Source organism: Manacus candei, unplaced genomic scaffold, assembly GCF_025592945.1.
Source record: "Manacus candei isolate 608988 ecotype Guabito, Panama unplaced genomic scaffold, ASM2559294v1 h1tg000037l, whole genome shotgun sequence".
NCBI classification, from domain to species: Eukaryota; Metazoa; Chordata; class Aves; order Passeriformes; family Pipridae; genus Manacus; species Manacus candei.
This window is the reverse complement of record NW_026138085.1, coordinates 1,731,546-1,867,509: the sequence shown is the minus strand read 5'-3', so window position 1 is coordinate 1,867,509 and position 135,964 is coordinate 1,731,546. Positions and strand designations below refer to the sequence as shown.

Sequence of the window (135,964 nt, the reverse complement as noted above, 5' to 3'; positions counted from 1 at the left end):
CTAGCGCAGTAGCTCCACACGGACCCGCAGAAGTCCTCGCATGCCCACGCAGCGTGGTGTGAACGCGCCGGCAGCCGCCCGAGCCCCCGCGCCGGGGCTGCCTCGGGGGGAAGGGGTGGGAGGGGGTGGGGTGGGTCAGGCGGGGTGGGGAAACTCCTTGCTTCTTATTGGGGCCCCAAAAAGGTAATTTGGGGTGATAGGGCGGTTTTTTATAAGGCGGTTGTTTCGGGGGGTCTCGCCCGAAGGGGCGGGATCCGCAGAGCTGCCCGTGCATGGCTTTGGTGCAGAGTTGGTGACTGAGTAAGTGATGGTTGTTTTGGTGGCGTTTGGGGACCAGATTCAGAGAAGGGACCCAAAAGCAGGGGGTGATGCTGCAAAACTGGGGGCAATAACTGAGGGAGTGTCCAATGGGACCGTGCAGGGCCAGCCTGGAAGAAATGATGCTCCCGCTGGCTTTGGGCTTTCCACCCCACGGAGAGAATCAAAGGATGAGGAATAGAGTTTCTCCACACGCCCATCATCCTTGCACCAGGCCAGCTTCCCATAGCAAAGCAGCTCTGAGCCCTCCAGGGAGGCAGAGGGGGGCTTTGTGTAGCCAGAGTGAGGAGAGGGGCTGTGGGGTGGCCAGGAAGAGGCCGCACCGAGTTTCCCAGGGGGTGTGTGTTGTTTTTTTTCCTTTTTTAATCACTAACACGTAACTCACCCGAGCAGATCCAGCCCTCTCAGCCAGGCTCACCCTACCCCAGCCCCCTCCCCAAACCCAGGGCAGCAGGAGCATCCTCCGTGTCTCATCCGGATCCAGCCACCTCCAGCTCTGGCTGCACTGGGAGCGGTTCCCACCCTGTCCCCTGCAGCTGCCACCTGCCCCCCCTTCCCTCTAGAAATGCTGTAGCTGAATCGTAGTCTTTATATTTTCTTTTTAATCTGCAATCTGAGGTAGCGTAGTGAGTGTTGTGTATTTAGTGGCGTGTTATTTTTAATTGCAGTAACTAACTTGTGGACATCAGTATTTTCAATTTTCTCTGTATCTTCTTTCCATGTGGTCTGTGCTCCGAGTGTACGTGAAATGAAAACACGTTTGCCCTTTCAATGTGTCTAATATTGAATTATACTTATATATTATATATATGCTTATATCCTTCTTATACCCATATAGACCAATGTCGATGTGTTACACGCAAGTTTTATACTCTAATATTTATATTGCTTTTTTTCTTTGGGAAAAAAAAATAATAAAATGGTTTCTTCTGAATAAGTGGTGTTTATTCCAATGGGAGGAGGGAGGCACAGATGGGGCCTGTCCATCCCACTTCTGCTGCTTCTGGTGGGGGAGGGAGGGATCAACCCCAGCCTGGCTCCAAAAGTGGGGATGGTCTTGGGGCACCCCAAATCTTATGTCCCCTAGGGCCTGCTCTTGGGGCACCCCCATCCTCTGGTCCTCCAGGCCTTTGAGTGGAGTGTGACATGGCTGTGGGTCATGACTGAGGAGATGGTGGTGTCCACAGCTACAGCCCCTTCCCCACACCCAAGGGGATCCAGTTGCCCCTCTCCATCACTGACAGGGATCTGGTCACTGTTCCCCAGCCCCAAGGGGGTACAGAGGCCCCTCTCCATCACTGGCAGGGATCTGATCACTGTTCCCCAGTCCTGGGGGGATCTGATCATGCCTCTCCATCCCATCACCTTCCCCATCACCAGCAGAGATCCACTCTCCCTTCCCCAAGCCCGGGATGATTCCCTGGTTCGTGGAGCCCGGGCTCCCCTCTCTGTGTTTGGGGAGGGTGGATGGGAGGAGGGGTCAGGAGTTGTGAGCAGAGCTCTCTGGCCAAGGAGATCCCCCCACCCTCTCCCTGTGGGGGGTCCAACACACGCTGAAGAAAAACATCCCGTGGCTCAGGGTGTCGTAACTGTGGAGGGAAAAATAAGCTGCTGCTGGCCAGATGTGAGGGGGAGGGTGGAGAGGCGGGGGCAGAGCAGCCCCGAGAGACAGACAGACAGAGTGAGCCGGGGATGGGGGCGGGAGGCTGGTCCCTGCTGTCAGCAGAGCACAGGAGGCTCCAGCTGAGCAGAGAACAGCTCCCCCTTCCTGTACTCCCATCCCTCCGTCCCATGTCTCCATCCAGGTGCAGCTCTGTGGCCTCCACCTGCTGCCCCCCAGCAATCCCCGAGTCTGCCCTCACATACAGAGAGCGTTCCCCGAACCTCCCTTACTGACTGACAGACATTCCCCAAATCCCCCTGCACCCCACAGAGACCCCACTCCCCCCATCCTGCTGCACTTCCACGGAGACCCCCAGAAACCCCCGTGCACCTCTGAGATGGACACCCCCCTCCCCAGATTCCCTTGCACCCCTCAGACCCAGCCCTCCTCTCCTCCCCGTGCACATGGGGACAGTCCTGGTCACACACACGTGTGCACCCCCGTGGGAGGGGGTTCCAACCAGAGCATCCTCCTTTGGGGCAGGTGGTCCCAGACCACAGGGGAGGCCACGGGGGGCAGGGTGGTGACAGGTGGTGCTGTGGGGCCCCCGTGACATCGTGCCCTCTGCCCCCAGCCCAGGAGCTGCTGTCCCTTCCACACAGGATCACCTGGAGCACAGTAGGGGCAGCTCCAGGAGGGTGATGGTGGGGATCAATCACAGCGACCCGCAGCTGATGGGGAGCAGGGCTGAGCACTTCCAGGTGCCACCTGCGGGCTGTCCCTGCTACCTGCCCGTCCCAGGGCACTGGGCATCGCTGCCCTCTTTGCTGGTGATGCCACCGGGCACCTAGAGCCTGGTGGTGGGGGCTGTGGGTAGGGGAGGAGAGGATGGTCACCACTGGTGGGGAACAGAGGCTTTCAGAGCTGTGGTTTGAGGAGTCGCAGCCTCCCCGGTGCCCTGAGCCCCACGGTGTCCCCGTGTCCCCGGCTGCGGGTGTCGGTGGAAGGACGTGTGCAGAGGAGGCACGCTGGGTTTCGTTTCCTTTCTCTCTCGCACTAAAATCACCCAAGGGCAGTGCGAGAGCCGGGAAGGGAAAGGCACAGCCACAGACCTGGCCAATTAGCGCTGATGAAGGAAACCCGGTCAGCCGTGCTAATGAACGGGGACACGCGGCAGCAGGAACACGCTCATTCCAGCCCAGCGAGCAGAGGGAGGAGTTGCCGAGCTGAGGTGCTGAGACAAGGGAGGCCGGCAGAAACACAGCCCCGATGAAAAGGATGCAAATAGGGTGGCAAAACGGAGCCCCCGGCAGCTGCTGGGGCTGAGACACCATCAGGGGATTAGAGGCATCGCCCCCGGGCCTTGGAAAGGAGGGGACGGTCATGAATGCGGGATGGGAATGAGTGGGAAGTGTGTGGGGGGGTCTTTCACCTCCAGCCATTGGAAGGAGTGAGGGACTCAACTGGTGTGGGGCCATGGGTTACAGCCCCTGGTGTGGGGTGTGAGGGGCTGTATCCCCCCCAAACCAGGCGTGCCTGGGGGGTGTGTGTGGGTAGGGGTGTGTGTGTGTGTGTTCACCAGCAAACTCTGAGGTGGCCCAGTCACCAAGCAGAGGGGGACCTTGTGTCTGGGCCAGGGTATCCATCCTGGAATATTCTGAACATCCCTCAACAGCCAGAAGGGGCTTGTGTCCTCCATCCCGTTGCCCTCCTGCTTCTCCCCATCCCCCATCTCCTTCTTTCCCCCACTCTGGGATCAACTCAGCACCTTTTCTCCCCCTCCCTGCTGTCCCTTGTCACCTTCCCAGGTGACAACCATGGCATGGGACCAAGGGAACCCCAGGCTGTTCCACAGGCAGCAGAGCTGGAAGCTCTTGCTGGTCCAGGAACAGGTCCCACAGTGGTGGAGATGCCCCTTGTTCTTCCACTGGGGATTGTCCCCAGCTCACCTCCTGCTCCTGGCAGGGCTGGAGCATCCAGATGCCAAAGGCAGTGATGGCCCTGTGTCACCAGCTTGTAGGGCCCTTGTTCACAGCAGTCATTTTTTGGGACCAATTGACCTTGAAAATCAAACCAAAACAACAACAGAAAAAAAAAAGGAACTGAGCCAACCCAGTTTCCCATTGGATCTGTGAGCTGAGCTGAGCTGACCTGTCACTTGGCCACATCCTGCAGCAGGCTGTGGTCACGGGATGAGTCCCATCAGGCAGCTCCTCCAGCCATGACTTCACCCAGCAAAGCACAAGGTAGGGAAAATCACCAAAAAAGTTGAATTTTCAAGTTATTGCCTCTCACCTTTTCCTTTGGGGTCCCCAAAGGCAGCCAGGAGGTTCGACACAGACACTGGGAGTTGGAGCCTGCCCCAAGCAGAAGAAAATCCTGGGAGCCAGTGACAGTGGGGGGCTTCTCCTCCTATAAACACCTCAGAAGGGAGGGCAGCAGATGCAGTCAAAAAGCAATTGGAAATCTCAGTACTTGGGATACAAAAGGTCCTAAAGGGACCCACTGGGGCAGTGGGTGCAAAAAGCCAGGCAAGGAGAGTGGGTGTCTGTAGCTGGGATGTTTGTGGGATAGTTCCCCCAGCCCCTCTGCCCTGCTCTCCTCCAGCCCCCCATCACATCCCCTGGGATTTTATTTTCCCCTGACGCAGTTGGCTCCTCTCACACCTCACATTCCCGGGGCAGAGAGAGAGGTGTCTCACCAGGCTCCACATCCCTTCCTGCTCGATAAATCCACTTCCTGACGCTTTGATTTATTATTATTTATAATCATAATAAAGCGTGTGCGTAGACGGAATAAAATCTGCCTTTTGCTGACTGAAACCTCGTGACCGCGGTGAAGGAGAGGGCAGAGGGCGGGCACTGCCTGCCCTTGGCCGGCTCCGTCCGGACTCGGGGGCTGCCAAGACCTCATCCATCACGGGGAGGAGCAGGACCGGCCCCCAGCGCTCTCCAGGCTGTGGGAGACCGGACAAAATAGGATGTGGTGGGATTTTGCCCTTTCGCAGCCTGTGTGACCTCGCGGTGGCCTCTGCTGTGCGGCGGCAGGAGCTGCTGGGAGAACACTCTGTCTGTCTGTCTGTCTGTCCTTCCCGCAGGGCACAGCCCTCCTCCCGGCCGTGCTGGTGGCAGGGTGCCGGAGGAGATCAGTGCCGGGGAGCCAGCCAGGACCTGAAGTCATGGAGCTGGGAGAGGGCAGGGAAGGAGAGCGATGCCAGGAGGGTGAAGTCAAACCAGGCAGACACTCCACAGGCAGTGCTGTTGGGACACGATGTGGCTGGAGGGGCTCAGCTCCAAGGGGACACTGCTGTGTGTCCACCCCGGTGCCCTCCTGCCCTCCTGGAACTTTTTGTGGTCCCTGTGGTGCTGTGGGTGGGACTTGCCACGGTCACTGTCACCGAGCTGCTGGTGGCAGAGCCAGCCCATGGCTTGGTGTCTGTGTCTGACACTGCCTCTGTCCCCCAGAACCCAGTGTTGGCCTCCCCAAACCCATCCCTGGGGAGTCCCTGGAAGCACAGAGCCAGGCAGGGCTAATTCCCAAAAGGGATGCCCTCAGCCCTCATTAGTCCCAGGGAGCTGGGGCAGAGGCAAAGCTTAGGAAAAACCCCAGCCAAAAAAAAAAAAAAAAAAAGCCAAGAAAAGCCACTCGTGGCCAAAATGTTCCCCGGGCAGTGCTCAGGGGCTGCCCGTGCCCAGCTCTGCCTGCCTGGTCCTTGTCCCTTTGGCACGTGCCAAAAGTGGCCATGCCCAGTTTAGGGAGGCGATTTTGGACCCCCTCTCCACGTGAACACTATCCAGAGCTTTGCCAGAGCATTTGGAAGAAGGAAAAGGAATGGAATCGCTGTGCTTGGGCATGTTTCCCCTCGCAGGGGACAGGAGTGTGGATGTCACAGTGCCCATCCCGCTGGCCAAGCTTTGGAAATCGCCGGGGAGCAGAGACACAGCCGGGGAACTCCCCTCCTCTCCCACACGGCTCATGACTCATCAGGATTTGATTCGGGATTTGAGGGGAGCCCTCCCCGGTGAACCCCAAGTGACACAGCCCGGAAAGGCAGCCAGTGAAGCCGAGCTGTGCCAGAGGGCAAGGACACCCCTGTGACAGCGGAGGGCTTTGGGGAGCGGTGCCCACCACTCCCTCCAGTGGCAGCTGCACGACCGGTCCCCAGGATGCGGGTGGGTGCCAGGTCGGGGGTGGGGACCCTGCCACCCTCCCCATCACCTCCAGAGCAGGGCACAGCCAGGGGGGGCCCTGCGAGCTGCAAGGGCAACGTGGGGGCTTGGACCCCCCTCCCCACCCCCGAGATGAATGAGAAGGAGGGTCTTTGCTCTGCAGAGAGAGACGGGACGGGCGCCAGGGAGGGAGAGCGGCCAGATGGGGGGAGAGGAGAGGAAGAGGCAGACAAGGCTCCTTTGTGCAGGGCAGCATCCGGTGGGGGCAAAGAGGGGGAATGGGGAAGGGGCTCATGGGTGCCAGGTAGGGAGGGGGCCGGGCTGTCCCCCTCCAACCCCGTGGTCCCCACAGAGGGGTGCATGAAATAGTCCACTGGTTTTTGTACCGCTAAAACCTTCAAAAATACTTTAAAAATACTTTTTTTTCCCCCCGTGTCTACCCCTTCCTTTTGTAATTTGTGTTTTAGTTTGTGCTCTGCAATGTACTCCTTGCCCAGCAGTGCGTGTAGGGAATTTATAAATCAATAAATACACTGGGGAGGGTGGAATAAGAAAATGTGGAGCCCGGAGCTCCACACGGTGGTTGGTGGGTGCTTCATGTTGTTAGAACCCAAGTGTCCTCCCCCACTGCTCAGCACCCCAGGGCGATGGGACACATCCCCCTGCTGAAGCTCAGGGGGTCTCTAGCAACCCCTGCAGAGATTTGGGGTGTCCCCACCCCCTCAGTGAGCACCAGCCCCATGGCCCCTCTGAGGCCACCCCAGCCTGGCCTCTCTCCATCCCCAGGGTCCCTCTGGCCAGGCCCACTGCCAGGTTTAAACAATTATTTTATCCTGGCTCTTTTTTCCCCCTGTTTTCACAGGACAGCACGGGCCTCCCACTCCCCAATTAGCAGCTTGTCATTGACAAGCTCATCAAAAGGCTGCTAAAAAAACCCAAACTGAGACTTGACACAAACTAGGGCAATAATCAGGTCTCTGCCCTCGTTTTTAAATTATCCCAGCAGTCCCCTGTGTGTCCATGGCGGTGGGGACCTGCTCCCAAAAACCCCATGGAGCCAGTGCTGTTTGGCTGGCTCCACCCCACACCTGCTGGGGGACACCTCGAAGAGAAAAGGGGAGTGGGGAAGAGGCAGGGACATTTTGGGACACAGGCCTGGCTGGTGGCCATACCCCCCCAGACTGCCTGTGGGGGGGTGGGGAAGGCACAGAAGCTGACTGAGGATGATGAGCAGGGGCTGGAACAGCTCCAAGGGACATCCAGGACCTCTCTTGCTGATGTGCTACCACCACTGTGGAGGTAGGGACAGGAGCAGGGGCTGCTCCCCACCACGGGCAGGGGGTAAAGGCAGCGCTGCCTCAGCAGAAGGGGGACTGGGATGGCCACTGATGGGGTTTGGACACACCTTGGGGTACCTACCAGGAGATGCCAGCAGGACTTTGGTACCAAAACAGCCTCTGCAACGTGCACTTGTCCCCAGGAGCAGGAACACAGCCCGGGCTCAGCTGTCCATGCACCAAGGACGCAGCCTTTCCCCCTTGGCTCCAGCCTCCCACACAGGACCAGTCCCAAGGACAAGCTCCTCCTGTGCCACCAGGCCAGGGCCACGTGGATGAACATTTGTCCCTCCAAAGTGGCCATCTGGGAGAAGGTGTCCTTCATCCCAGCAGAGCAGCAGGGAGCTGCAGCCTGGCCCAGTTCTGGCTGGTGTGACCTCTGAGCTCAGCCGGGGCTGGGCTGGTGCTGCTTCTGTGACAGCAAAGGAGGACCCTGTGTGGGGCCCCCAGGGGGGACACAGCTGTCACAGAGCTGCCACACAGGCAGGTACACCTCTGGGGACAAGAAAGCTCAAGCAGTGTGACCAGGGTTCTCCTTGTTGGTTTATCCCTGGGGGATATCCCTCATGGTAAGTATTTGGACAGTGAGGGCAGCTCCTGTACTCCCCCCTGCCCACCTGCCTGGCAATTGGGTGACATTTGGGCAGGGGGAACACCCCCATTCACCAGAGCCCACTTTATATCTGGACCCTCAGGCACCACACCAGGTGTTCCAAGGTGGATTTTTGGTGCAGGGAACAGGATTTCCAGCCTTCTCCTGAGATGTGGGGCAGCACCACAGGCAGCTGCTCCAGCCTAGATGAGGTCCCTGCAGCTCAGTGCCACAAGGCTCCAGGTTCACCTCTGCACCAGCAAAGTTATGATATGGAGGCAAAAATCATATTTTTGTACCAAAAATCGTGTTTATTTCTCCATCTTTTGTACACACAAGCTCTCAAACAGCACTCCAAGAGCACCCCTTTCCCACAGCTGCAAAGCCATGAAAAAAGGCTTTAGATGAAAGGAACTGGTACAAGAAAAAACAGAGCTCCCAGACAAGGCTCCAGGCTGGCCCAGATGCAGCTCACGTATCCCAGTTTCTCCCTCAGTTTGCAGATTTCCGGACATTTGGTAGCTCAGAGCAGCCTTGGACATTTGGCAGCTCCTGCCTGCCCTGATCAGCCTGGCAGAGCCCTCCAGCACCCTGAAATGAGGGTGGCACAGCCCCACAGGGAGCCCTCTGATGCCCCAGGCACCAGGAAAGCACAGAGACTGATGCTTTAATTATCCTACCTGCCCTTGTTGACTCCCTCATTCTTCCCCAGGGGGGTGGGAAGGGGTCAAGCCTTGTGTTTAGTGCTCCATCCCACACTTGCTGCAGCAACAGAACCACAGCTCACCCAGGCTGGAGGGTGGGCAGTCCCTGGACTGTGAGGCTGAAACAGCAACACTTCAACACTTCTCCCCTGTCAGAGCAGCATTTCTCCCCCTTTTCTCTGTCCAGCACGAAGCTCCCGTGCCCAGGCAGCACCCACCTCATCCCGAGGGCTCCTCTGCAGTTCTTCCACAGGGTTCACACACGGCTGGGTTTGCACAGCCCAGCCCAGCCCCTGGGATGGAGCGGGATAACAGCCACGAGGTGCCTTTGGAGCCGGGAGCAGGCTCCGTGCCCAGCACAAAGAGCCTCCCCGGGTGCAGCCGCTGCCGGGGGGGGGGACTGGTGGCCGTGCCACGTGCTGGGAGGGGCTGCCGGGCTGACCTGGCACAGGGGGCACGCTCTCCTCAGCTCACTCGGCTTTTTGTTAGTGCTTCCAGCCCCGTGGTGTGATAACAAACCCCGGGAACACCCAAAATGTTATGAGAAATGGAATTATTATTACTATTGAACAAATATTATTATTGAATGTAACGGCTCTGAGCAACCTGGTTTAGTGGACGGTGTCCCTGCCCATGGCAGAGGGTTGGGAAGAGGTGGTTTTTAAGGTCCTTTCCCACCCAAACCATTCTGAGATTCTGTGAAAAGTGCATTAAAACTAAAAGCTGCGAAGTGGGACTCCAGGAGGGAGCAGTGCTCCCAGCAGTGCCCTGGCACACACAGGTTCCCATAGGGAAGAGCCCTGTGCTGGGTGACCCCAGCAATGCCTCCCAGACCCTGTTGCTGGCTCAGCCCTCCCTGGGTGGCTCTCCCAGACTGGAAGGTGCCAACCTGCCTTCTCTCCCAGAGCGTTCCCAGCCACCCTATTTCCTTCTCCCTCTTCCTGACACCCCAGCTCTTACCTGGGCTGGGATCAGCCTGTCTCCTCCCTCAGGGATGTGTGACAGCCAGGCTGTGTGCCAGTCCCAGATGATGCTGGGCTCTTATGGATCACTCTATTACTTCAGTGTTATAAATACGTTAAATTAGAACAAGAAAACAATTCAGCACTCGGAAGCCACAAGCTGGGGCAGAGCTGTTCCCACTGCAAACTCCACCAGGATCCAGCACCGTGCAAGACCAGACCTGGGGTCCCTGACTGTCACTCCAGCACTGAGCTATGCGTAGGTGGGGCTATTCTGCCCAATCTGCTCCACCAGGAGAACCACAGATGATGTTCCTCCCCTTGGCTGAAGCCTTTGATGCTTCAACTGCCTACAGGGATGGACCAAAGATGGGTCAGGAGAGCTAAAATGATGCAAAAACTGCCACTAGCAGTCCCAGGAGGAAGAAGGAAGATAAATTATCCTCCATATCATGCACAGATCCCAGAGTGAAACTGTATTTTACTTACTGAAATCTCTCACAGGTCGAGCAGCGTTCAGGAGAAATGTCCAGTTTGAGCAGCTGATGGTCTCCACAGGGATGCTCCTCCATCTCTTGTCACCCTGCTGGCTCTGCTGGTCTTGCTTGGTTCTGAAAAGAAGGGGATGTTGAGAACAGGGGGAGAAGCTCCTCCAGGCCAGCTCTGGCACAGACCACCTTCCTCCGGGGCCGCAGCCGACTGGGCTGGAGGAGCCACGGGAGCTCAGGACACTGGGGGGGCCGAGACATTCTCACCACGGGATCAAGGCTGCAAAATGCATCCCATTAAGGGATCAGGCATCCACCTGCTTTCATCCCAACCCAACAGAAAAGGTGCAGTTCTGACAGTAGCACCTGATGGGCAACACCGTGACCCAAACGGGACTCCAGAGCTCAGGAGGTTGTGCCTCCCACGCCTCCCCCGTGCATCCCACGGGAGAGGACAGGCAGTGTGATGGAGGATGCTGCCCCCGGGCTCTCACAGGGCTGTGCTGGCAGTGATTACAGCCCCCAGCCCCCCGCCCTCGAGCCCCCCCATGCTCCACACTTCGGCCTTATCCATTTAAGCCTCCCGGTGCTGGTGTCCCAGTAACGAGACACGGACGGTGTCTACCCTTAAGGAGCCTTCGCGGCTTAAAGCCTGAGCTCATCCAGCTCATGACCCCGAACCAGAGCAGCTGCCGGGCGACAACCGGCACCGGGACACCCGGGGGACGAGGGCACGGGGGGAGCGTGGTGGCTGAGCCCTGGCACGGCCACGGGGCCAGCACCGGGACGGCCCCGCTCCTGCCTGCAGTGCCTCGGAAGATGTATTTTTACGGCTGGGAGGAGACGGCAGAAGGGAGGGGAGCGGCTCAGGAATATGAAGCAGCATCCCAGTTACTGCCCAGGCGCTGCAGGAGTGAGGGATTAACTGTTTGAGGGCTGAAAACCTCCCGTGCTGTCATCGCCAGCTCCTGAGATACCAAAGGCAGGCACACGAAATTGTGCAGAGACAAGGTACAGGATTTAAAAGCTTTTTGGAGACTCTGCTAAATAACGATCACAAACCCAGCATCCCTCTCTTACCCTCCACCCCTGAAACTCCCCCTCACCCCTCCTTGGTGCATCTCTCCCTGTCCTGCTCCCAGCTGCAGCCCCACATGGAGTTGTGGCACAGTGGGCAGGAGATGTCACTTATGGGTCTGTCCTCTCCCCCAAAAACCAGCAAAGCAAGAGAAACGTGGGCTGTGCAGAGGGGATGGCTCAGCCAGCACTTGTTCCCTGTGCACAGTGGGTCTGACACACACAGCTCACACACACAGCCCGGCTGGGAAGGGACCGACAGCCTCCCAACCTGGACACCCACCATCTCCCCTCCCCTTCCAGGTCTGCTGGCAAGATGTCCCTTGCTCAGGGTGGGCATTTTTTTGGAGCTGGACCCCAGTGTGTGGGCCCTGCGTGGGTGCTGCTGCTGTGTCACAGCCCCTCGGGGGTCTGGCACTGAGCAGAGATGAAGCATTTGGTGTGTGCAGACAACACAGGAAGCATTCAGAGCTGCCAGGCTTTGTGCACGGATCCCCTCGGGCTGCAGCAGGAAGGAGGGGGGTGGGGGGGTCCCCCCAGCTGCCAGCTGGGCTGTAGCAAAGCTAGACAGGGCTGAAAGGAAGCGGGAGCCTGTACTCAATGCACTGCTTGTCCTCCTCCCTCTTCAAACCCTCCTCTTGATCCAGCAGCCGCTTCTCCCCTCAGGGCCTGCTCTGCACCCAGGCTCTCCCACACTCCCTATTCCTCTCCTGAGCCCCAAATTGCAGCAGCAGCTTCTTGCTTCTCTGGGCAGAGTCATCTTCCTCCCACAGCCCGTCTCTCCCCCCAGCCAAGCCCCTTCCCAACACAGCATGAACCCGGCAGACTGCTTCCTCCCTCCTTCCCTCCCTCCCTCCCTTCCCCTCCGCTCCGTGCAGCTCCTAATTGCTCCCTCACGCCCCCACCGACACTCTCTCATCTTTCTCACCAGTGAATTTTCTCACATCCTCCCACCTTTTTATTCCATGAATGTATTCCGTGGCTTTTTTTAACCTGGGTAAACCATAAGCAACATCCTGTGAAAGGGAGGGCTGCGAAATGACAGCTTGGCATTTAAGGCTGCCCCTCCCAGCTCCATTCAAGCTCTTACTTACAATGGGGGAAAACATCTCCACTTTATCATTTCATGTGAATCCTCCACATCCCTTTTCTGAGTTAAGCCTGCAGCTGATTTAGCTCACGAGGTCCCTCCTCAGGCAGGGGAACCAGAGCTGCAGGCAGCTCAATGTGTTTCAAACAAAAAGAAAGCCACTGCTGTGGTTTCTTTTTTCTCTTCTTCTTCCTTTCCCAGGGATTTCTAGATCTCAGAGGAAATTTGGGGGTTAAACTGCTGCAGAGCAATTGGCTGACATTGCACTGACACCCCACACACCCCATGCTCTGCTCCAAGTGGAAATGCTCAGCTTGGAGCATCCCTGTGTTCACAGAGTTAAAAGGGAAAAGCACAGAGGGCAGAACAAACCCTTCGAGATCATAAAATCACAGAATGGTTTGGGTTGGAAGGGACCTTAAAAACCTTCCAGTTCCACACCTTCCACTAGCCCAGGTTGCTCCAAGCCCCGTCCAACCTGGCCTTGGACACTTCCAGGGATGGGGCAGCCACAGCTTCTCTGGGCAGCCTGTGCCAGGGCATCCCCACCCTCACAGGGAACAATTCCTTCCCATTATCCCATCTAACCCTGCCCTCTGGCAGTGTGGAGCCATTCCCCTTGTCCTGTCCCTCCAAGTCCCTCTCCAGCTCTCCTGGAGCCCCTTTAGGCCCTGGAAGGGGCTCTCAGCTCTCCCTGGGATCTTCTCTTCTCCAGGTGAACCCCCCCAGCTCTCCCAGCCTGGCTCCAGAGCAGAGGGGCTCCAGCCCTCAGAGCATCTTTGTGGCCCTATAAGCCACCAAGCATCCAGGTGAGGACCCTCTGCATCCCTTCACAGTCACATTTGTTTTTTCCTACTGAAATACTGTCAGAAATATTCCTACTGTTCTCAGCCTTCCTGTTGTGTTTTCTTTCCTGCCTTTTAGCCAGTTAAACACCGGGTTGCAGCCACGTAGGAACCTCTCTCTCCTCCCACAGGAGCTCAGCTTCTTTAGGAGATTGCAAGAGACCCCTTTGGAAATCCAGGTGGGCTTTATCAATATGCCAGCTGCGGCAGGAGGACAGGAAAACACCGAAATTACCGACCATTAACAGCCTTTTGGGCAAAGAGTATTTATGGCTTGACCAAGGGATTGTTGGGCTGGAACCCCCTGTCCAAAGATGCTATTTTTGGTCATCCCCAGCAGATCTGCTTTGAGATTTCAGTGCCTTTGTACAGGACTGACAAAATATTTCGGGAAGATTTGTAAATTGCTGCCTTTTACCCACAATACGTGGATTTTTGTCCCAGCCTGATTTTGCCCACCGGCAAAGATGCAAGCTGGCTCCACCTCTAACCTGGGTTAGAGATGAGCATCATCATCTCCTCTCCCACATCCAGGGAACAGCCTGAGCGCTGGGACAAGGGGGGATGTGTCTGCTCTGTGCACCAGAAAGCAGAGTCCCCCCTCCAGCCCAGCCCTGGCTCTCTCCTGTGGCTGCCCGGGCCAGCGGTGATGGATTTGGGATTGATTTCCTGCCTTCACTTCCCCGTGTGCCGGGGAGCAAATGGCAAAGCTGTGACATCGAGGTGACACAAAAGGGCACTGGTTGAGTCACTCCAACCACAAACCAGCTCCGAATGATCCGGCTGAAGCTCTGAGGGTGGGACAAGAGCTGAGCCGGACCGGGGGAGGACACTGAGCCATTGTGCGAGTGCCCTGCCGTGGTCCCTCAATGAGCTGCTCAGCATTCCCCTTTCCCTGACCTCATTTCCCGACAACGGCTCCTTTAAGGAGAAGCCCGGCGGCTTTTCCCGTTCCTTCACAGTCTGGGGACGGAGCTGCTCGTGGCTGAATAGACACAGCTGCCTGGGCAGGATGGGAATCAGAGATCAGAGCTGGCAGGGCTCACACGCTGAGCTCCCGATTTCCTCGGGAGCCGTGACAGGGGATGGAGAAACGTCCTGACAACTGGGGATGGAGGAAGACAATACACCCCACCGAGAGAGCTCCTGGAGACCACAGAACATCAGACAGGAGGTTCATGGGGAGGAGGACTCAGGGAAGAACTGGGTCCTGCAGGATCCTCTGCAAACACATGCAGCAAACCAGTATGGGTTTGGGACCTGGTGTGGGTTAACCCCAGGGGGCAGCTCTGCCCCACACAGCCCCTCAGTCCTCACAGGGGGATGGGGGCAGAACTGGAAGGGGGAGGGTTGAGATGAAGGTGGTTTAATAGGTGAAGCAACAGCTGAGCATGCAAACAAAGCAAACAAGGAATTCATTTATCACTTCCCCTCGGCAGGCAGGTGTTCAGTCATGGAGCAGCTGGTGGTGTTTAGCTGCTCGCCAGGGTTCAACCATGACAGGACCACAGTGCACTGCACTGAAATCACCTTCTGAATGGAGCAAAGAAGGGGAAAACCCACAGGGCAGGGGAGGGAAATCCCACAGGGATGGGCAGAGTGCCTGGTACCCCCTGCCCCAACTCCTACCTCCATGAGCAAGGTGTAAGTGGAGCCCTCGTGGCCCTTGCACCCTGCAGGCAGTGAGTCAGGGCCCCTTGTTTTTGCAGGTGTGGAAGGGGAAATCCTCCTCCTCCTCCAGGGGAAGTCGGGTCTGGGATGGCTGTGACAGGAGTGAGTGTCCCCCCAGGGTTTGGATTACAGCGGGAGAGCTTCCCGTGGTCAGAGCACACAGTGCTCCTCTGGGAAAGGGCTGGAGATGTCAATGGGTCACAGGGCACACTGTCACCAACAGAGGAGGTGCTGTACAGGAGCAGGGTCATACATACAGGGTTTGGGCTGTTGCTGCTCACGGACACTGAGCCTGACACCGGAGGGGGACACGGACACCCCGCACGTCACAGCGCCAGGACACGTCTGCCACGCAGAGCCCAGGCTGGTGAGGGTCCGAGGGGGCAGCAAGGCTATGCTAGCCAGGGACTAGCCTTGGACCCTGCTGAGGCCAAAAGGCAGAACAGCCTGTTACAGTCACAGAATTGTTTAGGTTGGAAAAACCCTCTGAGATCATCGAGTCCAACCATTAACCCAGCACTGCCAAGGCCACCACTAAACCATGTCCCCAAGTGCCACACCCACATGGCTTTTTAACACTTCCAGGGATGGTGACTCCTGTGCCAGAGCTTAACTACCCTTTCAGTACAGAAATTTCCCTAATATCCAACCTGAGCCTGCCCTGGCACAACTTGCAGCCATTTCCTCTTGTCCTGTCCCTTGTTCTCTGGGAGCAGAGCCCGACCCCCCCTGGCTCCCCCCTCCTGTCAGGGAGCTGTAGAGAGTGAAAAGGTCCCCCTTGAGCCTCCTTTTCTCCAGGTTGAGCCCCCCCAGCTCCCTCAGCTGCTTCTCATCAGACTTGCACTCCAGACCCTTCCCAAGCTCTGTTCCCTTCTCTGGACAAGCTCCAGCCCCCCAATGTTACTTTAAATCCCTGCCTTTTTCTGCAAGTAAAAGGTGACCAAACACCCCAGTGCCACTGGAGGCTGTGTGAAATCAGCTGGAGATTTCTCTCCATGCTTCTCCCATCCCTCCTCCTGTATGGGAGAGAGAAAGGTTGTACCTTCACCTCTTCTACATCTCTACTCTGGTTTTCTTTTTACAAATACTTGGTTCAGAGATCTTCCTCCCCCCCTTTTCTGCCCTGGTCACCAGCTTGTGGTCACTTGTGTGGCACAGACCTGGCACTGCCTTTCCTCACTCCCACTTTGGGTTCTGGTTTTTTCTGCTTTCTTTTCCACCCTGAGCACATCACAATCCCTCTACTCAGAATCTCCCATGCAGGGACCACTTTCAGCAGCACAAGAGCTGCTTTAACATCTCTTCACCCTGGGATTCTGCTTCCTTAGCCTGGAAGACTTTTTAGTAGGACCTGTAGTAACAGGACAAGGGGGGATGGTTTTAAACTAAGAGGGGAGATTTAGACTAGATATAGGGAAGAAATTCTTGGCTCTGAGGGTGTGTGGGGAGGCCCTGGTACAGGCTGCCCAGAGAAGCTGTGGCTGCCCCATCCCTGGAAGTGTCCAAGGCCAGGCTGGACAGGGCTTGGAGCAACCTGGTCTGCTGAAAGGTGTCCTTGCCCATGGCAGGAGGTGGAACAAGATGACCTTTAAAGGTCCCTTTTGGTCCAAACTACTTTGTGATTTTATGGTTCTAAGAAGAAGTTTGGCATTCTGAACCACATCCCTGGGCAGGAGAACAGACCATGGCACGGTGGAAGTTGTTCTGTGAGCCAGCACAAATGGAGGGGTGGAGAAGCTATTTTGGATATGGATTAAAAGGACAGTCCACGTCAGCAACCACAGCAATACCAGCTGGGTATGTGGACCGTGCCATGGTTTCCTTGACAGCTGAGAGGAAGGAACAAACAGCAAAGAGTAATAGTAGGTACTGTTTTTTCCACCCCTTCCCAGCCCTGGAGCTCCCTGTGGGAAGCAGCAGAGAGGAGGCACAGCTCGGTGAGCAGCACTACCCTGCCATGCTCCCCTGCTCTGGCAGGACAGGCTGCAGGACTGCAAAGCTTCCTGTAAGGCATCCATCATTCCAGCCCTGTTACCCACCAGCAAGGAAAACACAGGACTCCGTGACACTGATGTGGCAGGAACAGGGAGCAAAGCCCAGTATCTGGACTTTGTAAGCAACAGCCTCACACCCTGCTCTGCTCCAGAAAACAGCATCTTTTCCCGATTGTATCATGGAAAAGGACAATAAATATTCCATGTCCTGTTCCTCCACAGGGTAGAATCCAGTGGGTCTGCACTCTAAATATGCTTTAAGGGAATGTCTTCATGCCCTGTGGGTATGATGGGGGTGGGAAGGCTTCCACCTCCCCCGCTCTGGATGGGAGGAACTGAATTAGGATGCAGACTGCCTGGCAACGCCTTCCTCCTGGGGAGGAGGAGGGGGGACAGCTCCACACGGGTTTCTGGGCACGTTGTCTAAAGCCTTTCACTTCCTCAGAGCCCCCAGCTGTTGGGTTATTTGCTGCCCGTGGAGGCCTCTCTGGCTGCTCCACTGATCTCCCCCAGGCTCTTCTCCCTCTCTGCTTGGCCCAGTTGTCTCCTTGTGCCTCTCCCCTGAGCATCCCGGGCTGCTAATGCCCCCCTGCCCTCTAATCTCCCTTTCACTCCCGTGCTGGTGCTCAGGCCACTAAGGAGATTATCCCGGTCACAGCTGCTCGTCCTCCCCGGCAACAGGGGTGTCACCCCGGGGGGAGCCACGTGCGGGGGTGACACATGTGCCACCACCACCCCCGTGGCAGCGCAGCTCTGGTGCCCCCTCCTGTCCAGCCCCAACCCCAGAGGAGGTGCCGAGTAGGATGGGATGTGCTGTCACAGGCATTAGTAGGATATTTGCCTCTCTCAAGCTGGGAATCTGGGAGACCTGCACCCATCCGGCCCCTCTTGTTCGTGTGGGAGTCTCCCAAGCTTGAAACCGAGAGAACCAGGACACCCAGGCAGGACATGGAGCATCCCCCTTGGAGCACCGGGGCTCAGCCTTGTGCTCCAACAGCACAGAGGCAGATTCTACGAGGCAATTAAAACTCCAATCCCAAATAAACCAGCACCTTCCCGCTGCCCCTACCAAGCCAGGCGGAGTTCGGGAGCTCCTGGCACCAATCGCTGCCCTCTCTGCGGATCCTCCCCGGCACCGAGGGGGTTAACGCCGAGCGCCCGGGCTCTCGCAGATCTCCGTTTCCGTGACAACAGCTCCCGATGAATCCCAGAGCTCGAAAATCCCATTAAACATCTGCGAGAGGCTGCCCGTGCTGCCTGCCCAGGCTGCCACCTGCCGGCACCCCCAGCCCGGCCCCCACGGCCCCCCAAAAACACGGCTCGGGGGAGCGGGGACAGCCCCAGCACGCTGGGGTGGGGCACGAAACCCGGCTACCAGACCCGGCTGCTGGGCTAGCGAAGGGAGGCTGCAAGGATTGAGGGTGCAGGGGTACACCCACCCCAGTGCCCAGAGCCTTGGGGGGCTCCTGGGAGGGACACAACACCCATCACCGTGGGCTTGGCTGGCAGGGATGCTCCTCTTGGAGCAAAGCAGTCCACAGTCACTCACAGAGGGGGGCTCAAAGTTTTGGGGGCAGGGTTGAGTGACAGCAGTGACTGACTGGAATCTAGTAGGGCTTTTGAGGGTTTTACACTGACCCCTCTGCTTGTGGAGGGTCTGGTGGGCTGCGAAGGGTCTCTGAGGATGAGATAGGCCAGTGGCCCAAAGGGGACTTTAGGCTGAACTCATCCCAAGCCAGAGAAGGTGTTTGAAAGGCTGAGGAAGGATGCTGTGACCTGGATAATTAGGGTTCCTGCCTCACCTCCGTGCTTCATTCACTCTTCTCCAGCTTTAGTGATTGATTTAAAAATCAAGGATTTTTAAACAGCCTTTATATTTGATTTGAGAAATTTGGGCTTTTCCCTCTCCTTGCTTCCACCACTGCCTGCAATAAGAAAAAGGCATCAGGAGAAGGAGAGGAGGAAGCTGGGGAGGTGCCACATTTAAGGTGATCACAGAATCACTGAGGTTTGAAAAGACTTTTAAGCTCATCAACCCAGCACCACCCTGCTCACCACTGAAACATGTTCTCAGGTGCCACATCCACACTCTCTGAACACTCCCAGGGGTAGTGACTCCACCACTTCCCTGGGCTGCCTGTTCTAATTCCAAGGGGGAAGAAGAAGTCCAGGAGAGAACAGGCACCATCCTTGAGGGAAGCTCAGACAACAGCACAGGGACAACCCATTCCTGTGTGACTGGTCCTGGGGCTCAGTGACCTGAGAGAGAGAACCTGGACACCGTGTCCAGGCTTATTATAATACAGTTTATTACACAGTATATAATATCTATAAAAGTCCAACATATACAATATATAAACCTTATCATACAATGAGGCTCCTGCAGCTGAACCTGACTGTGGGACTGCTCAGATGAATCCCAAATTGCTCCCCTGCAATCCTGGGTTCAGAAGTGCAGCTTTTCAGCTTTTCCTTCCACTCACAAGCGCTGCCAAGTCATTTGGGTCCTGGGAAAAAGCCTCTCCTCTGCTTGGGGAAGGATAGGACAGGAAACAAGCAGGGAGGAAGCAGTGCCTTCTTCACCCCCCTCCCCATCTAACTCCATCCCTGGGTATGGGAGGGAAAAGTCACAGGGACCTGCAGCAGGAGGAGCCCTGGAAAAACTCTGGCATCTGCAGGATCCAGGGGAATCCAAAGGGGCCACGGATGAAAGCTGACACAGAAAGAAAATGCTCTTTTTGAGCTACAAATGCTGGCACAGCTGCTGGCCAGACCCCCTTCCAAATCCTGAAACATGCCAGCAAGGGGATGGGAATCATTAACTGGCTCCTTTGTGTGATTTAACCATTTCCACCTCCTCCTGCCCCCTGAAAAAGCTCAGATTCCTCAGGGTTTCCAGCCCCCCAATGCTGCAGTGCCTGGGGCTCCCCCCCAGCAGCAGGAAGGGGCTGAGAGAACCCCTGATGGAGAAGACAGGGCTCCCTGTCCCCTCCTCCAAAGCTTTTAAAGGCCAAAGCCATGGGCACAGGGCTTTTCTGCAGGGGTAGATGCCCAGGAAAGATGCCAACCAGCACCCAGGGGAAATGCAGAGTGGTTTGATGCTCCTTTCAAAGCACAGAGCCTTGGAAAGCCCCCGGCCTCAGAAGGGAATGGGAAAAAAAAGAAGCCTGTGTCTTGCAACTAAAGCAGTTGGCTGAGAGCTACAGGGTGATGTAGGATGGATGCTGAGCAGGGTGGGGACCTCTGTCCAGGGGAGCTGGGACACAGCCCTGCCAGACACTGGGCAGGCATTAATTTTGCTGTGGAGAGCCAAGCCCTTGGGGTTCCTGGGCTCAGGGACAGCAACGTGGGGGTCTGCAGCCTTATCTGTGTGTGCTCTGGAGCAGGACCCCCCTTGTCAGAGGCAGCAAAGCAGCAGGAGGGAGGGAGGGAGGGAGGGAGGGAGGAATGTGAGAGCTTGCAAAGCATCTCACTGCGGGAGCTGGAGCTGCCAGGAGGAGGGGATGCGTTTCAGGAAACCCAGAGAGGCAGGAAATCAAGGGAGAGGGACAGTAATTGAGTCCATATGTTGGAAGCAAAGAATGCATCTGGTAGCAGGGAGCAGGCAAAGGGAGAAGGCTCATGCTGTGGGGACAGCACAGGACATGCAGAGTCACATTAACCTCCTGGACCAAGCAGAAGGTTGAATTCAGACCAACCACAACTGCTGGGAGGGGTCACTGGTCTCTTGTTGCAGGTCTGTGCCTGTAGTAGCTACAGGCTCAGGAGGCTTCCAAACTTAAACTCGTTAATATCTTTAATTTAATGGGTAAAGTTGCAAAAAGGTGAAGGAAATGGCTGTTCTATCACAAAGTGACAAGGTTTGTTCTACATCCATGTCCCTGAGCATGTCTGGAGCTGGGAAGGAAAGTGGACAACAAGAAAACATGGGCAAGAGGGATATCAGGTCCTTCTGCTCCCCCAAAGCAGCACAGCTCTGGTGCAGGAGTACCTGCTGATGCAGGATTGACTCAGAGGTGAGGGCACAGTCAGGAGGAACCTGGGGCTGCACAGTCATCACAAGGCTGTCCCACAGAGCCAATCCCACAGAGGCCATTCCCCTCGTTAAGGTATTCCCAGGTTCAGGCTCCAGAGCTGGGAAAGCTCATAAAAATATTTATGGCCTCCTCCCCTCCTCCCTTTTCAAACACATTTGCAAAGAAATCTGAAACGTATGTGGTTGGAATAGAGGAGTCTGGAACAGCACCATGGCTTGGGAAGGGGCAGAAGAGCTCTGGTGCCAACAACCCACTGAGCCTCCCAAGAAATCAGGGGAGGGGATGGAGCACAGGAACACAGCACTGAATGGGTGCACAGGCTTTGGTGTGTCATGCAAATTGCTGCATTTTATACAGCCAAAAAGCCTCTCAGGAAGACCCTCAGGTTTAAGAAGGTTCTCTGTACCCAAGCAGGCTTTGAAGGTGGCTGTACTGTAAGGTGTCCCTCAGCCACATGTAAAACTCCTCAGGCAAACCTGCAAATTGCTGCTCTCAGGACTCGTGTTCTCAGTAAATTGCAACACCACTTGTGCTGTCCCAAGTTTCCATCCCTGGGAATCCAGCTCCAGAGCATTTTTCTTTCATCTGTAGGCTCTCTACACATGCTACTTGTAGGGCTTTGCATCCAGACCAAAACTTCTGCTGCCCCAAACACCCATTTCATCCCATACCTGCATTTGTGCCTGTTCCCTGCTGCTCTCACTCCTGGGGCTTCTCCTCTGCCTCCTCCCTCACCAGCTTCAAACAGCAGATCATGTTTCATGCTGCTCCTGATTCTCCATGGCAGCTTCTGCAGCACAGGAGACACAGCTGCTGTGGGGCTGCAGGAGGGGTGGGAGGGGGGAAAAAACACACAAAAGTGGTTAAAATCCTCCCTTGGAAGGGGGAGTGTGAGGAGCAGGGCAGAGCTGAGCAATGGGGCTCTGGTGTAATTGAAGATGTCTCTGTTCATTGCAGGGGGGTTGGAAGGTGGTATTAGGGGGCAATTACTCTTCGTGAGGGTGGTGAGGCCCTGGCACAGGTTGCCCAGAGAAGCTGTGGCTGCCCCTGGATCCCTGGAAGTGTCCAAGGCCAGGTTGGACAGGGCTTGGAGCAACCTGGGCTGGTGGAAGGTGTCCCTGCCCATGCCAGGGGGTAGAACTGGATGATTTTTAAAGTCCCTTTCAACCCAAACCATTCTGTGATTTTCTATGATCTGGGCAATAAAGTTTTTCAGAGTTGAGAGGAAAAGTCATTTTGCTCACCAGAAACCTCTTTCTCAAGTTGTTAAACTCTGTGTAGTTGCTACCAAGTCACCTTCTGGGGAGCCAACAGGAAGCCCTGGCCCAGGACTGTGCAAAGATGCTCTGGTTTGAGCACATCCTTTGCAGCTTCTCACACTGCATCTTGGCATCCTTAAAGCTGTAAAACCCAGAAGTCAAGGACCATAACCCAAACATGAAGTGGAAAACCCCAGAGGAACGTCAGACTGCAACACTGCACCCCACCCATGGTTCCTCCCCACTCAGAGGTTTCAGCAGACCATGATGCTGAGATGGACCCAGCCCAACCTGCTCAGTGCCTGGGGGACACTTACACCTCCAGTGTCAAGGGTGGGCAAGGGGAAACAGCCTCAAGGGGAGGGTCAGGTTGGATATCAGGAGGAATTTCTCCCTGGAAAGGGTGGTCAGGCCTTGGAAGGGGCTGCCCAGGGAGATTTGGAGTCCCAACCCCTGGAGGTGTCCAAGGAAGAACTGGCCATGGCACTGAGTGCTCTGGGCTGGGGACAAGGTGGGGATGGGGCACAGGGTGGATCCATGGGCTGGGAGGGCTTTTCCAGCCTCAGTGATCCTGGGATTCCAAGATTCCATGGTACAGCCCTGACTGCTCAAAGTCCACCAGAACACTGCAACAGCCAGGCACTCAGAGCAGCCCTTGGCAATCCCACAGCACTGCCAGCAAACCACCAGGCTCCAGGCAGTCCACAGACTCCAGGAATGCAGTCAGGCAACTCATTTTTAGATGGCAACTAAACAGAGCAGTGATCCCTTTGCACAAAGATGTCAAAGAGGCTCAGAATGACAGAATTCCCTGTGGATGGCAAACAGCATCTCTGCAGCACTTCGAGATTTCCCCCCCCCCCAGCTGCAGAGGAAGATTCCATGGTCTATACCACACCAGAAATGTCTTTTCCCACATAACAGACCCTTCTACTCTCTCTCCAAACTTTACTGAGACCCATGGATCCCTTCTGCCACAGCTCACATCCACTTTGAAATATTTTTTTTCCTAAAAGCAGAAGGATATTGTCAATTTTCCCCCACAGATTTGTCACTCTTATCTTATCTGTGTCAGCTGGGAAGTTCAGAATATTCCACTGCACATTAAAAATCTGTCCTTTTGTCCTGTTTAAGCTTGTCCTCAAGTTCTCAGCAGACACTGAAAAAAAAAAAGACATAAAAATAGAGAAGGACATTCCTAAAATATTTGCTTTAAGCAGGAGCAGTTTCTATCCTGCAACTGTCTCCAGTTGTACCCACTGAAAATCCCTTTGACCTCACTGCTGGGAGTGTGGCTCATCCCCCCTGCACAGATCCAGGCAAGTAACCCCCCAAAACATAATTAACTGCTTCAGGCAATAGCTCAGTGCTCCCTCAGCAGCAGATCTGCCAGGAAACATGGTCCTTCCTGCCCCTGGATGGTGTGTGTGTGCTCAGAGCCAGGGCAAAGCTCATCACACAGATGCTCATGTGCATTTTCCAGGCAGATCTGAGAGCTCTGCAGCATAAATACACATGAAAGCTGGAAAAAAACTCTGCCGCCTCTTTTTTTTACATTATTTTGATATGGGACACACACCCCAGGGAAGGTCTGCAAGCTTTAACAGTCTTCAAAGTGAGAGGAAAAAAGTGGATTTCTTTGGATTTAATTTTTTCCAGCCTTTCAAGACTGGCAGCTTGAACAGTGAAAAGACTCTGAGAAGTGACTGCCCAGCTCCAGTGCAGCTGGAGGGCACTGGGTTATCCTGGGGGGTTACTGTATGTTAGAAGAGGGTTTATAGCTGAATATCAATATTAGACCAGGTAAGACATGGATGGATAATATAAATTTAACAATAACAACAAATATAAATATAAATATAAATATAAATATAAATATAAATATAAATAGAAATAGAAATAGAAATAGAAATAGAAATAGAAATAGAAATAGAAATAGAAATAGAAATAGAAATAGAAATAGAAATAGAAATAGAAATATCAGACTGGAGCAGAGCTTGAGGGGGGCACAGTCAGTTGTTCAGCAAGTTTTCATGCTCTCAGGGACGGATGCATCTGCACTCCATATCCTGCCTCCTGCTTTCCTTCCTCCCTGGACACTGACTCAGCACCTCCAGCCTTTTACCACAGGTCAAAACAATGGGTATCCTTCCTCCCAGCCATCACATCCGCTCATTTCATCAATAATTCTTTCCCTCTGCAGTCCAGCACAGCCACAGCTTTAAAAGGAAAAGGCTTCCACTGCAACCACACAAATAAAGCATCTTTAGGAAGCAGCCTCAGGCTTTGCAGACACAGTAATGAGTCAAAATTGTCTTTGCTCAGAGCTGCTGAGATCCAAAAAAAACCCCCTGTTCCTGAGCCACAGCAAACACCTCTCCATCTCTGGGATCACTTCTGATCCCAGGACTGCGTGTCTTGGAGCTGGACATGAGAAAATCTGCTCAGGAAAAATTCTGGTCAGGAAAACAGAGCACACAAGAGGTATTGAAAGCCTTGCCAGCAGGTATTTCCAGGTGCTGGAAATCCTCTGGATGTACTTCCTTGCCACCCACGTGCTGGGAAAAAAACCTGGAGGGCACCAACCACTTCCCTGAGCTGCCCAGAGACAAGGACTCACCTTGCAGAGAGATGAATTCTCTAGTTCTGTTCATCTCTGCTCCAGAGTCTCCAGGCCAGAGCCATCCTCCCTGAGGACACCCACACGTTAGGTCCTGCTTTGAGCCAAGGAGATGGAGCCCACACACAGGATCATACTCAGGCCACTCTACCAAGCAACAAAATGAGGATTATTTTTAGTGACAGAGGCAGCAGGTGTTTGGGACCCACCTGCAGCACTGCACCCAGTCCTGGGGCCCACAGCATCAGAAGGGTGTGGAGCTGTTGGAGGGAGTCCAGAGGATGCCATGGAGATCCTCCAAGGGCTGGAGTCCCTCTGCTCTGGAGCCAGGCTGGGAGAGCTGGGGGGTTCACCTGGAGAAGAGAAGGCTCCAGGGAGAGCTGAGAGCCCCTTCCAGGGCCTAAAGGGGCTCCAGGAGAGCTGGAGAGGGACTGGGGACAAGGGATGGAGGGACAGGACAGGGGGGAATAGCTTCCCACTGCCAGAGGGCAGGGTTAGATGGGATATTGGGGAGAAATTTCTCCCTGTGAGGATGGTGAGGTCCTGGCACAGGTTGCCAGAGAAGCTGTGGCTGCCCTTGGATCCCTGGGAGTGTCCAAGGCCAGGTTGGACGGGGCTTGGAGCAACCTGGGCTGGTGGAAGGTGTCCCTGCCCATGGCAAGGGGTTGGACTAGAGGCCTTTAAAGTTCCCTTCCAACCCAAACCCTTCTGTGAGCCTCCAGTAGGTGCAGGGGGTGTGCAGGCACTGGGGACTGGCAGGCAGAGACCTTCCCTTTGCCATCGCCAGCTCTCACTTGTACCATCAGAGCCTGAAAGCATTAAACGATGCCTGAAGCCCCCCAGGCTTCAGAGCTATCAAAGACTTGTCTCCTGCCGACCTGAGGCAGAGTCCAGCAGGGTGACAAGCACAGAAATCAGCAGGAGGATGAGGCAGAGAGATGTGTCTGAGCAGAGATCAAGAGATGCTTCCTGAGACGAGCACTGAGCACGGCTGTGCCACAGGGTCCTGCAGCAGCACAGGCTGGAGCAGCTCATTGGGCAAGACATTCTGCTTTTTGGGCTCCCACATGGCAGAAAACAGGCAGTTACTGAGAAACAACTGCTCTCATGCTGCTTCCCAACTTGTTATAGCAACCAGAACTATTTTCTGAACAGGCTCTGCCTTCAGAGCAGTTTTGCCTTCAGACCCCATCCTTGGGCCAGCTTGCAGGAAGAAGAATCACAGAATGGTTTGGATTGGAAGGGATCATAAGGATCAACTTGTTCCACCCCCCTGCCATGGGCAGAGACACCTTCCACTAGCCCAGGTTGCTCCAAGCCCTGTCCAACCTGGCCTTGGACACTTCCAGGGATCCAGGGGCAGCCACAGCTTCTCTGGGCAACCTGTGCCAGGGCCTCCCCACCCTCCCAGGGAGGAATTTCTCCCCAAAATCCCATCTAACCCTGCCCTCTTTAGAAGACCTCAGACCAAGTGTACGTTTTCAGGGCCAGGAATGGGCTTATGAGGTTATCCAGGAGTTGAGGAGGAGGAAGGAGAACCTCAGGTTACACACACCTGGGCACAGGAGATGCTTCCAGAAGGATCATCAGCAAGGGCAGAGTCAGCATCCCTTCCAGAGACAGTCCTCTAAGCCCCGAGTGCATCTGAAGTGTAAAAATAGTGCTCTGATCAATAAAAGGAAAAAAAAAAATTACAGGAACAGGCATTTCTGAGCTATTCCATCCTTCCTGTATTTTCAAACTTTGTAAAGGTTCCAGCGTTAGGAACAACATCAGGTTTATTTTCCACTCCCCTGTTTCTCATCTGAGGTCGTGGCTTTAGGGAGCTCATCCTCCCTGGTTCACAGTGCAGACACGGGATGCTGCTCTCCCAATTCCTCCCTCCCTCCCTCCCTCCCCACTATCCCACAGCAAGGCTAAACAGGACTGGGAAAACTTAACAGTTCTGCTGCAGGAGGCCTTTTAGATTTGAGCATTTAGATCTGACTTCTGGAACTGAAGAAAGGAAAAAAAAAAATCGGGATGAGATTTTCCTACTGACATTGCACAGCCAAAATTTTATTAACTTGGAATTAAATGTGTCCGGAGAAAATGACTTTTTTCCACTGGAGTTTTACCAGATGCATTTCAAACATCAGATTTCTCCTGTATGGACAACCCAGAATTCCCTGCCTTCAAAAACCAGGACAACTGAGACCTGCTCAGGGTATTTTGGGAAGACAAATGGGGAGCTCTTAACTCTTCTTTTTTTTTCTTGCCTTTAAAAAAAGCAGGATGGGGGTGTGAAGCCAAGCAACCACATTTATGAATGGGAACAAGGACAAGGAGCACAGATTTTCTAGAACATACATATAAAGAAAAACATTGTTTGGATCTTAAAGATCCATCAAGTCCAAACTTTCCTTATGTAGATTCTCCCTAAATCAAAGGGAGATGACAAAGCTGCCTCCTATACAGGAATAAGGTCAGTTTACCCAAAAACTTAGGGGATAAAACTGGAATTTAGCAGGCCTAGGGGAATAACTGCTGTCCAAGGAGGTAAAAGACACTGGTAGCATGTTTGGGTTTTCTCTAGAAATTAAACACAAAATTTAAACTCATGGCTGGCTGGTCATAAGGATGCTAAAAATCATTCCCAGGAAGCAGGATAAGGAAGAAAAGGAGACTATGGAAGAAAAGTCCCTACTGTCAGACAGGGTGTGTAGCAGACAGAGCAGGGAGAAGAGGTTTTCCAGCGTCCTTTTCCTTGTGAGAGCTGACAAATCCAGACTAACCCTGAGCCCACACAGTGGCCTAACCTGCAGATCCCTAAGTCCTCTCCCTTATCTCCCTAAATGAGCCCAGCACTGTTGTGCTGTGTGGCAATTAGAAGCAATTACAATAGAAGAGTTAATCACAACTGCTGGGAATGCCGATCTCCCTTTTCCTGCCCTTTCTTCCTGCTGTGACCTCGCTCCAGGACCCTCCTGGGACAACAAAAGGGGACAAGGGTCGCTAAAACATCCACTAAACATCAGCAGGGCTGGGCAGAGCTGAGCTTAACGGGCAATTAGCATCTGCCCCTAATCAAAGCCGCCTCCAGTCAACACCCCCAGCGTCAGGATTGACAATGGGAAGGTTCAAGGAGTAGGAGAAGTGCCTGGGGGAGTCCCTGCTGCACTGGAGAAAGTGCTTGTTGGGGGAGACTCCTGCTGTGGTCTCATCCCAGGTGGCCACTGGGGAGTTTTCCCTTTCCCTTTTCTCTCTTTTCTCCTGTTAAATCCCCCTCCCCACACTCCAAAAATGAACTTTTACTGCTGTAGTTGATGTTTAGCTCTAGCACCAAGTTCTGAGGGTAAATCTGGTGTGTGTGAGCCTGTCTGGTCATCTTTTGTGCAACACCAGACAGGGAAAACTCTGCAGGGAGCGTGGAGGTGGAATCACACAAGGAACAAAGCAGTGATAAATGCAAGTTTTTCCTAGGGGAAGATGCTGATCTCTGCTTAGAGGAAAAGTCACTCAAAATCCCAGAGTGCTCAGGGTGGAAAGGACCTTAAAGATCATCTCATTCCACCCCCTGCCATGGGCAGGGACACCTTCCACTAGCCCAGGTTGCTCCAAGCCCTGTCCAACCTGGCCTTGGACACTTCCAGGGATGGGGCAGCCACAGCTTCTCTGGGCAACTCGTGCCAGGGCCTCACCACCCTCACAGGGAGGAATTTCTCCCCAATATCCCATCTAACTCTGCCCTCTGGCAGTGGGAAGCCATTCCCCCTTGTCCTGTCACTCCAGACCCTTGTCCAAAATCCCTCTCCAGCTCTCCTGGAGCCCCTTTAGACCCTGGAAGGGGCTCTCAGGTCTCCCTGGAGCCTTTTCTTCTCCAGGCTGAACAATCCCAATTCTCTTAGCCTTCCCTCACAGAAGTGCTCCATCCACAGAAGTCTTTAGCAAGGTAACCTCATTAAAGACATCTATTGCCTTAAATGAATGCAGAGATGATCTCCACAATATCCACCCACACATCAAAGCTCAGTGCAAGCCACTGAACTCCAAAGGATTTATGGAGTGGCACAAGGGGAAGTGTTTCTGGAGATCTGTTTGCAGGTTTGGGGCTGGAAGGATGACAGGAAGATGCCCAACAACACCACAATCCCTACACTTTCCCATCCTTTGGTAACACCCTCTCCTCTGTGTTGCAGTGGAATCAGGCTGCCACAGACATCCCTTCTCCAGGAGCATGAACAGTCCCACCAGCATTCCTGGGACTCACTCATGGAAAAGCTCTGCACCCTTCCTGTGACTCCATCAGCTCCACACCACAGGAGGGGTGACTGGGGCATCCCACTGCTCAGTGCCCACAAACTCACTGCTTCTCCATGGGCTGGGATAAGCAGGGGGGGGTCTGTGCCCATCCCAGCGTGACCACAAAAGCCAAGACCTGTCCCTGACCACGGGAAGGGGGCGAAGCAGCTCAGAACCCCATCTGTGCCGGGCCATCCCACTTCAACACGGGGGTGCTGCACCCCCAGCACTGTCCCCCAGCCCATCAGCATTCCCTGGAGCAGGAAGCTGCCCAGTAACAGGGCAGGGAGGATGAGCATCCCTCCCTCAGAGCTGACCTATGGCTGTGCTGCTTCTCCGTGGTGCCTCCGCCGCAGCCGGGCTGGCGCCTGGGGCCAGCACGGAGTCACTGACCTATTTTCGTATATGCAGGCATGCACAGGATCACAGACAAAGGCAGCTTTAGCTTAGGAGATTTAAAGGAAAAGATACTCATCTGAACTACCCCCAGGAACCACAGTGGCTCTCGTGACGTTGGTTTTCTTCCCGAGCAGCATCTTGGTGTGTGGTTCTGGGAAGGGCAAAAACAAATCAAAGAGCTCCACTGAGCTGCAAAATCACAGTTTTTAAGGAAAGCAACAAAAGGGATGTGAGAATTTGGGAGCAAACCGGGCTTAGGGCTTGATAAACACAGGGGCAACCAGGACTCACTACGTGGAGGGAACAGAACTGAGTAAGAAGGAGCAGTCCTGCAGGACATCCCCCATCTCCCTGACACTGATGGATGAGCTGCCTGTGCAGACTCATCTCAACAGGCTGGAAACAAGTCAGCTTTCCCAGGGAACCTTTTGTTCAGGTTTGCTGGTGGACTTGGCCCAAATTTCGAAGTATTTAATCCACACCTCAGGCAGGTTCTGGAGCTGGGTGGAAGTTGGTTGCATTGACACCAGCTGCTATCTCTGTGCACGTACCTGTAAGGGTGAGGGCCCTGCAGTTTGGTTCTCAGCTTTGAGATGCCACAAAAAAACCCCCCCAAAGCCCTTGAACTGCACTCCTTAGCCTGGAAAACCCACAGACAATCCCAGGAGCCCTATGGAAGTTCACAGACCTCTCACAGAAGGGAGAGATGTGCCGTGCAGAGCAAGAGCCTGCAGAGATGCAGGGACCAGGAAGGCACCACAGATCCCTCAGTCTAGCTCTGAGCCCCCAGCACTTTTTTTTTGGTTGGTTCAGTGAGGTGGAAGAAGCCTCCAGCAGTTTGGATCACTGGCTTGCTTCATATTCTGGATTGGGAAACGCCTGCTCACGCCACAGCACTGCACAACATGAAGGATGCAGTGATGAATAACACAAAAAAAGTTCCTCCAAATACGGATGATGACAAGAGTTGCTCAATACCACAGGCTGGCAGCTCTCCTGGGACTCTCCACACAGCTGGGAAAGGTGCTGTTGCCAGGATTTGTTGGTGACAGAGCAGGGGCAACAACCTTCCCCCCCCCAGACATGCACGGGCAGGAAGGAAAGAAAGAACAAGAACAGATCTCAGCGTCCCGAACAATGAAAACAGGAAAGTCCCTCTCGGCTGGGGAACCCGGACAAGGGCTGAAACCTGAGCTCCATCCTGCTTCCAGGCAGTCTGGGGGGGTCTGCTCAGCCTCCTGTGGAGAGGGGGGTTAAAAAAAGCACTGTTGCAGCTGGAGCATCCTGTGGAAGGGAGGGATGAAGGGAGGGAGGGATGGAGAGAGGGATGGAGGGAGGAGGGGGGCACCCCCAGCCCTGGGGGCTGCCAGGGGGGCTCCAAGCAGCATTTCGGCTGAAATGCCACCTCTCCCTGCACCCCCCCTCCCCAGTCCTGGCATCCCTGCCCTCCATCCTCTCACCCTGCATCCCCCTGGGTACCAGTCCATCACTGCCTCGCCCCTCCAGCCCCACATCCCGCCCTGGCTCCCAGGAAACCACTGCCAAGCTCTGCTCCAGCACATCCCACATCCCCCCCCAGCCCATCCTCCCTCCTCCCTGGGCTGACCTGCTTATTTTCTGCGTCAGAACCATAAAATGGAGACTGCAGGGAAGGAAAACATTCCTCCTAAGATGGCTGAGGGAGGAGAAGGATTTGCACGGCAGTGCACGAGCACCCTCTGCTGTTGGATGAGCTTGGGGGGGGCAAACCAGCTCCCCAGCCCTGCTCCAGCCCCACAGGCTCCAGGCAGGAAAAGAACCCCCAACCAGTCCTTACTGGGTCATTAAAATTCTTGTAATAGCCAAAATATTTGATTAAAAAGCTTCAGCAGCCTTGTCACCTCCTGAGCTCTCCCTGCCACCTCATTTTTACTCATATTTTTACTTATATTTTCCTCGCTGTGTTACGTTCAAAATCCTTAGGAAAAGGACAGTATTTTGTATTAAAACCAGCGTATTTTTCACACACAACTCCTAAAAGTTAATGCCATTGCCCTGCACACTTGTATAATTTTCCAGGTTTGAGAAAAAAATATTAAATTTCATTTGTGTTAAGTTGCCCATCCAAAACTTTGTGTTATTTCTTGTGGGATGGGAAAAAGGGTTGAATATAGACACGAGGGGAGAACCAGCCCCTACCTGTGGCCAGATATTGTCCCTAGGAAAGGTTTAGGGATGAAAAGGTACATGGGAAATCCTTTAAGCTTCTCCCTGAGTATCCAACTTTAGGGCCAGGAGTTTGTCCATGTAGGGCCAAATCCAGCTGGATCTGAGGCTAAAATTCTTTTTGCTTAAATGGTTTCAGCAGCCTTGTCACCTCCTGAGCTCTCCTGGTTGAATCTACCTCCCCTTTTTTACTTATAATTTCCTTGCTGTGTTACATTCAAAATCCTTAGAAAAAGGACAGTATTTTGTATTAAAACCAGCATATTTTACACACACAACTCCTAAAAGTTAATGCCACAGCCCTGCACACTTGTATAATTTTCCAGGTTTGAGAAAAAAATATTAAATTTCATTTGTATTAAGTTGCCCATCAGCATGAGCATCCAAAACTTTTTGGGATGGGGAAAAGGGCTGAAGATGGACATGAGGGGAGAACCAGCCCCCACCCGGAATGAGGCGACCAGATATTGTCCCTAGGAAAGGTTTAGGGATGGAAGGGTACATGCAAAACCTGCTCCCTGAGTATCCAACTTTTAAGCCAGGAGTTTGTCCATGTAGGGCCAAATCCAGCTGGATCTGAGGCTAAAATTCTATTTACTTAAAGTGCTTCAGCAGCCTTGTCACCTCCTGAGCTCTCCTGGTTGAATCTACCTCCACTTTTATACTTATATTTTCCTCAATGTGTTACATTCAAAATCCAATGGAAGAGGACAGTATTTTATATTAAAACCAGCATATGTTACACACACAACTCCTAAAAACTAATGCCACAGCCTTGCACATTTGTAATTTTTCCCAGCTTTGAGAAACACCACTATATTTAATCTGCATTAAGTTTCACATCAGGATGAGCACCCAAAATTTGGTGTTACCTCTTGTGGGAGGGGAGAAAGGGCTGAAGATTGATATGAGGGGAGAACCAGCTCCTACCTGAAATGGGGTGACCAGATTTTTTGTCCCTAGGAAGGGTTTAGGGGTGAAAGGGTTCGTGCCAAACCTGCTCCCTGAGTGTCCAACTTTTAAGCCAGGAGTTTGTCAGTGTGGATCCAAATGCAGATGAATCTGAGGCTAAAATCCCCAAGTGAATATTGCAAAATGTTTTCCCAAGATCAGTTCAAAAAGGGCCAAAAGGTATCACTCAGGTGGGAGGTGAGGAACACAAACTGATCCAGGATCCTGAGACTTTTGAGTTAATTTAAACACTGAGGAGGATGACAAAAAAAACCAAGGAGCTTTAGAAAAGGAAAAGACAGAGAAAAAGCACCTATAACGATGATGGCAGGTAAAATGCCAGCACTGAAGGGTTGGATTCAGGCAGGAATGGGTTGCCCAGCACAGTGCCAGGTGTGAGGTACCAGCACTCACACCCCCAAAACTGCAGAGAAAGTCTCACTGGTTATATAACCAACTGCAAAAGTATCTCTGAGGGCTTTTCCTGGGAGAGAAGAACCCCTTTTTGTGGGATCAGGGTGAGGCTGAGCCAGAGCTGGAGCTCTGAGGTGCTGCTCCTGCTACTGCAGGATGTCTGGGTGTGGATGGAGCAGGGAACACCCAGGATGGGACACCCAGAGAGGCTCAGTTGTATTCCTGTCATTTATATACATATAAATACTGTGGGCACAGCCCCCTGCATGGCAGGGGACAAGTGAGGGTGGCACTGGGACAGCAGGAGCTTGGCAGGGCAGGGGCACCTGAGGAGGAGGTGTTTTTGCAGTGTTGCTGCATAGAAAGGGGCATCAAAAGCTGAGGTGCCAGGACACCTCATCCTGTGAGCAATGGGGACTGAAAAGCTTGCAAAACATGGCTCTGGGGCTCCTGAAGCCGGGGGTATTCCCAGCACTCCCTGAGTGACTCAGCACGGGAGTGCTGGGAAAGCACAATGACACAGCAGGGTGGACCCAGCCCGGGCAGGAGCAACGGGATCTGTGGGAGCCCGGGATCGGGGTACACCGGCACTGCTGGGGCTGCAATCCCAGCAGGGAAGGAGGTCTGGGGGGGACAGGAGCAGGGGAGCACTACACCAGCCCCAGGAAGGGGCTGAGAGCACCGGGCAGAGTGGGGGGCACTGGAGAGATGCACTGGGAGCCCCCCAACAGAGAGAGGGGCTTGCACAATGTTTCATTTAATCCCTGTTTCATTTAATAGCACAAAACACTGCTAATCCCTGTTCCTGCTCTCAAAATGCCTGATAACTAAGCACCCAAAAGCCTGGTGATGCCAGCTGAGGGGGGCAAGTGCTGCCTTTGTGTGCCAGGACAGGGGATTTCTCCCTGGGCCCCCCCTTTTCCCCCCAGCAGCAGATGGAGACCCACTCCCAATTATGTTCTTGTCACAGGCAGAATAAAGAAAGACAAATGTCCCAAAGAAAGCTGTTTGGGAGGACAAAGGCTCCTTGAAATAGAAGCTGAGCTGTTTTTTCCAGGTTCAGAGCAGGGGATGGAGGCAGGGGGGGCTGGATGGGCAGGATGCGTGCGCAGCCAGCACTTCCCGTCTTTGTCTTGGAAAAGGAGGTCACGGGGAGGGGGGGACGGGAGGGGGGTCGGGGGATGCAGGGGAGGATGCGGAGCCGCGTCAGCAGCGCGTCAGGAGAGCAGCTGATCCCGGCTCCCAATCCCGATGCTCTGAGCTCATCCCTGGGAACGGAGCCAGCGCGGCTCAACTGCGCGCACCTGGCGCATGGAATCGGTACTGCGGGCACCCGGGGACACCCGCACGCGGAGAGGGGGGCACCGGGCAAAACCCCCCGGTTCCACCGCCAGAATTCCCCCGACACCCACATAAAGTGAAAAACCCCTTAGGGAACCCCTTACCCTAACTTGGGGCGCAAGCAGGGGCTCCTCAAAGCTCACAGTGCAGATAAAACCCGTCCCCAGCGCTGGTGCCCCCTGTGAATGTGATGGGGGAGTGTGGTGGGCACTGCCCGGCTCCCAGTGCCTCCCAGTAACACCACACGCCGGCGGGCAGCCCACCAGTGACACCCCAAGTGCTCCTCGCAGTGGCAGCACCCTGGGCCGGGCAGGAGCTGCACCCCAGAGCTGGGGGCACGTGTCACCTGCAGCTCCCCCAAAAGCGAGGGGTGGCAGGTGACTGTCACCAGGTGATGCCACCACGGTGCCAGTAGTGATGGGGACAGCAGCAGCTCCTCAGACCCAAAGATCCAGCCCTGGGACACAGCCTGACCTCGCCCCCACTGACTTTTGCACATGGCCTCTCTTAAAATTGCCACTTCCACCCAGGAAAACACCCAGACCAAGGTGGCTGCTGCTGCTGGACCAGGCCAGGTGCCCCAGGGGTGGCACTGAAATGGCAGGAAAAGTGCTGCTTGCCCTAAAACGTCAGGGAAGGTCGGTCCAAAACACACAGGCAGCACCATCACCTGTTGTGAGGTGAAAACAGCTGCTAAAAACCACAGCTGGGCTACAGAAAGTTTATGAGGGGGGAGGTTCTTCTCTCCAGGCTCTGATCCACAGGTGGGAATAAAAGGGGGAGTGGACAAACACCTCCCAGTACTCTACCTGTACTTACAGACTGCACAGGTGAGGTGAGGAGTGACTCCAGTTTCCAGGAACTCCAGGGAACAGGCTCAAAACCCTCTCCCAGGGCATGACACAGGGGGTGGGTACCCCACGTGTCCTGCAGAGATGAAACACAAGATCTAGGGAGAAAGTTCTCCAAACAGGCCTCCAAACAAGGGAATATTCATTTTCTCACCAGCACCCCTCCCAGAGCCCTGTCAAAGCCCTCTGATGCTGTTAGTGTGTGTTCAACACCACTCCAGGAGAAATGAGGAAGCAAGAGCAGGGAGAAGGTGAAGGGATAACAGCCACCAGCTCCAACCAGGGGAATCCTGACTTACTTAAGGAGAATATTTCACCAGGGTGGTTAAACACCAGAGAAGGGATCACAGTTACACCGAGAGGGCAGAGGAAATTCCTGTCATTGAAAATCCTCCAAAATGCCCTGAGCAATCCCTAACTTTTGGATTAGCCTTACTTGGAGCAGGAGGATGAACCCGAGACCTCCAAAGGAGCCTTGAATGTGAACTGTCCTGGAAGGACCCTGGTGAGCTCCCCTTATTCCTTCTCTTCAGCAAAACCTTTTTGATTTACCAGCTCCCTGGTTTGTGGGCAGATTTCTGCATTTTGTCCCAGGATATTCCCGAGCAACAGAGGAAGAGAGAAGTTTCTGTCCCTGTTTGCTGCTGCTTCTCAGCCCATGTTGGCACAATAGGAGCAGAGGAGCTACACCCTCAGAATTCCAAAGGCCTCTGCCTCACCAGAGAGAGGTGACAGAGCTGGAGGCACTGGGATGGACATGGAAAAGGGAAAGAGGTACTGGCTAGAGGAGACACTTGTGCCAGCAATCCCTGCAGAAAGACATCCATGAGCAAGAGAATGCCACAGCACCCTGGGAATCTGAGGGCATGCAAGGAGCACATAGGGGTGTTGTAAATGCATCTGTGAGCACCTGGAGGGGGCAGAGAACCAGGAATAGGAATTTTGTGACTGTTCTGCAGCGCTGTCAGGAAACCCCAAAGTTTCAGTCTCAAGAGAAGCTTTGATTTGGGTTCACACAAGGTGCCCAGGGCCCTGACCCCCAGCTGGGTGAATAAAATCCCACTGTCTGTTAATTGTATCTTCATATCCACCTGCCAGGAGCTAAATACTTTCTGGATCTGGCCTTGTGGAGCTCTGGAATCACTGTCTTGTGTAGCTGATCTCACTAGATGGGTAAGGAATTGGCTGGATGGTGCATTTAGAGAGTTACAGGCAGTGGCTCAAGGTCCAAAAGGAAACCAGTAACATGTGGGTCCCTCAGGGGTCCACACTGGGACCTTCCCTGTTTTATGTCATCACCAGTGACCTCAGATGGTGGGACTGTGCCTGGTCACATCCAGAGAGACCTGCAGGGCTGGAGGAGAGGGCCCTGCAGACCTGAAGTACAACAAGGGCAGGGTCCTGCTCCAGGGTTGGCACAATCCCCAGTGTAAGCACGGGCTGGGGATGGATGGATGGATGGATGGATGGATGGATGGATGGAGAGCAGCCCTGCACAGCACTGGGGGATGCTGGTGGGTGACAAAAGGGACATGATCAGTCCCTGTGTGCTGGCAGCCTGGAACACTGAGTGCCTCCTGGGCTCATCCCCAGCTCTGGGCAGCAGGGTGGGAGAGGGGATTCTCCCTCTCTGCTCTGACCCCTCCTGGAGTGCCACATCCAGATCTGGGATCCCTGGCACAAGACAGACATGGACCTGTTGGAGCAGGTCCAGAGGAGGCCACAGGAGTTCTCCAAGGGCTGGGACAGCTCTGCTGTGGAGACAGGCTGGGAGAGCTGGGGGTGTTCGGCCTGAGGAAGAGAAGGCTCCAAGGAGACCTTACTGCAGCCTTTCCATATATAAAGGGGTTTATAAAAGAGGTGGAGAGAGACTTTTTACCAGGGTCTGTTGTGAGAGGAGAAGGGATGAGTGTTTTAAACTGGAAGAGGGTCAGTTTTAGAATGGACATAAGAAATGTTGTATGATGAGGGTGGTGGGGCTAATGCTGAGCTCAGTTAATTAAGGCTGTGATTGTAAATGAAGGGAGGTTTTAACAGGCAGAGGCAGCAACAGGAGCTAATGATAGGTGTAGGGAAGGTGGAGAGACACCTTGTACCAGGGTCTGTCCTGGCAGGACAAGGGGCCAGGGAAGGGCTTCCCACTTCCAAAGGGCAGGGTTAGATAGATATTGGGATGAAATTCCTCCCTGTGAGGGTGGGGAGGCCCTGGCACAGGTTGCCCAGAGAAGCTGTGGCTGCCCCTGGATCCCTGGAAGTGTCCAAGGCCAGGTTGGACAGGGCTTGGAGCAACCTGGGCTAGTGGGAGGTGTCCCTGCCCATGGCAGGGGGTTGTGTAGATGATTTTGAAGATCCCTCTAACCACAACCATTCCTGGTCACTCAGTATCACTACCTCCTGCCTCTCTAGATTACACCCACCAGAAAATAAAAGAAATAAATACAGACAGAACTTTTCCCACAGCCTGTTCCACATGGAGACAATGCTGTGGGGCTCCTGAGTGAGGTGTTTGCAGCAGCCACCTGAGGCTGAGGCTCCTGAGCTGCCCTATGGGACCAACACAGCCAGGGCAGGTCCTGCCCCAGGGCACAGCTCAGCTCTGCTGGGTGCAGCATGGACAGAGCCAAATAAAACAGGAATAAAAATGTATTTTATGTGATTCTTTACGAGTAATGAAGACAGAAACTTCCTTGCTCCCCAGGAGGGAATACCCCGGGTGTGAGGGCTGCTCTGCCATGGGAGTGAGTGTGGAGAAAGGGTAGTGCCAGCCTGGCCATGCCCCTGGTGCCAAGGGCTTTGCTGGGCCAGTGCAGAAGCTCACACAGGGGAGCCACAGATGTGCAGCAGGAGCAAACTCTGCCCCTCTGCAGCTGGTGACAGTCAGGCCACAAACCTACCTCTGAGGGGCTCTGCAGAGGCTGGAGCACCCCAGCACCCCCAGAGCTCTCTGAGAGCACAGCCAGGACCCTGAGCCCCCAAAAAAACCCACTCCCAAGAGTGCAGCTGGCCCTGCCAGGCTCTGCAGCAGGGCTGCACACAGGGACTGCAGCAGGGAATGGAGCCTCCATTGGATCCCGGAGATCCAGGTGCCACCTGGTGTCCAAACACAGCTCTGCACCAGGACCCTCAGCGCCCAGAAACACGGAATTTGGCCTGTTTGAAATGGAAATAATATCCCCATCAGGGACTTCCAGGCATGGGGCAGCCACAGCTTCTCACAAAACCTGAGCCAGGGCCTCACCACCCTCACAGGAAGGAATTTCTTCAGTGTATCCAACCTAAACCTCCCCTCTGTCAGTGTGAAGCCATTCCCACTTGTCTGTCACTGCAGCTCCTGCTGCAGAGTCCCTCTTCAGCTCTCCTGTGGGCCCCTTCAGATGCTGGAACTTTCTCTTCTCCGGGCTGAACAGCCCCAGCTTTCTCAGCCTGAAGGACCTTCCAGCCCACAGAGCCTTCAGAGGTGGCAGAGGAAGGCAGGTGTCAGGCCTGCCCATGGATTCTGGAGAACTGCAGGTCCCTCAGTGCTCTGTCCTGTCCTCTCTGCTTGCTGAGGCTAAGAGGGAATCAATCACCCACTTCTACCAACCTTGTCTTTTCTGTAGAGTACAGAAAGCAGGGCCCTGACAGCCCTCAGCCAGGGTGATGTGAGGGGAGACACGAGGATGAGCTTTGCTGGGCTGACAGATCAAGGTGCGAGGTGGCCCTTGAAAGGTAGGTCCTACCTTAGTCCCGTGTGTTGTTCAGCTGGCTGAGAACTTTCTTTGGAGACAATCCCTGTGGAAGCAGTCGAGGTGCACAGGAGGGCAGGAGAACATTCCTCATTCCAGAACAACCAAGGAGTGGAAAAAGTGGTGGGAAGCAGTTGCTGCAGGTGGCTGGACATTCACTGAAGTGCTTGGAGTGAAGCTGCAGGCAGGGAACAGGAGCATGAAGCCTTTTCTCTCAGTGCCTTCAAGGTCTCCTCTCAGCCTCTCCCCTGGAGCATTAACTGCAGTCTTTGCCAGCCCACCCCGTGTTTTAGGGGGCAGCCAAGCAGTTTGGTGCCAGTGATGTGCAGTTTCAGGTGTGCCACCTTACCTGGGGTATCAAGGAGTGTGAGGGTGTCAGGTTCACCCTGCTCTCACCCTGGAGCCCATCACAGGGTGATGTCAGGGATAGATGTGGCTCCAGCAGCCCTGAAACACTGGAGAACAAGATCTCTGCAGACCAAACTTCTGTCCCAGCCATTTCCAAAAGCAGGGAAAACAAATCCACCTTTAAAAACCCAGGTGAGATGATGCTCCAGACCCCAGCCCTGTTTCAAAACACAGGAGACAATGGAACTCTGAAAAGACAAAGCCTGGGCAGTGCTGGGGGAAGAGGTGGCTGGGGGGTCTGCAAGGTGAAGTCGTGTCCATCTTCATGGCTAAGAGAATTACAGGGGGAAATTCCCTTTTTATTCCAGACACAAGGTGGGAGCCTGGATTCCTGCTGTGAATCAGTTTTGCCATAAAGGGTGGTGACAGCAGCAGAGGGAACACCCCAGCTCTGTGACACCAGGGGAGATGGCAAGCTAGGAAGAAACCAATTTATATTCTATTGTTTTCTATTATTCTCCAAGTCTGGCCAGTGAGTGGAGCAGCACTTTGTGTCTCCTGAGCTGCCAAAAACATTTTCTCAGGTGCAGAACACTGGGAACAAATACAGCTGATCAAACAGGGGTCAGAATAAGGTCTGTGGAGCCCAGTGGCCAAATAAATGCAGGAATGGCACAAGCCCAGGGTCAGCACACAGCAAGGCTTCTCCAGAGTACTCACCCACAATCTGTGCCCAGAAGTGTCTTTGTATTTACAGCCTCGAGTCTTCTTTCCCCTGAGACCCTTTTTGGAACCATATCCCCAGTACCTCGTGGCAAAACCTTCTGTGGCTCAATTTGGTGTGTGCAAAACCACTTCTTCTGAGCTGGCCCTTGGTAGTTAAATCATATGGAATCATGGAATCACAGAATGGTTTGGGCTGGAAAGGAACTTAAGGATCACCTCATTCCAACCCCCTGCCATGGGCAGGGACACCTCCCACTATCCCAGGTTGTAGTTACATGAACCACAAACCAGCCACCACCAAGGGATTTGGGACAGTGAGAGTGCAAAAAGAGCAGGCTGTTATGGGCACTGCAACACAAAGAAAGCATGATATTTAAAATAACAGCAGGAAAGATTTCCTGCTTCAGCTCTGCAGCTTCCTGCAAAGCTTTTACTGGATTCAGAGGCATAACCAGGAGTGTCCACTACACTTGGCCTCTTGTAAGGGAGCTCAGGGTGCTCTCCTCATGTGCAGTGAAGCTGAAAACTCACCAGCATTTACTCTGAGGAGAATTCCCTCCATTCATTCAGACAGTGGATGACACTACCCTGCCAGGGGTGTGCTTGATCCTTGGGAAAACAGGAGCCAGAAAGGTGTGAGGATTAAACAGACAAACAACAGGTCAGGTAAGAAAAATACTGCCTCTTATTTAATGTTTAAAGACATCAGTAAACAAACAGAACCGTACAGACAGAGGCTAAACCCTCCCAGCTCCCCAAACAGCACTTCCAAACCACCACAGGTACCAGGTGACAGCTCGGGAGAGGGAGCAGCAAAGTCTGGGATTTGAGGGATGGCTGAGCCAAATCTCTGCTGTGTGAGGGCAAAAAGACACAGGACTTGGAGGAAGCAGCTTCCCTCACCCATGTCTGCTGGGTGCAGTCAAGAGGGAATGGTTTCCCCTCGGAGCAAGCAGCCCAAATCTCTTGCTAATACACAGAAGGGCCATGTGTGAACGTGGAAAAGACAGCAGGGAGCTGTGTTAGAGGTGTAAGACACACCATGTACTGACCTTGTTCCACAGGGATTTTAGCCTCTTGGACAATAAACACACCAGGGAAGTTGGGTCTCCCAACTCAGCAGAGTGTTGCAGAACTCGTTTGTGAATGCAAATCTGGGTGTGGGGGGAAGGAACAAGCCTACGCTCTGCAAACATCCTTCCATCCCTTGCTCCCTGCTCCAGGGACACTCCCCACCCTGACCCCACAACTGGCCTGGTCTCCAATAGTTTTCCTCGAGCTGTGGAGCATCAGAGGGTTGGAAGGGCCATCAGGAAGCAACTCAGTGCAGGCTGCAGAGCACAGTCGAGTGGTACCTGAGTGGAGGGCTGGGGAGAGCAGGAGGGATCCGGTGGTGCCGGAACAGAGGCAGAGATGGCAGGCACAGCTGCTCCAGCTCCTGGCTGGCAGGAGCCTGCAGGGGAGTCACAGAGCACAGGTAAGTCTCTGAAGGCAGTGCCAAGGCTGCCAGCCAGCACACAGCACAGATCCCTTTTCCCAGAGCAGTGACAGCTGGAACCGTGACACGTGGTGGAAACTCAGGAACACGTTTCACTGTTCTCTGCCTCTCCGGGTGGCAGAATCCTGCAGTGGTGCTGTTCCTGCTGCCACCATGTGCAGTCTAAGATGAAGGGAGGGCTCCTACACAGCCCAGTTAAGTGCTCCAAGCATCCCTGTCCAACGTGGGATGCCCAGCAGTCCAGAGCCCTCAGATCTCCACGTCGCTCTCTTTGTCGTTGTCGTGGTCACCGTCGTAAAACTCGTTGGCAGCCTCGGGCCTGGGCAAAGAGAAACCCCTGTCAGGGAGGAGAGGGAGCCCTGGCACCCCTGGGGCCCAAGGTCAGAGGATGCCCTGCACCCAATCACCCTGTGGAATGTCATATAAGGACACCACATGTTCCTAGAGAAGCTCTCTAAGTGAAACTTGAGACCTAGAGGTGTCTGCCGAACTGTTTGCACATGACAGATTTCTAGACACTTTTTGCTGCTAGTTTTGTGTAATATTTATTGAACATTTTTGACAAATAATTTATTGTTGTAAGCCTAAAAGTGCTTCTTTGAAAGTTTAAAGAAACTTGACCAAAAGACAGTACAAAACCACTGGCACTCGAATGTTGAATGTCACTGTGTGAAATTATATTTTCCGGGGTACTGAGAGCTTTTAATGTTTAAGTCATATTAAAGCCTTCAGTCAAACTAAGCAGACCTGGCATTGGCAGTATAGCCATAACTTTCTGATAGGAAAACAAAAGTTGGCAATTTAAAATTAAACATACCAAGATTTTCATACACTTAAGATGATCTCTAAAGTCCCTTCCAAACCAAACCATTCTAGCATTCTATGACTTGTTAGCTGTTCTAGGAAACACAGTCTCCAGTCTATCACCCACCCATCCCAGCAGGGACAGAAAGGGAAGCCCATTTCTCCAGAACAAGCTCTGGTACCTGCTGTAGTTCTCCTCAGAGCCTCTCTCCTCAGGATCGGGCTCATCCGTGCGATCATAGCTGAGCAGGTCCGAGGGCACGTCGTGGATCTGCACACTGGGAGCGTGGTTCAGCATCTTCAGGTTCTCAAATATGGTCTGCCTGATCTGATCCAAGTACTGCATGGAAAAAACAGACAGGGATCACCCCAGTGGGGCTGTCAGTCAGCATTGTTACCTGCCTGCACCACCTAAGTGGGGAAAAATTTGTGCGAAAAGCCATTTATCAGAGCAGAGGAGGTGGGAGAGTTACTTCAATCATTGATACTCAAGCACACAGGAAACAGTGAGACAATCCAGCAAGGGTCTCAAATGCTTTGGGATTTCCTGACATCCCAGAAAGGGATGGTTCTTGGGTTTTGTCCGTTTTCTGCCCTTACCTGGGCTCTACCTGGTTTCACAGGACAGAGCATCAACCCCAGGGTTCTGGAGGTTCATAGCTGAGATTGCAACACAATTTTAAGCACTCACCTGCCTGGAGTTCTGGTTTTCAATCCTTGTGCTGACATCAGGGTGAAGGGTGAAGTCTGGAGCGAAGTATTCAAAGTACTCTGTGGTGGGAGGAGGCAGAGTTAGAGCCCAGAGGGACAGGAGCTCTGCAGGGAGCACAGCTCAGCCTCCCCCTGCCCACCAGAGACAGGGCCTGAACAGCACAGACAGGTGCTGCAAGGGACTGCAAAGCCAAACAGAGCAAACAACAGCAACACTGGGCTCACTGAGTAGGAAATGATCCAAGTTAAATGATCCAGGATGTGTCTGCCCAGCAAAGTCTACAGTGGGTGGTAGATCCCAGAATGGTTTGAGTTGGAAGGGGCCTTAAAGCTCATTCCACACCCCTGCCATGGGCAGGGACACCTTCCACTAGCCCAGGTTGCTCCAAGCCCCATCCAGCCTGGCCTTGGACACTTCCAGAGATGGGGTAGCCACAGCTTCTCTGGGCAACCTGTGCCAGGGCCTCCCCACCCTCACAGGGAAAGATTTCTTCCCAATATCCCATCTAACCCTGCCCTCTGGCAGTGGGAAGCCATTCCACGCTTCCAGGGATCACTAAGGCCATCTCCAAGATCAGAAGGTGCTGTCACTTTGGACCTGGTCAATGCAGAATAGAATATAACAAATTCTTTAGCTCAGCTAACGAGGTAAAAAGGGAACTCCAACTTACCACTGTATGGCAGCTCTTCACTAATCGCTTCATCTACGAGCAGTGACGTTTCATAAGTCCTGGAAACGTGGAAAAAGGTGATCTTAGTCCAGAGGAAGGGACATGGTAAATGCAGGGACACATCCCACAGCAGCTGCTCTCCCAGTGCTCTTCACCAAGCAGAGAAGAGACTCACCAGCACCGTGCCACGTTCCGGACTGTGTAACCACCTCCTCCCAGGACCAGCAAGGGGATGTTGAAGCTCTTCACGTACTCCACACACTCCCTACAACCCCCAAAACCCAGAATGTCAGAGCTGGGAACTGCAGCACAGATTCCTGGGGCAGAAATGCCCCCGTGCAATCAAACACCACCACGGCTGGTGAGACCCACCCGAGCTCAGGGCTTCCACCCAGGGGGCCTGAACCACAGAATCATCATCACAATGGTTTGGCTGGGAAGGGACCTTAAAGCCCATCTCATTGCACCCCCCTGCCATGGGCAGGGACACCTTCCACTAGCCCAGGTTGCTCCAAGTATCAGCCAACCTGGCCTTGGACACTTCCAGGGATCCAGGGGCAGCCACAGCTTCTCTGGGCAACCTGTGCCAGGGCCTCACCACCCTCCCAGGGAAGAATATCTTCCCAATATCCCATCTAACCCTGCCTTCTGGCAGTGGGAAGCCATTCCCCCTTGTCCTGTCCCTCCACGTCACTCTCCATCTCTCTTGGAGCCCCTTTAGGCCCTGGAAGGGGCTCTCAGGTCTCCCTGGAGCCTTCTCTTCTCCAGGTGAACCCCTCCAGCTCTCCCAGCCTGGCTCCAGAGCAGAGGGCTCTGGCCCTTGGAGCATCTCCATGTGCTGCCCTGAACCATTTGTACAAAGTCTCATTCTCAGACCTACTCCTGTCACACAAACATTAAACCCTCCCAAAAAATCTGCTGGAAGGCCAAAGCCCAAACCTCACAGCAGAGACTCACTAGAGTCCTTCAGATGGTCTTTCTCTGCCCAGCCCCCTGCACTTACCCATGGCCTCTGATACTGAGGTTAAAACAGCCCAAACGGTCACAACCCAGAGAATCAGCACCACACTGGGGAACAGAAAAACAAGAGAATTTTGGCACTGCTTTCCAGATACACACCAAGCCTGCTACCCCAGGAACAGCAGGGAACACTGGGATAGCCCTCTCCAACCTACAGGCTCCAAAAGGGATGGCTGTGTGCAGAGCTTGGCCTCCTTACCTGCAGTACTATGCAGGTGGGCTGGTAGTAATCTACCACCTGGTTAATGACTGGCTGGAAGAGGTGTTTGTAACCTTTGGAGAGAAAGGTAGATCTGTCATGGCTTTGGAACAGAGGACCAGGAAACACCTGGGCAGGGGGAAAGGGCAGGAACACCTACTCTGGTCATCGATGCCGTCCCGCAGGGGCACGTTCAGACAGTAGTAACGGCCACTCTCTGCACCCACCTCATACATGTCACCTGCAAAACAGGGCACTCACAACAGCTCTGACACTTCACAGGGATGGAAAGGCCAGATCAGGCCTGGGCTGAGTCTCTTAACTTAGTTAAAACCCCTCCTTCTTACAAATAACTACAGTTCTGTTCCTGTCTAATCGCTTCCTCCCACCGTTTCTCCCTGCGGCTCTGATTTTGTGATTTACCCTCTTCTACTCCAGCAAAGCTTCCAAAGGATTCTGAAGCGAGCCCACACTAAAAAGGAAAACACATACCTGTCCCAGGAAAGAAATAGTTGCCATATTTGTGAAATGACACTGTCATGACACGGTCTGTCAAGTAAAAAGCCTCCTGCACCCCGTCCCCGTGATGGATATCGATGTCGATGTACAGCACACGTGGGTGATACCTATGGAACACAGGAGGAAAAACAGCACCCACCTGAGCATATCATGCTTTGCATAGGAGGCATTTGTCTGCAGTCAAAACACACTAAATCATTTCCTTCTGATGTGCTTGGCAATCGATATTTGAAACGTTTCCTTCTGATGTGCTTGGAAATAGATATTAAAAAAAAGGGGTTTTCAGATGGGGCCTTGGAAAGCACATGATGAAAATAACTTGTTCTAACCACCTGGGGGGGGTTAAAAAGTTGCAGGTTTTTGTTTCCAACATGCCCTTGGTTAATCTTTGAGAGCTGCAATGATTTTAATCATACCAGGAGATGAAAGGCAAGGAGGAGGTGGGAACACTCATTTCCTCCACATGCCAGAGTACTGGAGCACTCTGTCCCAGCTGGTGAGCACCAAAAATTCCAGGCTGGATTAAATATGCTGTAGAAGCAGCCAGAGACACAGAAAGAGGGTGAAGAATGGGAATTCATCACCAGTAAATGCTCCAGGGTAATGGTCAAACTGCTGCTGTGGAGCACTGAGACACAGCCTTGAGCCAGCCCCAGCTCCAGAGCTGCCTGCTCAGCTGGAGAGAACTTCTCCAGCTTTTCCCAAGGAAATGCTGCACCTGGTCAACCCCCAAAAAACAGGGGATCCATGCCAAAACCCTCAGGGAGTGTGGAGGGCCCTGGAAAAACAAGACAACACCAAGACAGAGAAAAGGAGTGTGTGGTTCGTGCCTTGGAACCAGGGCTTTAAAGTGCCTGCAGGGATCTGAGCAAACTGGCTGATGGTCTTCCAAGACAGACACAAACTACTTAAATTTCCAAGATTATTCATCCCACAGACAAATGGCAGCAAGGAGAGAATGGGGATGCATGGACACAGCCCTTCCACACTGGGAAAGGGAGAAAGGGACCTTTCTGTACTCCCACGGTGGGAAGCAAACCCAAAATACAGTCCTCTGCTGCAGAAATGGTTCCTGGAAACAGGGAAGAAAAGGATAGGGACATATTATCATCTCCCATGAGGAGGAACTGGGCTGTATTTGAGGCCTCTGGTGTATGGGACTCGTGTGAGACTAGAAAATGGGTGTGCAGAGATACACAGGGAAATCCTGAGGTTCCAAATGTGGGGCAGGGATGACAGGCAGAGAGGAAGGAGGTACAAGAAATCCAGTACATCCCATAAATCTGACTTTGAGAGCAAGTAAACTTGCCACCAGCCATGTAACTGTTGTCTGGTCAACTCCAAATCCTTTACAGTTCCAAAACAATTTGTCTCAGATTCAACAACAACTGAGAGCACAAAAAAAAACCCCAAAACAAAAGAAACTAAACCAGATTAATTTAAGAAATTGAAGGTATTTCTGTAACTCTTCCTCCCATTCTGAATTTAATTTTCATTTTTTGAAAACCAAAATAACTTGACTCTTTTCTACTGAGAGCAAGTGTCCTTTGATCATCCCTGTGTAGCTCAAGTCCTGTTCTCCACCCAATCAAGCAAGTCAAGAAAGATTTGAGTCGTTTCTCTGTCTCCAGTGAGCCATAACATGCATTTCCCTACAAAAGGCTCACTGTGGCAAAAAGGCTGAGGCTCAGGAGACTCTGAAATGAGTCTTTTACAGCTGGATGAGAAATGGGGTGGAAGAACTCCTCTGTGTCCCCAAAGCTTCATGCAACAACACTGAGGCAGATACTCCAATTCTCCAACACTTCCTTGTGTCTAATGAAACCAGGGGGGAAAAAGAATAATAATAATCAAGTTTTGGGGCTTCCTGGATACCAGAAAGTCAAATGAGGTGTAGAAGCAGAGAGAGAACAGTGAAGCAGCAGAGGAAAAGCACAACCAGGTAGGACAGGTCAGTCCTTGCCCGCGTCCTTACTTGAGCAGCTCCAGGATGCCGATAACGATGTCATTAACATAACAAAAACCAGAAGCCTGCGAGAGAGAGAGAAACCCAAACAGGGTTAGAACGGGACCAACACAGAGCCCAGGCCCCAAAGACAGAGGAATCCACAGATTTGCCTCATTACCTCGAACTTCTTGGCATGATGGAGGCCCCCTGCCCAGTTTATGGCGATGTCACAGATCTGAGAAAGGAAAGAGAAGTGAGTTGAAGGTGATAACAACGACCCTGTACCCTCTTGCTCTCTGCACCACTTCCACCTGTGGCCCCCAAACACCCTTCTGGCCTTTCCTCCCATGCAGAGCTCCATCTGTGTTCTGAAAGCTCAGCCCCTTACCTTGTTGTTCAGTTGTGTTGCTCCCTGCAGGGAGGCCCCAGTATAACGAGAGCAAAACTCAAAGAGGCCTGGAAACACTGGGCTGGAAGAGAAACCACGATTCAAACACACATCTCACCCCTGCCCACTTCTCCAGAGCAAAGCCAGCAATAAAACTGTCCAGGGATATTACCTGAGCAAGAGCAACACCCAGTTCTCTGTGAAAGAGTTAATTTGGGATCACTGTGACCCTGCAGGTGAGAGAGCTGGCTGCAAACACAATGGGAAACTCAGGGAATGTGATAACGATTCCCAAAGCTTCCAAGCCAGTCCTGAAAAGGCTCCCCTGCTCCCAAAACGTGCCAGAGTCTGTCCTGCAGCCCTGCTGGGATGTGCCCAGAGCTGGGACATGATGAGAGACCTGCCTCAGGAGAGGGGAGGATTGCTGTGGTCCTGCACTGGCTCCTCTCTGGCTGTGTCTGGAACATCGTGGAACCACAGACTGGTTTGGGTGGGAAGGGACCTTAAAGCTCATCTCACTCTACCCCCTGCCATGGGCAGGGACACCTTCCACTAGCCCAGGTTGCTCCAAGCCCTGTCCAACCTGGCCTTGGACACTTCCAGGGATGGGGCAGCCACAGCTTCTCTGGACAACCTGTGCCAGGGCCTCACCACCCTCAGAGCCAAGAATTTCTTCCCAATATCCCATCTAACTCTGTCCTCTGGCAGTTTGAAGCCATTCCCCCTTGTCCTGTCACTCCAGGCCCTTGGAAATGGCTTCTCTCCATCTTTCTTACAGCTTCTTCAGGTACTAGAAGGCCACAATTAGGTCACCCCAAAGCTTCCCTTCTCCAGGCTGAACAATCCCAACTCTCCATCCTTTCCTCCCAGCAGAGCTGCTGCAGCCCTCTGATCATCATCTTGGTGCCTCCTCTGGACTCTCTCCAGCAGCTCCATGTCCTTCTTGGGCTGGGATCCCAGAGCTGGAGGCAGCACTCAAATTATTAACAAAGATAATTGAACTGGAGGCTCTTCCAGAACAAGTAGAGCCAGAATCTGTAACCCAACAAGCCAAAATCTAGATTTAAAAAGCAGGACTGAGCCATCTCAAGGAAAGGAATCAAGGATGTTCCGTGATCTGACACACCCAGGAAGGACACACTCCTCATTCTGGTTAAAAACAAGCGAGAAAAGGGACATTCTAAAAGAGCTTTTGGGACATGAGCAGAGCAGGGACCCCCTTTGGGACTGCAGGAGGCTCAGGGCACTCACCAGTCGTCGCCCACGTTGAAGGCATTGAGGCTCTTGGTGAAGCCCTGCATGTTGTTGGGACTCACTCTCTGCAGGAAGTCGATGTAATCCTCGGAGTGGAAGCGGCACATGTCGTGCTGGGACGCCTGGTATGGCTTGAAAACCTTCCAGACACAAAGACAACACTTATTTCCCAGCTAAAGTCGTGTTTGTTTGGGCTGGAAGAAACCTCCAGCCCAGTGACCTGCACGAGGTACATTAAAAGCATTCCAACACTGGCTTCCTGGTATTTGTGTTCTTTTAAATTCATCAGTTGTTCCATGAAACTTTTTCCTGCCCTCTTTCAGCCACAAACCCATCTCCAGCCTCTCCTGACTGCAGCTGTTGCTACGAACTCTCCAATACCCCCCCTCCTTGGGAAGGAGCAAAACAAATGGGCCAAGGCCAAACCACAGCTCTTCCTTCACTGGGGGGTTTATTCCCTCTTCAGTCACCAGCTTTCCACTATTTTAAGACCTTGATCTAGGGGGTGGTTTCAGTCCCTCTGGCAGATCTGCCTGGAATGGGCTGATAGGTCCAAAATTGTTTGGTGAAAGCTCCCGAACAGATGGAAGAATTGTGTAAGTCCTGTTTCCTTTGGAAAGGAAAATGGTGAAAAATGGTCATGGAGCTGGATGGACTCAAATTCAGGATCTTGTGACAACTCAGCCTCGCCAGTTTGGCACTGAGGGCACATACCTCAGTAGAAGGGAGGTTAAAAATTAACACCATGAACTTGGGAGAGCAAATTAAATCGATAAGAGATCTTTTTGGTGTCTCCCAAATTCTCTTATTTAAAGCAACCACTTCACAGGAAAAATGGGACATGGAAATAAAAGCAAGATGCACAAGCTGGTCTCCAAAGGGAAATTTATCACTGCACCAATGATCCTGTTTCCTGTTCGTTTTTGGAGCCACAATACACCCAGACAAGCCCATCCCCTCCTCTCCTGGTGTTTTCCACAAGGATGTGGAGTTTGTTGTTTGCATTCCCCAGGAGGGCTCCAGGAATCCAGAAAGTCCATGAAATCAAACAAGACCAAACCCAAAGCTAAAGAGTCGCCACAGAGAAGGAATGGCTCTCACTGGATATCCAGAGGCTCTCTTGGACAACAAAAAGTAGGGAGAGGCGATTCAAACAGAAAGGCAGGGAAAAAAAATAGACCAAAATCTACCAAAAAATAGACCTAAACCTGCCTCCTTCCACCTTTCACCCAGTCCCAGCAATCCCACCCACCTTCCCAAGCTGGGAAAGGTGGGAAGAGGCAAACCCAGCCTGACAGGATAGCAGCCTTTTATTTGGGGGAGGCAGAGAGAGCAGATGGTGCAAGCACAACACAAAAAGTTAACAGGGCTTTTTATAATCCCAGCTGACCACAATTCCTGCTTTTATGTGTTCCCAACTTTGCCAGTCACTGACTGTTCAGGATGAAGCTGCCTCTGAGGTTTTCAGGTGGAAAATGTAAATCCCAGAAAAAGAGTTTCAAGACTAAAAATGTGGCAAAATGTAGAGCTCTGCCCACTGCCTCCCTCAGACATGGACTTGACCTTTAAAAGTGTTATGTCTGAACATGGATTTGTTGGGTTTTTTTTGCTGTTCCTGCAAGGAAAAGCCCAACTCCAGGGAAGATATTTGTGGAAGTTCACACATTGACAGGAAAAATCTGAAAGGGAAAATCTGCAAAGGCTCCCCAAGTGCTGCAACTCCACCCAGGGCAGTGGTCACCACACTGGATGTGATTTCACCAGGGAATTATATTAATCAGGAAAGGTTTTCTCATGTTTAAACATGCCCAATTCATTTCATACATTGCATCCCTACAGCTCCCTGACAGGAGGGTGGAACCAGGTGGGGGTAGTGACAGGGTGAGAGGAAACGGCCTCCAGTTGCACCAGGGGAGGTTTAGGTTGGATATTGGGAAAATTTCTTCACTGAAAGGGTGGTCAGGCCCTGGCACAGCTGCCAGGGAGGTGGTAGAGTCATCCTGGAGGCATTTAAAAGCCATGTGGATGTGGCACTTGGGGACATGGGTTAGTGGTGGCCTTGGCAGTGTTGGGACAATGGCTGGACTTGATCTTAGAGGGCTTTTCCAATCTTACTGATCTTATGATCAAGGAACTGGTCCATTTTAGCACCTTCCTTTAAAACTTGACACTGGGCTTTGGCTTTGGGACAGCTGATTTGTTGTCTCCTTTCACTGAGCCCACAACTCTCAGCACAGAGCAGGTCCAGCAGTGGAAGAGCTTGAACTTGAGCCCATTCCAAACTCCAGGCACTTGTACAGAGCTGGAGACAACAACCAAGTTCTGCAGCTGCAGATTCAGAGCAGCTCAGACCCAGCTTTTCCCTCTGCCCCTCTTGTATTGGTTTGGCTGAGCAGACTTTGGCCTAAGAAATAAAAAGCAGGAAGATTATACTGCACACACACCCCTACAGGATTTGGGCACCTTGTCCTGCCCAGACACTGACCACATGGAGTCATGGAATCACAGAATGCTCTGGGTTGGAAAAGTTTAGGATCATCTCATTCCACCCCCTGCCATGGGCAGGGACACCTTCCACCATCCCAGGTTGCTCCAGGCCCTGTCCAACCTGGCCTTGGACACTTCCAGGGATGGGACACAAAGGGGAAGGAGGGGGAATGTCCTACATCCCTGACAGATCAGAGCACTGATGGTTTGAGCCCTTCCTCTTCCTCCCCTCCCTGTGTGCCAGCTCTGCACAGTGATGGCTCTGACAGGGGCTCCTCAGCTCTTTGACAGGGCAATTCCCATGGAAACACACTGTACATGTGCATCCCACACAGGGACAGCCAGACAATGAAAATCCAGAGGTGCCTGGAGCTGTAGCCTCCTACATTTACACCACCATTCCAGGCACAGGTCCTTCCCCAGGGCAAAGGGTTCACAGGCTGTGGATCAGATAAGCTGACCTGGGACTGTGCCAGGCAGGAATTAAATCAGTTCAAAGCTCTGATCCCAGCCCACTGAAAACAGGAATCAGGAACAGAAGATAAAACAAGTTGCCCCTAACCCATCAGCAGCTGCTGGTGGCACATTCTGCACCTCAGAATGGGAAAACCCCACCTCGGAATGGGAAAAACCCACCTCAGAATGGGAAAAACCCACCTCAGAATGGGAAAAACCCACCTCAGAATGGGCAGAATGGTAGAAGACTTTTACTATTCTCTGCCCAGAGAAGCTGTGGCTGCCCCATCCCTGGAAGTGTCCAAGGCCAGGTTGGACAGGGCTTGGAGCAACCTGGGCTAGTGGAAGGTGTCCCTGCCCATGGCAGGGGGTGGGACTGGATGGGCTTTAAGGTCCCTTCCAACCCCAACCATTCCAGGAGTCTATGATGATCCCATTCCTGCCCTGATTGTGTATCCTGAGGCATTAATCACCTGCCCCACCTTTCCTGAGAGCTTTTCATTTGCTCTGTGCTGTGAGAACAGGCAAAGAAGTGCACAAGGATTCCTGGGAAAGGAGCATGGCTCATCCCACTGCCAGCAAGAGAAGGAAAACACTTCACAATAAAACACTGCACCTTCACAGTGGTATTCCCTTATCCCAAAACCAGCTCATTTCCCAAAAGATGGAGGATTAAGTTTTCCTTTTGACTGTCACTCTGTGCTGATCATGTTTTAGCAGGATTAACACGTCAGGTTTATGGAAGGGAAAATCTTTCCAAGAGCCAGGAGTGCCCTGGGCTGGGAAAGCTGGGTGGGCTCTGAAGGGCAGGTGGGACAAACACTGCTCAGGAAGGAGAGGGAGGAGGGAAACCCCTTGGGGCAACAAGGGGAATTAGGAAGTTTCTGGAGGACTTGTTTGCAGCTTTACTATTCCATGATCACACTGGTCATGGAATGGTTTGGGCTGGAAAAAGGAATTTAAGGATCATCTCGTTCCAACACCTTCCACTAGCCCAGGTTGTTCCAAGCTCGGTCCAACCTGGCCTTGGACACTTCCAGGGATCCAGGGGCAGCCACAGCTTCTCTGGGCAACCTGTGCCAGGGCCTCCCCACCCTCACAGGGAAGAATTCCTTCTCATTATCCCATCTAACCCTGCCCTCTGGCAGTGGGAAGCCATTCCCCCCTGTCCTGTCCCTCCAGACCCTTGTCCAAAATCCCTCTCCAGCTCTCCTGGAGCCCCTTTAGGCCCTGGAAGGGGCTCTCAGGTCTCCTTGGAGCCTTCTCTTCTCCAGGTGAACAATCCCAATCCCAGAGGTCCCTCCCAGCAGGTGTTGCAGACACAGAAATGCCCCACTCAGAGCCAGGGCACTGTCCCAGCCCCAGGGATGGCACTGTCACCCAGGTGTGACCAGGGCACTGACAACCAACAGTGGATCCTCCAACCCAGCCCTGGATGCTCCAGGGGGGGCTCAGGACAATGGGAATGCCTGAGGCTGCTCCAAGCCTGGTCCTGCTGGGGCAGGAGTGGGGCTGGAGATGGGGAGGGACACAGCAGAGCTGTGACCAGCCCCTGACAGGGGGGTGTTCATGTGGGGCCCACAAGTGCAGTGAGCAGCTCAGTGCTCAGCTCAGCACCTCTCACATGTGCTGGAGCCCCAACCAACCACCACAGACCCCAGCCCCAAAACCTCCTGTCCCAAACCCTCAAGCCCCTTGTCCCAAACACCATCCCAAACACTCAAACCTCCTGTCCCAACACTCCTGCCCCAAGCCCCCGTCCCAAAAACCTTGTCCCAACACCCCTGTCCCAAAAACTCATAACTCTCTGCCCTAAAACCCCCTGTCCCAACACTCCTGTCTCAAACTGCCCTGTCCCAAATCCTGAAGCCCTGTCTTAAACCCCTGTCCCAAACACCTTGTCCCAAACCCCCATCCCAACCGCAGTCCCCAACCCCCTGGCCCCAACAGCCCCGTCCCAAATTCCCATCCCAACACTCCATGTAAGCACCCGTCTCAACACCCCTTGCCCCAAACCTCATCCCAAGCATCCAAGCCCCCTGCCCTAAACACCCACCCCAAACTCCCTGTCCCAAATGCCTTATCTCAACACCCTGTGCAGACATCCCTGTCCAAAAACCCCTTGCCTCAAACCCCCTCCCAAGCACCCAAATACCCCGTCCCAACCCTCCTGCCTCAAACACCCTGATCGAACACTCCTGCCTCAAACACCCTGATCGAACACTCCTGCCCCAAACTCCCTACCCCAAACTCCCTACCCCAAACTCCCTACCCCAAACTCCCTACCCCAAACTCCCTACCCCAAACCCCCACCTCAACACCCCCACCTCAACACCCCTATCTCAACACCCACTCCTCAACCCCCTGCCCCAAATCCTCTGGCCTCAAGTCCCCTGCCCCAAACACCTTGTCCCAACACCCCGTGCAGACACCCCTGTCCCAAACCTTCAAGTCCCCTGTCCCAAAGGCCATGCCCCAAAGGCCTTGCCCCAAACCCTCATCCCAACACGCCGTGCCAGCACCCCTGTCCCAGACCCCCTTAGTTCCCTGCCCCAACCCCCCGGCTTACGATCATCTTCTTGTAGAGCCCGTAGTGCAGCACCAGGCTGTGGGTGAGCGCCAGGCGATGCGGCTTCATGGGGTGCCCCGCGCCTGCAACGGAACCGCGCGGGGATCAACGGGGGGGCGAGACCAAACGGCCGCACCCGCCGGGCAGGGCCGGGACCCGCGGGCACCGCGGGACGGGACAGGTCGGGAACGGGGACAGAGGGACGGGGAGAGGGGCAGTGGGGAATGTGGGGGAGAGGAAGGCGGGGGGGGTCTAGAGGGGAACACCGCTGGGCTGGGGCACACCCTCGCCCCCCGAGCCGGCCCCAGACGTTCCGCCGCGCGGCCCCGGCGCTGCCCCGGCCCCGGCAGGCCCAGCCCGCACCGTAGTGGAAGTTCCCCACGTCCGGGTCGTAGAAATAAGCCACGGTCTTCGCCATGGCGGACAGGCCGCGCTCCTGCTTACGTCATCACCGCGCGACAGCCGCGCTAAGGGAGGGGCTGACGGAGGGGGTGGGGTTAAGGTGGGCAAGGGGCGGGGCTAACGGGATAGGGGCGTGGTTATGGAGAGGGGGCGGGGCCAAAGGGCCCCCGCGGCCCCAGTGCCCGCCTCCCGCACATCCCAGTTCCCTCCCGGCTCATCCCAGTTCCCTCCCGGCTCGTCCCAGTACCCTCCCAGCCCGCACACCGGCCTCACAGCTGCCCCTTGTCCTGTCCCTCCAGGCCCTTGTCCAAAATCCCTTTCCAGCTCTGTTGGAGCCCTTTTAGGCACTGGAAGGGGCTCTAAGGTCTCCCCGCAGCCTTCCCTTCTCCAGGCTGAACAATCCTGATCCCCCAGCGGCTCACCTGATACCTGCCTCCCAGTCACCCCAAATGCCCACAGTGTCACCTCGCTGCCCACTAGCTACCCCCCCACAGCTGCCTCCAGGAAGCCACAGCTGTCCCCAGTTACTCCCAGCTGCTCCCAGTTACCCCCACTTGTCTCCCAGTCAATCTCAGCTGCCCCCCATCACCCCCAGCTTCCCCTAGTTACCCCCAGTTGTCTTCCAGTCACCCCCAACTGGACCCCAGTCACCCCCAGCTTCCCCCAGTTACTCCCACGTGTCTCCCAGTGCCACCCAGCAGGGTGCAGGTCCTCCCAGCCCCGAGGTTGGCAGGGAGAGGGGACAGGGAGGCACCGAGGGCAGGGGGAGGACAAAAGCCAGGTGGGAAATTGCCGACTGGGAAGTGGCTTCATGTGGAATGGGGGAAACCTGAACCTCAGCTGGATGTAGGCAGCAACTGGGAATGAGCAGGTGCCGACTGGGAACGGTGGTAAAGGTCTGTCCCCTGGGGGCTGGAAAGAACAAAGTGTGAATGGAGCACCCAAAGGCTTGGGAAGGGAACGAGCTGAAATCTGGGCTTGGTCCTGCACAGCATCCTGCCCGACCCACTGGCGTCTCAGAGAGGAGCAGGACCCCCAAGGGGCACCCCAAGAGCTGGCTGGGAATGGAGACCGTGGCAGATGGGCACTGGGATGTTCCCTGGCTTCTCAGAAGATCCCGGGTAATGAATGTGCAGGAGGGAAATACTTGGAAGTGCAGCAAGGGGGGCTTCCCACGTGTGGTGGGGCAGCAAGGTGACAGTGGGATGATGTGGAATTTTGGGTGTTGTGCTGGCTGCAGATGGATGAGAGAATATGCCAAGGTGTGAGTAAATGGTGGGATTATTAAATGAAACTTCTGGCTGGCTCTGCCAGTTCCTGTGTGGGTTTCCATTCGGAATACCAGTTCCTGAGCATGGAGCAAGGATCATAGGATGGTTTGGTTGGAAGGGACCTTAAAGCTCATCTTGTTCCAACCTTCAGAGGAGACCCAGGACCCCTCTGGGGTCACTCAGAGCAACCACCCAGCACGGTGGGCACCGAGTCCAGCACCCACCACCGGAAGAAAATTTAAAGGACTTAAATTTAAAGGATTTAAGTTTAAAGGATATAATTTTAAGGGATTTGAACGTGCTGCACAACACGGATGTGCTGGGAACTCATGGAACACGGTGACGTCTCGGTGTGACGGTTGTCCTGTCACTGCCCCTCAAGCTGCTGCCACCAGATAACGCCCAGCCGGGGACACGGAGCCACCCGGGGAAGCACGTCCCAACACCCATCTGGGGGAACGGGGTGAGGAAGGGAGAAACACATCCCTGCTTCCAGCTGGGATCCCTCTGCTGGCTGACCTCCCTTCTGGAGGCTGGTTGCTGCTCCGGGCATCTTCACGGCTCTCGGAGCAGAGCAAGGGAAGCATCAGAGCGGGATATTTTTAGATGCACTTTGTGCTCAGAGAGCAAAACCACACTGTGGTTTAACGGCCATCAGCTGCTGGGCATGTTGGGAAAGCTGAAATAAGGGCTCAGGATTCAGGGAGATGTTGGACACCATGGGATGGAGCAGCTTTGCAGACACGACGGCGATTTTTGGGCTGAGCATCGCAGCGGAGACCCCCGGAGGAGCCTGCCTGTGGGATTCCAGGATCCGGGCAATCCAGCCTGTTTAGCTGCCACGTGGACAGTCAGCGGGGCCGGGGTGGCCCGTCCCCTGAGCAGGTGCATTCCCATTGTTTGTGGGGTGACATTGGCTCCGATGGCTGCGGAGGAGGTGTGGGAAGAGAGCGGACGAGAGGTAATGTGGCACCACAGTGGGATCAGGGCTGGGTGAGGGATGAGGGGACAGGGACAGAGTTGTCCCTCCACTCTCTCCTTGGTCACTCTGTCCCTCCCTCCTCAGCCACCTTTTGACGTGGAAGCTTAAAATTTAAGGGCTTCCAGGCAATGCCATGAGAGGGACCAGAGCCTCCAAGGACCCTCAGGATTCAGGCCTGGGAAGGCCCAAGTGGGTGACCCGGGGAGGAAGGGTGGGGGATGGTGGTACTGGATGCAGTGGGCAGGCAGGAAGCAGGCAGGAAGCAGGCAGCTGCCTGTCCCAGACATCTGGATGGACTGTCCTGTGTGTCAGCTCACGCTGTCTTTTTGGGGTCACACAGGGTGGGGACAGGAGCTGGGATGGGGTCAGGAGGGGACAGAGGATGCAGAGCCCACACTGGAGATATCATGAGCATCCAGCCCGTGGCCACGTCCACACCAACCTAACTTGGTTTGGGGCTTCATCCCATGTGGAGACCATCCCCACTGGCCAGGATGGACACGGCAGCCTGCTTGGGAGGGAGAGCTCAGCTGTGTGGATTCATGGCTGCCAGGCTGGCAGCTCTTGGGGCAGAGAGGAGCCCTGGTGCCCTTTTCAGGTCACCTGTGAGGGGCTGCGTGGGACAAGGCTCGTGGTCTGACCACTGACGTGCTAACGGGATTCCCAGTGGGATGAGAACTGGGAAGCTCTGGAGGGATGCTGAGACTGAGGTGGTGGAAGCAGAATGGAGACTGGGAGCACACGATCCCTGATGGGAGATCAGGAAGAGAAACTCTAAGAGAAACTGGGATAACCTGGCTGCAGAGCCAGGAGAGACCCCTCCTCATCCTGGTTCACCCTGTGGAGGCCAGGATTTGTCTCCAGGCCGTGGCTGCTGTGCCATTCTGTGCCCCTGAGCTTGTGGAAATGCTTTGACTCCAGGGGCTGTGGGAAAATGAGAGTCTTCCCTCGAAGTGGGGAGTGCTGAGCAGCTCGGGCTCGTTATGCCCGGCACGGCTGGAGTCTGGAAAGGGGGTGGGGTGCTGGGAGGGGGGTGGGGTGCAGCAATGCATCGGGTGGGCGGGAACGCCCAGGAGGAGAAAGAGCGATTTATTGTGCAGGACAGCGTGTGTGGGCACGAGGAAAAAAGCTCCCCATGACTGCACCCCCTCAGGGCTCTTCAGAAACCCAGACCTGCCAGTTCCCCCTCTCCGAAGAAACAAGGGCAAGGAGTAAACTGCCTTTGAGGTTTGCTTTTTGAGGTCTTCACCAGCGGAGACTCCCGTGATGTGGCAGCTTGTTGGTCCAGCATTTGGGGATCTCTCCTCTCCTCTCCTATGGCCCAGCAATCCATGGCAGGAGGAATAAGTGTTGCTGCCTGTGGTGTTTTCCTGCCGTAGATGGTCTCTCTTAGGACCTGTCTCCCTGCCAGGACAGCAGACAGATGGGTGGCACCTATGGTGTGGTGACCTCATGAAGTCCCAGTGATGGAGGAGGCCCCTGAGAGGTGACTTTGTCACCTGTGCAGAGGGACAGGAGCCCTCAGCATGGCACAGTGGCAGCCTGGAGGGGTTGTGGGTTGTCTCAGGGCGATGCAGAGTGTGGTGGGATAATTCCCACGAAGGAATGTGTGTTTGGATCGGTGCTCAGCTCAGCAGAGACGGGGTGGGAGGGATTTCAAGGGTTGCGTGTGCTCCTCAAGGTCTGGGAGGAGAACTGGCAGGTGGGTGAAGGACAGAGAGGAGCAAACCTAATGTGCAGCAGGAAAACAGGGCTGGGTGAAGCCTCCCAGACTGAGGATAATGTGGTGGAGAGGAAGGTTGTGGGACCATCACAGCTGGAGTTTTCAAATGGCTTAACCACCCCTTTTTTAGGAAGGAGGGAGAGACAGGGATCGCCCTGAGCTCTTTTCCCACCATCTCCTCAGTGCTGTGATCCCAGTGTGGGTGTCTGCACCCCTCTACCCCTGCTCATGCTGGTGTGGGGTCGGTCCTGGTCTTACTGAACCCCATTCCACCCTTCTCCCTCCCGTCGCCAGGGCTCAGTGCGCTAAAAATCACGGAAAGGAAGGTGGCAGGGGAATTCGGGGCTGGCACGCGTGCGGGCGAGGTTTATTCACCCCGGGGCGGGCAGCAGCTTGGCAGCGCCGGCTTCCCTGAGCAGCGCTCCTGCTCGTCCTGCTGCAGCCGCCGGCATTTCCCTGAGCTCCGCTCCGCACCTTCCTCCGCCGAAACCGCTTCGGAGAGATTTTTTTTCCTGGGATCGGGACGGGCTGGTGCTCTTGTGGCAGAGAGCGGCAGAGAGCGGCGGGCAGAAGCAGCTGGCTCCTTCCCGGGGAAGGCAGGCAGGGAGCCGGGAGCCGGGGGCCGGAGGATGCTCGCCGCGGTGCCCGTCCGCGGGGATGCGGGGTTGCTAGGAGGCAGGTGAAGGTGAAGGTGAAGAGGAGAGCGCTGCGGAGGACCGCAGGCCCAGGTACCGCCGCAGTGGGGCTGGGGGACAGCGGGGGGGACCCTCTGTGTGCCGGGAAGCGGAGCCGGCGAGCGGGAAGGCGAGCCCTGAGCCCTCGGGAAGGGAGCCGGGAGCGCCGGGGGGAGCCGGGGCGGAGGGAGCCGGCTCTGTCCTGCGGGAGGACGATGCGGGAGATGCCGGCGGCTCGGCCCTCCACCAGCCCGGCTGCCGCGGCTCCATCCCCGCCGCTGCCAGTGCCGGCGGAGGCCCTCGGCCGTGAGTACCGAGGGCTGCGGGGGGAGCGGGGCGGCGCGGGAGGATGCTCAGCCATCCTCAGGCAAGGGCGAGCGGGGGATCGCCGCCCGCCGCAGAGCCCCGGGCAGGCCGGGGCACCGGTGCCCTTGGGAAGCCGCCTGCAAGGGCCAGGGGAGCGCCGCAGCCCGGGGCCGGCGGGCCTGCGGGGACGCTGCCGCCGCTGCTGCCCTTGGGATGCCTCTTGCCGGGTCCGTGCGGGGCAGCAGTGTCCTTGGGACACCGCGCCCAGACACCTCCGGCTTGTCCTCGCCTCCCCGGACCTCGCGGGGCAAGAGATGAGCCCCGGGCAGCCCGCCCCGAACTGGGAGCTGGCTCTTGCCCGGCAGGAGGGAGAGGAGGATGGGCACAGGGACCCCGCTGGGGGGGAGCACCGGGAGCTCTGAGCTGCCTTCCCCCTTCTCCTAGATCCGCATGTCAGACCAGAACAGCACCGACGATGGGGAGTCAGACCCCCAGCACAGCCTGTCTATGGTCTTCCTCCTCGTCCTGGTCTTCTTCATCATGGGGCTGGTGGGTTTCCTGATCTGCCATGTCCTGAAGAAGAAGGGTTACCGGTGCCGGACCTTCCGGGACGATCTTGACCCAGATAACAAGGATGTGCTGGCAGAGCTCCAGGACAGTGAGTGCTGGGGCCACGGGGGCTTGGGGGGGCTGCCTTTTGTCCAGCATGGACTGGTGCTCCTTATACACACTTCTGGGATGTGGGATGGGACTGGGAGAGTTACCTGTGACGTGTGGCTGGGTTGGGAAAAAGGGATGGAGAGAGTGTTCCCTGGGGATGGGGAGTGTGTGGCCCGGGGATCCCTCTGATCTGCTGGCTCCACAAGCTGGCGGTGACAGGGAGGTGGGAGCCAGTGTCTGGCTCTTCCTAAAGGAACATTACCACCAAAAGGTAATTCTGATGGACCTGCTGAATTCCCAGTGCCTGAATTATAATCCATGCTCCCCAGGCAGGGATACAAGGTGTCACCTCTGCCCCTTCAGCATTAGGAGGTCTGGCAGGGGGCCAGCATGGTGCTGGTTTTGTCTTCTTCCAGTCCCTGCTGTGCAGGCCAGAGGAATAGGGATATTTCCTTGATCACTGTGCTAGAACGGGACCTTTAGGGATTTTTTCCCATTGCTTCAGGCCACTGTAAGTTGCTCTTGGGTGGTTGGGTTGGGAAGTCACTGCAGCATCGAGCGTGGGTGCAAAGTAGAGCCCGGCCCAAGTTGGTTTCATGAGTCTCTGCCGAAATGGGGAAGGCACATTCCTTCAGCTGCTTCCTTAGCTGGAAACAGCCACATGGTGCTGCATAACTCCTCCAGCTTCCATGTGCCTGGGAGGATCAGCACCTCCTGCTGCCGTTTCTCGTGCATGGGGGGGAATGTGACTCCTCCAGCTCACCCACAGATGCAGCAAGAGCTTCCAGGTGTCCACAGATCTGCTTCTGTGGCTCTAATGACCTGGCTGTGCACGACATGGAGACAGTGAACCTTCCAGGATTGGCTTTGCCCTCTGGAGATACCACAGCCCTGGGAAACATCTCCATGGACTTCCAGGACCATGGTGGCAGCCCTTGACCATGTTCTTTGAGGCAGCTGCCTGCCAGACCACAGCTCCAAAGAGCTTACAGGAACAGCTAACACAGCAGACTGTGCTGAAAGTCCATCCTTCCAGGCCTCCTGTCTCCAGCAGTGTTCAAAAGCAGGCTGTAATAAACGTTGGAGAGGAATTCCACAAGCAGAGCAAGCATCAGTCAAGTTTCCCCTCTTTTAAGCTTCTAACAGTGTGCAGCTCTGGGGCTTTCTCCATCAGAGGTGTTTTTTCTGTGTTTAACAGGCCCCAGTGGGTTTGTTTTCTGTGAACATGTCCTGTTTACCCTTGGAGACTCGAACACTCTCAGCATCCTGCATCCAGATGCTCCTGGGCTGGACTGTCCCTACAAGGAGCCTCCTCTTTCAACTTTCTGGGACCTGCTTCCCATTCATTTCTCCAGATGTTCCCCAGTTCTGAAGGAGTAACACAACCCCCCTCTCCCTGCACACACAGCTGCTGGCTCAACCATTTCCTTTCCAGGGTGAGGGATCTGGTGTTCCCCAGCATAATGAGGAATATGAGGCTTCTCCAACCTCTCTGTGGTCGTGGCTGCTCCTGGGGAGAGAACTCTGAGCAGAGCCTCCAAATCGCAGCCCTCAGTGCCCCGTTGTCTCTTTTCAGATGAAGAGGAGGAGCTGAACGAGGACACGGTGGAGAAGATCGTGAGATGCATCATACAAAACGAAGGTGAGCACGCCCATGGGCCGGCCTGGAGCCGTGCTGACCACTTTGGCTGACACATCCCTGTTTTCCTCTCTCTTCAGCAAATGCAGAGGCTCTCAAGGAGATGCTGGGGGAAAATGAAGGGGACGTCCCAGTGCCAGTGAGGTGAGGGAAGCCAATAGCAGCTTGTGGCTGATGCAGAGTGGGGGAGAAGCAGCCTCTGGGTATCCCTTTGGTCTGGACACTGCAGCCAGTCCCGTTCCAGCTGTTACAAAGCATCTTCCCCATGAGAAGTCTTGCTCTCCTGAGGGTTTTCAGGAGTGCTTCACCCCACTGGCAAGGGTTCCTATCCTCAGTGGAGGTCCCTTCCAGAGCTGCTGCTCCCAGTGCTTGCTGCAGTGGGGCTGCACCAAGGTTGGGATGACTCCTATGGATAACATGACCTGTCATGTCCTTTCCCTGTTGCAGCCTTTGTCCCCACAGCCAGGATGGGGGCCCACCACACCACCACACGGTGCACCTGGGCTCCACACAGGCCCCCTGCATCCACTGCAGCCGCAGGAAGAGGCCCCCGCTGCAGCGACAGGGACGCTCCAAGGAGGGCAAAGGCCGGATGCATCCTGGAGAGACCACCGTCTTCTCAGTGGGCAGGTACTCAAACCAGCTTTGCCAGCCATGGCCCTGATGGAACAAGCACCATGGGCTCTCCTCAGTCCCCTAATTCCTGTCCCCTTCCTCCCCTGCCCCAGGCTGGGCTCCCTCTTGCTCTTCCCTGCTGAGATGCTTCAGCAGCAGCTCTGGAGCTGGAGGTCCCAAGGACCCAGGTGGCTCTTGCACCTGGAAATGCCTGTGGTGTGTGGAGGGCTGTGATGCACCCGTGGCTTCCCTCCTTCTCTGGGAAGGTGACTCAAGCCTGGCTTTTCCTGCTGAGTCAGTGCTGGGCACAGCCCCAGGTCCGTGTCCTTTCAGTCTGCTGTCCCAGCTCCATTCAAGCAGGGCTCCTGCTGCCCAGCTGGGGGCTTTAGGAACCTCCTCAGGAGGAGAAGGAGGGGGCAGCGTGCCCCAGGTGCAAGTTACCTCCTACCACCACCAGAATGAAAGAGTGGCTGTGCTGCCCCAGGTCGTTGCCTCCAATGGTGTCTGTAATTAGATGACACAGCAGGAATATAAGAATAGGGGAGTGCTCCTGATACTTCCCACAAATACTTCTCCAGTCCCCACCTGGTCTCACCTCAAGGGACTTCCTGAGCTTCCTGTGGTCTCTGTGTAATCAATAATCTGCAGGACAGTCTCTAGGCTCGCCCAGGTTGCCCCATTCCCGAGCAGAAAGGCTTAGGAAAGTCTCCCAGGGCTCAGCTCCCCACAGCAATGGTGACTTGCACAGGGTGACAAGCAACTACCAGTCCCTGGATGGCCATGCTGGTGAGGCACAAAGCTCTGTCATGCTCAAATCCTGCAGCAGGACTTCATCCAGAGAGTGAGCCTTGATAAAGCTGCATGTTGTGGTCCAGAGAGACAGTCCTTCCATGGGAATGCTGAGCCAGAGTGGACATGGAATCATGGAGTGATTTGGGTTGGAAGGGACCTCAAAACTCATCTTATTCCAAACCCCTGCCATGGACAGGGACACCTTCCACTAGACCAGGTTGCTCCAAGCCCCGTCCAACCTGGCCTTCAACACTTCCAGGGATGGGGCAGCCACAGCTTCTCTGGACAACCTGTGCCAGGGCCTCACCACCCTCCCAGGGAAGAATTCCTTCCCAATATCCCATCTAATCCTGCCCTCTGGCAGTGGGAAGCCATTCCCCCTTGTCCTGTCGTGGGGGTTTTTCCACTGTCAGACCCAGGAGCTTCAGTAGGGAGGTCCTGGGGCTTTATGGGGAGCTGGAGAAGGGGGAGACATGCTGGATCTCCCCATGCTGAATTCCAGCTCAGATCACATCTGGGGACTGACAGCTCCTGGTGTTCTGTAAGCCAGGTCTCTGCACAGTTGCGTATTCATGGCTAATTCATTCCCTGGCTGGTGTCCAGCTCCATCCACTCCTCCATGTCCTTTGCCCAGGCCCTCCCCAGTCTCCTGTCACTCACCTCTGAGTGCCAGAGAAGATGGTCTCCTTTCCTAAAGGCACCTTCCCTCAAATCTTGGTTTCTCCCCTTATCCCTGTTCATATCCCATGTCTCACCAACCTTCTCCGCAGGACAGTCACTCCATTTCTCCAAGGCTGTATTTTAAATCCCCAGTCTCCTCAGTACAAGGGCCTATGTGGCCACGAGGTACAAAACCACCTCCAGATTCTGCTTCTTGTTTCCAGACTGACCCCATCTCTTCCAGATCTTTGGTGACTTTCCCAGGACTGTCTTTGCTGTGTCTTATTTATGACAAATATCTTGACTGCACGAAGTACCTTGACTCAAGACTGACCATACATAAACCAGCTTCTTTAACCCACCTCTTGGATTAAAGGCCCAGCCTGAGGTCTTTTTCTCTTTTATTTTTAGTTTTTTTTTCCCTTGGACACTGGTTGAGAGTCCAGCCCCCTCCTACATGGACTGAGTCCTGGTCCTGGTAGTCACAGGACACAGGTCGTGGCTGAAGGACTGGAAAGGATGAAAACTGTGGAGGTCCACCAAGATCACCTGGGGCTGGAGAATGTGGCATGTGAGGAGGCTTTTTTAGCCTGAAGAATTATAAAGGGAGGGTCTAATTGTTCTCTAACACTAGCCAAAGGGTGGGCAGAGTTTAAATGAAGATGGAACAAGACTCTTCTCAGACACGCACAGGGTAGGGCAAGAGGCAAAGGCCATAAATTTCAAGAAAAGAAAACCAGAAAAGACAAAATGAAAAGCTATTTCACCATGAAGTGCAGACCTGGGACAGGGTCCTCGGGGTGGAGAGATCTCCATTCTTGGAGGTTTCCAAAACCTGACTGGATGGGGCTCTGGGCAAATTGACTGAGGGTGGAAGGTAGCCCAGCTTTGAGCAGGGGATGTGACTGGAGACCTCCTGAGGGCTTTTTGCCCCTAAATTATTCTGCACTTCTGCAGCAATCTGGAGTGCTGCTGATCTGTACTTTCATATCACAGGATGATTTACCATTTCTCTCAGGGCTTTCCCTAAACCAGCTGTTGTCAGTGGCAGAGCTCATCCACCAAAGCATCTGAATCTGACTGCCTGTCCTCAGCCTGATCAGCCACAGTGTGCCACATCCTACTGAATCCAAAGCCTCAGTGATGCTGATGAGGCAGCCAGCCAGAGCTCTCTGCCTTCCCCTCACCAGCTGGAGGTTGGTTACGTTACCTCTCGTGTCCTCTCCACTCCAAACCTTTCCTGCACTTTGAATCCATTCAGCTCTTCCAGGCTGACATTGCTCAATGGCATCACCAAGACATGATCCTGCCACTTGTGCCTCCTCCCAGTCCCTCTTTGGGACCAGAACATTCTTTGGTCTTCCCAAATCGCAGTGCTGGTGTCTTGTCTCCCAATACCTGGACAGACCTGAAAGGCCACATTTGCTGCTGCTTGGCCTGACCTGAGCAGACCTGTGGGTACCTTGTCTGGAGCTGGAGCATTTTTCCTCTTGACCCTTCCAATCCTGAGCAGCATTTCTGACCATGCTGAGGGGTCGGTGCTGTCCATAGGCTGGTCCTCAACCTGCTGGTGGTCTCCATCCCACCTGGCACCTGTCCTTATCTCTCAGACCTCTCTGCTCCTCCCTTCAAGAGCTGCCACTCTTGACCTTTGGGTCTTGCTCTTCTTTCAACCCCAGCAGGGCTTGAACTTTGCTGTGGAGTTGTGTTTTGCCCTGATGCTGTCTCACAGCTGAACCTCAGCACACCCAGGGCTGTCAGCAGCTTCTCCACGTGTGAGCCAAGTGCAGGGAGAGCGGGAGTGGGTGAGTCACGGGCTGCAGGAGGTCCCTGTGGTGGGATTGGCGTGCTCTGGCTGGTGGACACCAGCTCACCATGGAAGAGATTTCCTGTCTGCTGGTCCAGCAGTGGCTGGCAGTGCTTGTGAGGAGGAGTCACGGAGTGAGTCACAACCAGCTGGCTCCCAGATCAGTTTACACTACACTTGCCTACACTTGACCCCTTACAAGCTCAGGGAGTTGGGGTTGTTCAGCCTGGAGAAGAGAAGGCTCCAAAGAGATCTTACAGCCTCTTCCAGTACCCAAAGGGGCTCTGAGAGGCTTTGGATAAGGGCCTGGAGTGCCAGGACAAGGGGGAATGGCTTCCCACTGCCAGAGAGCAGGGTTAGATGGGATATCGGGAAGGAATCATTCCCTGTGAGGGTGGGGAGGCCCTGGCACAGGTTGCTCAGAGAAGCTGTGGTTGCCCCATCCCTGGAAGTGTCCAAGGCAAGGTTCTACAGGGCTTGGAGCAACCTGGGCTAGTGGAAGGTGTCCCTGCCCATGGTAGGGGTTTGGGATGAGATGTCTTGAAGGACCCTTCAAACCCAAACCATTCTGTGATTCTATGATCCCTAACTTCACTCTACTCCCCATGTGAAATATTGCATCACCTCTGATTCTAAACACACCCCTTGAGCTTCTGCAGCTGTTCTCCTGCCCACCTGGGAGCTCTGAGCTGTTACCTGGTCGTGGTGGAACCTTGGTGAACCACCCAGGTACCATCTGTCACTCCAGGGGATGGTGCAAAATGTACTCTGGCAGATTTTAGCTAAACAGCTCCTCCTGAGTTGTTTAGCTGCCTTTTCTCCCTGTACCCAAATCACTGCCAAAACCTGTCCCTACCCTCACTTAGGGCACACTGTCACCCAGGCTGTGTTTCAAGCATTTCCAGCAGCTGTGATCCATCTTCTGCTGAGAGGACACGCTGGGAGGGTCTGCACCAGCTGACATCTGGATTGGACTCTGCATCCTTCTCTTTCTCTTTATTTTGCTAAAAATGCAGGGGAAAATGGGGTTAAGTCAGTGTGGGCACTGCTAGAGCAGGGGTGGTGCTGAGTGGGTCTGAAATGTTGGAGATCCGAGGCTGGAGGTACAGGCAAGCCGGGAACACAGCTGTGAGAGAGGAGGGGAAGGATTTTGATCTGCCCTGCCCCCCATTCCAGGTTTCGCGTCACACACATCGGGAAGAAACCCGCTGTCCCAGAGCAGCAGGACGGCCCCCTGCCCGACGGCAGCCGGGAGCTGAGCACGGAGGAGCTGGAGCACAGCAGCGACCGGCTCCAGCGGGAGCGGGCCCTCAATGGGACTGTCCCCACGGGGGGCCTGCAGAACGGAGACATCCAGGGCGGCAAAGGTGTGGAGCAGAGCCTCTCCAACACCCCGGCCCCCAACACACCAGCCAGCTCTGGCACTCGCGACAGCCGTCGAGCGGGCGCGGGGTCCGGCAGGGCGGGCTCGCCGCAGGATGCTGGCACTGCTCCCGGGAGCGTGAGCCGCCAGAGGAGGCTCCTGAGCCATCCGGCCCTGGGAGGGTCGAGTCCCAGCATCCCGGGAGAGCTGGCGCGGGAAGGAGCCGGCATGTGCCTGGAGGAGGTCGGACTGGGGTCGGCAGATGAAGTGTCGGATATTCACGGGAGCCTGAGTCTGCACGAACAGGCTGAGGAGGTGGGGAGAGACGACAGCAGCAGGAGACAGCCTGGAGCGGAGGACGAGGAGCAGCAGGTACGTTCCTTCTCTTCCTTGTCCCCGCGTGGTCCCCTGGGCTGGAGGGGATTGCTTTTTCCCACCCATTTTCCGTGTCTGAGGCACGTGGAGTCACCATGACAGGTCCCACCCTGGTGGTACCCGTGCTTCAAGGGGAGCAGGGGATGCTGCAGACCCAGCTGCCCCTCGAGCAAGGGATGTTTTCCTCTGTGGTTGAGCTCTTTGGGGATATCCATTTCAATCTTGACTTGGTGGAGCTCTACCACACATGGTGTCCCCAAAACTGCAGCCTCAGCATGACCAGCAATGAACAGGCAGGGAGAGGTATCTCTAGGAGCCTTTCTTGCCCTGAAATCTAGGGAGTTGTGAAGCCAAATGGTTGGTTTTCCCTGCTCAGAGAGGAGAGCTCACTCTGCCTGAAGCTCCAGCACCCTGGTATCTCCCAATCTTCCCACCCAACCACCTTGCTGGAGGAGCCAGAGAGCTCCAGGGTGATGACATGGTTTGCTTGGCCACTGGTGGCCCCCAATTTGGGGGATTTGCTCCCTGAAACTGCCTCTGGGATTTTAGCAGTGAGCAAACGATGCAGGTGGTGGTGGGAGCAGACACCCAGCATTTCACTCACACTCACAACATGGTTCTGCAGTTGGGGTAAGATGATTTATGTGGAAGGGGGCTGGGGAAACACCCCTGGTGTGATGTCAGCAGCCCCAAGAAGTGGCCTTGACTCGCCCCACAAAACCAGCATGAGGGCACTCCTGTCAAGTCCGAAGTCCTCGGAAGAAAAAGGGAGTCAAACACCTGGGTAAAATTCCTGGCATGCTTCAAGGCCAGGGGGATCCCCTGGGGCTGGCTCTGCTGGAGTTCCACGGGCATGGCACATACCAAGAGCTCTTGGCACAGGCTGGGATGGGGAGGGACTGGGTCAGCGTGGGAGAGCCCTGGGAAAAGGTGCCTGGCTGGATGCCAGCCTAAGGAAAAAGGATCCCACTGTTTTACTGTTTCCCTCTTTGCCTTCTGGTGTCCAGGCTGGAAGGTTTGAGCTGTTTCATGGAGAAGGGCAGCCCAGGGCAGCCAGGCACGATAGAGCTGATGGCTGCAACCATTCTCCAGAGAGCTGGAAAGGTGGTGACAGGTCCTTCCATGGCTCAGTACACCTTGGGTGATGGCTGTGGTACCTCTGATCCCTGGGGAAGGGCAAGCCCAGGGACACGGTGATGTGTGTCCCCTCTGTGGCTCCAGACTCTTGCCTTGGACCCTGCATGTGGTGTTGAGGTGCTCCAGGACATGGGGTCCCAGGAGAACGGTGATGGGACCTCCTTGGGATGTTTGTCACTTGAACCCTCCCCCTCAGTCCCAGTCAGGCCACCACAAGGGTTGTTGGCTGCTGCTCATCACGTCCTCCAGGCAATAGGGAAGGGCAGAGGGGATGTGTGGGCTGTAGTTGCTCTTGGAGACTCAGTGGGGTTCTGCCCACTGGCCCAAAGGTTGCTGCTGTGGCCAAGGGAAAGCTGGCCCCCACCCCAGCACCCTGCCTCTGCTGACATCCCTCCCCATGCACATCCCTCCTCCATCCCACAGGAGCCCAGCGCCGCGGAGAAGGACTGGAGATCAACGGTGTGACGTGAGTGCTTTGTCCCTTGTCCCCTGGGGCAACGTCCGAGGTGGGGTGGGGTGAGGTGGGAGGGCGCTGGCAACGTCCCTGCCCTGCTGGATCACAACTTGGTGATGGAGACGGAGAGAAGGCGAACCCCTTCTCCAGGGGGGTCGGTTCCCAGCGCTCCAGGTCCCGCACGGGCAGGACCCCATGCCCAGCCACGGGCAGTGATGCCAGCGGGCAGACACGGGCCTGGGGGCGGATGGGGGGATGATACGGCTGGTGGGGCCAAGTTCTATCCCGCCCCTCTCCCCCACAGCTCCTCTCCGCTCCCGGCTGGAGCGTGGACAGGAGGCGCGCAGCCCCCGGCCCCCACGCCGGGCGGGGGGCTCTGCCGTGGGGCAGCCGCGGGGCAGCCGGCCCCGGCCCCGGGTGGGCAGCTACGCGCTTGGCATGGCCGGAGCGACGCGCCGGCGTTACCGACAACCGCGCTCGGCGCCAGACCTCATCCCATTGGCAATAGGTACCCGATCCCACCCACCGCACCCGCCCCGGAGACCCCCCCGGGGGGCGGGCGGGCAAGGCAGGGGTAGGACAGCACCCTGTCCCCGCCGCCCCCCCGGCCCCTGCAGCCCCCCCGGCTCCGGGGCAAGGATCAGAGCGGGGGCTGCAGCGAGGGGCGGGGATGGAGGCAGCGGCTCGGGCCCCCCCGGGCGGGGGGCAGCACCCCCCCACCCACCCGGCACGTTCACTGCAGAGCACAGCCCCCCCGGGCACTCCTGCCACGCAGAGCGGGCACAGGCACAAATCCTGCACCAGCGAGGGACCCCGCCGGTCCCCGGGGGATGCTGGCGGAGACAGGAGCTTCCAGCCCCATCCCAGCACAGGAGGGGCCGGAGCCCGGCCCAGGGGCGGGATCACCCCCCGGCCAGGCCAGCGGGCAGCCTCGGTGCCTGCCCGAGCTTCGGTGTAACCGCCCTGTACATAGACGAGCTACAATCATTAAAGCTGCTGAACCCCTCGCCAGACAACTGGATTTATTGGGAACAGGCCCCCCTCCCCTCACTCCTGCCTGTGGGGGGCTGGCAAGGTCCAGGGATGAGCCCCCCCAGGAACCAGGGCTGTGCAGGGGGTGCACGGGTGACACCAGGCAGAAAGGGCAGAGGCAAGAGATGGGTGAGATGGGGCCTGGCTGTGGCACTGAGCACCCGGAAAAAGGGCTGGCCAGGGTTCCTGGTGCTGCACTGGGATGCAGGAACACTCTGCAAGTGGCACTGGGCGGGTTGTAGCCCCTGGAGAGACCAGCTCGGGGCGTGGGGCAGTGCCAGGGACAGCAGCCTGTGGTGGTTTGCTCGGGCAAAGCTTTTTGGGGGGCAGAGAGGGACGAGGGGGACTCGCAGGGTCAGCTGAAGTGCAGCTCGGGGTCGGGCTCAGGGACTCTGCCGGGTGGTGGGGGTGGCGCACGGAGCTGCAGAGAGAGGAGAGGAGAAGCAGTGCCAACATGCTGAGGCCACTCATGCCCCCTGACACCCCCCAGAGCACAAAGGTGACACCATCCCTTGTCATGGGAGAGCTGGGGGAGGACTGGGGGCTCTTACCGGCCGGAGTCGGGTGGCTGCCAGGTCCGGAGAGCTCTGCCCGCTGCCCGTGCCATCCTGCCGGCAACCTGGAAGGGCCCAGCAGCTCAGCCTGGCTTTCCAGGCCCTCCCAGCCCCTTCCCAGCTCCCCTCCCCAGCACTCACCTCCCAGTGATGTCTCAGGAGCAGGGCTGGGGGTCAGCATGGCCCCGGGGGCGAGGCCAGGAGGGGAGAAGGGTGGAGGGGATGGCGACGGCAGCTCCTGGGAAGACACGACCAAGAGGGATGGGAACAACGGGAAGGGGGTCTTTTCCCCCAGCAGACAGTGGGAACAGCACCCAGGGGACACAAGGACCCTCCCACCACTGACCTGCCCTGCCACCTCCCGGGCCCCGGTGAGCTCCTCCACCACCAGGGAGGGGAAGACGCCGACGCGGCCGTCGAAGTCGCCGGTCCAGAATCCGTCGTCCACCTCTCCAGCAGCACGGGGCAGCACCCGGATGATGGCTCCCTCGGGGAAACTCAGCTCCTCAGGGCTCTGCCCCTCGTAGTCGTACAGGGCCCGCACCAGCCAGGCTGTGGGGACGATGGGGAGGGCGCTCAGCACCTTCTACGGTCCCGTCCCCCTCCCCGGGGTGGGGGTGATTGTGCAGCACCCACCTCCAGGCTCCAGCACCAGTTCTGCTGCCATGATGCTGGAGAGCTGGCGGTGCAATGCCGAGGGTCCTGGGGGGCCGAGCCCGGCCCCTGACTCGCACCCGAGGGACAGCAGGTACTTTTCGGGGACGTAGCCGACCTGGCCTGCCTTGTTCCGAGCCTGAGGGGGCAGAAACCATGTGAACATCCCAGCCTATGGACAGGGAACAACCTGGGGACCTCGAAATGGTGGGACTCAGCCTGCTCCCACCTTCACCCATTCCTCTGCGTCCCCGTCCTCGATGACCTCCAGCTCCTCGCCCTGGGTGATGGACAGCTCGTCCGCCTGGCAGCCCTGCAGGGCAGAGGGACAAAGTGGCAGGGAGGCTGAGATGCCACCCCTGGGCAGGCAGGGTGAGAGACAGGCAGCTGGGGCCGTACCTGGTACCCAAAGATGACCCGGCAGGTGTAGGGGTAGGTGCGAGCAGCAGGACCAGGCTCATCGTCCCTGTCTGGCTCGTCACTGTCCTCGTAGTCATCGAACTCGGCCGGATCCAGCCCCGTGGGTGTCTCCTCGCCTGTCCCCACCATGGCCCCCGCCAGCCAGGCGTCCACGTCCAGCCCTGCTGCCCGCAGCAGTGCCAGCCGAGCCTCGGCCTTCACTCGACTAACCTGGGGACACCCACAGTGCCAGAGTCTAAGGGGACACCCACAGTGGGGGGACAGCCAGTCCCAACCTCATTGTCCCCATCCCCAGCGTGGTGGCCACGGTGGTAGAGCATCCCCAGGGACACATCCCCGGCACCACATCCCAGCCACCACACCTCCCCATCCCTGTGTCCCCCACCCTGGGGGTGACAGACCCGCCTGGGGGACCCACCTCCGCCTTCCGGATGTTTTCCCTCGCTTCTTCCATCTGCCGCTCCACGGTCGCCGCTTCCCCCTCGGGGACCTGCTGCCGCCTGGCCTCCAGCCGCTGCAGCACCTGGGAGGGCACCCGCAGGTCAGGGGGTGGTGGGAGCTGCTGAGGGAATGGAGCTGCCCCTTGAGCCCCCCATCCTGTCCCATGGGGCAGGACAACACCCACCTCCTCGCTGTGTGCCTTGTTTTTGCGGTCCCGGGTCACGCGCGTGGCCCAGCGCCGGGCCTCCTTCTCCAGGCTGGCTCCATCATCCCCTGGCGGCAGCAGGCACACCTGGGCAAGGACACGGGGGTGAGAAAGGCTTGGCTGCACAGACCCCCACGTTGCTGTAATGTGTCCCCCTCACCTACCTCCTCCACCCCGGTGAGCTGGAAGCGCTGCTCGGGGGCCAGGGAGAAGGCGGGGTGGTCCTGCAGGAAGAGGAGGAGGTCCTGCTCCCGGCACACCTGCGGCAGGGGAGCGCTGTGGGGCCGGGGGGCTCACCTGTGCCCTCCTGTCCCACCCAGCTCCCGGGACGGTGCCGTTACCCGCGCGGATGCCTCTGCAACGCCCTGGAACCAGTCCCGCGTGGCCCGGCAGGTCTCCACCTCCGTCCGGCTGGCGGCCGACAAGTGCTCCCGGAGCCGCTCGTACAGGTCCCCGTCCAGCGCCTGGGGGGAAGGGGGTGGAAACCCCCCCAGCACTGCCTGCATCCCTCCTGGAGCATCCCTGACCCCCTGTGCTGGCGGGACCCTCCCTGCTGCCCCCCTTGCAGCAGCACTGGGGAGATGCTCCTGGTGGGACCCTGGGGAGGGGGCAGAGGGGGGTCTGGGCAGCTCTTACCTGCATGGCTGCGGGCAGCTCCACTCGCTGGTAATGCTCCAGGTGGGCAGTGGCAGAGACCAGGGCAAAGCTGTACTCGTTCTGCACCCCCGCCAGCTGCCTCGAGTGCTCGGCCAGCCGTGCTGAGAACTGTAGGGATGGGGAGAGCAGGGCTTGGCTGATAGTGTGGGGGCCACTGTTCTGTGTCCCCCTGCATCCACCCGCCTGGGTACCCCGCCAGCCCCCTGCGCTGCTGACCTTGGCACTGAGCTTCTGCAGACTGGCCTTGGTGTGAAATATCCGCCGGTCGCTCTTCCGGAGGCTGGGGAGGATGGGAGAGGGGTGTGAGACCACTCCACAGCCACAGCAGCCCCCGTACTGTCCCCCACACTCACCGAGCCTCCACGTCGGCCGCCTTGTCCCTGGCCACTTCGCTGCTCCGCTGGAGGTGTGTGAACTGCTTCTTGGCCTTGTCCAGCTCCTTCACCGACTCCAGCAGCTCCGCCTGCGCCTTCTGCAGCCGCTCCATGCCCTGCGGGGAGCGTCAGCCGGCGGGGGGACAGCTGTCCCCACCGCCCGGGCACAGGGGACACATCCTCGCCCCGGTACCTTCTTGAGCATCCTCTCCTTGGAGAGGCGGGCGGTGCGGGCAGCCTCGGCGGCCAGGGCGCGGTAGCTCTCTGAGGCGGTGACACGGACCTGCCCGGCGTGCGCCGTCCCCTCGATGACGCCCTTCCAGACAGCGGCCACGCTCCTGCAGGCACGGGGTGAACGCAGGGCAGGCGCTCCCTGCCCCGCTGCCAGCTTTTGGGGGCAGCCAGCAGGACAGACAGCACCCCCAGCCCTGGTGGAGCCCTCCCAGTCCGGCACCGCACCCATGGGGACATCCCACCCAGGGCTGCATCCCTGGACCTGAGTCACGGTTGGCATTAGGCATCTCCCAGCTGGGAGGCCATAGCCAGCCCCGGCCCCTTGTCCCCACCCCTGTCCCTGTCCCCAGCCCACCTGGAGTCGCCGGCCTCACCGCGGCCCCGCTGCCAGTCTCTCTTCACGAACTGGCTCGCCAGCCTCTGCAGTGCCTGCGGACAGACCCGGCATTGCTGGCACTCCCCAACCCTGCCGACCACCCCAGCACCCACTGTCCTGCTCTAGGCCTGAAACTGGGGTCCCCCGCACTGGCTGCCCACCCCATGAGCCCAAGGACACATATGTCCCCCCAGAACAGAGACACACCCCCCCTCCAGTGGCTCGGTGTTAGCAGAGATCCCCTCATGCTCCCCCTGAGAAAACCTTTTTGGGGAGCAGCCACCAGAAGATCACCCTGCTGTGGCTTTTGGGACCAGAGGTTCTACAAGGGGACACCACCAAGGGACACTGGCTACAGACACAGAGCAGAGGAGCCCCCAGGAAAGCCAAGCACAGAGAGACCCCAACCCTGGGGGAACAGTTTCCCCCCACCTCAGGAGGGTGAGGAGTGGGGTGGTACCATGCCTGGCTGCAGGAAGGGGGGACACAGTTCTTGTGCAGTATGTCCCCAAGGGATGCTGCGGGGACATCTCCCGGCAAAACCAAGCTCTGACATTTCAGAGCACTGCCCTGCAATGACCCAGCAGACAGCAGAGCCCAGCAGTTTCCCCCCCACACAGGGTTTTCCCTCCAGGCTCCCAAAACACCCAAGGTTCAGACCATGCTGTGCTCAGCAAAGCTCCCGGCGAGTGTCTGAACATGGTTGGGGTCCCCTCAGCGAGGGACATCCAACTGTCTATCTGCTGCCACCCCCTTGGGCAAACACAGAGCTGCCAAGCCTGGATAATTCCTGAGGCTGCCCATCGCCTGCATGAGGCTGTGCCCAGCTCTGGACACCCCAAACAGGCAGGATGGGGCCCATGGCTCCCCAGGACATTGGTCCTGGATCTGGCAGCACCTCGTCCTTACCTGTCCATACTCCCTGTCGATGGTGGCCCTCTGCTTGCTGTAGGACCTGGGGGGAGAGGGGACATGGGGCAGGAAAGGACACACAGAGAGGGGCAGGGACAGGCCACCCCTGCCATCCCCCTGCTATCCCCCCCCGCCACCACCCCTCTGCCATCACCCGCTGTCATCAACCCCTGCTCTTGTGCCCCTGCCCTCATCCCTGATACCACCCCACACCTGGATGTCCCCATCAGGCCACCCCAGAGGCTGGTGGAGCCTGTGACCTCGAGGTGCCACGCTCAAGGTGAACTGTGCCCGGTCCCTGGGCCACACGTGGGATGAGCTGCCTGGTCTCCAATCAGGGACACACACACACCAGTGGGATGAGCTGCCCGGTCTCAGCTCTATCGGGGGGTGTCACACACACGCGTGGGGCCGTACCTGATGTCCTCCAGCAGCTCGGCGTCCCGCTGCTGCTTGCTCTGCAGGCCCGAGAGCTGCTCCAGGACGTGGACCCGCAGCTCCTGCGTGAGCTTGACCTGCGAGACCGCCCTGCTCAGCCCCGGCCCCGCCGCGGCGCCGGCCGCGCTCGGCTGCGGGGATGGGGTGCGCAGACGGGGTGCGGGGATCGGCTGCGGGGATGGGGTGCGGGGATGGGATGCGGGAATGGGGTGCGGGGATGGGGTGCGTGGAAGCGGTGCGGGGATGCGCTGCCCCCCCGGCCCGGGTACCGGTCTCCACCGCCCCTCCTCCTGGGTGCCCCCCAGCCACAGCCCCGCTTCCCCAGCCCCGGGGAGGGTCCGCCGGCGGCGAGTCCCGGTCGCGGCTGCAGGACACGGCAGCACGGGAGGACACGGTCCCGGCCGCCCGCCCCTTGCCCCGGCGCGGCCCCGCGCTCACCTTGCGCGGCGGCGGCTGCATCGCTGCGTTCCCCCGGTGCCGTCCTGATCCCGGTCCCTGTCCCGACCCCGACCCCGATCCCTGCCCCCGATCGCGTGCGCGGAGCCCGGAACTGCCGGGACGGGCCCTCCCCCGCCCCCAATAGGCCACGCCCCAATAGACCACGCCCCATCAGACCACGCCTCGTCAGGCCCCGCCCCCTCCCGAGGACACGCCCCTATCCATTACCCGCCCACCGCGCCGGCCAAGCCCCGCCCACCGAGGTGGCTTTCGCGCCCCCTGGCGGCCAGTGCGGCACCAACGCGGGGAGCGGCGGACACGGGACAGGGGACAGGGGACAGGGGACACGGGGACAGGGGGACACGGGACAGGGGGACACGGGACACGGGACAGGGGGACACGGGACAGGGGACAAGGGGACACGGGACAGGGGGACACGGGGATATGGGGACAGGGATGGGGAACATGGGACAGGGGGACACGGAGACACGGACACGAGGATAGAGGGACACAGGACAGGGGGACACGGGACAGGGGGACGCGGAGATATGGGGACAGGGATGGGGAACATGGGACAGGGGGACATGGGAGAGGGGGACACGGGACAGGGGGACACGGGACAGGGGACAGGGGGACACGGGACAGGGGGACACGGGGACACGGGACAGGGATGGGGAACATGGGACATGGGGACACGGAGACACAGACACGAGGATAGAGGGACACGGGATAGGGGGACACGGGACAGGGGGACACGGGGACACGGACACCGGGATACGGGGACATCGGGATGTGGGGACACGGGGAGACAGGGATATGGAGACACAGGACAAGGGGACTCAGACACGGGATATGGGGACATGAGGAGGTAGGGACATGGGGAGACAAGGATATGGAGGCACGGGGATGTGGGGACATGGGGCATAGGAACATGGGGATATGGGGACACGGGGAGACAGGGACACGGGGACACTGGGATATGGGGACATGGTGATATGGGGACACAGGGAGACAAGGATAAGGGGACACAGGGAGACAGGGTCAGGGGGGCACAGGGAGACAGAAGGACAGGGACACAGGACATGGGGACTTGGGGACATGGGGAGTCAGGAGGGCAGGGACACAGGGATGTGGAGACATGGGCACATGGGAAGACAAGGACATGGGACACAGGGATAAGGGAAGCAAGGAGACTGGGACCTAGGGAGGCAGGAGGGCAGGGATGCGGGACATGGGGACATGGGACATGGGGACATGGGACATGGGGACACAGGGACATGGGGACACAGGAGGGCAGGAGGACAGGGACATGAGTGACAGAGGAACACAGGGAGATATGGAGGAAGGGACATGGGGACACGGGAGGGAAAATGTGGACATGGAGACACAGGGATATGGGAGACAGAGACGTGGGGACATGTGAAGACAGGGACATGGGAACATGGGGACATGGAGACATGGGGACAGGGGGTCACAGGAAGAGGGAGAGACAGGGGAGCACAGGGATATAGGGACATGGTGGGTTCTGGAGCACAGGGCAGCACAGGGATATAGGGACATGGTGGGTTCTGGAGCACAGGGCACTGGGAATGCTGGGGACCAAGTCCTTGTGCACAAGGACACACAGGACACTGGTCCCAGGACATGGTGACACGTGGGGTGCTGGGGCACTGGTTCTGGGGCGTGAGGACATGTGGGGCAGTGGGGCCTCAGCCCTCAGGCACAGGGACACACGGAGTGCCACGTCACATGGGAGATGCAGAGCCCCTGGCATGGCAGGACCCTGCCATGGGGACACGGGCACGGTGCTGAGCAGTGGCATTTGGTGGGGGACACCTGGAATCATGAGGGGTCTCCAGCCAGCCCTTGTCCTGTCTGTCCCCCTGTCCCCCTGTCCCCCTCCTTTCCCTCCCATCCCTTTCAGCTCTCACTTCCCTGTTCTGGTTTTTCTCTGTGGTTCCTGCAGAGCTTGTGGCTCACTCCACTGTCCCATTTGTCCCCTTCTTGCTCTTTCCTTGACATTTTTGGAGTCAGCTGCACGTCCTGGATCCCCTGGTGCGTGACAGTGCATGAGGCTGCTCTGGGCTGGAGAAGTATCACTGGGTCTGTTATTCCCCTCCTTGTCCCCTCTGCTGCAGGAGGGAGTTGGGAAAATGGATAAGGGCCACCCAACACCCACTTTGGTGACAGGGAGGGGACAGCAGAGTGGGACAATACAGGGTGGCCCCATCTACAGGGTGACATCAACTTGTCATCCCGACCACAGTGATGGATCCCTGGGGGTGTCTGGTCCTGGTAGGGCTGAGCAGGCAGGTGCCCTGTGTCCTGGGGGTGCTGCGGTGGGGCAGGGACACACGTCACCGTCTGCCTCCTTCCTGTCCCACATGTGGGGCACAAACAGCTCCATTTTCCCACTGCTGTTCTCTACTGTCTGCCGGTGGCTGGAAATCCCCCCGGCCTCGATGATGTCCCCTGGATGCTCGGGGGTGGTGACAACTGTCTGACACCTTGTGCTCCTGTCTGGCCGTGCACACCACAGGGACGTGGGCAGGACGCTGGTGGTGACGTGGTGGAGAAAGAGGAAGGGGAGCAGGGGGAGAGAGCTGGGGCTGGTCCCACCGCAGTGACGTGCAGTGGGACCAGCCCTGCCTGTGGCATTTGTGCAGACCCGGCTGGCTCAGCCGCCACTCCGCAGAGATGTCCCGGCCGGTGCCACCGCCCGGCCACGCTGCCACCTGTGTCACCCTCCTGCTCAGCTGCGCCTGGCTCGGCTCTGCCACACAACCCTCCCCGAGTAAGTGCCTTGCTGGGTCTGGGGGTGATGGGACAGGGCAGGGAGGCCTCGCGGGGACACCCCAATATCACGTGCCATCATACTTGGAGGGGATATCTGGGTGTCATGGAGAAAGCTTGGGGCACCGCTCTGCTGCCTTGCCTTGGTGTTCACACTGAAAATCTGAGCGAAGGCCTGAAACTCAGGCAGCATTTCCCCTTTTGGCAGCAAAAATTCAGATTACAGCTCTTGTAACCTGAATTTTCCCATTCCCTGGATGTGGAGGGGTGGCAGAGATTGTGGGAAACCTGTTGGATGTAACCTAACCCCCTCAGGATGAAGCATTCTGGGGACCCACCTGGATGGAATTTTTGGAGCCAGGGGTGATGTGTTGGGAAGCGGAGCCTGGCTGCATTTTGTCAGCAAGCCAGAAAAGGGATCTGATCTGAAGACTTTTGTCCCTTGTCCCGGGACCTTCCTCTTCTTTGCGTTTATTCTTCGCATGCAGCGAAAAACCCCCAACCGCAGGAAGACAGGGACCCATGGAGGGCAGCTGAGCTGGGGGGGAGGAGGCAGAAGCTCCCATCTCTCATCCTGGCACGGATGTATCTCAACCCTCTGCTGGTGTGGGTTTCCCATCTGCCTTTTTGATCCCGTTGTGCTGGGCTTGGTAGGACGAGGGACGTCAGCGGAGCTGCGTGCCCCTGCAGCGGTGCGTGGGAGCAGAGCCCAGCTGGGATGTGGGCAGGGTGCCCAGCTGGGCTGGCACTGTGGCTGTGGTGGATGGCACAGGATGTGGCACAGCTCGGATTTGCCAGGACAGCAGGATGTTGGGGGCTCCCGTGTTGGAGCTGCCCCTGCTGTGGGACAAGGAGACACCAGCTCCTGTGTTTGCTGGCGGCTCTGCGGGGAGGGGTGACAGCTCCTGCGTGGTCCCCAGTGGGAGGGGGCTGCAGGGAGGGGTGACAGCTCCTGCGTGGTCCCCAGTGGGAGGGGGCAGTGGGAGGGGGCTCTTGGCAGAGTGTGATGCCTCATGTCTTCCTCAGTGCCTGTCAAAGGGCGATCCTTCATCTCCCTCACGCCCCGAGAGAAAAACCTGTGCCCTGGCGCCTCCGAGGAAGCTTTTCTCAACAGCACCCTCAGCACCCTCCTCCTCCCCGCCCTCTACTCCGTGGTCCTGCTCGTGGGGCTGCCAGCCAACGCTCTGGCCTGCTGGGTGCTGGCCACCAACTTCAGGAGGTGTTCCAGCACCCTCTTCCTGCTCAACCTGGCTGGTGCTGACCTGCTCTTTGTCCTCCTGCTGCCCTTCAAGATCTCCTACCACCTCTTGGGCAACCACTGGCTCTTTGGGGACTACTTGTGCCGCACCATGGTGGCCTTCTTCTATGGGAACATGTACAGCTCCGTCCTCTTCCTCACCTGCATCGGCCTGGAGCGCTACATCTCCGTGGCACACCCGTTCCTGTGGAAGGGCTCCAGCTGGACCAGGGGCAAGGTGGGCATCTGTGTGGGCATCTGGCTGGTGGTGGGGGCTGGCATGAGCCCTCTGCTTTTGCACTCCCAGACACAAGATATCTCGAGCCTGAACATCACAACATGCCACGATGTCCTAGAAAAGGGAACACACATGTTCTTCCGCTACTATTTCCTCTCCCTGGTGGGGCTGGGCTTTGGTTTGCCCTTCGTGCTCATGACCATCTCCTACAGCTGCATCCTGGCGCGGCTGCTGGCCAAGGGAAGGTGCTATGGGCAGGTGGTGCGTGTCCTGGCCCTGGTCCTCCTGGTCTTCATCCTCTGCTTCACCCCCAGCAACGTGCTGCTCTTCATCCACTACATGCTGGAGCCCACGGGGTGCCACAACATCACCTACTTCTGGTATGCCCTGGCCCTGGTGCTCAGTGCCTTCAACAACTGCTTTGATCCCTTCATCTACTTCTACATCTCCCAGGATTTTCGGGGCTGGGTCCAGGATGCCAGAGGCCGCTGCCTGCGGGGGCTGGAGTCCTCGATGGGGAGGTCCACGGAGAAGACAGCCTTGCCCCTGAGGTCCAGTGAGCAGAGCCAGGGGGTGCCAGGCTGTGTCCTCCTGCCCAGTGAGGAGGGATCCTGCAGTGTGGTGCCCAACACGAAGGGCTGGCAATAGACTCGGGCAGAAAATCCCACCTGGATCTGAGGTTCACTATGACTTTGCCCCAGTTTTGCAGTTTTGCTGGCACTGCCCCATTTCATGGGTCCCCCAGCTGGGTGCCTGGCCCTGGCACCTTGATCTCCCCACCTGCCACACCCTGGCATCCCTCACCACTCCTCCTGCAGTGAGCAAACCCTCCAGAGTACAAATAAACCTTTATTTCTCCCTGCTGGTGGCAGGAACAGGTATAAACCCCCTCCCTGAGCAGGGGCTGTCCTCCATTGCTGGACTACACACTGGGCACACACGGCCAGCCCTGCTCCTGTTGTCCCCCCCCAAAATATGCCACAGTAAATACAAGAAGGGAAGGGGGAGTGACTTGGGTGTCCAGACCCTGCCCCATGGGCCCAGTGCTGGAGAGGGGACATGCTGTGTCCCCCTGTGCTGGCAGACACGGTGTGCCTCCCTGCCTGACACGGTGCAGTGCTGCCAAAACATGCAGGCACCACGCTTCCACTTTTATTTTCCCTTTTACTTGCTTCCCTCGGTGCTGGGCTCCATGACAGATGAGCCACTCATGAGTGAGAGCACGTGTGGCAGCATCCCCAGTCCTCCCAGGAGGGGGTACCAGGGCTCAGCATGCCGGTCCCCACTAGTCCCTTGGTGGCCACCAGTCCCCAATCCTTGCCCGGCTCCAGCGTAAGGAGGAGGAGAGTGTGGATTCCGTGATGTGGGAGCGTGGGGGACCCATCACTGCTGCCACCCAGGTCAGTGGCTGCCCCTTTGGCCAGGTGGGTCACAGCTCACGTCACCGGCTGGCCCGGCCCCGGGGTTTGGCCATCGCTCTTCCTGAGGATGACGCTGCTGAGCTCCTGGATGAGTCTGTCATTGATGGGCGAGGGAGGCTGCAGGCTCCTCTTCCTGGGCAGCTCCAGGGAGCTCTCTGCACCAGGACTGCTCCCCGGTGTGGCTGCCTGCTCCCAGTCCCTGTCCAGCGCCAGGGAAGGCTCCACATTCCTCTCCAGAGAGGCTGTTTTGGTGGGTCTGAGCCCCTGGGTCGGAGCTTTGCCGCTCTCCAGGTTCAAGCCCCTTTCGAGGGACACGGCTTTGGTGACAGAGGGACCTGTCACCCTCTGGGCCGGGCTGGCAGGCAGCGAGGAGCGCAGTGGGGTGGCTGGGGGCTGCTCAGGGAATGGGGCTGGTTTCTTGGACCTGTCCACGGGGGGCACGGCCGACAGGTCTGCCAGCAGCCCCTGCCCCAGGTCCAGCACGGCCAGCTCGGGGAAGTTCCCCACCTCCTCGTACACAGGATCAGCGTCCACCTCCTTCTCCTGCTGCTCCTCCAGGGAGTCCTGGTGAATCTTCATGGGCTGGGGAGGGCAGGGGGTCAGGGTGAGGGGCACTGTCCACACTGCTCAGCTAGACCCCTCTGTCCCCCCTCACCTTGCTCTCCCTGCACTCAGGCAGTGCCTGGGAAGCTTTGCCCCTCACTATGGGGCTGATGCCCACAGAGGACCCACCCTCCACCAGGTCTCTTGGCTCAGGCACTGCTGCCCCTTTCCTCCTCATCACTGATGGAGGGGGAGCATTTTGGTCCTTGCCAAGGCACAGTCCATGCCACCAGCCCAGCAGCCCTTGGCAGAGGGGCTCTGGGGTGGGGAGGGCAGGTGGATGCCCATGTAGAGCTCAAAGCCAGGTGAGGTGAAGTTCAGCAATAACTTGATGAGGAGGAGGACCCAAACCTGTTTCCTTGCATTTCTTACACTGATCCCCTCTGGGCAATGTGTGCCCAGTGAGAGAGGCTCTGGGAACTGGGCTGGACTGTTGTGGTCTTGCTTGCCCACAGCGGGACCATGCAGGGACCCCCATCCCCAGGTGCAGGACATGCAGAGCAATGGGCATCCCCTCTGCCACACAGCACGTGCAGCATGGCCTGGGCATAGGTGGGATGCTGTAGGTGAGCCCTGGCTGCTGTAGCCAGCAGGAGCAGTGCAAAGCCAGCCACAGACACGCTCCACGTGTGCAGGTACTTACAAAGAACATGGACAAAGTCCTTCGTGTGTGCAGGCGGCGCTGGAAACAGAGGAGACGGGCACAGGTAAGCACAGAGGGCACGGGGCAGGGCCAGGGGGCCTCGGCAGGCAGAGGAGGGGCAGTGGGGTGCAGCACCCCCCATGTGGGGTCTGCAGGCACAGAGAGCTGCCACGGACATGAGCACAGCACCCAGCACCCAGCACACACACCGCCGAGCACAGGGACACACACCCACAGCACCCAGCGGTGCCGGGCAGCACACACCCACCCCACGGGCTCTGGGGTGGGCACACGGTCTTGGGATGGGTGCAAGGAGCAGGGTGGGTGCAGGAGCACCCGTGGGCAGGGGGAGCTGCGGGGGCTTTACCAGGGTCTGGTTGGCAGAGAGCATGGTGGCGTCGGTGCTGTCCCCATGCAGGGGCACCAGTGGCATCGTGCCAAACTTCTGCTTGGCGAGGTCGGAGGAGGAGCGTCGGCGCAGGATCACGGGGTGCCGGTCATCGTGCTGAGCACAGGGACAGGGTGGGCACAGGGGTCAGGCCAGGCTGCCCTAGTAGCTCCATCTCAGCCCTACCACCCCCATCCCAGCCCTGCCCAGCCCCATCCCAGCCCTGCCCATCTGGGTGGCACAGCCAGCCCTACACCCACCTGAGCCTTGAGGATGCTGGTGGTCCAGTCCCACAGCTCAGCCTGCCCCGAGCACACCAGGCACCTGCAGAGGAGACAGCAGAGAAGTTGCCAGAGAGCAGGGCCAGTGGGACCCCTGTGCCCTTGTCACCTTGTCTGGGAGCCTGGGGTTGTCAGGCACAGCTGCACCCCATGGAGCTGCACCTCTGAAACTCATTGCATGCCCAAATCACTGCTTCAGGGCAAGGTGAGAGCTCATTGGGCACCCAGTATGTCCCAGGGGTGCTGGTCAGGATGGGGAGGTGGGAAGGGTGTGTCGTAGAGAGATGGATTACTCCTGGAGCCTGGCTCCCACCTTGTGCCAGGGAGCTTGTGGCCCCATCACTCTGGCTCTGGCATACCCCAAGCTCTGCCAGATCCCAGGGCCCTGTAGCACTGCCCCTGGCTGTCCCAATCCCACTAACACTGGGGATAGATCTTGACATCCCTCCAGCCCCAGGATGGCAGGGGCAGATACTCACAGCTGCTGCTTGTCCAGGGTCAGTGTGAAACCCCACCTGGGAAAGGAAGAGACAGGCTGTGGGGCAGCAGTGCCAAGCTCAGACACAGCCCAAGGGCTGTGGACAGTGGTTCCATAGGCCCAGGTTTGTCACAGCTTTGGGTCCAGGTGGAGCCTGGTGTGCTGCTGGTGGGTTCATGTGCCAGGTGCAGGGATTGAGGGATTCATGCCCCGGTGCCATGGCCAGGGAAGGACCCACTTACTGGGCTGGTGGCTTCAGCTTCTTCTTAATGCCCATGTAAACCTTGGCTGCATCCAGGGGCCACTCCCGTTCTGGCTTGGAACTCTGGGGAGGGAAATCCAATGGGTCAGCCCAGCTTGGTTCCAGCCTCCCTGCCAGGAGGACAGCCACCACCATGCCACCGCTGTCCCCAGGCTCCCTCTCCCTGCCTCTCCCCCGCCCTGGGGGTGCAGGTCCATGCCCTGGGTACCCTCTTCTCCTTGAGCAGCAGCAGCCTCCGGTCCCGGATCACAAAGTAGCGCTCCTGGAACTTGTTCCCCAGCAGCTTGGGGGGCTCCTCACGGCATTTCAGCAGCCCACACTTGGGGCTCTCACGCTTGGCACCTGCCCAGAGTGAGGAGATGGGGGTGAGGGGGGCTGGGAGGGGCAGGAGGATCCCACTGTGGGTCTCGGGGATGTGACCCTGATGGCTGCAGCGCAGTGGCCAGGGCAAGGGGAAGCTCAGGCAGAGCTGTCCCTCTCTGGGGACACCCCCAGGGGCTGGGACTTTTTGTGACTGCCTTACCTGTGAACAGACAGCTGCCCTCGCCAATGGGGACCTTCCTCACCAGCAGGTACGCGGCGCTGGGCTCCGGGAGCTTGCACCACTGCAAAGCTTGCTCCAGCACCTTCTCCTTGGGGTGCAGGGGCCTCTCTGGGGATGCAGAGACACTCTCATCTCTCTGTCCCCATTCCCTATGCCAGTCCACATTCCCCCTGCCACCAGCACAAAGCCTCCTCCCCCTGTCCCACACCTCCTTCCCACCAGCCCAGCCATGCCAGGGGTATCCCCCCGTGCCATCCCACCAGGCTCACCCAGCTCCCCGTTCTCCAGTGCCTCGAAGGTCAGCCAGATGTCCAGGCTGGCTGCCACGTTGCGCATCTCCAGCACCTGGTTGGTGAGTTCCTCTGCTGTCATCGTGGGGGACACCTGGGGCCAGACACACGGGGAGCTGCGTGGGCGGTGGCAGGATGGGTCCCAGGGACAGGCTGCACCCAGAGTCTGAGTCCCTCCTCCCTCCCCCCGGCACAGCCCTCCTTTGGGACTCACCTTCAGGGTGACACAGCAGTCGGGCAGCTTCTGCTCCAGGTACACCTCGATGATGAGGTCACCTGCCTGTGAGAGCTGGGGGAGAGCGGGTGGTGTTGGTGCCATGCTGGCACGGGTGCTGAGCACATCCCATCATCCCAGGGGCTGGTGATGGTGTCTTAAGAAGCTGGGGCTGCTTCTCCCCTGGGCAGGACCCTCAAGGTGATGGGCAAAGGGAAGACAAGTGGGGAAAGTCCTTTCCCAAATATCTGGTGTGGGACAGTGGGGACCCAGGGTGGGCAGCTGGGAGTGTCCCCACCCTCCAGTCAGTCCCACCGGCCCGGGGGTCCCTGGTGTGGTGGGGGCCAGCAAGCACATCCATAGTACCTGAGTGTCCTTCCAGGTGGTGATCAGGCTGTTCTCCAGATCCATCTGGGATACCTGGTCCTCGTCAATCTGCCGGAGGAAGGATGAGCAGGGTCAATGTGGAGCGGGATACGGAGGACTCAAGGCTGGGATGGAAGGATGCAGAGGAGGCAGAGATGGGCAGTATGGGGGGATGCAAGGGGAGCTGGAGGGGGCTGGCAGGGCCCTGCTCACATTGAAGATGCTGACGTAGTTGTCAATGAGATCTTCCATCACCTTGACCTCGTGCTCCCCTTTGCCGTCCGTCTGGAAGAGGCTGGGAGCGAAAAGCAGCGACAGGTTCTTGGTGCTCATCTGGTTGAGGTCTGCACATTTCTGCACCCTGGGACAAGGAGCTGAGAGGTGAGGGGCTGGTCCCACTCTGGGTTTCAGCCCCATCCACCCTCCTCTGCCTCATACAAATTCTCCTGAAAAACAGCTCGAATTTACCCAGCCCACCGGCAATGGGAACTTCAAGCCAGGCAGTTCCTGTTATGAGAACTTCCCGCTGCCATCAAACCAGACAAGAGCCCCACCTCAGCTGCTGAGTCAGGAATGGAAATGTAGTGTTCTGTTTGGGGCATTTAGTGAAGTCCACATCCCACAGGGGGGTGTCCCCTAGTCCCAAACCTCCTGTCACTCCCCCTTGCTGCAGGATGACTTTGGGAACATTCTAGGTGTCCCAGAGTAGCATGTTCCAGCACCATCCAGAGGGCTGGTGTGGCAGGGCACAGGCATGGGGCTCCTCCTGTCTCTCAGGGTTGGAAGGCAGCATTCCCTGGGAAGCAGGGAGACCCCACAATGCTGACTGCTCTTGGGGACCCTGGCTGGACCAGGGGACCCTGCAGGGAGGTGGCCCACTGACCGGTAGAGGTGCCCGATGAGCGCAGCCAGGGTCTTGTGGTTGAGGCGGGGCAGGCGATGGATGAGCTCCTTGTACCGCTCCAGGCGCTGGGGCTTCGAGGGGATTTCTGGAGGGAGGAACCCATGTCATGGATCATTGCTGAGACCATCAGATCCAGAGATGATACAGAGATGACCAGGGTTGGCACCAGGATCCTGTGGGATACCGGCCCCAGGGAACCCTGGCAGGTGGCCCAGCACGGGAGCAACGTCAGGTGAAGGAGGTACCTGCAGCCTCCTTCCACTGTGGGTGCAGCTCCAGGGTGAAGATGGGATCTTCCAGCTCGCGGAAGAACCTCTTCAGGACATCAGTGACGTCCTCGATGAAGTTGTCGTTGATGCGCAGCTTGACGTTGCGGGCGTCCCGCCGGAACTCCTCCATCAGCACCTTGATCCGCGACTTGGCTCCGTTCTTGCGGTAAATCCCCTCGTGCCGCAGCCCTGGGACAGGGACACGGGGTCACAGGGGCTCGGTCCCGCTCAGATAATCCCCAGTGGGGCTGGTGGCCCCCGCGGTGCGCTGGGGGCCGTTCCAGCCGTGCCGTGCTCACCGTACTGGGTGATGAAGGCGATGCAGCTGTCCACGATGATGGGGATGTCCCCCCGGCTCAGCTGCTGGTCCCGCAGCGCGTTGCCCCGGCCCCCTGCCGAGGCCTGGATGTCCGTGTACCACGCTGCAGAGTCCACCCGTGACAAGCCCTGCAGGTAAAATGTCCTGAGAACAACAAGGCAGAAAAGAGGGAATGAACGTTGCCGGAGGGGCAGGTTATCCCCTCCTGCCTGGGACAGGGAGCAAGGCACAGCCAGGCTGAGCTGAGGGATATGCTACCCCATCAAGAGACCCAGGCTGGAGTGACCTCTGCAAACCCCTTGGTCACAGCTCTGCTGTCCCAGTAGCATCCCCACCAAGGGGTTTGGATCAGCATTGACCCACGCATAAGTGGCTCTGCCCTGGGCAGCCTGCTGGGCTTGCCTGGCTCATTCCCCATCATTCCCACGGCCAGGACTCACCTCCCCATCTCCACCAGGATCAGCATCTCCTTCTTGTCTGGAGTCTCCGTGGGGGGAACCAGACCTGCGTTGGGGTGAGAGGTGGAGGGGTCAGAGCCGTGCACGGGCACCACCGCACGGTGCCTGTGCCGGGCTGTGACAGCACTCACTGAGCTCCTGCAGCCGCCGCAGGTTGATGCTGTCCTCAGCCCCGTCCTCCTCGGCGGGGCAGATGAAGAGGTGAGCTTTCTGGAGGATGAAGAAGGCCTGCTGCCACCTCTCAGGGTTGAGCATGCACTTGTAGCGCAGCTGGCCCACGCGCTGGAACTCGTAGCCCAGCAGGCAGTGACAGCTCACGGGTGTGAACCACTGTGGGACGGAGCGAGAGACGAGCTGGGTGAGTTCAGGGCTCAACCCCGAGTGATGACTCCAATGAGGTCATCAGGGAGGATGAGACCCCCTGGAAAGGGAGGAGGGTGCTTCCCACAGCAGATCAAGAGGTTGGGAGGAATCAGTGAGGACAGATCCTGGGGACACAGCAGGGTGCCGGGGCTGGGGCTGGCTCACCTTGCCGATGGCACTGGCCCAGGCCTGCAGTGTCTCAGGCCCATCAGTTCCCAGCTGCTGCACTTTTTCCCCAGCGAGGAACAGCTCGAGAGTGAAGCGAAACCTGCAGAGGATGAACCAGCCCATCAGGGCAGCCCCTACCCCGACCCTGCACCCAGAGCCAGGGCAGACCATCGCACCCAGCAGGAGCAAAGCCCTCTGTGTGCCCCCAGGCTCTCTGGGCGCGTGGTGGGGGCACGGCTGGGGGTACCTTTCGGTGGGGCAGGGGCTGGTGAGTGCTTGAGCTCTGCTGACACCCAGGGAGAGGAGGTCCCCACTCTCAATGTGGCCCAGGGGCTCAGTGCATTTCTCTGTCTCGAAGAAGAGCAGGGATCTCTCCAGGGAGCACCACGTGCGCTGGAAGTCTGTGGGAACATGGGGTCAGTGGCACCGGGATGGGCACCCCCTGGATGCCCTCCTGCACTCCCCACACTCACCCTCTTTGCTCTTCTTGGCACTTGGGAGCTTTGGGGGGGCCGTGGCCCGGTGCAGGTACCCGCTGTGTGTCACTGGCTGTGTGATCTCGTTGTAGACGCCCTCCGGACCCGGTTCCCGTGCGCGGGGGCTCCCTGTGGGGCACGGCACTGAGAGTGGGGTGGGAGCAGGTACCCACCAAATTGTGAGTAACAGAGGGGTCGGGAGACCCCACTCATGGAGGTGTGGGCAAGGGGGTGTGCCAGGCATGGGGTTCCCTGAAAAGGGGCTCCAGAGGAACTGCTGCTTTGCCCCATCCTAAAAGAGAGTCCCAGGCAGGGTCCCCAGGGAGCCTCAGCACCTGATGATGTCCCCAGCCTTGGGGCGTGCCGAGGGGGACAGGGGCAATGGCAAGGAGGAAGTGTCCCCATCACAGATGGGGCTCGAGGGTCCTCATTACCTGAAAGGTTCCTGGGCCTTTTGCTCTCCAATCCCCACCAAAGGTCAGCCCCTGGGGCCACCTCGCTGGCAGCAGGGTCAGATGCCAGACCAGCCTCTGAGGACGAGAAGAACTGCAGGATGGTCTTGAGGAGGGTTGGTCCTGCCACCGCAGTGCACAGTGCCTGGGGTGAGACAGTGCCTTTAGGGACCACGTCCCGGCTCATGGAGACCCCAGACCACTCCTAGGGACGTTTGAAGGCAGGCAAACCGGGGCACAACCTCCCAAGATACGCCTGGCACGAGGGTGTGCGCACGCACAGCCAGGTAGGAGGTGCTGGCATCTCAAACCAGGAGCTCTGGGATGGTTCCCAGCACCCCGGTACCCCGAGGCGGCCCCTACCTGGAGCACGTCCTCCTGGGTGGGGCAGTGGGGATGGGGCAGGCGGTACCGGCCCTCCCGGTACTTGCGGGAGATGAATTCCCGCCTCTGCTCGGCGCTGCTGTCCGGGTGGATGGCCTCGCTCGCCGGGAGCCGAGCGGCCCAGAACCGGTTGGCTCGGTCGTTCCCCAGCACGATGAAGAGCTGCAGGAGAGCCCCGTGGTCATGGTGAGCACCAGGGCCAGCGGGAGGAACAGGATTCCCAGTGTTCCTGCACCCCAACAGAGACCATGGGGCTGCTGCCCTGCCAGAGGAGCAGCCTGGCCCCTGAGCACACCGTGCCAGCCCCGGTGCCCTGCCCCGAGTGCCTCTACCTGTACGATCTCGTTGGACCAGACGCTGGTGTCCAGCTTCAGGCTTTGCACCTTGGAAATGTTGGAGCCCAGGCTGCGGTGCTGCCCTGCAGGGAGCAGGAGAGTGAGCACCCCTTGACCCTGCCAGGGAACTGGGACCCAAGCTGTGCCCATGCTCCAGCCAGCACCTGCCTGCCCAAGCAGGCCCCCATGTGCCCCCCGGGGAGATGTCCCCACCTGCACACTGCTTGCAGATGACCACGCAGAGGTTGATGGATGCCCAGTCGGGACTCTGAGCCCAGCAGTCTGCACAGTATTTGTTGGCTTTGTTGGACCAGATCTTCTCTGCCACCTCGTAGTCATAGAGCATCTCAGCCATGGCCTCCTGCAGCGCCTCCATCCACTCCCGCTTCTCCCGCTCCGACTCCGCCACGAAACTGTGGGCGCCAGCACAGCCAAAACTCAGGGCACTGCAGCAACCAGCACCCAGGTCTGGCACCTGGCTGCTCCTCCCACCTCATCCCACCTGGGTGCCGGGGATACCTGAACGTTTTGGAGGGGGTGATGAGCTCGAAGCTGCGGTTCTTGGCTTCGCGGATGGTGGAGCCACGCATCTCAATGAAGAACATGCCAATGCCCATTTTGAAGAACTGCAATTCAGAGTGACAGTGCTGTTGGTCCTGCAGTGCCACAGCCGTGGTGGACACACCACTCTGGACACGCCCGTGATGTTGGGGCTTCCAGCACCCCCATCATCCCATCCCTGCTTTGCCTGGATGAGACCTTGCCACGTCTCTCAGCCACCTCACGTGGCCTGACATAAAGCACTCTGCAAATACGTTATGCCTTCGAATGAAATGCAAGTTCTGCCCACAGCCCCTGAAACCCGGCTATCCAGGTCCCTCTGTTTTCGGGATTTGAGTCAGGGACATTCACAAGACAAACATCATTCTGAGCCAAACCCTCAGTTGATGCTGATTGCTGGGCAACCTGGAAATGAGGTGATGGAAAAAAAACCCAGAAAGGTGAGAAAATTGAGCAGGAAGGAAGTGGGGGTTCTGTGGGCAGCAGCAGGGTGTGAGGTGACAGTGCCCTGCTGCTTCCCATGGGGTAGATGCCCCTTGCAGCAGATGTGTTTGCTGCTGATTCCGTGCTCAGTGACCCACCCACCCTGTGATGGATTGGGACACCTTGGTGTGACTGAGACCAAAGCACCTGGTAGAGATGATGATAATTTGGTGACAGCGAGGAGATGAGGAGGGTGGTCCACTCCTGGTATCCAACACTGCTGCCCTGTGCAGGATCTCCATCTTCCTGCCCTGCCATTCCCTTTCTTCTGCCCATCCTTTTCCTCTCTGCTCCCTCTTTGGCACCAACCCTGGCTAAGCTCCCTCCATCCCTGCCATCCCATCTGCCATTGGCACAGCCCTCTGTGCCAGCTGGGGGGCTGCTCTGGCCACGAACCTGCTCACTCTTGTACAGCCACATCTCAGGCAGGCTCAGGGCTGCGAACACCTTGGACTTCTGGCCCTTCAGCTCCAGGGTCCCCGACTTCTGGCAGTGAGCGGTGTTGGCGGGCCGGGGTCGGGACCCCACCAGGCGCTGGTCCATCACCTTCTTCTGCAGCGTGGAGCACCACTCATTCCTCTGGGCTGGGGACCAGGCATGAGGGAGCAGGGCTGAGCCCTTCCCAACAGCCCTGGCATGGAGCAGAGCACCCGGCAGGCATGGCAGGGATGAGGTGAGAGCTGCCCTTGAGATGCTCCGGATGGAGGAGGGAGGCAGGGATGGTTCTTTGGGGACTGGGGGCCTGGGTTTTCACTTACCCTCGTTCTCGGCACGGAAGACGAAGATCCGATGGCTGGTGACAACCTGGAACTTGTTGTCCTTGTTGGAACGAGCCATCTCGATCACGGACAGCGGGATCACCCCCTTGGGGTAGGGCTCCTGGAACGGGCCCCAGGCAGGGTTAACCCCCTTTGCCCTCCCCACAGGGCACCCCCATAACCTGGCACATCCTCCACATCCCCTGGGTGCTGCCTCATAGCACAGCCCCAGCAGCCAGGCGGGAAAGGATGGATCCATGGCTGGCATCCTATTTTCACTCTGCCCCAGGGTTTGTGAGCCAGCAGGACCCCCCCTTTCCTGCTCCCTGTTGGCAGAGGGCCCCTTGCTATCCCAAGCTTCCCATGGCTGAGGCTGTTTTAGGAGCCCACCAGGCATCAGGGCCATGGCTGCTCCACCCTGGGGATGGCAAAGCATTGCTGGCTCCTCACAGAAGGACAAGGGGAGGTCAAGGGGGTATAGCAGCCTCTGTGGTGTCAAGGCACAGTGCAACCTCCCAACCCTGCCCCATCCTGTCCTTTTGTACCTTCTCACTGCTGAAGTACATCAGGTTCTTCCCGTCGAAACGGACGTAGCGCCTCTGGAAGACATAGTTCCTGTTGGGACGGCAGAAAAACTGTTGGGAAGGGGATGATCCCCCCGAGGACCCCACATCTGCTCACAGATCCCCCCTTCCCCCAAGGATGGCTGCACAGACACCTTTGCAGCACAGCTGGGGTACCCAAGAGGGTTCTCCTCCCACAAGGAGGTCTGGCTGCCCCAGCAGCACAGTGACCAGTGTGGCCACCTCACCCAAGGGGACTTTACCTATGGAAGCTGCCCCATCCCACCCCTGGAAGCATTCCAGGGCAGGTTGGACACAGCTTGGAGCAACCTGCTCTAGTGGAAGGTGTCCGTGCCCATGGCAGGGGGTGGGAACAAGATGATCTTTGAGAAAGTCCTGGCAGCTGAGACACCCCAGCACCCGCAGGACAGCTTTGAGATCCCTCCCAACCCATTCCGTGATCCCATGGCTGTCCCACGTACCCCTGTGGGGAGAGCTTGTCCAGCCAGCCACTGAGCATGGTGGGCCGGGGCTCGGAGAGCGACGTGAAGCTGGCGTAGGGGGAGATGGTGAGGTCGTCCAGGACCTCGTCTGGGTAGAGATGGGCTGGGAGGCTGAAGGGGGCCCCCTCGGCCCGCGGTGCCTCCACGGTGGAATAGCCCTCGGTGTCGTTCTGGACGATGCGGTCGATGAGCCGGCTCCGGGTCTCCTCGTCCTCGCTCCGTCCCTCGCTGCTGCACTCGCTGCTTGTCCTGTGGCACGTGGGGCTGTGAGGGAGCCAGGCTGCTCACCATGCAGGCTCCTGGCTAATCCCATCCCATCTGGGGACACCTCACACTGCCCCTGGCTCATGAGGCCATCAGCAGCCTGAGGCTCAGCCAGTCCTACATCATGGCAAGGTTGGGGCCACCACACACTCCAAATCCCTGGCATTACCTCCTTCCCCTCTTCACAGGCAGCAAACCAAAGCCAGGCAGCTCCCCAGCCCCATGTCCTGTTCCCTGCTCTACACCCATCCCAGCTCCCTCCTCACCAGGGCTCTCAGCCCCTCTCCCTCTGCCCCTCCAAACTTCCTGGAACCGTGAAGATCTTTCTGCCATGACACCTTGTGCCTGCTCTTGTGCCCAGCCAAAATGCCCTGTAAAAGGATTGAGATGGACAGATGGGCCAGTGGAGCTCCTGCACCCTGGGAATCCAAGATCTCTATCTCCTTGGGAAGCCATGCTAAAGCCCCCAGCCAGGCCTGCTGAGCCCTCTCCAACCACAACAATAAAAGGAAATTATAAAAATAAACCAGGGCTCAGGCTGCCCCTTCCCATCAGCCCTTTCATTTTTCTTTCCAGCCATTTTTCTTTCCCTGAAAAGGAAATGTGCTGGAAAATGTCTGACAGTCCCGGGAGCTCACAGGGGAGCTGCCCAGGCGAAATGGTGATGGGCAGGAAGAGAGCCATGGAAGGCAGAACACGCCAGCACCCACAGGAGAGCACCCAGGATTCCTCTGTGGAATCCAGTGCCAGCATGAAAGAAAGGCTCCAAGAAAGGCAACAAGGAGGGTCCAAGCCCTGTCCCAGCTTCTGCCTGAGGAGCACCTGAGCAGGCTGGGCATCTCCAGGGGCACAGGGGGAGTGATGGGGGCGGGTTCACGAGGAGAGCACACAGGAGCTGGGGGGCATCATATAGAGCCAGCAGGAGCAAGGCTCAGGAGCACTTGGGAAAGGAGCACCTGACCTGTGGGACTCCTCCTGGCAGAAGGAGAAATCTGTGAAGGAGAAAACCCCTGAATATGAGAAACTGCCTCCAGTGTGAATGCATGACTAGAAATGCTTTTGGAGCAGAAAGACCTCAAATTCTCCCAACACCTGGTTTTGGGCACTGACTCATCCTAGGAGCCAAGGTTGTGCATGGATCTCTGCTTTGGCCCTGGACAGGCACCTTGTGAGGCCATGAGACACCAGATGTCCCTGATCCACATGGAACAGGAGCGAGTCTGTCTGGGAGGATGCTGGGCTGGACCCACCCAGGCTGCAGGTGGGTTCTTGGAGAAGTGGGGTGGTGTATGGGATGAGGAGGTGATAGAGAGGGAAAACAGCCTGTTTGGCTCCAGTGTCTGGAGCCAAAGGAAGGGCAAGAAATGGCCACGGGTGGCTGGAAGGCTCAAAGCACAAGGAAAATTACTGTTTAATTAGCATAACAGAGCCTTGGCAGGATGAGTCATCTGGCTGCAGTCCCAGCCTGGTCTGCAGCTTCTTCAGGAGGGACTGGCCAGGCAACAGGGCAGCTGGAGGACTCAGTGAGTCAGAGGCAGACATCAACCTTAAGTGCCAGGGCTGAGGGGGAAACAGACCCAGGGAATGGGTCAGAGCAAGAGAAAAAGCAGATAAAATCCATAACAGCCCCTTCCTGAGCCATGACTTACAGCCAATGAAGCTATAAAGAGCTGGAGGACAGGGAGCATCTGCCAGGGACAAGCAAAGCCCGTGGTCTGGCTGGAGTGGGGTCTCTCAGCATCCCGGGAACACACCAAGACCCAGCTCTGGCCTCGAGGACAGGGCTGGTGGATGAAGCCTCCAAACAACAAGCCAGGTCATGTCCCATTCCAGCTGGTGTCAGGCAGTGAAGACAAGTGACCCCGGGGACAAATGAGTCCCCAGGGCCAGGAGAAGGCATTTCCAGGCCAGCTGAGCCTGGAGGGTGATCCCTGAGGTGCACTGAGTTGGGGCAATGTCATCCTGTCTGTGCTCATGTGGGAGATCTGGTGGAGGACGGAGGTTTGGTGATGGAGGGAAGGGACCTGCTGGTGGTGAGGGGACCAAGCAGCTGATCCTGGATCTGGTTACTGCAGCTGGAGGTCACAGTCAATGAACCTGTGAGTGGGCACCTGGGAGGGAGGGAGGGAGGGAGGGAGGTAAGGAATAGGCTGTCAAGGACACAGCATTCCCAGTGTTTCTTTTCCTGAAGGGAAGATGCCTCGAGGTGTGGGGAGAAGTAGTCCAGGGTCTCGGAGCAAACCAGGGCAGAGTCCACCATCCTCACTGCCTGGTGAGTCTGACCCAGTCCCTCGAGCTCCACAGGGTGACACAGACACTGCTGTGCCACCACCTCTCTCCTGTGAGACTGATGTCTGGAGCAGGGCAGGGGATGCTTTTGGCATCAGCATTTCAGGGGGCTGAGCATCACCAGCTTGGATGTAGGTGGTCAGTGTGAGAGCAGGTAAATCCCATCCTAAATTCCAGGCTCTGCTGGACCCTCAGAGACTTGGCTCTCAGTTTCCCAGGGAATTCTGCATTCCTTTTCCTCTTTGCTGAGGATATTTTGTTGCTGGTGAGGTAGCTGTGCCCACCCCTAACACTGGCACTGCCCAGAGAACAAGAGGGCTCCAGGCAAAGCTCCCCCACAACAGGGTGAGAAGAGCTACCACAGGTAGAAGAAAGGGGAAGAAGGGACTCTGAAGTTTGGGAGTGGGAAATATTTCCCATAACAAGCAGATCTGTGGGCTGCAGGAGACCCTCCTGTTATTCCCAGTGCCCAGCTGCCAGTCAGCAGGATGAGGCCTGGCTGAACTGGAGAAACACGAGTGCTGAGGAGGAGGATCAGGAGGTCCCACAGAAGGACCAGGGCTGGCCAGCAGCCCCTCAGCAGCTGAGCAGGAGCCCATAGCTCTGCTCCAAGGGATCGTGGTCAGACCAGTGGGGCTGGCTGAGGGAGGAAAGCGTTGGAGCAGCTGGATGTGGAATGGAGCACAATGCAAAAGGTCTTCAAAGGCTTTTCTGTTGCTACTTCCACTCCTCACACCCCAACCACCCTTGTGCTCAGTCTGGGAGGAAAAAAACCTGTGAGCCACTGCCCCTGACACTGCTGACAGTCACATCCTGCCTCTTCTCAGCAAGACCAGGCTGCAAACTCCCTGATGGGTCCACAGCTGCAAGTGCCTGACTAATGATCTCGGGATATTCTGGATCCCAACTCCTTGGAAGCCAATGGATGGAGACTGTGACCCACAGGGCAGTGCCCAGCTCTGCTCTGAACTGTTGGTTCAGAGGCTCCACGGGAGATTTCAGGATTTCTGTTTGCAAAACTCCTGTTCCCAGGTATTTGCAGTTCCCCACCTGTGGCTGGGTCAGCTCCGTGCCACTGGATCAGTGACAAACACTCACAGCAGGAGATGGGCTGGACCAACACTGGGCCAGAAAGGGCCGTGGGCATGCACTGGCCAGCAAGGCCATGGCCAGAGCTGAAGGACACAGAGCTGCAGCTCACCTCCTCCTCTGAGCAACACAGGAAAAGGAACCCTCCCCATCCGAAATGGGAAGAGCAGCTTTCCTTCCTCTTTCTGAGATGCTATCAGGAGGTATGGAAAGTACATTTCAAAAGCATTTTAAAGGTGCCCCTCACAATTTCATGTCTAACACAGTGTGACTGAGCAGCAAATGCTGATCTGATGATGCTGGACCCTTCGGATATTGCACATCTCTCCATCTGGGGCTCAGAACTACCTCATTCATGAGTAATCCCTGTCGCCTGTGGTGTTTTCCCACTCCCAGAGGCCAAATCCAGGCTCCTCTGGGTGTGCAGGTGTCCATTGCCACTGGTGCTGCCTCAACTGTGCACCCACAATGTTTGTTGCCAAGCCCTGTCCCCCCAGGGGCCTCCCACCAGCACAGCTCCTTCTCCTTTCCAAACCCACCGGCTCTCCTGGAGGCTGCTGACCTGATCCCAGACACTTCTGACCAGCTCTATGGTAGGGGAAAACCCCCCATTCCCTCTCAGGCTGTCCCCAGAGGTGTCCCCTGGCATGCAAACCCCTGACCCTGAGCCCAGCCCAGCCCCTGTAGCCCAGGGGGGTGATCCCACCTGCGGACTTCTCGCTCCAGGTCCAGCTCGGACACTGCCTCGTAGCTCTGACCAGCGGAGATGCCAACACCCTGTGGGGAGAGAACAGTCACATCTCCTCTCCCTGTGCCCTCTCCCATCCCAGATCTCCTCATCCTGCCCAGCCCACAGTGCAGGGGGCTCAGTCTGTGACCCCCAACCCAGCACAGAATCACAGAATATCCTGACCTGGAAGGGACTCTCAAGGATCACCCAGTGCAACTCCTGGCCCTGCACAGACACCCCAACAATCCCACCCTGTCCCTGAGAGCATTGTCCAAACACTCCCTGAGCTCTGGCAGCCTTGGTGCTGTGCCCACTGCCCTGGGGAGCCTGGTCAGTGCCAACCACCCTCTGGGGAAGAACCTTCACCAGGCACTGCTGGGCACCCTGGTCTCACCAGTTGCAGCTCCCAGCTTTGCAGCAGCTGGTAGGATGCAGAGTGACAGCAGGGGACAGCCACCATCCCCACAGTCTGCCCTCACCTTCAGGTCCCGGGATGGGGCTATGTGCCCGAAGATGGTCTCGCTGTAGGGGCTGACGGGCTGCTCGTTCACCTCTGTGGGGAGACGTGGGAGGGAAAGGCAGTCAGTGGTGCCTGCGGTGAGAGAGAGACCAGCCAGGACCCCCAACATTGGAAGGGGACCCCCCTGAGCCCACAGTGCACCCCAACATCCAGGGCACACGACATGACAGAGATGCCAGCCCAAACACTTGTGGGGTTGGGCACTGCCTTGGAATGGGGCACCCCAGTCCCTGAGCGAGGCAGGAGCACTGGGCAGGACCCAGGGGAAAGGCAAAGTGTGTGTGTGCCCCTCTCCCCCCTTCCCTGGGACACCAGGAAGTCCCCAGTGCTCACCAGTGCCCTGGGGCTCTCACCTGGTTTGCCGGTGGGTCTCTGCGGGATGGGGGGCAGGGCCCCGCTGGGCCAGCCGGGACTGCTGGAAAACAGGAGAGTGGTTACTGGGCTGGGCTGGGCTGGGCTGGGCTGGGAGCCTGCGGGGTCCTGTCTGGCTGGAGGCTGCTCCTGACTCAGGCTGAGCCCAGCTTTGCCCCCTGGAACGTGCAGCATCCCCTCCCTGCTCCCAGTGCCCTCCTGGCTCCCTTCTCCTCTCCACCCTGGGACCTGCTGGGCTCTGTCTCCTGGGCATTTCCCAGCAGGAACCAGCCCCAGAACCCTCGCTCAGTCACCCCCTCACCATGCTGGGGACCTCCAGCCCTGCTGCTGGGGAGGCAAGGAAGGGGCAGCAACTTCTCCCCACAACCAGAAGGAGCCATCCAGGGGCCCAGGGCCACCCTGTCATATCAGAGGGATCCCAGCTGCTGTATCCAGAGCTTGGGAAAGACATAGGGAAAGTGGGGAAAGGGCTTTGTCTGGCACCTGGAGGCAGGCAGGCACAGGCTCTGGGGTGGGATGGGGTTCCGAGGGTGGGGGGCTCTTTAGATTGTTGCCTCTGGCTGCTCCGCACCCCCCTCCACTCCCAGGGGCGAGGGGAAGCATCTGCTTACTCAGGCTTGTCATCCGGCTGGGTCAGCTCCTGCGGGGACAGAGCCGGGGGCTGAGGGAGAGCCTCACCCTGGGGACCATCCTCCCCTCCCGAGTCCTCAGCGGGTGCTGCCGGGCGCTCCAGTCCTTCGTAGATGACATTGGACACCATCTCCAGCCGGCCCTGCCCTGCTCCTGCCCTGGGGCACGGCGAGGGATCTCTCCTGGCTGGGGCGGCTGCGGCGAGCAGGGGAGGGTGGGAGCGGGGGTGACCCTCCGGCACGTTCCCAGGGCTGGGCTCAGCTGCCAGGACCCTGTGGCTGTGCCGTGGTGGGACAGACGGCACGGACGGGGGGGATTTCTCCGACGGCTCCAAGGTTTGTCCATGATTCGGAGCTGGGGATGGCCGTGTCTCCTCCCGAGGGCTCTCCCGAGCTCGCAGGCGGGATGTTATCACCCCCATGGCCGCGGCTGCCCCTGGATCAGCCGGCGGGGCTGGCCTGGGCTCCGGGCGCTCCAAATCCGTGGAGCTCTCCCCCGGCACAAACCCCTCTAGTACCACAAAGGCTGCAGGTGCCCCGCCGCTGCCCGGGCCGCGTGCTGGCACTGTGGAGCGCGCCGGTGGCACGGGCACTAACCCCTGCTCGGGCTTCGAGCGAGGGAAAACCGTCCTCGGCTTGGGGACCGGCTTCGCGACGGGAGGAGTAGGGTCCTTCTCTACAGCCCGGCTGGGCGCAGCAACTCGCTGCTGTGTCCTAAAGGCGTCGGTAGTCCCTCCTGGCTGTGCTTTCATGGCATCCTTGCCCGCCTGGGGGGCATCCAGGGCCTCCGTGGCTCGGGAAGGGGCGTCTCCTGCTGTGCGTCCTGTGTGGGGTTGACTCAGCACCCGCGTCTGCTGCGCCAGGCTGAGGATCCTCTTGCGGTGCCCGGTGGCGGTGATGCCGAGCTGCTGCAGGTCGTGCCCGTCCAGCGAGGCGGCATCTCTGGCCATGTGGTAGCCGTGCTGCTTGAAGACATCCCGGTACCTCTGCAAGTGGATGGTGGCCAGCCAGTCTGCGATATCCGAGTCAGGGCCGCACGGGGAGCTCATGGCCCTGGGGTGCCTCTGCAAGGGGTGCTCAGCCCATCATCTGTGCCAGGAGGAGAGAAAGGGGGTGAGGGGGCAGCGGCCAGGGAAGGGGGTGGGTTCAGCTGCCGTGAAGGGCACAGATCCTGTGAGTGGGAGCGCAGGATGCTTCTTCCATAGGTCTCCCCACCTCGCTGCTCTCCCCGGAGTCGCTCACCTCCCAGTTCGAGGAGCCGGCATCCTGTTGTTCCTCAGCCCAAGCCTCTCCACCCCTCCCCGGAGCTGCCGGATCTGGCCCCGCGTTGTCGGCGAGGCCGTGATCTGATCCCGGGCAGGAACCGAGCGCCCGGGGGCTCACGGGGGAGCGGGTGGTCGAGCAGACGCCGAGCACTGGGACATCCCGGGCTGTGCCGAGCGCGGGGCTGGGCGGGAGGACAAGAGCCGGCGCAGCCGCGGGGGTGTCCCGGGCAGATAACGGGGGGAGCAGCACGGCCCCTCCCAGGGGATGAGCTCCCGTGCCGGCCGGCTCGGGGAGGGCTCTGCAGCCGGAAGGGCCAGACCATAATCTCTCTCTCTCACTGCTGGCGAGGGCATGGGAGAGGTCAGCATGACTCACGGGCAGGCAGAGGGGGGACAGCCTCCCACCCACCCCCGGCCGGGACGGACCCCCCACCGCCAGCACATCGACACGGACGGACGTGTTCCACCAGGCTCGTCTGCCATCAGGGACCCCCATCCCCAAACGATCTGGCAGCACAGCCCCGGGACAGAGCCGCGGGCTGCCCGCGGGGCGCTGAGGGCCTTTTTCCCATGAATCATGCGGCTCCGCACTAAACCATCTGTGCTGACTGTGCTGCCACTGGGTCTTTTTCCAGTTCCTCCATTTCCCTCTATTGTTCGGCGCAGGCTTCCTTCCTGCTGCCTGCACGCTCCCACGCATCCCCTGCCCCCTCCCGCAGGACCTGCGTCCCAAACCCGCCGAGGGAGAACCGGGCTGAGCCCCCGCGCCCCGGCACGGGCAGCTCCGGCTGCCCAGCGCTGCCTGCCCGGGTGCCGCGGGTGCCACGGGGAAGTGCCTGGCAGGGGCAGCGCTGTCACTGCGAGCACGTGGGGGGGATGCTGTCAGAGAGGAAGGAGGGACAGTCGCGGCAGGAGCTGGGGGAGCAGGGTTTGCAGAGCAGAGCACGGGCACATGGCAGCTGGAAGGCTGCCTGTTGATGCAGGACCTACATAAAGGGCGGGGGGAGCCCAGCACCGATGTGGGCTGGCTGTTTGTGCCACAGGGTTAAAGGGCTGTACCCACTTCTGCCCAGCAGCCCGGCGATGAAATGGGGCAATTTCCTCCTTTCTCCTGCCTATATCGCCCTGAGGGATCTGTGGCCAGCTTTGCTCTCTGCCTGTCCTGCCTGGGGCTTCAGCTGGCTCATGAGACCCCCCCCTGCCCAGGCAGGGGGCACCTGGGCTGTGCCGGGCACCAAGTTGTGGGGTGGCACTTTGGGGCAGTCCAGCCGTGCCCATGGGCAGTGGCACCTCACAGGCAGGTGGACACCATCCCATCCCTACAAACCCACGTGGACCAGCCAGTGCAGTGGGCATGGACTGGCCCAGTCCCTTCCCCACCGTCCCCAAGTCTGTCCCATCCATCCCCTGCCACCCTCGGGGTTTGCCCTCACCTCTTGTGGTCTGCAGCCCCCCAGGGCCGGCTCTGGTGGAGCAGCATGGTGGCAGTGCTGCTGAGGGCTCCAGGGCTGCCCTGCTCTGGGCTCCAGGGTGATGCCAAGGCAGTTCCCTGCAGGAACTGCTGCGGGTGCAGACGGGCTTCACAGCACCCAGCCTGCGCCTCCCACTGCCGGTCCCTCCTCCAGGCCAACCCTCTGGTCCCCATCCCTGTCCCACCCTCCTGTCCTGTCCCTTCCCAGGCATGATGCTGCCCTGTGTCCTGTCCCTCAGCCAGGCTCTGCCCTCCTTTTGGGGGCTGTCCCCCACCCTCCTCGCTCACTCCTCATTCTTCCCTTGCCTTCCCAGCAAGGGTCCTGCTTCCCACTGGGAGCCCTCAGACATTCACTGCCATGGGGGACCAGGATTCCCTGAGACCCACACTCCAAGGATGTGCTGCCGAGGGATATCTCTGAAGTTCTTGGATGTATTCAGCTCCATCTGCTGTTTCTGCCCCTGGCTGGAGGCAAGAGGAGATATTCACTGTCCCTGCCATGGCACAGGACTGGGAAGGGTGCAGCTGCTGGGAAGGTGCTGCCAAGTGGGAGGAAAGAGGGAAAACTGTTCATGCTCATGAGGGCACTTGGGAGGACTGGCACTGGGGCTGGCTGGGAACATCAAAACCTCCCTTGAGCTGCAGGGAGGCTGGGGATGCAGCACCCCATCCTACTCCTGGTGCCCCATGGCAAGGGGGATGTGGAGTGAGCCACAGCCGGGATAACAGCAGGGGCTGGGGTGGAAGGGGGATGTCCAGAGGGATTCTCTCCTGAGCTCTCACCATGGACCAGCCCAGCTGCCTTTAAGAAAGCACTTTTCACAAGAGCCCCAGCAGGGCTGGCAGTTTGTCTGGCTCTGCCCTTACCCAACCTTGCACACAAAGGATGTCCGAGCCTGGTATCTCACAACACCCTTCTCCGCTCCTGATGCCACAGTTGATAACCTCCCCCTGCCCTGGAGGCTCCAGATCTGAGGACACCCTTACTCCAGCTCAAGCCGGTCCTTTCCTGTCCCAGTGATGCCCCCAAAAGCCACTGCAGGGGTTTGGGAACATTGGGAGCCCCTGGTGTGGGAGGGCCACCCTGTACAAGCCTCTCCGCATGCAGGAAAGGCAGGTTCTCCTTATCACAGGCTGCTCCTACAAAGCAGAAGCAGAATTCAGCACGAGTTTGGCACAGCTTTTGCCTTCCTCCCCCTTCCCTGCCAGCTGCTCCGGCAGGGAGTGGCACATCCCCAGGGCTGGGGATGGCATGGGTGGCCCCTTGGACCACCTTGCAGGTGGGGTGTGGAGACAGGGTGCACAGGGACCCTGAGGGTGTGCAGGGACCCTCTGGCCCTGCACTGCAGACCGTGCCCTCCCCCTGCCTCTCAGAGGAAGCTGTTTGGCACCGCTGCTCGTGGGAAGGTTGCTGAGGTCTGTGGTGTGAGCAGGAGGGATGGAGCAAAGGGTGCTGGCAGTGCTGGTGACAGATGATGTGTCACCACTTCCATCCTGCCCTGCTGGAGGCATTGGCACCAGTGAAGTCCTGAGTGGGGCCAGATCCTGGCTCACTGCTGTTGAGCCCCCAGCAGCACCTCCAGAGACAGAATTCCAGGATGGGTCAGGTTGGAAGGGGCCACAACGCCTCCCTGATCCAGCAGGGCCTTCCCAGAGCACATGGCACAGGATTGTCTCCAGACATCTCTGGAATATCTCCAATGAGGAGACTCCACACCCTCTCTGCTCTCTCTCCAGGGCTGGGTCACTGCCCAGCAAAGAAGTTCTTCCTCCTGTCCAGCTGCAACTTCCCGGGCATCAGTTCCTGCCCGTTCCTCTTGGGCCATTGCTGGGCCCCCCGAGCAGAGCCTGCTCCAGCCTCTGCCCCCTCCCTGCAGCCCCTGACACCCCCTGGGGAGGGCCCCTCTCAGGCTCTGCTCTGGAGGCTGAACAGCCCCAGCTCCCTCAGCCTTTGCTGCTCCTAGAGCTGCTCCATCCCTTGGGCATCTCCGCAGCCTGCGCTGGCCCCGCTGCAGGAGCTCCCTGGCCCTGCTGTGCTGAGGAGCCCGAGCTGGGCCCAGCCCTGCAGATGTGCCTGCCCAGGGCTGGCCAGAGGGGCAGGATCCCCTCCCTGACCTACCAGCCCCACTTTCTGCAGCACAGGTTTCAAAGCCTCTGCCAGGGTTTGCCATCCTGCTGATGGGATCTATATTTAGACAGCAGCATCCTTGGGCAGAGGTAGAGAGCCCTGTCCTGGCTGTGGTGTTCACAGAGCAGGAAGGTCTTGCCTGCTCCCTGGAAGAAGCAGATGGGCAGGATCAGAAAACACCCCTAGGGCTGAGGGATTGGGCTTTGGGAAGATGCTGGCAAGGGCTGAGGAAGCTAACATCAAAGTGAAGGTTAGATCCTTCCAGGGTAAAGGCCTGTGTGCTCCTTCACCTTTCCAGGCAGTACCCAGGATGACACTGTCCCTCAAGGTCCACATGTCCAGATGCTCATCCATCCATCTCTTTATCCATTCTTTCCTCCCTCCCTCCCTCCCTTGCTCCCTCCCTTCCTCTCTCTCCCTCCCCCCTTCCTCCTTGTCTTTTTCTAGCCATCCATCCATCGATCCATCCATTGATCCATCCATCCATCCACCCCTAGCCATCAGCTTTCACTGCACCCTGGAGCAGCTTTTGCTTTCCCTTCAGCCCTGCCCATGCTGGATCGTGCTGGGGGATGTGTGGGGTGATGGTGGGAGCATCTCTTGGGAGCAGGCTGGGGTGAGGGACACTCAAAGCTCATACCTAGAGGGTAAATGTCACATTTAACAGCTGGAAATATGGGGTGGGGTCTGAGCCTGGGGGCTTTGCCAGGGCATGGCTGAGAGCTGAGCCTCGGGGAGGGCTTGGTGGAGGAGTGGGGAGGGGGAAGCTTGAAGTCATTGGGCTTGGAAACCTGCTGGAGCCCAGCTGAAGGTCAGTCCATGAGGTAAGAGGGGCTGCAGGGGGGCTCCTTGCTGAGCTCAGGGTCCCGGTGTGGGTGGTGGGGCCAAGGGCTGCCCAAGACCTATCCATGAGCTCAGGAGGTGCAAATCAGGAGATCCAGGGATGGAGTCGCATCCTCCTCCAGCCGGGGCACGTTGGACACCGCGTGTGGCCAGGACGGGGGGCCCATGCCACGCTGCCCCTGCCCCCCATCCATCAGGGCTGACATCACTGCCTCCGGGCTAATCTCTCGTCCAGCAGCAGCTTCCCGTTTCCTTTCCAATCTGTGCGCGCGGGCGGCTCCTCTCCGCTCGGGGCCAGGCAGGAAAAGCCGTCCAGCTGGGCTGTCCTGCTGGGCTGCAGCCCCCACATGCCTGGCCCTCGCCCCACTGGGCCGTGGGCCACCCGCTCCCCCAGAATCCCCAGGAGGCAGCCGGGGGGGCTCGGAGCCCCCCACCCCCTGCCTGCCCCTTCCCTCGCTCGGGACACCAGTGCCCGGCCCCCTTCCTGTTTGTGCCACAGGAAACCCGGCGGTGGCACATCAATCGGAAAGGAATCCCCGCACTGGGGCTGCTGGAGAGGCAGCCCCCCGCCTCCCCAGCCCCCCGAATTTCCCCCTGCTCCCTGGCCGGGGTGATGCTGGGGGCCAGGAGCTCCGCTACAGCTCAATGCTGGATGTGGACCCGTGTCCCTGCCACCCCAGCAGCCCTTCTTCTCCCCGTGCCACCACCATTCCGGTCATGTTGGGCCACATCCTTGGCTGAGGTGTCACCCGTGCCGGCACAGCATTCCCTGGGGCTGGCTGGGGAGCAGGGACTCCCCGCCGGGCTCTCGGTGCTCAGGCAGCAGCTCCTCACACCCACTCAGGGCTGGCTAAAAATAACCCCACGGCAGAGCTGCAGCCTGATCCTGCAGAGAAACATCCGGGGAATGAGGTGGGATGAGGCTGCTTCCTGCAGGACTGGGGCTGTCAGGGGTGGTCTTCACCCCATTACCCCGAGGGCTCGGGATGCCAGCGGGCTCTGCCCCATGAGGGTGTTTAATGCCCTTGCTCCGGCCGCAGAGCACAGCTTTTCAAAGTGTTTTGGGGGCGATTTGGGACTGGGACGTGCGTTTTCACAGGTAAAATCGTCCCTGCTGAGGGTGCCCTCCGTCTGCCACCATGGTGGGAGCAGCATGAGGAATGGGGGCTGCTCCCCTCGCCAGGAACCCGGAGCACCGGGAGGAGGGAGCTGCACATCTGCTGTCCTTGGGTTTTCCTCGTTTTCCTTGCGGAGGCAGCCGTGCAGCCAGCCCAGCTGCAAGCCGTGGGAGCCGACTGTCCCGACAGGCAGGACCTCCTGTCCCCTCCCCAGCACTCTGTATGTGAGTGCTGTCCCCCTGAGGCAGCACAGGGGACACAACGTGACCCAAGGGGGTGGCTAAAGGGGGAACAGCGAACATCCACACCCGGGATGCTGGAGTGGGTGTCTGGATGAATCGGAAAGGCTCCAGGTGTGGGGAAAGCATGGACAGGGCAGTGGCACTCACAACTCACAGCAGGTCAGGGGGAGCAGTGAGCACGAGCCAGGTCAGAGAGGCCCCAAAAGCCACAGAGGCAGGGGCTCAGCAGGGACACCCTTGCAGAACACAGGTGGCTCTGGGCAGGCTGCAAGCCCTGGGTGCTGCCAGGGGGTTGTCCCACACCACTGCCTCGATTGTCCCCCATGTGCTGGCTGTGTGACATCCTGGTCGTGTCCCCCAGTTTTTACCTTGTGGGACAGATCTGGAGCTGAGCAACCCAGCACCATCATCAGTGATGGCCCCATTTGCAGGAGCCCAGCAGCCACGGGCAGCCTCGGAGTGTGGGGGCGAATAGTGGGTGGAAAATCCCTCATCTGTCAGCGTATTCCCACAGCAGTGTCTGTCTAGACCAACTTCCCGTTGGTGGGAGCTGCCCCGTGCCCACACAGCCTCACCCACGCGCACACAGGGGTGCAGAGCCCGGCATCCGTCTGTCCTGCCCTGCCGTGGCCACCCCGCTCCCTGCTGAGGGTCACCCCAGGCTGCTGGATGGACCAACCCTCCTGTCCCACCCACACCAAGCACCTGCACAGCCTCTGGGTGGGCTCGGTGCCAACCTCATCCCGTGCCAGCCCGACGCTCTCTCGCACACACACCAACCCCTTTATTGTTGTGCCAGAAACCACAGCAGCGGCAAACACCGGGAGAGTGGGGACACAGGCTGCCCAGGCCCCCACTGCCAGGACAAGCCCCCCCAAACACCACCTGAGGGAGGGGTCCCCAGAGCCAGCTGGGCTAGAGCCAGCCTGCAGAGGCGAGCCTGGCACTCAGGAGAGGACCTGGGCGGGCTCCCTGAGGTGAAGGGGTCACACAAAGGGTGGTGGGGCTGCAGTGGGCCCAGCCTGACCTTGGCTGTGGCAGACCTTGGGCCAGAGCAGGTCAATCTAAGCTCTGTGCTGCTGCAAAGCCTGAGCAGAGCCCCCACAGCCCCCCACTTCTAGACCTTTGAGGGACACCCTTGGAAGATCTTAACATGGGAGAGGCATATCCTGATGCCAGGAAAGCTCCTATTCACTCCATGAAGGGTTCCCCCTCTCTTGCTCTGCCCAGCCTCTCCTTGGGGCACCCACTCCCACTACCAGCACTACCTCCTGTGGGGACATTTCTATGGGCACAGGGGGCACCAGGGTGCCCATCCTCCCTCTTTCCAGCATTTTGTGACTCAGATTCCCATGGGACAGCACCCTGCTGCCTGGGTAGGGGGGTCTACGATGGAGTTGGAGAGCAGATCTGCCTATTGGGGGGCGCGGGGCCAAATTCCCACCCGTGCCCCCTGGCTGCCAAGCCTCGGTCATGAGGGTGTCCCCCCACAAGAGCCCGTGGAGAGGGCTCAGGCCTCGTGGTCACTGGTGCTCAGGTGGTCCTCGGACAGCCCCGTCTCGTCGATGTTCTCCAGGGAGTCGGCGTGCTGCACCGAGAGCTCGGCCAGGCTCACGCTGGGCAGGGTGTTCTGCTCCGGGTACACCCAGGGCTTGTACTCGGGGTCGTGCTTGCGTTTCCACTCCGGGTACTTCAGCCCAGCCTTGTAGATCTTCTTCATGGCCTGCGGGCAGAGCGGATCTGGGGATGGAGCCCCGGCTCCCAGCTCCCCCACTGCTGGTTTTTGGGGGTGTTGGGAGGGGATGTGGGCCTGGCTTGGAGCACACAGCCCCAGCAGCATGCCCAGTGTCACCCAGCACCCATCCTGTGTGTCACCCAGGACACATCCTGGGAGTCCTGGTCCCCCAGTACCTGTCCTGGGAGCCCTGGGTCACGCAGCACCCATCCTGTGTGTCACACAGAACACATGCTGTGAGCCCTGGTCACTCAGCACCCGTCCTGGGAGCCCTGGGTCACTCAGCACCCCTTCTGTGAGCCTTGGTCACCCAGTATCCATCCTGTGTGTCACCCAGGATACATCCTGTGTGTCACCTAGGGTATATCCTGTGAGCTCTGGGTCACCCAGTACCCGTTCTGTGAGCCCTGGGATACCCAGTACCTGTCTCATGAGCTCTGGGTCACCTAGGACCTGTCCTGTGAACCGTGTGTCACCCAGCACCCATTGTGTGGGCTCTGGGTCATCCACCACCCATCCTGCCCCTACCCAGGGGCTCTTAGGGGCGGCTCATCCCTGCTGCCTGTGCATCCCACCACCAGCCACACACCCTGCTTACCTTCGGTGCCACAAACTGGGAGACACGGTTCACCACCCACTTTGGCAGCGACCCTGCAAGAGCCCAAAGCCCCGTCACTCAGGCAAGCAGGGCCAGCCCCAGGGGAGGCACTGTGAGCCTGCAGTGCTCCGTGCCAGCCTGAGCAACCCCAGGGCTGATGGGGGAGGGACCCCCCTCTTCCTTGGGTTGTCCCCACTCCCCAGAGTGATGGAGAGCCAGCGGGTGAGCTCTGGGGGCACACTGGGCACGGTGCCCCCTCCCCTCCCGCTGGCACTCACCGCGAGGGTCCACCTGGGTGAGGTAATAGAGGACACAGGCGCCGGCGCCGTTGGCCTTGATCAGGTAACCCGTCTGCAGGGACACGGCCCTCACGAAATCCTTCCGGGGTGGGTAATTCTGCAGAGAGATCCCATGCCCCTCAGAGCCTGCCCAGCCCTGCCTGTGCCTGCTGGCACCCCTGCCAGCACCGGGGGCAGTGGGGGGCTCACCGGGTGCTTGACGCTGTAGTTGATGATCATGTAGTCGTTGCCCAGGGGCAGCCAGGAGCGCAGGGTGACGAAATCCCGGTTCTTCAGGGGGCTGGGGCACTTCCCTGCGGGCAGGGAACAGTTACACTGCCAGCCCCACGGCCCCACAGGCGCTCACAGGGCTGTGGGGCTGGGCAGGGGGAGTCTCCAGGGGCAGGGGGCTGCTCACAGGAGTAGTATCCGACGTCAGCGTTCACGGTGAGGCGCCCGATGTCGTAGGTCTCGATCATGTTGGAGTCCCATTTCTTGCGGTAGCTGGTGTCGTGCAGCACATCGTAGAGGGTCTCGGCAGGGACATCCTTGCAGGAGATGCGGGTCTGTGGGGAGACAGGCAGGGGGTCAGCACTCAAGCCCAGACCATGGGGCTTTAGGCTGTCCCCGTGGGCAGTGGTGTGTCTCTGTGGGCAGTGGTGTGTCCATGTGGGCAGTGGTGTGTCCATGTGGGCAGTGTGTCCATGTGGGCAGTGGTGTGTCCGTGTGGGCAGTGTGTCCGTGTGGGCAGTGTGTCCATGTGGGCAGTGCTGTGTCCCTGTGGGCAGTGGTGCGTCCATGTGGGCAGTGGTGGGTCCCCGTGGGCAGTGGTGGGTCCCTATGGGCAGTGGTGTGTCCGTGTGGGCAGTGGTCTGTCCCTGTGGCAGTGGTGGGTCCCTGTGGGCAGTGGTGTGTCCATGTGGGCAGTGGTGTGTCCCCATGGGCAGTGGTGTGTCCATGTGGACAGTGGTGTGTCCCTATGGGCAGTGGTGTGTCCCTGTGGGCAGTGGTGTGTCCCCGTGGGCAGTGGTGGGTCCCTGTGGGCAGTGGTGTGTCCCCGTGGGCAGTGGTGTGTCCCCGTGGGCAGTGGTACATCCCTGTGCTGCTGTAAAGCACGTGTGCCACAGAGGATGCTCTGCACACACGGTTCAGGACACGTCTCTGCTTCAGGACAGCCCAGGCAGAGCCCCTGGTCCTGCATCCAGAGCGGGACTGGAAAGACCCTCTGCCCTCAAACAGAGATGACTGGTGGTCCAGGCTCTGGGGACCCTTAGCCCTGCCCTGTCCCCTCAGGGACAGCAAAGGGATGCTCCTGCCCTGGCAGGATGGTCTCGGGTGTGGGGTCCAGCCTGGGGAGGCTGGAGGGGCCGTGGCTGTAACCCGAGCCCTGGAGCTGCCCACCCTGCCCAGCCGGTGCATTATTGATGAAGGCAGCGGCCCTGCTCCTCTCAATGCCGGGAGGAAGGAGATGTCATCTGCTCCTCGTTAGAGGCCTTGCATCTTTGATGAGGTGCTGTGTAACTGGAGATGGCCCCCTGAACGTGGCAGGTCCCATCAATCTCGGGCAAGCTTTCCCCGGTGGCCTGGGTGGTGGTTTGTGCCCGGCGTGCTGGACTCGTGCCCAGGACAGGCCTGGAGATGTGCTGCAGTCCCCAGGGCACCGTGGAGCAGTGTGGGAGCACCCAGCCCCCTCCTCCTGCTCCCCCGCCCCAGCCACCCCCTCCCAGCTGGGTCGGAGGTGCTGCTGCAGGGAGAGGGATGTTTCCAGCTGTAGGTGGAGCTCATGGGGCTCCTGGAAGCTTCACTTATCACAGCAGGAGCATCTCATCCTTGCACCCCCCAGATTCCCCACTAAAGCCTGTGCACCACCCCCTTCAGCCTCGGATGAAACAACAGACTCACCAGGCATAGCGGGTGATCAGCTGGAGTGGGGGAAACACAGAGCCCAAAACCATCCCAAGGGATTTCAGGTGGAAAAAATCCAGAGCTCCAACTGCTTGGTGATCTCTGGGTTAATTAACTCCCTCAGTTAATGGAAAGACTGCGGCTCTTCTGACCCCAAGTTCCAGAGAGCTGTGCAGCTCAGCTCTCCCATAGGACTGGGTGGAATCCTCCATCCCATATTTTGGGAAGAGTCCCTGGGCGGTGCTAACCCCTATACCATGCCCAGACCCTCTCCAAGGTAGGGAAAAACCACATCAAGGAGGTACCTCTTGCAATGAACCAGGCTGGGTGATGGTGCCTGACCCCCTGGACCTGCCTGGGGTCCCCTCTCTGTGTGGCTCATGGTGGCAAGGGGGACATAACTGCACCCCCTCTGCCAGGCAGTGTGTTTGACCTTGGCTGGACTCCAGGGGTTCCTGCCAGCCTGTCCTTCCAAGCCTGCCCTGATCACACAGAGCAGCATCCACTTCTCCAGTCCGGATCTCAGGGATGTGGCGACACGGAGACTGCGGGACACCCTGTCCAAGGCTGGGCTGAAGTCCCAGCACAGGGCTCTCCCAGACCTCCCAGCACCCACACAGCCAGACCTCTCTCCCTGCAGGAGGCAATCAGGCTGCTCAGGCATGATTTGGCCTCGGTAGGTCCCTGCTGCTGTCACCACTGCCCTTCTCCTTCAGGACATGGCTTCAGGATGATGTTCTCCATCTCTTTCCCAGAGATGGGGGTGACACAACAGCCCATAGTACCTTGGACCTCCCTTCTGGGAGATGGGTGTGATGGATGGCCTCTTCCCAGATATCAGGGAGCTCCTGCAGGCACCAGGACCTTGGCCAGACCCCTCAGCACCCCTGGGAGTGTCCCTGTGACCTGTGTGTGCCCGACTGGCTTAAGTGCTCCCTGATTCTAGTCCAAAAGCTCTTCCCTGGCTCGTAGCAGCAAGGAAATACAGCTGCTGCTCCTCCTCCTCCTCACCTTGGCCCCGAGGGGCCTCCATCCACAGCAGCACTATGTGCCCAGCTCCTCCTGGTGCCTCCTCAGCTGCATGTGCTGGGGTGCAGGCACCTGAGATGTGCTGCTGATTGTTCTGTGCTCAGGAGAGTGGTGCAAGAGCCTCCTCCAGCATGTTGTATCCCTCCCCACCACCTCCCTGTGCCTTCCCTGCTCCTCAGGTCACGGTAACCCTCCCCTAACACTCCTAGCTGAACACTCTCTCAGTCAGGTGGGCTGTCCTGTGGGTAAGATGCTCTGCCCCTCCCTGTTTTGGTGGATCCCGTCGCTGCCCGGCAGTCTGGATTCTTGGTGGCCAGAAAAACCAAAGCCTGTGACACCCACCATGGATGGACCTGCATGGATGGACACCACCAAGCATGGACCTGCAGGATGCTCCCACACAGGGAGCCCACCTAAGATGGGTTTCCTGTGCCCCTGTAACCTCTCCTGATATGCCCAAGGTCACCGGGCAGTGCCACTGGGGCTGCTTGGATGAGCAACAAGGTGTAACAACAACCTGAGGGGCACGGGGGCTCTTAAACTCTCCGAGATGCTCATCCAGTGAGGATAGGAGGTGATGTGCCCCGGGATGGGGGAGCCAGGGAAAGGACACCAGGGAGGGATCCCATCCCTGTCTCACGTCCGGGGGCTCCCAGCAAGGCCATCTCCGTAAGGTAACTGATCCCAGGGCCTTCCCACCTGTGCCCAGACCAAGGGCAGCGCAATGTGAGCCCACAGGGCAGGAGGCCTTGGGCATCCCGGCAGGTCGAGAGGATAAAGCAGCTGGAGAAGCACCTTTGGGGGTCTAACCCTGCCAGCCCTGGGATTTGGGGCAGAAATACCCTAGACAGGCTGGACTGTGCACCCCAAGCGTGGTCAGCACCCCAGGGACCCTCGGGAGTCCCACAGCTGGGGCAGGGAAGGTCGAGGGTCTGCTTACCTTGATTTTCTGCACGGTGCAGCTTTCCTCTTGGCCCTGACTCCACACCGTCACACCAGCCTTGTTATACCGACAGTGCCAGCCCTCCAGGCTCTCACACTGATCCCTGAAGGAGCTGAAGTCGGAGTCATCTGGGATATAAACCATCTCCCCTCCTCTGGACATGAGGCTGAGCTGCTGGACCCCGGGCGCGGGCACTGGCTGCAGGCAGGCTCCTTCTGCCTCACCTCTCGGGAAACCCGGCTGTGCCCTTGAGCTCTGCCTCGCTGGGTGCCTCCTGCAGCTCACATCATCCTCCCAGCCCCGAGCCCGTGCCCCTGGAGCGGGCACCGGTCGCCCAGGCACCCCGGGATGGGCAGAGACCCGCAGCCAGCCCGGCCACGCTGCGCCGCACGGAGCAGCGGGGGGAAGGCTCCCTCCCTGCAGTTGCTATCGCAGCTGCGGGGAGCTCAGATGTCTTCCCCGGCCGGCTCTCCGGCATCACATTTCTCTCCGCCGGCTGTCAGCTCCTCTATTATTCAGCAGGTAGCAGCACGCAGGTGGCTCGGCTTTCAGGGCAGAGCTGCCCTCGGCTCCCCGAGCCCCTCGTCCCTCTGCCCCTGCTCTCCCCTGGCCGGTGCCCTGGCAATCTCTGTGCCTGACTTTGCAGCACCAGCTCGCTGGCAGGATCAGCTGATGCCGGGAGCAGGGGCCAGGCCTCCCGGCAATGCCAGCACGGGCCCTGGGATGGGGCCACGCTCCAGTGCACAGGAGCTTGGCTGCCGAGGGGCCCTGGGTGTGTGGGGTGGGCTCCTGGCCCACCTGGGGATGGGAAAGAATTTGCAGATGGGAGGTTGCCCCCGCTGGGCTCGCAGGATGATGCTGGTGGGGAAAGGGCCCTGGGGGTCTCCAACCCTCCTGCTTGGAGCAGAAACACCACCAGCACAGGAAAAGTCACCCATGGCTTTACCCCGTCCTGAAGGATGGACTTGCCCACCTCACAGGTCCCACAGCTGCTCCGCCTCTCAGGGGAAAACTTCCAGTTCTACTGCCCACCCCGAAGCTGCAATTCATGCCCCTTGTCCTTTGGTACATCTCATGCCCTACCAAGAGAGACCAGCTCTGTCACCAAGGCACCTGCCCTCCAGGTATGATGCTGGTTAATCCCAACCCATCCCTCTTGTAGCCCCAGGTCCCAGCCCTACCAGCAGCATCTGCTCCCTCTGCAGCTCCTCTGCCTCTCCCTGAACTGGAGGGGCCACTCTGGACACTCTGCACCCAGCTGGGGGTCCCCTGGTGCTGCATGGAGGGGACAGGCTGGTGGCCACACTGTTCCTCGTGCCACCCAGGTTGCAGCTTGTCCCATTTGTCCAGCTTCTTGTCCAGAACCCAATCCAGGGCCTTGTCCCAGACAAGGGACTGTCCAGTCCCTCGGTGCCCAGCCTGGATGAAACCTGAGGTTATCTTGCCCATCTTGTTGATGTTCACAAGGTTTCTCTTGACCTAAATTTTGGATTTCTCGGGGTCCACCTGCACTGAGACTCTGCACACTCTTTCCCCAGGTTTAGCCTCACCTGCAAGCAAGGCTGCACTTGCCTCCTCATCCAACAGGGATGGGGAACAGCCCCAGTACTGCCCCTGGGGTACCCCCCTTGAGACCAGCATCGACTGGGGAAAAACTCGTGGGAGGGCCAGCAGGGAGAAAGCTGGAGAGCTGCAGCTGCTCCCAAGGCCTTGCCTGGGCAGGAAGGCTGCCTGCACTGCCTGTGCTCCTCCTCCAGGCACAGGATCGTCGTGGGGCCATGTGTTTCCGAGCTTGGGATGCTCCAGGTGCCAGAGGCAGAGCTGCCAATGCCACGCTTGGTTAAAGAGCTGCCGCAGTGGGCAGGGAGTGGCAGATCCGGAGCTGGAAAGACCTTGGGGTGGCCTTGGGGCTGCAGAGCAGGGAACAAGTGTGGCCGGACAGATTTATGGCCTCAGGCTGTCTGACACCACTGCTGTGGTGTGCCCTGGGGTGCACAGGAGTGTGTGTGAGCTTGTGCACCCCCGTGTGTCCATGTGCAAGTGGGGACAGCCAGCCCCAGGCTCTGCAGGAGCCAGACACAGCCTGGAGTGGAAGGACCTGAGCCTGGGGGCTTTGTAGCCTCAAAGTGTGTCCATGGGGCGAAAGAAGGGAGGACACTGAGGTCCCCGGGATGGAGGAGCTCCGACAGGCTCTGTGGGAAGGAGCAGGCTGCTGGCACAGCAGCACTGAAGTGGAACCAGCCCTGCCTGGCCGCGTTTCTCTCTGCGCCTGAGAGACAGGAGCATTTCTCTCCCTGGTTGGACAGGCTGGAAACTGGAATGGAAAGTTCTTTCTCCTCTTCTGCAGCAGCCCCTGGGGCCACTGATCAAGCTGGAAAACAGTGTAGCTGTCCAAGAGCTTGCTGGTCACCATCACATGCCCCCTGCAAGCCACCAGCTGAGCTGAGCTGGATTCCCATGACCCACTTGAAGCACCCAGGGCTCGAAACAACCCCGTTCACTACTGCCCTTGGCTATTTTGGAACCAAGGTCTGGATCTGGGTGATGCTGCTGGGAGCCTGCTCACCCCAAAGGAGAAGAGAGGAAGGTGAGTGTAGCAAATGCGAGCCACACATTAATGTGGCCTTGGCTCTGTCACAGCTTGATTAACTTCTCTTCATTGACCACGAACCTCTTGGAGAAAGTCCAGAGGAGGCCAAAGAGAGGCTATGAGCGTTGGAGCCCCTCTGCCACAGAGCCAGGCTGGGAGAGCTGGGGGGGGTCACCAGGAGAAGAAAAGGCTCCACAGAGACCTGAGAGCCCCTTCCAGGGCCTAAAGGGGCTCCAGGAGAGATGGAGAAGGACTTTGGACAAGGGCACAGAGTGACAGGACAAGGGGGAATGGCTTCTCACTTCCATTATGGGATATTAGGAAGAATTTCTTCCCTGTGAGGGTGGGGAGGCCCTGGCACAGGTTGCCCAGAGAAACTGTGGCTGCCCCATCCCTGGAAGTGTCCAAGGCCAGGTTGGACGGGGCTTGGAGCAACCTGGGCTAGTGGAAGGTGTCCCTGCCCATGGCAGGGTACGGAATGAGATGACCTGTAAGGTCCCTTCCAACCCAGACCATTCTGGGATTATGATGATTCTTTGATCTCAGGAGCAACTTTGTGATGTACCCCCAAAGTACGACGGTCCCATCCTTCCCTGTGGAAGAAGTGTCAGGAGCTCAGCAGAGGGGAGGGAGGAAATGAGGGATGCTTCCCTGGAGGCATCAGGGCTGCCACCTTAGCAAGGCCTGAGCCTGAGGGACATGGACTTTACAGGCTCATTTTGCAGGATTATCTGTTAGCAGGGAGCTGGACGGTGAGTCCCCATTGTGTGGTGCCTTCCAGACCCTGCTTTTGGGGCTGGCTGAACCTGCACCCTGGGGCTAGGGGGAGTGGCTCATCACACCTGGTTCAGTGGGACACTGGTTTTCCTTGGCTATGGGATGCTGGCAGCTCGTGGTGGCCCCATGACTGGCATTCCCTGGGCTGACAGGGGCCCACTGTGAGCATGCAGGGTCCTGCTCTGGCCACACCATCACTGTGTGAGGGTGGTAGGGGTGACACGGGGGACTGTCACACCAGCAGCCCCAGGGGTCCCTGTGTGCCCCACGGCCACCAGCTTGATGAGTGGAGCCTCTGCAGAGCCTGGTGGGGCAAGGAGGACTCAGCTCCCGTCCTGGCTGTGTCTGACTTACTGGTCCCTTCCTCCTTCTCCTCCTCTTTTCATTCTCAGGTCAAATTCTGAAACCCTACAAATGTCTTTACACATTCCAGAGCTGGGATATGGGATTTACATGCTGGGAGTGGAGTTGCAGGGCATTGCATGTGGGTGTTCACAGTTCCATTAATGAGCTTGGATGCCTCAGCAGGTCGGGCTTCCAGCCTCTCCAGAGCTGGAGGAGAACATCCAATCCCCTCCACAGCCACCACTCCTGCTCCTCCCAGAATCGACTTTGAAAGCCTTTGCAAACTGAAAGGAAAAATGTTTTTCTTACAGAGAATGGTTCTGCTTTGGTTGTGTGAACCACAACACTGGCTGCCCTCAGATCCTGGTTCCACCAGGGTTTGTCTCCTGGGGAATGAACAACAGAGTTAGGAGGAAAAGGTGAAGATGGGCTGAGAGTTTCTTGTCCCAGAGGAAGCCAGATGGAACAATCAGAAAGGGTTACAGCTGCCATACAGCACCAGGAGATGGTGGCTGGGGGGGTGAGGATGGTCCCAGGATGGGAGCAGGAAGGTGGTAAATACTTGAGAGACATCAGGACATGCTTTGGCTGGGCTGCCTCACCTCTGAGGGACAGTGAAAGGCAGGAAAAGCCAGGGGAAAGTGAGATCCTGACCCAGGAGTGGTGCAAGGCATCAAACACCCTGGGACTGCAGGGACCACTGGGGATACTCCAGAACCCCAGGTCTGCAGGAACCTCTGGGTGCCAAGTGTGGTCCCAGAGTCCCAGGACTTCAGGAACTGCCTTGGAGTCCCAGGGCTGCAGGGGCCCACAGGGGCTCCAGTGAGATCCCAAAGCCTCGGGGCTGCAGAGACCCCTGGGGCCCCTGAGAGACTTCCCCAGTGACACCAGAGCCATGGGGCTGCAGTGAGCCCTGGGGCCACAATGGGACCCCAAAACCTCAAAGTTACAGGGACCCCCAGGATCCTGAGGAGACCCCAGAGCCCCAGTGAGACCCCAGAGCCCTGGAGCTGCAGGGACTCACATGGTGGGGGTGGTAGTGGTGGGGCAGTGATGAGACCCCAGAGCCCTGGTGAGCCCCAGAGCTGCAGGGACCCCTGGGTGCCTGAGGGACACCAGAGTCCTGGGGTTACAAGGATCTGTGGGTGCCTGGAGAGACCCCAGTGCCCTGGGCCTGCAGAGACTCCCAGGTGCCTGGAGACAATGCAGAGCCTTGTGGCTGTAGGGACCCCCGGGTGCCTCTAAAGAGCCCAGAGTCCCAGGGCTGGAGGAGCCCCTTGTATCTGTGACACCCTAAACCCCGGGGGCTGCAGGGACTCCCGGGTGCCTGGAGAGACCCCGAGCCCCGGTGAGACCCCCCAGCCCTGCAGGGACCCCCCAGCCACGACTCCGTCCAAGCCACCCAAGTTCAAACCCACCCACGAGCCCGTCGGGCAGTGCCACCCCATTTCACTCAGGAGGACCGTGTCCCCCACATGGGGACATCCCCGGGCCAGCGCCACCGTGCGCAGGGACCCTGCTGCCGCGATGCAGTCTGCTGTTCACCCACCGGGTGTCACGCGAGCTCCACGGACGACAACGAGAGACACAGAGACAGGGCCAGCACCGGGGAGCGCCAGGGAACGGGACAGCCGAGGGACAGAGGGGAGCCTGAAGTCGTGTCCCCCTGCTCCCCGCTGATGCCGCCACGGAGGTGGAGGTTGAGGCTGGGTCTGACCTGGGTCTCCAGGCGAGTGCTGGCTGTACCCCACCGTGTCCTCCTGGGGTGGCACCCCCGTGCTCGTTGTCCCCTGCTGCTCTGAGCTGTTCTGTGGCACCCCAGGGACAGCTCAGCCTTGGCAGCTCGAGGGGGTTCGGGGTGATTGGCACCTCCGTTTCAGGCTCGGTGTTACTGGTTCCAGTTAAGGGTCCCCGGGGCAGTGCTGGGGGCACGCTGCTCTCAGTGCCTGTCAGCCCAAAGAGGGCACCCCTGTGAATTTTACCATTAAGATGAAGCCCCAGAAAATGTCCTTTTCCCCCTTGCTCCCACCTGGCATTCCCGTTGCATCCCTCCTGCTCCTGGCAGTAGCCTCAGGCACCCTGAGCCCCCCAGTGAGAGGGACAGCAGGACATCCTGCACCCGGGACCACCAGCTTTAACGTGGAACTTTTTTGCCACTTTGGGGTTTTCTGCTGTCAGGGAAAAGTGTGTGTGTGTATGAGTGCTCCCCACAGTCCTTCTTGGAGCTGGGACTTGGCACAGCCAGGGTATCCAGCACTGATGGGTCCCTTCCCTGCCCCCAGGTCTCATCCCTGGCACCACTTCAGGAGGGGATGGGCAGGGGCAGCACCAACCCCCCAGACAAAGGCAAGGAGGGAGCTTGGAGCAACCAGGTGGCAAAGCTGGGTGGTACCAGTGGCAAAGCACAGGAGGGTGTTGGGGGAGGCTGCCAGGCACATTCCCAGGGGCTGGCACAGCTGACAGGGGCATGGAGAGGTGGGATGAGGGTCCCCTGCTCACCCCTTCATGAGGTTTGGCCTCAGCTCTGCCCTCCAGAAACCCAGTGGAGGGCAGTGTATGGGGTGGGCTCCCTGGGGTACAGCCAGTAGGGTCCTACAGCAGCTCTGCCCCACTGCAGGTGGGTCAGAAGGTCCTGTGGGTGATGTGACTCCATGTATTGGAGGCTTGGAATAAGATGGTCTGTCAGGTCCCTTCCAATCCAAACCATGCTGTGATGTATCTCCTGAGTGCCCACGTGCCCCTCTGCCACCTCTCTGTGTCCTCCAACAACTGGGGTCATGCCAGGGCAGGGTGCTGCCCCAGGATGCTCCTCCAGCTGAGTGCATCCCACCTATCCATGGAACATGTCTACATGGGACACAGCCCAGCGACACACGTGTGTGGGATGGCAGGGACACACGTGTGTGACACACAGCATGGGAAAGGCAGCACCCTGGGGCAGGCACATGTGTGGGCACAGCCACGGAGCAGCGACGTGTTCATGGGGTCCTGCCACACACAGGCACCTGTGCCTCCTCCACACACCGTGGCATGGAAGCCACATGTCTGGACATGTGTGTTTACCCACCTACACGTGCCCAGCTGGCAGCACACGTGTGTCAGTACATGTAGCTGGCACACAGCCCATGGCTCCAGCCGGGTTCTGGGGCAGCCCACAGTTACTGGGCACCCCCACAGCCCTGCACACACCCCTTGAGGGGTGCAGACGTGCCCTAGGAGTGTGCAGATACACCTGTGCACACTGCAGCTGCTTTGGGGTGTATTTGATGCTCCTTATGGGCCTCTCCTTAATCCCCTCCCACTCCATCTCCTGAGCCTCCTTGTTGCATCCTGCTCCCCTCCTCCCTACTGTCACCATCCCTGTACTGTGAGCCTGTGTCTGCCCTTTCCTGTCTCTCCTACCCCTCTACACTGCTTGTTTTAGCTGAATCCTTCTCCCCATGTCGTGCTGTGTCACCCCTTGGTTGCCCTGGAGCATCCCTCCCTGCCTGCTGCCATCCTGGAACCCTGCACCCCCCCTGGCTCCCCAAACTCCTGCTCTACTCCCCCACGCTATTCCCAGCCTGGCAGACAGGGATGTGGCACCAGCAGCCCCACGGCTGCCAGGCCAGGGCTTGCCTGCACAGTGCCCCAGCCGGGCATCAGGATGATTTAAAAGGACTGTGAAAAATGTAGTTATTTTTTCCCCTTTCAGCTGCAAGTCAATACTTGGGGAAGGATGTTTAATTATCTTTGTCACCCTCCTAAATCTCTTTATGAGAAGGTTTGGCTGCAAATCTCCACATCATTTCAGAGTTATTGGCTAGTGCAGTGCACAGCGACACAGTAAATTAGCCGCTCGGAGCAGGCGTGGGTGCTCCCACCACTGCCAGTCCTGCACGTGGCTGGTCCCCCTCATCCTGGGGCTGTGACAGGCTGGTGGCAGCAAGGAAGCCCTCTGATAGCTCAGGAGTTAGGGCTGGTGTCCCCTCAGGTGTGGGCACCACCTGGTTGTCATGGCATAGCACATGCCCCATCCCTGGGGACATGGCATCTCCTGTGAGTTGCCAGGACCAGGCAGGATCCAGAGGACAAGGGACACCCCAGGGCGACCTCTTGCACCAGGAGGTCCATTGTTCTCACTGTGTGAGGCCCCCAGTACCTCCTTCAAGATACTCTCCCCAGCCCTGGAGCCAGCCTGCCCAGACCCAGGGCTGTGGTTACTTGGTGCCCACTACCCCCACAGCTGGCAGGATTCCACTGGGGTGACCCAAAATCACCCTTGGCTGAGGGATGGATGAGGCTGAGGCATCTAGAGGTGCTGGGTCCACCCGGCTGCTCTGAACCTCCCCAAAAATCCCCATGTTTGAAGGCAGATTGGAGAGGGGTGGGTGGGCTGAGATCCAGCACTGGGTCCTGCTGCCATTCCCAGGGCAGGACCCACCCGGGGTGCGGGTGCAGGGCTGGGTGGGCCAGTGAAGGCGACAGATGGAGAGCAGGCACAAAAAGTGGGATGCAGCCCCCCCACCCATCAGCATCCCTGGAGGCAGCACCCAGCACCCAGCACGCCCTAAACTCCCCCATTCTCATGCAAAACCGGTAGAGCTGGGGCTGGGCTGGAGGACCGAGATACGCCAGAACGGAATACCACCTTCCCGATAATGCCTTTTATTGGACTAGGTGACACGCAGGCTTTAGGGGGATAGCAGGAGAATCCTCTCGGCTCATCCGCAGAAAGGATTTCCACAGCCCTCCCGGCGGCTTGTCAGCGCTCGGCGCCGAGTCCCTGAAGAGTTATTACCTCCCGACGCAGGGCTCTGTCTGCCGGGAGCTCAGCGGCGTCCCTGCCCCTCTTTGCTGCTTAGAAAGATTACGCCGCCTTGGAATAAGCTCCGTGGAGCGCTGCTGCCGTCGCATCAGACACAGGCTAATCAGAAAATTAGCAGGGAAAGAAAACTTTGTGGCAGGAAACTTATCTCCGGCGCGGGCGCGTTGTCGCTCCGGCTGCTGCTGCTCCCGCTCCTCCCGAGCTCAGCCCCGGCCCTCGGGGCAAAATTTCCTTGGATTGCAGTGATTAAAGCGGGGTGTGGGGTGTGAGGTGGTGTGGGCACACACACGTCTGTGTTTCAGCGTGTTGGTGCATCTTGGGGATGGTCCTGTGCAGGGCTAGGGGTTGGGCTCGGTGATCCCTGTGGGTCCCTTCCAACTGAGCATATGCTGGGATTCTGTGCTTGGCACAGGCATTTGTGTGTGTGAGTGCACACACATCCCCCTGATCTCACATGACTGGACTTGTACGTGCATTGTACAATCACAGAATCCCAGAATAGTTTGGGTTGGAAGGGACCTTAAAGAACATCCAGTTCCACCCCTCTGACATGGGCAGGGACACCTTCCACTAGCCCAGGTTGCTCAGAGCTCCATCCAACCTGGCCTTGACATTTCCAGGGATCCAGGGGCAGCCACAGCTTCTCTGGGCAACCTGAGCCAGGGTCCCACCACCCTCACAGCCAAGAATTCCTTCCCAATATCCCATCTAACCCTGCCCTCTGTCAGTGGGAATCCATTCCCCCTTGTCCCCATCCACTCCAGGTCCTTGTAAACAGACTCTCCATCTTGTAGCTCCTTCAGGCACTGGAAGGCCACAATCAGGTCACCCCAAAGCTTCCCTTCTCCAGGCTGAACAATCCTAACTCTCCCAGCCTTTCCTCCCAGCAGAGCTGCTCCAGCCCTCTGACCATCTTGGTGCCTCCTCTGGACTCTCTCCAGCAGCTCCATGTCCTCCCTGTGCTGTTCCCCAGGGCTGGAGCAGCTCTGCAGGGGGGTCTCAGCTGAGGGGGCAGAGGGGCAGAATCCCCCCTGCCCTGCTGCCCACGCTGGGGGATCAGCCCAGGGCACGGGGGGTTCTGGGCTGGGTCATGTCCAGCCTCTCCCCCACCAGCCCCCCAAGTCCTTCTCCCCAGGGCTGCTCCACCTGCTCATCCCCAGCCTGGATTGATCCCAGGGTTGCCCCAACCCAGGTTCAGCTCCAGCCCTTGGCCTTGTTAAACCTCGTGTGATTGCCATGGGACCACTGCTGGAGCTTGTCCAGGTCCCTCTGGACGACCCCGTCCTTCAGGCGTGTCACCTGCACCACACCTGAGGGACACAGGGGGACACACTGGGACATGTGTGTGCACACACGGCCACATCTGGGCACCTCGGGGACTCTCCCACCCCTGGCTGTGTGTGTGTCCCACCTTGTGCCACCGATGCCACCCAGTGCCTGTGCTGGCATGACACGAGTCCCCACACCACGGTGGCATCCCGGGAAGCAGTGCTGGACACCCTTGGGTGTTCCCAGTGCCATCCCATCCTGTGCCACGGGGGCAGGAGCCGTGGGGGGGGTGGTGCAGGGATCGGTGCAGGGTGATTAAAATGCACTGTTCATGTTATTTCAGCCCAAGCATCAGGGACAGTTACAGGGCACTGAGCTAGAAAATGGCATTTACAGAATCCACCTCCTGCCATCCCCAGCCCCGACCTTTGCAGCCTTCATTAGTGCCATGTGGGCACGGGCACATCCAGAGAGGGGCACATGGGGGGAAACTGGGACCCCTCCCCACTGCTCCCAGCCCCACAGCCTCTGTGTGGGACCCTAAAAACAGACAGGGGGGTAGGCATGGGACCCCTCTTCACTGTCTCCAGTCCTGCAGACCCTCTGTGGGACTCCAAACACAGCCAGAGGGGAGGGGAGGGACCACCACCACCATCTCCAGACCCCAGCTGCTCCACCATCACCACCACCACCACCACCATCTCCAGCTGCTCTCTGGGACCCCAAACATAGCCAGAGAAGGAAGGCAGGAACCCCTCCTCACCCTCCCAAGCCCTGGAGCCCCTCTGTGGGACCACTAACAGAGTCAGAAGGGAAGGACAGGGATTCTTCTCTGTCCCCTCAGCCCTGCAGACCCACTGTGGGACCCCAAACACAAGGAAAAAAGGAGGGCAGGAACCTCTCCTCACTGCCCCCAGCTCTGCAGCCCCTCCCTGGGACCCCAGACACAGCTAGAGGGGGAGGGCAGAGACCTCTCCCCACCACGTGCAGCCCTGCAGCCCCTCTGTGGGGCCCCAAATGCAGCCAGGTCGCAGTCTGGGTGCTCTCAGTGGGATGTCTGAGCCCCCTGTGGCTCAGCTCTGGGGCACAGAGGTGTTGCTGGCACCGAGGGCAGAGGGGCAGGGACCGTGCTGGGACCCCCGTGCCCCCTGCCCCGTGCTGGGCAATACCAGCGGCCCCACACGGGCTCATTTTGGGGATAACAGGTCCATCCGTAGCAACAGTTACTACGATTCCCTTTTCCCATTCCCTTTTCCCGACTCCAGCGTCTTCCCATGGCAGCTATGGCGCTGCCGGGGATGTGTTTACAGGCAATTAAAGCTCATTAATTGTGCGCAGAAGCAACAGAAGCCCCGCGGCAATGTTGGAGGGGGAGGTGAGTCCCGCAGGGGACGGAGCCAAACCCGGCCATCCCTGGCTCATCCAGGGGAATGTGGGGGGCGAGTGGGGGTCAGCACCCCCCTGGGGTGATGCTGGGCTGAGTTTGGCCCGGAGGGGATGGGGGATGGGGGATGTGCGTGAGCGACTCGTCTGCTCCGAGTCCCCATGGGAACATTAACCCAGGCACCGAGTGCTGGCAGCAGCAAACTGAGGGGCCGAGGGGGTCAAGCCTCCTCCTTCGAGGAATACGAGCCCCGTATTCCTCCCTGGAGCCCAGTGCTGTGCCCTGGGGATGAATTGGGCTCTGCTCTCGGCAGGAGCAGAGCAGGGTCTTGCTCGAGGCTCTCTCAGCACGTGTCTGAGCAGAGCTGGCAGGGGAAGGGACTGAGCCGCTGCTCCCCAGCTCGGAAAAACAATAGCATTTGGTGGCAGGAGGAGAAAAACCTTCTCTGGGATTGAAAGGATGCTTTGATTGGGAACAGATGCAGGAGATGAGGGAGGAGGCAGGTACCGGCACGGATCCGGCACAGGGCCAGCCGCCAGCCTGCTCCTGGCTCCTCGCTGCAGGGAAGGGGAGACTCTCAGGAGGCAGCTGGTGTTAAGATTCCCACTGTCCTGCCGGCTCCAGGGCTGCTGGGATACACATGGGCTGGGCACGGGAGCAGGAGGAGGACACAGCGGTGCCAGAGCAGGGAACAGGAGCAGGGGGAGGATGGAGTGGTGCCTGGGATGCACCTGACTGCAGGATGCAGCTTGTTGGGCCCAGTCCTGGGTGTCAGGGTGTGATCAGGAGATCAGAATTCCTGGGGGGAGGAGCTATCCCTGGCTGGGTGGGGGTCACTGGCAGGGGGGATTCATGAGGAGGGTGCTCTGCCAAACTGGGAGGGGCTGCAGGCTTGGGAATTATCCTGCTGGGAGGGATGTGGGACTGTGTGTGAGCTGAGCCTGGTGCCCCATCCCCTGCTGCAGGACCAGCACGAGAGGTGCAGTGAGGATCCTGCTGTGGCTTCCAACTCCTCTTCCTCTGCTTCCTCCTCCTCCTCCTCCAGTGCTGGTAGCAGGACCCAACAAGACAAGCCACAGCTCTGCCAGGTTGAGGCCAAGGGCACAGCTCAATGTAAAGACTGATCATGGTGCTGCTGCAGTTCCATGCCCCCCGCCCTCCTGCCTGCAGAGAGGCTGGTCTGTGTGGTGCTGGGTCCCGAGGTGTGGGCAGAGATGCTCGGGGGCACACTGCGGGCAGCAGGAGATGGAGAGTGGCTTGGCAGGGCCTGACCCTGCGCCGGCTCTCCCTCCTTCCTTCTGGCCCTCCCTCTTTCCTGCAGGGCCGTGGCAGAGGCTGGTGTGGGGAGCAGGAGGGCTGTGGAGTTAGCCATAGCAGGGTCTGGACTAGGGTGTGCAAGAATGTCCTGCCACGTGAGTGGGGGAGAAGAAAGAACCCACTTGCCCTTTGGAAAGCTCCAAATTCCCCTGGCAAAACCTGCAGAGGGTCATCATCCACCTCCAAGCGAGTACAAGGCTTTTCCCCCCTAAAAGCAGCTCCTGAGGCTGGGAGGCGGCCATGCCCTCATTCCTGGGAGGGCATGCAGAGCTCACACACCTTCCCTGCCAGGCTGCAGGCACCCACCCAACCCCACGCGCCCCCGCTGCCCCACCATGCTGGGCACGACAGGGCTGACGTGGGGCTGCTCGCTGCCCCCCGGGAGCCGGGCTGGGGGCTGCAGGATCAAACTTACGTGAGCCAGAGAACCGGAGCACCCGACACCCCGCGGAGATGGGAAGGGGGTCCATCCCGCCTCTCGCCTGCCTCGGTGCCAGGCAGCACCAGCGCCGGTGGGAGATGCCTGGCCCACCTTAACCCTTTCCCTGGCACTCCCTCTTGCCGGCGGGCCGCGTCCCCGCGCCCCCCGCCCTGCGCGGCGGCTCCGGCGGGAGGCAATCGGCGGGCGCGCGCTGCGGAGCGGCGCCTTTCTTCTCTAATCTTCTTATTTCATTTCGGCATTTACAATACACCCAGCCGGTAATCCTGACATCAAACACGCCACGCGCGCTTCCAAGCCGCGCCGACGTCAGGCTGCGCGAGCGCTGGCAGGAGCTGCCAGCTCCGACGTCTCCAGATAACAGGCAGGAGAGAGACAAGGAGAGCTGCTCTGCCAGCGGGGGGAGCGGGCACCGGGCTCCAGGTCCTCCAGAGCCCTTTGGCCACCCACAAGGTGCCCCTCGGGGCTGTGAGGGCGTGTCCCGCCCTGGGATGAGGTGGGTGCTGGTTGCTCAGGGCAGGTTTTGTCTCTAGGGAGAGGCTGGGGTCAAAGTCACTCACGGTGGCAGCCCAGGGGCAGGGGCTGAGCTGGGTGGCCCCGCTGGTGCCCACTCATCCACCTCCCTGCCCCCTGGAGCTGTGTAGGCCTCTGGGCAATCTCAGCACTGGAATGTGCTGGGGGCTTTTCCCAGCCACCATCCTTTGGTGACTGGGCATGGCAGCTGGACCTTGGCTGGGGCACATGGGGCACCCCTCTGGAGTGCTGGGATGTGCCCCCTCCCCAGGGGGAGGGCAGGCAGGGGCACCTGCATGCTTGGGGTGGATGGAGACAGTGTCTAACACCCAATATCCATCGGCATCATCCATGTGGAGCTGGTGACAGAGACCCAAAGGCTGGACAGCCAGGGATGCTCCAGAGTCCCTTTCCCTACTCCCCTGTCCCCGGCTCTTCTCCGATGGATACCAGCTGCTGGGACAGAAATTCCTGAGGCTGGTGAGGCCCTGGCACAGGTTCCCAGAAAAGCTGTGGCTGCCCCATCCCTGGAAGTGTTCTAGGAGCTGAAATGCTCAGCAGGGCTGGACTGGGGAGAGGGGAATGAAGGGCAGGGAGAGGCAGAAAAGCCTGAGAAATCATTTAATCCACCCTCAGACCCTGGTGAGGATGGGAACCCTGCCTGGCTCCTCCTCATGGATGGTTCTTGGGGGCACCACAAGGCTCAGGAAGGCTTTGCCATGGCAGAGCACCCTGATGCCCTGTGCCAGGGTGGTGTCCTGTGCCCACACAGCTTTACCATCCTCTTCCTCAGCCCAGGCAGGAGGAACGAGCCCAACAAACACGTGCTCTGCCCGGTGCTGGCAGTGCCAGGGGATGTGAGGAACGAGGAGGAAGAGAAGGAGAAGAGTAATGACTCCTGTCCCTGTGCAGACCTCAGTCCCTGCCAGCCCCTTCCTCACTGCCAGGTGGGCACTCCCTGGGAGCCCCCGGTGAGGGGTCACACCCCACGGAACAGCCTTAGATCGAATCCATGCCTCGATATTTGGGATTTGATCAGCACTAAATAAGTAGCTTTTTTTTTTCCTTTTCTTTTTAAGGCGGGGAAGGGATGCGACTCAATAGGAATTAATTTGCCTAATTAGCGTCTTTGGGAAGCTCTCCCTCCTGCGCATGCCCTGGCAGGGGGAATTCCAGGACCCGGGAGTGAAGGCTGTGCCTGGTGGGGTGATGCCCAGTATCCTGCCTGCCCCTCTTCCTGCTGGTCCACACAGCTCTGCCCTGAGCCCACAGGATCCAACTGGGATGCAGCTGTAGAGCTCCGGGGGATGCCCATCACCGGGGTGGCACCCACCAGCCCCACGGGGGTTGGCCACAGTGGGCACGGGGCGGGGGCCAGCCGGGGGGTGTGGGAGCGGGTGCCTGACAGGGAAGATGAATGGTTTTAATCACTCTGCTTACAGGGCACCATCTGAAGTTTCGTGTAAGTTATGATAGCGACAGTTTGCACGAAAATTGTATTTCCAGGCTTCATTGACTGGCTTAATGAGAATCTTTACGTGTCAGATATTAAATTAAGAAATTAAAGAGCTGTTTCGGTGTGTATAGACTCCTTCCCTCGCACTGAGCTGCTTCTTCCAGATCAATCAGGAACGCGCCTCTAGAAAAGATGGGAGAAGCCTTTGATTTTCTGTCACCGGGGAAGTGAATCTAATACGCGTTGGCACCTAATTCATGTTTTATTAAAAGGCATGAGGTGGATGCTGCCGGCCCCCGCCTCTGCCCGCTGCCCTCTCTCCGCCTGCGCCGCTCCAGGAGGAGGGAGCCCCCCCAGCCCCCCCATCCTTGGCTCCCAGTGCTGCCTGGCTGTCACACTGTGTCCCAAATGCCAGCATCCCCCGGGATGCCCAGCACTGAGAGGGCACAAGGCCCTGGCTCTGCTAGCCAGAGATGAAGGTCAGTTTGGAAAAAGCCGCTTGGGAATCACCGCGCTGGAAAATATCGCTGCTCTCCTGTGTTGCCATCCCTGCTTTCATTTTCATTTCTGCCTTGGCTGAGCTTGACCTGAATTCCTTGATCCCTTTCGTCTTCCCTCAAATTTTGCTGGGAGCAGGTAGTCGGCCAACAGCTCGCCAGCTGGTGGGGAATGGGGAAGATGTCACAGCCGTGGGAGGGACTCGGATGGCTGGAGGACGTGGAGAGTGCCACGATCATGGACAGGCTCCCGGGCATGGTGGGCTGGATGGGGGCAGAAAATCAGTGCCATGGACACTGGAGATAAACACCTGGGACAGGGACGCTGAAGAGTAACTCCTGGGTCAGGGACCACAGGGATAAATGTCCCAGGGCACGGGTATCCAGGGACAACAGGGATCAATGCCCCTGGGTGGGGACATCCAGGGACACCAGGGATAAATGCCCCATGGTGAAGGCACGCAGGGCCACTGGGGATAAATGCCCCTGGATGTGCTTATCCAGGGACACCAGCCATAAATCCCTCCTTTCAGAGGCATGCAGGGACACCAGAGATAGCCCCTGGAGCAGGGCCATGCTGGGACAGTGCAGATAAGTTGGGGACACCAGTCAGCTCAGTGTGTTTGGGGAGAGAGTCCAGATGGGATGTGTCTGTGTTTCCTGATCCACCTGGTCCCTGTCATGGAGGAGCTTGGGGACACAGTCACCATCTCAGGAGTCCTCAGGAGGAGGACAGGGGTGTTGGGCTCTCTCTGGATGCTTGGATGAGCCCCAATCACTTGTGGTCAGCACATCTGGATGAAGTCCCACTGCCTGGGCGCTCTCCCAGTCCCCTCACCACAGCTCCACCTTCCAAAGTCAAAGGTGAGGAGAGGAAGGCATCGCTGTTTCAAACTGTCTGTCAGGGCAAGGAAAGTCCCACCTCCAGGTCCCTGACCATGCCATCCATCTTCAGCTCCCCACGCCGGCCCCGGCTTCTCCTTGTGAGGGCACACTTGGAGTAAACAGCTTAATTTGGCACTAATATGAGCAGTGACATCGTCTGCCGTGTCAGCTATTGATTCGTGTCCACACGGCCCCATCAGTCACTCAGGCTCTTTTTAGTTTTTGGTATTACAGTCGGGAAGGATCAACCCCCCAGCAGTCCTGGATTGGGCTCATCGTGTCCCTGCAGGAGCCTGGTCCTGGTGTCACCAGTCCTCTCCCCACTGCTGGGACTCTGGGTCCCTGGCAGTAGGGAGAGGGGTGTGACATCAGGACCAGCCTCGTGGGGGGACCCAGTGTCCCTGCAGGAGCCTGGTCCTGATGTTGTTAGCCCTCTCTGCACCGTTGGGACCCCACCTTCCCACAGGAGGCTGGTCCTGGTGCCATCTGCCCTCTCCCCACTCCTGGGGGCCTTGTGTCCCCACGGGAAGCTGGTGCTGTGCCACTCACAGCATTTCTCCCACGGGACATATGTAGGTACAGAAGGAGATGTGGGGGGAGCTGGAGCCACAGTGCCCCTGCATTAAGGCTGCCGGGATGCCTGCAGGAATGGTGCCCCCAGGATCCTTGCCCAGGAGGACGGGGGTGGGTCAGGACTGGGACCCATCAGTGCCACTGTCCCCAGGCCACGGCCAGGCTGGCCGAGGTGCTGTCGCCGCCCGTGCCAGCCCACCCCGGCAGCCGGGCGCCCCGCTGGCCCTGCCTAAATGTCTCATTAAAGGGATTTGCGGGGCTGCTGAGCCGGCCTGTAATCTGGCGCTTACCGTTCATTTGTTCCAGCGTCTCAGGCAGTCGGCAAAGGTCGTTGGATCTTTAATTACCGGGAGGCAAGCGGCGGGCACAGCGGGGAGGAGGAACAGCTGCGGGCGCCGGGCAGGCAGCCCGAGAGCGGCAAGCGCGGCCGGCTAACGAGGGAGATGCTTTCTGCCCTCGAGAGCCGGCAGACGACACGAGCAGCGCTGTCACAGCGGCGTTGTCACAGCCAGCCAACCCACGGCCTGGCTGCGCAGTGACCGCAGCCTCGCCTGGCATTACCCCCTTCCCCCTCCTCCTCCTCCTCCTCCTCCTCCTCCTGGGCGGTGTGTCACCCGCCCCGCAGCCCCAGCCCAGCGCGGTTTGTCTCTTTGTCGCTCCTGTGAGCTGTGAAGGGTGCCCAACCCTGGGCACACGGGGGTGGCTGGGCACACCCTGGTGTGCACGTCTGGGGGTGCCCACCCCTCCCTGGGCAGACTGTCCCTGGGCTGTGGCTGGGTCAGGCTGAGCGGGATGGCTGGAGTTCAGCTAGGACAAGCCAGAATTCCCAACTGGCTGAAACACTGGGATGTGTTGATACCTGGCCTGCCCAGGCAAGAGCAGGAGTGTGCTCCCTGCCCACAAATCCGTGTGGGATGGAGGGACGGGGGTGGGAGCACTGCTGGGGTGTTGTGTGCTCAGTGCTGAACGTGGGCTGTGTGTGCAGGTACATCCATCTCCCAGGGCTCAATATTCACGTGTGTGTGTGTGGGGAGGTGAGTTTGAGCACGTGGGGGTGTCTCTGAGTGCTGAATGCCCCCAGCACAATGGATGTGTGTGTGTGTTGGGGGGGTGTGTGCAGGGACATGGGTTAGATGGAGCTCTGAGCAACCTGGTCTAGTGGAAGGTGTCCCTGCCCATGGAAAAAGATGAGCTTTAAGGTCCTTTCCAACCAGAACCATTCTGTGATTTTGTGATATGGGCTGAATTCCACGTGTGCATGCACATACCTCCCTGCACACCCTGTGCACATACATGTGCATGAGCTCCCACGTGTGACCACTCAACGGTGTGTGTGTGTGCTGAGCCATGTGGTGTTTGTGCTGCAGAGAGGCCTGGGGGTGCTGTGTGGGTGACAGGGCTGCAGAGAGCGAGTGACAGCAGGACGGGCAGTAAAGGAAGTCACACAATTATCCCTGCGCTGTGTGCGGAGCCATCCCGCTCCCTGACGGTCATTAATGGACTGTCATATCCTGTGCTGACAGGTGGGATCAGTGCCTGACACGGGGAATGAGATGCTCCAGGGCTGCGGTGGTCTTGGGTGACAGGCAGGAACCGTGGCTTGTGCTGCCACCTCCCCCTGCCCATGTGCTTTGCCTGGCCCCGACCCCCCCTCCATCCTGCCCAGGTGCCCAGGTGATGCCGTGCAGCCCCCCCACTGTCTCCACGGGCTGCCCAGCGTGCAGGGGGGATGCAAAGGCTCTGCCCTCCGCTGCCGGGGGTCCCCGCAGCGCTCGGAGTGCCCCCGGGGCTGGCTGCAGCCTGAGTGACAGCCTGGCGCGTTAATGAGCCCCGTGCCGGGCGGGATGGCTGCACCCGCGGCCACCTCCTCGGGCCACCCCTGGGGGCTCCCAACCGCCAGGCACGGCCGGGGGAGGCCTGGGGGTTGACACTGATGCCGTCCTTTCTCCTTAACGCCGCTGGGATCTGCCTGGCTTTGCCTGACCGCTGCAGTCTGGGGGCTCCAGGATGTGCAGGGGGCTGGCTGTGCTCCCCGGCATGCAGGGTCAGCTGCCCGCAAGGACCGGTGGCACCTGGAGCGTCCCCTGCCTGGCCCCAGCCAGCCTGGGCAGGGCAGAAGGGGATGGAGAAAGGATAAGCCAGGCCAGTGTGGGCACTAGGCGGTCTGCAGTGGGTCTGGAACGCAGCATCATCCTCCTGCCTCAGTCCCAACATTCCTGGGGCATCTTCCTGTCTTAACCCATTGCTTTTGGAGCATCTGCTGCCTCAGCATCACCATTTTGGAACATCTTCCTGTCTTAGTCCCACCATTTCTGGAGCACCCTCCTGCCTCAGCACCAGCACGTCTGGAGCATGGCCCTGCCTTGGCATGGCAGTTCTGGAGCATCCTCTGCCTCAGTCCCACTATTTCTGGAGCACTCTCCTGCCTTGGCCCAGCATTTCCAGAGCATCCTCCTGCCTCAGTATCACCATTTTTAGAGCATCCTCTTGCCTCAATACCACCATTTGTGGAACATCCTCCTGCTTCAGTCCTATCCTTTCTAGAGCATCATCCTGCTTCAGCACCAGCATTTCTGGAGCATCCTCTGCCTCAGCATCACCATTTCTGGAGCATCCTCTGCTCAGTTCCTGCATGACTGCAGCTCTGCCCCCTAATTCCAGCTCCTGGCCCCATCCTTTTCAACAGTGACAGTCTTCATCCCTCGTTTCCCTGTCTCCTATCTCTCTTCCTCCCACGTCTCGCTCGCTCCCTTGAAGACACACATGCCTAATCCTCTTGTTAGCCTATCCCTTCATCTAAAACCAATATGCAGCTGAATGCTGGAGATAATTAATTGATCAATTAGATAGAGAACTGCCTGTGCTCGTGGCATTGAACACACGGGGGGGGGGGACTGGGCTAGCACACCTGGCAGTGCCCATGCCCATGGGAGGGGGTGCTGTGTCCACACCCGGGTGCTCTCGGTGTGTGCACACCCAGCCGTGCCCGTCGGTGCTGAGCTCGGGGTGACACACACCCTGTGCCCCCCACATCCCTCTTCCTGCCCCAGTTTGCTCCACAGCTGCAAGGACACACCTGCAGTGGTCCCACCGGAGGGGACAGGCCACCCAACAAGGTGACCACGGGGCACTGGCAGCTGGCAGGGCCATGGTCACCTGCCTGCCCCACAGGGTCACAGCGGGTGCTTGTGCAGTGGGGACCCCAAACCCTGTCCCCGCTGCCCCCCAGCCCAGCCTGGGTGTGGGTAAGGGATGGGGCAGTGCCAGCTGCAGGTCTGGGTGCTGCTGGCACCTCACCACTGTGCCACGCACACCGTGTGACACGATGACATGGTGTGCAAAGCTGGGGAGGTGCGAGTGCTCCAAACCCTACCCGGGGGGTTCCTGCAGCCTGGCATCCCCTGGTCCCCAACACTCCACTCCTCCTGGGTGCCCCCAGCCATCCCAGAGCACATGGTGGGATGCTGAGCGCCCAGGGGTGTCCCAGCTGTCAGGGTGGGGGTCCCAGCTGTAAGGGTGGGGGTCCCAGCTGTAAGGGTGGGGGTCCCAGCTGTCAGGGTGGGTGCCCTAGCATGCCGAGGAGGGGCTGCCAGGCAGGCAGGCAGGCAGGCAGGGCGCCGCGGAGAAGTAAATAATGCAGCAAACCCATGTCTGCCAACCCCCTCCTCCCCGGGCTTTGAAAAGCAACACATTACCCTGATCTCCAGACATGAGTTTTTGTCACCAAACAGGGTGATGAGGAGACTTTGAAGCAAATACAAACACCGGGAAAGGGAATACATAAGAAGAGAGTCGTGTGTTCTCTTCAGAAAACAATTGCGGTGTCAACTACACGGAGCAGCTCCGCGGAGGGGGAGCTGCTAACCAGGAACCTGACAGCCCCAAACGCCGGGAATTATCATTAAAATAACGAAATCATCCCTCTGCTGACAGGGCTCTGGTGCCTTCCCTGTTCCACGCCACACAGATGCCCCTGCCCCTCCTCTCCTTGCACCACCCCCCCTTGCCCCAAGTGCTGTGTGTGCCCCTGTGGTGGTGTCACTGTCCCAGTTGAGGACAGATCCCCTCTGCACCCACCTGTGCTTTGTCACCTGCATGCCCTGCGTGCACGCTCCTGTCTTGCACATGCCCACTTGCACCACCTCCTGCTTTCTGTATATCCTCACACCTTGCACGGGGCACTCACACCTTGCACACTCACACCCCACACACTCCCACACGCTCTCCTGCCCCACAAATGCCCTCACACCTTGCACGCTTGGCCTCCGTGGTCCTGTGTGCCCCCTTCTCCCTGACACCCTCCCTGAAGCTCCATAAATAACATAAACCTGTGTGGGGATGTAAAGGCAGTGCTATGTATAGCCTAGGAGATGGTGGCAGGTACCTCTCTCCTCCTGGATTTCACTTGGGCATTTAAGGTGCCTCGGGAGTTCAGGCAGGATTTGGGGGGTCTGTCTTTGAGCCAGGCCCTGCATTGGAAGGGCTCAGGACAGCCCCTGGGAGCTTGGCATGGGGTTCTGCCCCTTCACATGCAGGGCTGTTCCCGAGGGCGTGGGTGTGCCTTGGGGTGGGGGTGCTGCCACGAGGAGCCCTGGGAGCTTGGGGGAAAGAGGGGGCACCTTTGTGTGGCACACAGGCACCTCCTTGCCTTCAGATGCACATGCACCAATGCTCTGCATGAGCACTCGCACCCCGTGCACACAATCCCCCCCTGCACCAGCACATCCATCCTGCTCACAGTCACCCCTGTACCAGCATTCCCAGCCTGCTCACATCCACCCCTGCCCCAGCACTTCTCTGCTCCCACGCAAGCCCTGCACCAGCACTCCTATCCTGTTCACACTCATTCCCTGCAGAAGCACATCCCTCCTGCTCACACTCACTCCCTGCACAACTTCCACGCTGCTCACTCTCATCCCAGCAGGAGCAAATCCACCTGCTCACACTTATTCCCTGCACAAGCAAATCCAACTGCTCACACTCATCCCTGCACCAGCACTTCCACCCTGCTCACACTGATTCCCTCTACAAGCACTCCCACCTGCTCCAAGTCATCCCTGCACCAGCACTCCCACCCTGCTCACCCCTCCAGCCCTGCACTCAGGCCTTGCACCCCCCTCACCTCTCAGACACACTCGTGCCCTGCACGTCCTCTCACACTTTCCTTGCCCTTCCACACCTTCCACGTGTGCCCAGACATGGCACACGGGATCTCCCCCGTGCCTCACACACGTGTGTCCCGGTGCACGCTCCGGGGGCACCCCTGGCATGACCCCAAACGTGCCTCTTCCCAAACGCAGCTCCAGGCACTCCCTTCCTGCACCCCCCAACCCCAAACCTTGCTCAGCCCCTCACCCACGGGGCCACCCTGGGCACACCAGCTCGCTGCCCCCACATCCCTGCAGACACCTCTCCCTGCTCCCTCCATCCCTCATCCATCCATCCATCCATCCATCCATCCATCCATCCATCCATCCACGCATCCCTCCGTCTCCTGACACCCTCCCGCGCCCGGTGCTGTCGCCCTTCTCCTCCCTCTTTATCTCTGGCTCCCAGATGCCTCTCGCCCCTCCCCGCTGCTCCCTCCATCCCTCCTCTCCCCATCCCTCGCTCCCACCGCGGTTATCGCTCCCTCGCACACATCCCTCCTCCCTCCCTCCTTCTCCTCATCCTTTCTCCCTCCTCGCACGCTCCCCTTCTCCCGTCTATCCCCACCACTTATCCCTCCATCCCCGCATTCCATCCCTCTCCATCCGCCAGCTCTCCAGGGCACCTCGTTGTCCAGCCCCGGGGCTGCCACCCCATCCCGCCGCCCGTGTCCCCGCGTCCCCCGGCTCACGTGTCCCCTCGGTGTCCCCGCCGTGCCCCGTTTTTGCCGCGCTGCCGCAGCCTTTAAAGTTTCAATCAGGCTCGGCTGGGGGAGGCGGGGAAGGCTGCGCCTCCCGCTCCCAGCCCCGCGACGCCGCGCTGCCACTCTGAGTGCTCCCGCCTTATAAATTTTACATTATTACCCTCTTTAAAGTATATAAAATAACTATTCATAAATTATTGAGGGGAAATTTAAAATACTACAAATGTTTATAAATGTTTATCAAGAGGTCTTCAGAAGTGAGCGAGCGGAGCCTGAGTGACTTCCCGCGGCTGGCAGGAGCACGGCAGCCCCCCTGCCCCTGCCCGCAGGGGGATTTGGGGGGGACCCTCAGCTGGAGCCTTACAAGGGCTCCCACAGCCTCGTTAATTCATGTTCCCATGGATGGTGAGGAACAAATTCACATCCGTGTGCTGTCTCCTGCTGCTAGTGGTGCTTGGGGTCGGGGCGGCCCCATCACCTGCTGAAGTGTGATCCCACTCTGGGGCTGTCCCTGGGCAAGGACAGATGGCCTGTCCTGTTTGGGACATGTCCTGTCCAGCTGGGAATGTGTTCTGCCCTACTGGGGACACAACCTGACCCACTGGGGACACGTTCTGACACACCAGGGACAGGTTCTGTCCTGCTGGGAACCTGTCCTGACCCACTGGGGACAAATCCTGACCTACTGGTGGCATGTTCTACCCCACTGGGACACATCCTGTTCTGCTGGGGACATGTCCTGCTCTGCTGGGGACATATCCTGACACAGGGGGACACATCCTGCCCCTCTGGGGTAACATCCTGCCAAACTGGAGACTTGTCCTGCCCTGCTGGGGATGAGTCCTGACCCTCGGGAAATGTCCTGCCCTGCTGGGAACACATTCTGTCCCTCTGGGGACATGTCTTGACCCACTGGGGACATATTTTGCTCTG

General features: G+C 58.2%; 6 protein-coding genes and 2 long non-coding RNA genes across 16 annotated transcripts; 2 read left to right on the top strand and 6 right to left on the bottom strand.

The window, feature by feature from the left end:
* Positions 1-8,310: 8,310 nt before the first annotated feature.
* On the bottom strand, positions 8,311-22,284 carry LOC127473782 (uncharacterized). The gene is made up of 3 exons (XR_007905593.1): positions 22,132-22,284; positions 21,559-21,708; positions 8,311-10,296 (listed from the first exon to the last, which is right to left on the bottom strand). It is a non-coding gene; the product is annotated as an uncharacterized LOC127473782 (long non-coding RNA).
* Positions 22,285-23,175: 891 nt separating this feature from the next.
* On the bottom strand, positions 23,176-35,206 carry LOC127473781 (uncharacterized). Of its 3 annotated transcripts, none has more exons than XR_007905592.1 (4): positions 35,177-35,206; positions 26,322-26,410; positions 24,767-24,913; positions 23,176-23,305 (listed from the first exon to the last, which is right to left on the bottom strand). It is a non-coding gene; the product is annotated as an uncharacterized LOC127473781 (long non-coding RNA). The 3 variants fall into 3 exon arrangements; XR_007905590.1 differs by lacking the exon at positions 35,177-35,206 and adding an exon at positions 31,053-31,124 and having other exon boundaries at positions 26,322-29,597; XR_007905591.1 differs by lacking the exon at positions 35,177-35,206 and adding an exon at positions 31,053-31,118.
* A 5,463-nt stretch (positions 35,207-40,669) lies between these two features.
* Positions 40,670-55,034, bottom strand: HDAC3 (histone deacetylase 3). Its single transcript, XM_051793814.1, has 15 exons — positions 54,895-55,034; positions 54,532-54,614; positions 49,017-49,159; positions 47,766-47,847; positions 47,556-47,612; positions 47,405-47,460; positions 45,403-45,536; positions 45,071-45,151; positions 44,911-44,984; positions 44,695-44,759; positions 43,867-43,956; positions 43,692-43,750; positions 43,001-43,080; positions 42,492-42,649; positions 40,670-41,824 (listed from the first exon to the last, which is right to left on the bottom strand). Exons 1-15 carry the CDS (start codon positions 54,947-54,949, stop codon positions 41,755-41,757), a joined length of 1,287 nt encoding a protein of 428 aa, XP_051649774.1. The 5' UTR covers positions 54,950-55,034; the 3' UTR covers positions 40,670-41,754.
* RELL2 (RELT like 2) lies at positions 54,638-70,235 on the top strand. 5 transcript variants are annotated; one of them, XM_051793808.1, is made up of 9 exons: positions 54,638-54,712; positions 59,352-59,637; positions 60,334-60,547; positions 62,126-62,191; positions 62,269-62,332; positions 62,636-62,818; positions 67,239-67,797; positions 69,361-69,403; positions 69,696-70,235. In XM_051793808.1, exons 3-8 carry the CDS (start codon positions 60,340-60,342, stop codon positions 69,400-69,402), a joined length of 1,122 nt encoding a protein of 373 aa, XP_051649768.1. In that variant the 5' UTR covers positions 54,638-54,712; positions 59,352-59,637; positions 60,334-60,339; the 3' UTR covers position 69,403; positions 69,696-70,235. The 5 variants fall into 5 exon arrangements, with proteins under 5 accessions (XP_051649768.1, XP_051649769.1, XP_051649767.1 ...); XM_051793807.1 differs by lacking the exon at positions 59,352-59,637 and adding an exon at positions 55,926-56,054 and having other exon boundaries at positions 54,647-54,712; XM_051793809.1 differs by lacking the exon at positions 59,352-59,637 and having other exon boundaries at positions 54,644-54,712.
* A 182-nt stretch (positions 70,236-70,417) lies between these two features.
* FCHSD1 (FCH and double SH3 domains 1) lies at positions 70,418-76,254 on the bottom strand. The gene is made up of 19 exons (XM_051793785.1): positions 76,127-76,254; positions 75,668-75,765; positions 75,248-75,293; positions 74,318-74,391; positions 73,922-74,066; positions 73,708-73,844; positions 73,571-73,634; positions 73,334-73,462; positions 73,039-73,161; positions 72,862-72,957; positions 72,677-72,784; positions 72,470-72,574; positions 72,031-72,261; positions 71,861-71,944; positions 71,614-71,770; positions 71,324-71,529; positions 71,119-71,215; positions 70,975-71,042; positions 70,418-70,844 (listed from the first exon to the last, which is right to left on the bottom strand). Exons 1-19 carry the CDS (start codon positions 76,145-76,147, stop codon positions 70,779-70,781), a joined length of 2,055 nt encoding a protein of 684 aa, XP_051649745.1. The 5' UTR covers positions 76,148-76,254; the 3' UTR covers positions 70,418-70,778.
* Positions 76,255-78,794: 2,540 nt separating this feature from the next.
* LOC127473769 (proteinase-activated receptor 3-like) lies at positions 78,795-81,234 on the top strand. The gene is made up of 2 exons (XM_051793815.1): positions 78,795-78,920; positions 79,946-81,234. The coding sequence occupies exons 1-2, from the start codon at positions 78,824-78,826 to the stop codon at positions 81,040-81,042; spliced, it is 1,194 nt and encodes a 397-aa protein (XP_051649775.1). The 5' UTR covers positions 78,795-78,823; the 3' UTR covers positions 81,043-81,234.
* A 290-nt stretch (positions 81,235-81,524) lies between these two features.
* Positions 81,525-101,625, bottom strand: ARAP3 (ArfGAP with RhoGAP domain, ankyrin repeat and PH domain 3). Of its 3 annotated transcripts, none has more exons than XM_051793766.1 (34): positions 101,472-101,625; positions 98,756-99,862; positions 98,126-98,187; positions 97,732-97,805; positions 97,229-97,299; positions 92,860-93,144; positions 92,360-92,429; positions 91,815-91,935; positions 91,453-91,640; positions 90,532-90,638; positions 90,226-90,425; positions 90,010-90,095; positions 89,657-89,839; positions 89,276-89,438; positions 88,839-88,970; positions 88,613-88,766; positions 88,363-88,465; positions 87,966-88,164; positions 87,817-87,880; positions 87,357-87,520; positions 87,034-87,246; positions 86,768-86,873; positions 86,098-86,245; positions 85,885-85,953; positions 85,519-85,593; positions 85,284-85,398; positions 84,994-85,122; positions 84,679-84,812; positions 84,451-84,533; positions 84,210-84,245; positions 83,710-83,773; positions 83,429-83,566; positions 83,062-83,100; positions 81,525-82,397 (listed from the first exon to the last, which is right to left on the bottom strand). In XM_051793766.1, the coding sequence occupies exons 2-34, from the start codon at positions 99,820-99,822 to the stop codon at positions 81,831-81,833; spliced, it is 5,409 nt and encodes a 1,802-aa protein (XP_051649726.1). In that variant the 5' UTR covers positions 99,823-99,862; positions 101,472-101,625; the 3' UTR covers positions 81,525-81,830. The 3 variants fall into 3 exon arrangements, with proteins under 3 accessions (XP_051649726.1, XP_051649727.1, XP_051649728.1); XM_051793767.1 differs by having other exon boundaries at positions 92,860-93,129; XM_051793768.1 differs by having other exon boundaries at positions 92,860-93,129; positions 98,126-98,184.
* A 5,003-nt stretch (positions 101,626-106,628) lies between these two features.
* Positions 106,629-112,935, bottom strand: LOC127473773 (START domain-containing protein 10-like). Its single transcript, XM_051793819.1, has 6 exons — positions 112,326-112,935; positions 108,870-109,017; positions 108,662-108,765; positions 108,452-108,569; positions 108,174-108,226; positions 106,629-107,563 (listed from the first exon to the last, which is right to left on the bottom strand). The coding sequence occupies exons 1-6, from the start codon at positions 112,488-112,490 to the stop codon at positions 107,351-107,353; spliced, it is 801 nt and encodes a 266-aa protein (XP_051649779.1). The 5' UTR covers positions 112,491-112,935; the 3' UTR covers positions 106,629-107,350.
* Positions 112,936-135,964: the final 23,029 nt, after the last annotated feature.

Excerpts from the sequence above, each read along its gene's own strand:
- HDAC3 (XM_051793814.1), bottom strand. The coding sequence starts at position 54,949 with ATGGCGAAGACCGTGGCTTATTTCTACGACCCGGACGTGGGGAACTTC. Across the intron at positions 49,160-54,531 it reads GGCTCTACAAGAAGATGATC|GTTTTCAAGCCATACCAGGC; the intron begins GTAAGCCGGGGG and ends TGTGTCTGGAAG. Across the intron at positions 47,848-49,016 it reads TTCAACGTGGGCGACGACTG|CCCAGTGTTTCCAGGCCTCT; the intron begins GTGAGTGCCCTG and ends TTTCTCTTCCAG.
- RELL2 (XM_051793806.1), top strand. The coding sequence starts at position 56,929 with ATGGAGCAGCTTTGCAGACACGACGGCGATTTTTGGGCTGAGCATCGC. Across the intron at positions 60,548-62,125 it reads GCTGGCAGAGCTCCAGGACA|ATGAAGAGGAGGAGCTGAAC; the intron begins GTGAGTGCTGGG and ends GTCTCTTTTCAG. Across the intron at positions 62,192-62,268 it reads ATGCATCATACAAAACGAAG|CAAATGCAGAGGCTCTCAAG; the intron begins GTGAGCACGCCC and ends CTCTCTCTTCAG.
- FCHSD1 (XM_051793785.1), bottom strand. The coding sequence starts at position 76,147 with ATGCAGCCGCCGCCGCGCAAG. Across the intron at positions 72,958-73,038 it reads TTGCAGAGGCATCCGCGCGG|GTGTGCCGGGAGCAGGACCT; the intron begins GTAACGGCACCG and ends CCCCTGCCGCAG. Across the intron at positions 70,845-70,974 it reads CAGCCACCCGACTCCGGCCG|CTCCGTGCGCCACCCCCACC; the intron begins GTAAGAGCCCCC and ends CTCTCTCTGCAG.
- LOC127473769 (XM_051793815.1), top strand. The coding sequence starts at position 78,824 with ATGTCCCGGCCGGTGCCACCGCCCGGCCACGCTGCCACCTGTGTCACC. Across the intron at positions 78,921-79,945 it reads TGCCACACAACCCTCCCCGA|TGCCTGTCAAAGGGCGATCC; the intron begins GTAAGTGCCTTG and ends TGTCTTCCTCAG.
- ARAP3 (XM_051793766.1), bottom strand. The coding sequence starts at position 99,822 with ATGAGCTCCCCGTGCGGCCCTGACTCGGATATCGCAGACTGGCTGGCC. Across the intron at positions 97,300-97,731 it reads CCCCATCCCGGGACCTGAAG|GGTGTTGGCATCTCCGCTGG; the intron begins GTGAGGGCAGAC and ends CTCTCCCCACAG. Across the intron at positions 85,123-85,283 it reads ACTGGAGAACGGGGAGCTGG|AGAGGCCCCTGCACCCCAAG; the intron begins GTGAGCCTGGTG and ends CTGCATCCCCAG.
- LOC127473773 (XM_051793819.1), bottom strand. The coding sequence starts at position 112,490 with ATGTCCAGAGGAGGGGAGATGGTTTATATCCCAGATGACTCCGACTTC. Across the intron at positions 108,227-108,451 it reads CACCCAGGTGGACCCTCGCG|GGTCGCTGCCAAAGTGGGTG; the intron begins GTGAGTGCCAGC and ends GGGCTCTTGCAG. Across the intron at positions 107,564-108,173 it reads CCCAGTTTGTGGCACCGAAG|GCCATGAAGAAGATCTACAA; the intron begins GTAAGCAGGGTG and ends CTCTGCCCGCAG.